General features: G+C 37.1%; 3 protein-coding genes and 1 long non-coding RNA gene across 6 annotated transcripts in view; 3 read left to right on the top strand and 1 right to left on the bottom strand.

Moving 5' to 3' along the window:
* Positions 1 to 26,895: 26,895 nt before the first annotated feature.
* LOC125259413 lies at positions 26,896 to 94,653 on the top strand. Of its 2 annotated transcripts, XR_007182799.1 has the most exons (5): positions 26,896 to 26,972; positions 88,899 to 89,238; positions 89,795 to 89,878; positions 92,035 to 92,176; positions 92,275 to 94,653. It is a non-coding gene; the product is annotated as an uncharacterized LOC125259413 (long non-coding RNA). The 2 variants fall into 2 exon arrangements; XR_007182800.1 differs by having other exon boundaries at positions 89,795 to 89,873; positions 92,035 to 94,653.
* A 17,474-nt stretch (positions 94,654 to 112,127) lies between these two features.
* Positions 112,128 to 116,063, bottom strand: avd (avidin). The gene is made up of 4 exons (XM_048181724.1): positions 115,863 to 116,063; positions 115,527 to 115,737; positions 112,401 to 112,521; positions 112,128 to 112,316 (listed from the first exon to the last, which is right to left on the bottom strand). Exons 1-4 carry the CDS (start codon positions 115,983 to 115,985, stop codon positions 112,286 to 112,288), a joined length of 486 nt encoding a protein of 161 aa, XP_048037681.1. The 5' UTR covers positions 115,986 to 116,063; the 3' UTR covers positions 112,128 to 112,285.
* A 7,934-nt stretch (positions 116,064 to 123,997) lies between these two features.
* trpc7a (transient receptor potential cation channel, subfamily C, member 7a) lies at positions 123,998 to 142,221 on the top strand. Its single transcript, XM_048177055.1, has 12 exons — positions 123,998 to 124,580; positions 128,496 to 129,258; positions 132,100 to 132,282; positions 132,359 to 132,523; positions 132,622 to 132,838; positions 135,078 to 135,311; positions 135,516 to 135,780; positions 137,704 to 137,899; positions 137,991 to 138,212; positions 138,286 to 138,363; positions 138,450 to 138,525; positions 141,019 to 142,221. The coding sequence occupies exons 1-12, from the start codon at positions 124,144 to 124,146 to the stop codon at positions 141,156 to 141,158; spliced, it is 2,976 nt and encodes a 991-aa protein (XP_048033012.1). The 5' UTR covers positions 123,998 to 124,143; the 3' UTR covers positions 141,159 to 142,221.
* Positions 142,222 to 143,035: 814 nt separating this feature from the next.
* Positions 143,036 to 144,179, top strand: part of etf1b (eukaryotic translation termination factor 1b) — a 13,396-nt gene continuing 12,252 nt past the window's right edge. Inside the window, exons 1-2 of one of the 2 annotated variants that reach the window (XM_048177136.1) lie at positions 143,036 to 143,206; positions 143,550 to 143,658. In XM_048177136.1, the coding sequence (XP_048033093.1) occupies positions 143,573 to 143,658 (86 nt within the window). In that variant the 5' untranslated portion in view covers positions 143,036 to 143,206; positions 143,550 to 143,572. The remainder of the gene's footprint in view (positions 143,207 to 143,549; positions 143,659 to 144,179) is intronic. The other variant, XM_048177140.1, reaches the window with a different exon arrangement.

Below are 144,179 nucleotides of genomic sequence, written 5' to 3' on the forward strand. Positions count from 1 at the left end.
TGCAGTGCACATTGCTGAAATACATACCTGTTATATCTACGAATTGCTTGAATGATTGAGGAAAAGGTTTTTCTCCAAACTTTCGGCTGCACATTTAGACCCACATAAGCCATTGTAAGGTCATGATTGAGACCATAGTTCACAGTGGGGCCTCATAGAGTGGGCCTCATTTCACCACAAATGTGCCTACGCCCTTTGCCTTATCTACCTGTTCCTCTACCCCACATCCTTACTCTTCTTCTTCTTCCCAGCTGTTGACCCTGTTCTTCCATTATCAGAAATTGAAACTCTTGTGTTGTACTCTGTCTATATATGCTTTCCAGTTGAAGATTCATGACATGCATCTTTGAGCTGCTTTAGAGAATTGGTTGTGTCATTGGCTGATCTAATGCTTTACATTCCATTGAATATGTATGAATATGTAGAAATGTATAGATAATATACTTGACATTATGATGAACTAGGTCAACCATTTTGCATTTAATGACTTGTGCGATGAACTAATGACTAGATGTTTTGAGGGGTGCGATTATTCAACAGAGAACCATATAATACATTTTGAGCAACATGACATTAGCAATTGATAATGTAGGAAATAGCAGACAACTGTACATAATCAATTGCCTGAATGTACTAAAGCATTTGCAATTTGTTCAAAGGATTGAGAAACTGCTTTTTTGATGTGCACAAGTGACACAATGATGTGAAGATTGAAGTAGTTTTTCAAGAGAATTTCAATTCTGATCCGAGAAATGTACCAAAGCGACTGAGAAAAACTGTAAAAAGAAAGAATTTTTGGTTTTGGTGTCAATGAAGGGGTGCTTAAGCCTTACTGATGGGGCTGTGCTGGTTGAGAAACACTGCCCTATACAACATCTAATCATGCACCTTAAATGCAAAATATATATGTTTATCATTCTGGGTTATTATGGTATGAGCAAAGCTTCACATTAACAAACAGAAAATTTAAACTCTGTGAAAGGCCGGACACTGTTGTGTGATACATTTTGCCCACTCGATAGCAGGAGTGGGAGTCCATCTCCAATGGAAATCAAGAAAGGTAGTGTATTAGACAGCAATTTAATGCCACAGCACGCTTCCCCATAACCACAAACAAGAACATTGTCTACCATCAAGGCCCCAGTGAGCAGGTGTGCTACTTCAGTGGAGCAGGACTTGAGGACTGAAAACTCAAGTGCCCATTCAGATTGGCCCTCCTCTAATTTCTCTCAGGCGCCAAAGAATTTTTATTTTTTGTCTCGAGATCTGGTTTTCAGGTTTTTGCTCTTGTGTGGGCACCGAGACCAACCATTAATCACACACCGCTCGCCTCGCACAGTCCATTGGGAGCGAACGAGTAATGAATACTTTCAGCTCGTCTAAAAATGAATCAGCGTTGTATTAAAGCAGGCTAGCAGCACATCCATTTTTATCTTTTTGAACAATACTCGGTACAAGCGATCTAAAGCGGTGTGAAAATGTGCAGGACTTTTTCAAACGAGCTGATAAATGACACTTAAGCTCCATGTCTATTGGATTAGCATATATTAGCAATGCAGCGCACTTTAGCCACACAGCAACACTCGGCCACTTAGAACATGCACGGACGAACCGAGGCGCGTTGGACCCTCCCAGCACTACATTATCTCACATTAATGAAGAGTACTCATGCACACAGGGCTCACTTGCAGGCTCTCATGCCAGAATAAATCTCCGACAGTGCCCAGAGAGAGAGTTTACAGTACATTAGCACTAGCAATATGGAGACCTTTCTGGATAGTGGTCGTTAGGCTACCTTACACAGGTATCATTATGTTTAATGAAAAAAAAAAAACAATTTGAGGGATTAACCTCGCTGACTGGAATTAATTTTGGCTTTCGTTGGCGATGAATCGCACTGTGTAGCTGTGTAGAAACCGTGTAGCTGTCAGTGACTGTGAACATCACGGTTTCTTGGCAATACATATTATCTCTCTGAGAAAAATGGGGAATTTATTGTCCGTTCAATGGAAAATGCTTTAAGACATAGTGATACTGTACATTCATCTTTGATGACACAATTCACAACATATCAAGTTATCTGCAACATAACTGTCCTCCATATGCACTCGTACAATCTAAAGCAATCTCTCGGTGTCAGCAGCCGCACAGAGTTCAGGAGATATCTTCTCGCAATCGATAACCATCTTCTCGGCACACAAACACACTTCCCACTCTTTTGATATTGCTAATAACTGATAGAAGGAAAGTTAATGAAATTGCCTCTGCCGCAGTTCTGACACTCAAACCAGGGCCTGAGCTGTCAGGGTTTTATCAGTCTAATGTTCAGGCATCATGCCCGATCTAGTCAGAGAAGTAGTGACTCATGGGAAAACGAGCGAATGGCTCCTGACCAGAATCTGCATTTTGTCTCAGCAGAACGCCTTTGATTAGCAGAGACTACACTTAAGAAAGTAAACACAATACATACAAATGATATATAATCACCCGGCCAACGGCAAGGCCAATAATCGATCAAGGCTGTCGACCCGCCTGCTGATTGCCTCAAGCTCTCTCCGGGCTCAGATGTGTTTGGTCAGCAAAAACACAACAGCAGCTGGGAATGGCGATATTAGCTAACTTAGCACAAACCTGCTACGAGGGATTGCAGAAGGACACACCCATCCAAGCAGTTTGTGCTTATAGAGTTGTTTTTCACCAACACCGTTCAACTCAAGAGGTCAGCATATATAGTCAAGTTAGCCCCTTCGGGTCACTGTTGCGCAAGATTCTATTTAGACATACACTCGCAAACTTCCCTAAACACTTCCTCTTGGGAGAATCCCCACAGCCATTTTGAAGTTTGTTCAACTTCGCCAAGAGGGAAGTTTATTCGGACAGACCCGTCTACTCAACATGTACACTTCAGGCAGATCCATAGACCACAATGCACCATGATTGTGACATCACAGCAGATCACACTTAATTTACCCTCTCCCCACACAACTCTAGTGTATGATATTGGCATTATTTTGACATTTAACTACATTTAATACTTGTAGCTACCTTAATCTGACTTTTTTGTTTTTTTTACACAGTTATAGTTTATTGTATTGTTAACATTTTTGTTTGTGTAATATTGTGTAATTGATTTTTAATATTTTATATTTAATATATTCATATTTAATATTTGTTTATATTCAATTTTTTAACAGCCCAATGACATACAGGCCTATAGAATGGTGTGTAAAATAAATTCATGAGGAAAAAAAAAATGTACATAATAAATCAGATCCATAACAGATTCCCAGTGATCAAGGGCTTACGGTGTTCCATTTTATTCAGATTCAAACCTCAGGGAAATCACCCATTTTAGAGAAGAGAGACTGCTGGCAAAAAGCACGTGACAGAGCTCATAATAGCACGAGAATCATTGGCTTGGCTCTTCGGAGATGGTGAATTCTGAGGGATTTGAAATGTTGCAAAAGCTACGCAGAGGTGGCACTTTTATTGCTCAACAGGTGAGTAAGGTATTTTATTGAACAGGTAAATTGCCATAATTAGCTCTCTAACAGAGTTCATTGTGAAGCATTATCTATTTTGTAAGGTAATTTCATTATGGTTGTTGTAGTGCTGTGCTGGAATTCATTTTCAAGTCTATTATGGGTAACTACAGTAACTTCTTCAGCTAGTCAGTTTGAGATTCTTTCCATCTAAACTGGTTATATCTCTTAAGCCTAGTAGTTAATGATTTATGAGCAGCATTATAACCATATTCATCTGCACAGTCACACAGAGGAGCCAAAACACAACCAAAACAATGTTCTTCCGCAAAATACATGCCGTTTTTTTCTGTGTCAAGGTTTCCCAAGCTTGTGTTTAGGAACCCCCGGGGGTTTGTGAGGGAACTGCATACAATTTGTGAGTTGATGCAAAGCTAATAATTAATTAAATCATTAAAATCTTAAATCAAAATAATCAAAATAAATCACTTCAAATAGATGAAATATTTCAATTGTTTACCTGCATGTTATGTTACCATTAACTGATACGAATTGCGAATGAATGTGAATTTGTTATTAAAATACTGAAATAATAATGTACAATTTTAGGATGCACTTTAAGTAAATATTTAAGAAGTTCAGCTGACAAAACTGAAATGAAAAGTTATTTTTCAACATGCAATATACAGACATCTTTCCCCATTGACAGTTATTCAAATGTAGCCGTTTATTGTAACAAAATCAAAATGTCTGTAAGCAACTTTTATATTGTAAATATTTTATTAAAGGATTAGTTCACTTTCAAATAAAATTTTCTTGATAATTTACTCACCCCCATGTCATCCAAGATGTTCATGTCTTTCTTTCTTCAGTCAGTCAGGACATACAGCGTAAGCTTTTTGAAGAATACGGAAGTGTGGTTTTGGCGGAACCACTTGGAAGGCGATCATTTGTTTATATAAAGCATATACATTTACATTTTTTTTTTTTTCGAAAATGACCGATCATTTCACTAGATAAGACCCTTATTCCTCGTCTGGTATCGTTTAAAGCCCTTTGAAGCTGTACTGAAACTATAATTTTGACCTTCAACCATTTGGAGGCCATTGAAGTCCATTATAAGGAGAATAATCCTGGAATGTTTTCATCAAAAACCTTAATTCCTTTTCGACTGAAGAAAGAAAAGAAAGACAAGAACATCTTGGATGACATGGTGGTGAGTAGATTATCCGGAAAATTTTATTTGAAAGTGAACTAATCCTTTAAATAATTTTAAATATTGGACTATAAATGCAATGTATAAAACGTTTAACATAATGTAATTACTATAAATTATGAATTTAATATTTTTTACTATAATTCATTCTAGGATGCTTTCTCCAGGTATTGTTACATTCCTGTCTTGTTTCCTCAGTTTTGAGTTGTAGGACCTTTATTTTGAAGTGCATTTTCTGCTCCCCTAATCTTTGACCATCCTGTGATTTGTTCCTGTTACCTTTGTTTCCATTGCTGCCTTGTTTAATCCCATAGTTACACTGGTTTGTTGCCATAATTACTTTTGTTTGTTTCCATGACTACTAATCGTCTTCATCTGCTCCTTGTTAGCCCCTCATTATCTTGTGTATTTAAACCCCAGTGTTTTCCCATGTTTTTTTGTCAGATCTTGTCCTGCATGGTTATTTTGTTAGTGTCCTTTATTCTTGTTTTCTTTCTACCTAGATGTTCTGCTCCTTGTGTTTTTATTTGTGTGTGTATTAATAAATATCACTGCAATTGGATCCTACTTTCCTGCATTTTTAAAGCTCATCTGCATAACAATTATAGACCTCGCAGGCCCTTTTTGTCCCTCTACTGGTGGCAGCAGACACCTACATTGACCTCTAACTTCGTAAAGTTAAGGGGAGAAAAACTGTTTTTTTTTTTGTTTTTTTTTCTATATGAATTGTCCATTCACAGTGTTGCTAGGGGTCAAGGGAAACAAGTGTAAACCAATGACACCGCAAAATGATGTGACCCAAACGTTGGACAGAAACAAATCAGTTCTCTACAAACCACCTCAGGATACTCCTCAATTTGTAATGTTGCAAGATTTCTGGAACATGAGGAAAAATGAATTTCTGACTCAATCCATCACACTTGGCAGTTTTGTGAGATGGTGGTCCAGGGAGGAAAATGAATTAGATTTGCAATGTGGCCTGACGTGGTGAAATGAGCAGCCGGACCCCAGTCCTGTATCTCCTGTCAATATTCATGATCTCTGCATTGCGAGCTGCTGGCTGGCAAGATGAGAGCTGAGATGATTGTGTGCATGCCAGTTAACAATGCCAGCATGATGCGGTGTGGTACAAACGGGAGGCTTGTTGTTATGGCATGACCATACAAGTTCAAATAAAGGATGGAAGCTGTCCATCGGAATTAATGGCCCTATTTAGAGGGCGAAGTGGCCTTTAAATTGTCATGTTTGATAAAATCATTGTGGCACTCCAGAAAACTGTAAAACGTCATGTCATGTCCCATTATAAATAAAATTGATCTGTTTCAAAATGTGGGGTTCAGTAGAATGTTAGATTTTGGCATATAAACTGCAAAACAGAAATGCTGTGTAATTAGTAAGGATAATGTTCAGTCAGGTGGTCATTATTGGAAAATAAGCTGGAGGAAGTAATTTCTCATTGACTCATTCTGCAGTTTACATCAATACGCCACTAGGAGGCGACTCTTTCATTAATCATTTAAAACGATTCTTTCAAAAACACTGATTCATTTATGTATGAAGCAGGTGACTGTCATTATGAGTGAGTCATTGAATCATTTAATCAACTGATTTGCCTAAAACACTGATTCATTTATGTATGAAGCAGGTGACTGTCATTATGAGTGAGTCATTGAATCATTTAATCAACTGATTTGCCTAAAACACTGATTCATTCAAGTATGAAACAGATGACTCCGCTGTGCAGACTGATTGGTGTATTAGGCTACATTAAAGTACCCTGACCACGATTGGAGAGCAGACAACTCTTTACTGTACTTTGATGTCATAAGGCGATCGGTTTTGCAGCACCGATGCCTCTCGAACAAGCCTAATCAGTCAACCGATTCATAAAAATACTGAACATTGCTTCAAAAGACAATGTAGGGAAATATTACATAATGAATACATTTCCTGATAGGTAAATTTCACATACATAAACAAAAATTTACTTGCTCTAAACCTCTCTATTCAAAGATGATCTGGACAGGTATAGCCTAAACTACCCAAAGCTCTGTTAATCTTAAAGCAATGAAAACCATATCTCTTTATTCATCCTTTGTGTCCTCTTAACCAAACAGATATCGCACCCATGTACTACCATAGCAGGACAAATACTATGGAAGTCAATGGGGGACGAGATGGTTACTGACATTCTTCCAATATCTTCTTTTGTGTTCAGCAGATGAAAGAAATTCATACAGGTTAGGGGTGAGTGAATGATGACAGAATTTTTCATTTTTGGGTGAACTATCCCTTGTATGACATTATAGTTATTTTCTTCCAGTTATTTTAGCTATTCAAGAACAATCTGTTATACTGCTCATAACCTATGCATGTTTATAGTTGTCATTTTATCGTAAAAACACATAGGGTTTTAGCACAAATAGTTTTAGCATTTACTGCATTGTTATTCTTCTACTAAAGTGAAATTTTGCAAGCAATAAAGCTCCACTGTATATTGTCAATAGACCTCAGGTTAGTAAGTTAACATGGATTAAAACGAGGTTGTGAGGGACAGACGTATAGTCTTTACAATGGCAAGCACTGTATAAAGGTCCTATCACATAACTTTCAAAACAGTTTTATGGAGTTTTTCTCTACTGATTTGATTTTTTTCTTTTGTCAGCTGTATGTTGTTAAACAATAGTACAGTCCATTGAATGCACTGTACTTCAGCCTTGTTTTCATTCATGTCAAAGAAAGGTTCATTGTCTATTGTCAATGGTTTAGTGAAGCACAACTCACATGGAAGTCAATTTCAGATTTATGTTGTTCAATGCGGTGAATCCATGTGACCAACTTGAACCTGTTGAGAAATCTGCTTTGGGAAATATTTGGCCCTCACATGAAATTTCCAATTGCATGTATTACTTTTAAAATTACTGGATTTTGCCCTATAAATAAATGTGACAGCACGATAATGAAGCAGAAGTCTTACACATTCACTTAGTATTAAAAAATGCCTGATTGCTGAATGTCACGATTGACCAATCAGAATCAATTCCAGAGCACTGTGTAATAAACAAAATTAAACAATATATTTGTGGTTAACTGGAATGGTAAATGTTGGCATATGCACTTCAGAACTGTGTTGCACACTAATTAATCAGAACTCATGCCTGAATATCTGTTTCTTCCAATTGAAAGTCTGTAGGGGTGAGTAAATATGACAGTGTGGGAAGATTTTTCAATTACAGAGTTGACCAGTCCTAGTTCAAAAAAAAAAAAAATCTGCATTAGCGAGGTGACAAACAGGGTTTTTAAAAGAGTTTCTGAAATGTCAATAAAAGCCAGATTACACTTTTTAAAAAACCTCTGCTTATTAAGAAGTGCTGTTTTCCATGGTGTGAATTTGTTTTAACTGCCGTATCGTTGACCTGCACTTCTGGCATCCAACATCTCTAATGGAGCACTAGCACTCTGAACTTACTGTGGAGTTTTGTGTGTGTGTGCAGGTGTCTGACAGCAAGCCCCGTGTGGGTGGGTGGATCTGTGAGTGCATGCTTGTTAAAAGGTGTTTGTGTCTTAGAACGTAATAGGCTGGTGTATGTGTGTATCCGAGTATGCTGAGTTTGTGTTTGCGAGAGCAATTTTGTCGGGTAGCAGTGTGTGAATTTATAAGACAAGTGTTTGTATGTATGTGTGCTAGTTCAGCTGGAGCAGAACAGGCGCATTGGGGGGGGGGGGGGGGCATTGCTACAAATCTGTCGGTCTAATTAAATAGTCTGAATGCCACATGCAGTGCTATAGCTCTAAACGTGAAAACGCTTTGCCTAGTGCTCTCATAATTATTGAGCCAGTCCTCTCTTGTTCTGAGCTTTAAGGAGCCATTGCCTTCAAAGGACTGAGCTCATTTCCTCTGTGCCGGGCTTGCCTGAGGCTTTGCCTGTGTCGCTTGTACTATGAGTATGAGGAAGTGGGAGTTTGTATTATTTAGTTGAAGAATTGAGAGAGAAGGTGTGGATGGAATTTCGATTAAATCAAAAACTCACACAATAGGGCGTACGGTGCGACTGGGAACAGATGATCATGGAGGGATGATGTCACAAGGTGCGTAGAGGAAAATCACAAAGGTTTGCAATAGTAATGCAAAGATAGTGGGAAAATCTTTGGTTTGAGAGATTGACGGATTGTCATTGACACTCAAATTCACAGGGTCCCTGCACAGTGTTCATTGCTCCCTATGCACTCAGCAGGGAATGTCTGTTGAAGTTTATTTTGAACAACCTGCAATGTCAAACATAGAAACACTTTTGTGCAGATTTAGGTATGAAGCAGACGACTCTCATTATGAGTGAGTCGTTGAATCATTTACTCAACTCATTCACTCAAAACACTGATTCATTCAAGTATGAAACAGATGACTCTTTTATGAGTGAATTAATTCATTCAGTTAACCAACTCAAGTATGATTTCAAGAACACTGTAAAAAATTATTTTCATGATTTATCACAACATTTTTTCTTTTGTCAAATCAACTTCAATAATTAATGTGGTTCAGATAACATAATATTTTGAGTTTCTGTTGATTAAACCAATCGCCTTCATTGTATTAACTCAAATTTTGTAATTTCAATGAACTCAAAATTTTAAGGCAACCAGGTAACTTTTTTAAGTTAAACCAACAATTCTTTTTTTACAGTGTATGATAAAAGAATAAGATCTTCAATAAATTATTTTAATGCATATTAATGTATAAAATACATCCATGTATGTGTATATGTATATGTATGTGTGACACACACACAGTGCATATATTATATATATATTTTTAATGTCATTACTGAACAGTATGCTTATGTGCGCACATCAGTTTAGTAACAACTGCAGAGGTGAATTAAGCTAAATAAAAATACATCACTTCATTTTCCTTGTTTATTTTAACCAAAGTACATTTAGTACTGATGTTATAAGCAATAACACTCGCATACACTCGCAAACCCCTTGCAGAATCTGTAAGATGATTATAATTAAAAAGAGGGATCATATTTTTTTTTAGGTACTAGGCAATTTTGCAGAACAGATATTTACATAAATTCCACAAGACAACTTAATAACTGAATTGACAATAATTATCCTGTTTAAAAGTTTACCCTTGCTTGATGGTGTGCATCTTCTGCACATTTGAGCATTTGTTTCAGTGACTACATGATGCTGAGATCCAGCTTTTCACACTTTGGACAAGTGAATTTCTGAACTTAAGTATGCAAACTTGTGCACTCAACTTTAAATTGATGCACACTGGTTCTCTATGCCATTTATAGTGCGGTTCAGACAGAACACATATGCTCACTACTATTTGGAATCTAACTTAAGATGGCTGAACACTCTTTCTGATTCACTTGGTCCCCTTTTCTGGCATTTAGAATTTACCCATTGACACTCTCTGACATTCATTGACCATTGAGAATTTTAGAGAGACGTGTCTAGTTGTTCTTATGCTTATAGAAATCCAATTTGTTACATTCCTGCTTTATTTCCACTCCCTCCAGATTGATCTTACACATTCTTATCCATCAAACATCAGTGCTTTCTCTGGTGTCTTAATGACAGCAAAAGAATAAAATAAGCTTTAATGAATGCAGGTGTGTGCACTTGTATTTGCATGGAAACGTGTGCATTATGTGAATATGTTGAATGAGGATGAGGAGTGACTGTGTATGTAGAAAAGCATGAAAGATTTACAATTTCCTTACGTGCATATGTATGTGCATCAGTATAATTAAGTGTGTGTGTATGTGTGCATGTGGGTGGAGGTTTTTACTCTGCAGGCACGTGGCTGGTAATTAGTTCCTTCCACTGCTCTTGGCTGGCAGTCCAAACACAAACCCAAACCCCAACATTTATATTATCCAGAGGCTAATTACTGAAATGACACAACATTTATAAGAGAGAAACAGTGTGTATTCGCACAAACTACAAATCAATATATATTTTGTCTTTAATTGTAGCTGTGTGGGATTAACACAGTGTCAAAAAAGGTTTAGAAAAGGCAGAGGGAAAAAAAAATACTAATACATTTTTAAAACTACCATGTTTTAATTAAGCCAACACACTGTAATCCTCCATAAAATTATCTCTCTCTCTTTTCTTTTTTTTTTTTTTTTTTTTTTTGTTCGTATTCAAATAGCTAAACCCTAAGGAACTTAATTTTAGTTTAGACACCAAAAAGCTTTCATACAGTGGGCTGAAAAGTTCAGGACCAGGACAGTGACAGATCTGACTGTACAGAACATTTTATAACATCCTCAGGCCATCATTTTCTCACCTTCATGTCATTAAAAATCCATGCAGTTTTTTTCCTTCAAAAGGAACACAAAAGCAGATGTTAAACAATGTTCAGACTGCTTTTTTATACAAGTAAAGTCAATGGTGGCATGTGATGTCAAGTTCTAAAAATTATAGTTGCTAAGTAGCACCCATTTGTCTCAAATTTTTAATTTTGTTAATATTTGTTTCTGAAGATAGACAAACATAAATAGTGCTGTTGCCATCTTTCTAAAGTCGATTTTAAACTCTTGTGATTTGGCTCCAAATCACAGGTGAAAATGGTCATTTTGACCCCCTTCACAAATTATTGGATTACTCAGTAAATATTCATCCATGATAATTTAAAGGGTTAGTTCACCCAAAAATGAAAATTCTGTAATTAATTAATTACTCACCCTCATGTCGTTCCACATCCGTAAGATCTTCATTCATCTTCGAAACACAAATTAAGATATTTTTCATAAAATCCGATGGTTCAGTGAGGCCTGCATTGCCAGCAAGACAAATAACACTTTCAATGCCCAGAAAGCTACTAAAGACATATTTAAAACAGTTCATGTGACTACACCTTAATATTATGAAGGGACAGGAATACTTTTTGTGCGCCAAAAAACAAATAACAACTTCATTCAACAATATCTAGTGATGGGCGATTTCAAAACACTGCTTCATGAAGCTTCGAAGCTTAACAAATGTTTTGTTTTGAATCAGTAGTTCAGAGTGTGTATCAAACAGTTATCAAATTGCCAATTCATGTGATTTCAGTAAGCAAGGATTCGTAAGTGTTTCGAAAGTTCAATGGTTCACGTGACTTTGGCAGTTTGATACACGCTACAAACCACTGATTCGAAACAAAAGATTCATTAAGCTTCGAAGCTTCATGAAAGAAGTGCTTTGAAATCGCCCATCACTAGATATTGTTGAATAAAGTATGGAATGACCCAACTTACAGTAAGCAGTTTGTTCACCTAATGAGTAACCCGCAGTGTTTAAAAATTGTCAAGGTCACAATTTGTTAAACATTGAGCAAATCAAGGAGCTACAAACCTCATTCTTTTACATTTACATTTTTCAAAGCATGGCATAGGCATTATTTACCACTTAAGCCTAGAGGCAAACATATTATCCTAATAGGTAAATACATTAAATCCAACAATTGCAATGAGATGCACATATAAAGTACCTCAACACAATACGGTGATGATCAGCAAATGTTAATTCAGCAAGAAATATGGACTCTAAACTATATGACAGCAAACTAACAGTGACAACAGCAGGAGAATAAATTAAGCCAGTAAAATGTAAAAGCAATTATATATATATATATATATATATATTATTAGCTACCACATTGTGTTTTCAAGCTGCAATACATGCTGGGAAATTACACAATAAAGTAAAGTAAAATTGTTTATTTAGATGACTTATTCAGTTTGAATAGTTGGGCTGGTTTTGAACAAATACTTCAGTATCTAAGCACGGTAAACAAAATAACTTTTTTTAGAAACATGTTTAGAGTATTCTTGTTCAGTTCACACAAAATAATAAACTTATCTTACTTAAAAAAAACTACATTGTTACATTTGTTAGAAGAACCTTTTGCAAGTTGGATTTTTTACAGTGCACACCTTTAAATCCTTTCAGTCCTGTTGAGCCATCAATCCGATAACTAAGGAATTATTTGGTTGCATGTAAATGTAGATAGTGTAACACAGAGATGTTTCAGCACCATGGACAGAGACGCTCAGCTGCAAGTTCAGATCAGCGCAGGAAACATGACTTATGTGTGCTGGAATGAGAACTGTGAATAACATCAGCAAGCGTACATTTCAGCACAGATGACAAGTCTATGTCGCAGAATGTAAATAAGTAAAATTGCCAAATTTTCTCTACTGTATTCATCTTTTCTATTCCAAAGAGAGAGCTCCGAGAGCCTGTGTGCTCAGCTATCCTGACAATAGCAACTGCTAATGCGCCATTGTGACATGTTTTGGCTTACTATGTGAATAATGAGCTAATTACGTTTCCTCCATTGTGCATTGAGATAATCCTCTGTGAATAGGCGAAAATGATTGTGTTGTCATTTTCAAATTGTAAAGTAATGTTCAGCTAAACCAACTCCAGCAGTCTGAATTCCTCTTTTTGTGCGTCTGCCCTAGAGATCAGCCACTCCGGAGATCAGCAGCTCTGACAGCCAGTAGTGATCTCTGCGCACGCTGTCTCCAATACTACCGGCTGGGGGACAGCATCTCAGTAAATGGAAAATAGTCTAGTGTACAGTGGTGTTCTCAGAGGCATAGTGCGTGTTTAACTGCCAGCGCGGCTGAGACAAGCTCTGCGTAAACCTTCTTTATGACACATCTCCTTGTGATGAGGCATCGCGGCATCAGTGTGGCTTACAACCGTGGCCTGGAACAGCCCTGAGGTTGGCTGTTTGTTTGTCTTATTAGCGCCTGGTGAATTAAATCCATCCTTCAGATCCGGCGTTGTCATCCGGGGGTCCGTGGTTCTCTGTGGAGTCTTTAGATAGATAGACAGACAGATAGATAGATAGATAGATAGATAGATAGATAGATAGATAGATTAAGCAATATTTATTACTACATGTTTTTAATAATGTAACATATCACAGGTATTTAATCAATTAGCTCAAATCATGGGTGAAATATGTATATATATTAAATCATAATGCCTTATGATTAATTATGATATAGATCGGCCCAAGAGGGAATTATGCACATATATTGTGAATTAATTATAACGGATTATAATCAATTACATATATGATTAGTTCTAGCTTAATAGTGGTTCTGCTCCAGGAGGGTGTTCTCCGACAGGTTTTTCAAACAAGGTTTTAACTGAAGAATAAAATAACCGGAAAAGAAAGAAGAGAGAGTCCGTCTCCTAGGTGATGGAGGATGATGAAGGCTTGACAAAAGGAAACTTGTGCCACGAAGAGACGTGCTCTTGATTTGCATAATTTATGAAGTGTCAGATCGGAGTGTGTTTTCTTCGAAATACCATTAAAAATAGAACAATGCATTTTACAGTAATGTGACATAAATTGTTGAATAAGGCATAAAGAGAGCTTTACAAAGAAACCAAACTTGTCAGGTGGCAAAAACATGAAAGGGAAGATACAGTTTATACTCGAATTTTTTCGTTTAGAATGAAACTAACACAACTACAGTCATAGCTAAGCTTATACACTAGGGATACATACATGCAACTTGAAATACAATGACAGGTACACTTTGGCACAGTCATATTTTGAGGGTAGATGTACATACATTCTTCATGCGTGTTTGTGTGTGTGTCTCTGTGTGTGTACGTGTATTGGAGTTTGGCTGGTCTGGAATGCGACTACATGGCTTTCAGTATCCGAATTGGCCATGATTGTTTGAAGTCACAAGGGAGATGTTCAGGAATCTATCAATATAGCCATTAAATGTGTCCAGTGAGCTGTTAATGTCAGCCAGGCCGGAGCAAAAGTGAGATTTACAAACAAAAGTTCAAGGAGTTAAAACTTAAACACAGTTTATAGTTGGCCTGCTAATTTTTGATCCTGTGCAGACCTTACAATATATATATATATATTTTTTTTTTATCTGTGGTCAAAATAATCTTATTATTATATAAGGCATGAGGCATGATCACTCAAGGACATGATAAAGGATGTAAACATACTTAAAGGATTAGTTCTCTTTAAAATGAAAATTACCCCAAGATTTACTCACCCTCAAGCTATCCTAGGTGTATATGACTTTCTTCTTTCTGATGAAGTTATATTAATAAATATCCTGACGTGTCCAAGCTTTATAATGGCAGTGATTGGGGGCAATGAGTTTGATGCTCAAAAAAGTGCATCCATCCATCATAAATATACTCCACATAGCTCTGGGGGATTAATAAACCCTTTCTAAAGTGAAGCGATGCTTTTGTGTAAGAAAAAAATACCATATTTAAGAAGTTATGAAGTAAAATTTAGGAATTTATGCTATGCCTTCCCCATTCAACTTACGGAAAAAGTGTAACTGACCTTTACTCGGAGTCGTGTACGTTTATGATGGATGAATGCACTTTCTTGAGCTTCAAACTCTGTTTGCCTCCATTCACTGCCATTATAAAGCTTGGATGTGTCAGTATATTTATTAATATAACTCTGATTGTGTTCATCAGAAAGAAGAAAGTCATATACACCTAGGATGGCTTGAGGGTAAGTAAATCCTGGGGTCATTTTTCATTTTAAAGAGAACTAATCCTTCAACTGAGAAAGTAGGTTTCACCTTAGAACTAAAAAAATAATACTATTAATAAACATTTTTTGAGTGTTTCAGAGTATTTTTATATCATCAGGTCCCTGGCCTCTAGAGACTCTGGGGTGGGGTTCCCTGGGACTGACAAAGTTGACAGCCTCTGCTTTAGACCAACGGATGGCAGTTCCCTGAGTGCCCCCCCACCCCCACATCCTATTCAAGAGAAGACATCTAAAGGCCTAATTACGGTACTGGCTCAACCTGCAACCGAGCTGACCGTTTTTGGTCTCGCTTTTATTCTGCGCCTCTGACACTGTCGTCCCCAGGGCGCTCTTCCCAGAAAACGCAAAGAGGGAAGCGCTTCTCTGGCTTCCTGGTCTCTGGCCCTGATTTGGAAAGGGGGATGGGTGATGTGAGAAATCGAGTGCCCAGCTTCATATCGCTGACAGCTCATTACCACGGAAACAGCACTGTCCTGACATCAGCACTCCAGCCTCATCTCTGGAAGAAAAATAGAGAGAATGAAAGTGGTAGGGTAGTTTTATTCTCTCCCACACCCTCTCTCTCCAATTAAGATATTAAACCAAAGAGTAAGGGCATCTGAGCTGGATTAGTCTGGCTTTTTTTTTTCTTTTTTTTCACTGGATAATCAAACACTGGGACTCTAATAACAGAGAAAGGGAGAGAGGGAACGAGAGAGATGGGGTAGTGGCTTTGCTGGCATTGCATCATAACTGCATAACAGGTGAATGTTGCCCATAAGTGCCATGCAGCAGAACATCATTAAAACTTGTGTGCATAAATGTAATTGCATCAGGGAAACGTGTCTAAAACAATTCGTCATTTTCACCATGAATATTGTAGTAAGCCAGGCTCACAGTATGTGAAATTAATGCATTAATGTCACATATAAAGTCTCTAATTAATAAATGAATTAATTAAGTGATAGATTAAATAACTTGTGATTTCCTGGCATGCACTTAAGTGCTTAAAGTGAGTGTTTCAGTTCCCACTGTCCCACAGAGTGAATCTGGTAATTAATGGTCTCTCAGCAGGGAGCGCTGAGCATGGCAGATGGCATGGGTTACTCGGAGTGAAAGCAACACTGCTGAGCTCGCATCCGAAACGACAGTGGAGTGATGAGATCTCTCTCTGAACATGAATCAGCGTTTTTGATTAGACCCCCACGATATGAACAACTCTACGACTCGTTTCTTAATCGACGTACCAAATGCTTTTAATTTTTAATTTAACCAGGACATAAGGTTATGCTTTATTTAATAATAAAACATCCTTTTTGAATACAAATGTGAGAATAATTTATATAATATATACCAGCCACTTTATTAGATACACCTGTTCAACTGCTCATTAATGCAAATATCTAATCAGTCAATCACATGGCAGAAACTGAACGCATTTACGCTTGTAGACATGGTCATGATGATCTGCCGAAGTTCAAACTGAGCATCAGAATGGGGAAGAAAGGTGATTTAAGTGATTTTGAATTTGATATGGTTATTGATGCCAGATGGGCTGGTCTGAGTATTTCATAAACTGCTGATCTGGGATTTTCACCTATAACCATCTCTGGTTTACAGAGGAATAATTTCCTACAGTACAGCAGCAGAAGATCACACTGGGTGACACTCCTGTCAGCTAAGAACAGGAAACTGAGGATACAACTCACACAGGCTCACCTAAATTGGACAATGGAAGATTGTCCGGTCTGATGAGTCTCAATTTCTGCTGCGTCATTCAGATGGTAGTATCAGAATTTGGTGTAAACAACATGAAAGCATGGATCCATCCTGCCTTGTAATAACGGTTCAGGCAACTGCTGGTGGTGTAATGGTGTGGGGGATATTTTCTTGGCACACTTTGGACCCTTTAGTACCAATTGAGCATCATTTAAACGTCACAGCCTACCTGAGTATTGTTGCTGACCATGTCCATTCCTTTATGATCACAGTGTACCCATCTTCTGATGGCTACTTCAAGCAGGATGATGCTCAAATCATTCAAAACTAGTTTCTTGAACATGACAATAAGATTACAATCCACTTTTTTCCTACACCTCATGATGCTTTGCGCAAATTAAAGGTGCCCTAGAAAAAAGATTTAATATAAGTCTAAGGTGTCCCCTGAATGTGTCCCCTGTGAAGTTTCAGCTCAAAATACCCTATAGATTTTTTTTAATTCATTTTTTTAACTGCCTATTTTGGAGCATCATTATAAACGAGCCGATTCAGGGTGTGTGGCCCTTTAAATCTTGTGCTCCACGCCCCCGAAGCTCGCGATTGCCTTGAACAACAACAAAAAAAAAGTTCAAACCGCTAATATAACCCTCAAAATGGATCTTTACAAAGTGTGCGTCATGCAGCATGTCTAATCACGTAAGTACAGTGTTTATTTGGAAGTTTACATTGATGCTGAATGAGTTTGAGGCTATATGCTCCGTGGCTAACGGCTAATGCTACTCTGTTGGAGAGATTTATAAAGAATGAAGTTGTTTATGAATTATACAGACTGCAAGTGTTTAAAAATGAAAATAGCGACGGCTCTTGTCTCCGTGAATACAGTAAAAAACTATGGTAACTTTAACCACATTTAACAGTACATTAGCAACATGCTAACAAAACATTTAGAAAGACAATTTACAAATATCATTAAAAATATCATGTTATCATGGATCATGTCAGTTATTATTGCTCCATCTGCCATTTTTCGCTGTTGTTATTGCTTGCTTACCTAGTCTGATGATTCGGCTTTGCAGCTCCAGACGTTAATACTGGCTGCCCTTGTGTAATCCCTTTCATAATGCTGGGAACATGGGCTGGCATATGCAAATATTGGGGGCGTACACCCCGACTGTTACGTAACAGTCGGTGTTATGTTGAGATTCGTCTGTTCTTCGGGGGTCTTTTAAACAAATGAGATTTATATAAGAAGGAGGAAACAATGGTGTTTGAGACTCACTGTATGTCATTTCCATGTACTGAACTCTTGTTATTTAACTATGCCGAGGTAAATTCAATTTTTGAATCTAGGGCACCTTTAAGGCCCTGATATACTCACTGCAAAGTTCTTTTTTGTTCTTTGTTTAGGGGTAAAACGAAGTTCGAAATATGTGCACAGCGATATATTGTTATCAAACATCTGATGCCGCCCACACTTCTGAGTGACATTTAGTTGAATATGTAAATATGTGATGCATACTTTCCTCTCAGTAACAAAATAAACAAAGCAAAAATAAGAAAACAGCAAGCATTTTTTATAGAAAGCATTAGAAAAGCATCTGATCATAACATGTGTATGTAAGCACAAGCTCTGCAAATTACCACTCCAGTAAAGTCACGTCACATTTATTTATATGGCATTTTATTCAATAGATTGCTTAAAAGCATGCAGCGTTACAGTATCAAACATGAAAAACAATGTCAGTGCCTCATTTCATCAGAAGCACAACTTAATTTTCTACTTCAAAGCAGCTATCCATTGTGTTTATGTTCAAAGGACTCAAAGGACTCAACGGATGATATGAGTCAGAGAAGAGTTCTGCGTGAAAGAAGGCGGAGTCTCTGCGCACACCTCCTATAACGTTATCGTCACGGACCAATGTGAAGTTGTTTTGCAGCTGGAGCAAACTTTTCCTGAGAGTTCATTTTGCAAGCCGTTTCGAACTCCCAAAACGAACAGAAAACAAACACTTTGTTTTGGCCTGATTTTGTTTGAAATTACATCACATCAGTTCGTTCTTCAGTTTCGCATGAAGTATATCAGGGCCTGACCAAAACCGTGATTCCTTCTGCAGCAATATTATACGGATGTGTTAAATATGACACTGTAGTAATATTTGTCTATATTATAAAACATAGGTTGCCTTAATTAAAAATGTTCATGCACTTTAACATTGAGTGATACTATTTCAAAGTGCTTTGTCATTTTGACAGATAACAAATATTATATTTACCTGCTTTAGAAATGTTCCATTACATGCTGCTAATAAGGATAAGAAGTGAAAAGGGGCGATAATTACATTTTAAAGCATCTGTGTGAAAACAAACCTGGAAAAAGATGTGAGGATTTGGGGAGAAAACAAGATATTTTTAGTGCAATCCAGCGAATCATTCATGGTATATATCGTAAAGTAAATCAGGAGAGCAGACCACAAATGTGCAGTAAATGTTGTCTTTTTTCACACTGTTACAGTTTAATACAAGGAAAAAAGAAAATAATCAGGAGGAAAAGAATGCAGTGACTGAAAACAGCTCTTGCCACAGATATTCTTGTGATAACATGTCATATTAAAATACCAAGCTCATTCAGTCAAACTGGCTGATAATGATTACTTGTAGTGCAACCATATTATTTGAAATGAATTGTTTCAATCTTTTTGAGTGGAAGTTCCCCAAACCAGAAGTGCCTCCCATAATTCAAAATGCATAGGATCATCAGAAAAAGGTGGATAATCAAATTGCCTTGACAGTCGCCAGATCCCAATCCAATACAGCACCTTTGGGATGTGATGTGATTGGCATCATGAATGTGTGGCTGACAAATCTGCAGCAACTGCGTGATGCTATCATGTCAATATGGACCAAAATCTCTGAGGAATGTTTCCAGCACCTTGTTGAATCTAAACCACAAAGTATTCTGTCTGTTCTGAAGGCAAAAAGGGGTCCAACCTGGTACTAGTAAGGTGTACGTAATAAAGTGGCCAGTGAGTGTGTTTGTATATACTGTATATATATATATATATATATATATATATATATATATATATATATATATAATAAATAAACAGAAATTCAATGTCAGAGAATCAGTCTAATTTAAAAACAGTCTGTGAAATCTCTGGGGTCATATCACAAAAACATCCTGTCAAACATCCTGACAAATTGTATGTTGAACTGACATCGCCATGGTAACTAAACAGATAAGATAGCAGTTAAAGGGATTTGTGAACTTTTTTTTTTTTAGTCCCTACTACAAGGGGGATTTAACATATTATCCTTAAACTACTGATTTAATTACCTTAAAAGTCATAAACAAGTGTTTGGACTCAAAATATGTGTGTTAATTTAAAAATCAACCTTTTGTCATAGAAGTCATACATCAGGAAAACTGCAGTGGATTGTGAGAAACAGGTGTTTTGGAAAGTGCTGTGGTGCTATTATGTATTTTGGGAGAACATAAAAAACCAAAAGTGGCCTTTTATCCTGGGCAGCTTTTAGCCTCGTTGTTCCCCATGTTTGGATTAGCGATTTCACAAATGGTTTTAATTTCAAAAGTTTCCAACAAGTTGACTGTACAAATCACTGTCATCTTGTTCCATTATGTAAATGAGCCGTCAGTTTGCAGCATTATGTGATGATCTTCACGCTGGAAAAACCTTTGCATGGATCACTGTTCAGACATTGACACTGTCACGTTCCGCATGGTGATATTCAAGCATCTTGCCCTGTAGTGCACATCTACAGTTTAAATCCAGTAATATCACTTTAATGAACTTCTAAAACTGCGTCTCATTGGCATGAAAGCCTCAGATGCCGAGAAGACGCGTCTGAGAGGAAAGTGAAGAGGCAAAACATCTGTGCTCCAATTTTTAATTAGACTTGGCTCCTGCTCATCCGTTTCTTGTTGAGCCAGTGCCGGCTTTCCAGCCCCAATGACCAAATGATGGGCTCCTCTCAGACCCAAATGAGAATTTAGATCACCAAAGCAGGCCAATGGATCAAGAAAACCTTTATGAGTGTTTGCATGTGAATAGGCACGATTGCTGCCTTTTGCAAATGTAGTGATTACTGTTTGGACGTAACGTATCCACATTCTTCAGTGTGAAATTAGCTGTTCTCAAAACAGTATAGCGATGTAAAGTGGTAAATGTTTCATTTATCTTTTCATAATGGCCAGTAACATTACATTCTTCTTTTTTTTTTATTTTATTTTTTTACTTTTTTCTAAAATATATTAAATGTGCCGTAGAACATCTTTTTAAAAGATGTAATATAAGTCTAAGGTGTCCCCTGAATGTGTCTGTGAAGTTTCAGCTCAAAATACCCCATAGATTTTTTTTTTAATTAATTTTTTTAACTGTCTATTTTGGGGCATCATTAAATATGAGCTGATTTAGGCTGCGGCCCCTTTAAATGCTCACGCTCCCCGCCCATGGAGCTCGCGCTTGCCTTTAACACCAAAAACAAAGTTCACACAGCTAATATAACCCTCAAAATTGTTCTTTACAAAGGGTTTGTCATGCAACATGTCTAATCACGTAAGTATGGTATTTATTTGGATGTTTACATTTGATTCTGAATGAGTTTGATAGTACATTTCAACTAATGTCAGGGTGATATAAAAGAAAACTATGGAATCACGTTTTCGCCACAGTTGAGTAAAAATCAGATTATATAAGTCGTCATAATGAGAAACTTTCTTATATCTCATTAGCATCTCATCCCATTAGCATTTGTGACCCGATCTGGCGAAATGAGTCGGAAGTCGCAACGTTCTATTTTAAGATATGGGCCAATAATGTGGAAAAACAATGAAAAAATTGATTTTTTTTTTTAAGCTAATTTCAAAGAACAGACTTTCAAAAATAATCTCCCAAAATTTCGTAGTCCAGATATTTGAGTAAAGGTATTTAAATGGCTGTTAAATTTGACATGGTTTTACTAAATTAGCTGGAAATTTACTTCTCAACTCCTCTCGTCACTTATGAGCATTTCCCGGTATCCCCTGAAACGTCATTATCTCTGCTCTACAAATATGGTGTTACACGTTGTATAGAACCAATCAAAAAGCTTAGAAATGTAAACACACTGACCTAAACTCTGATTTTTAACAATGGGAAGCCCGTTTCGACTGACAGGCACGCGATCGGTCCAGCCATCCTCCTGTCAGACTAGCGCACCTTATAAAATAAAACTCCCATTTGCGTGTCTCTCTTTAAAAGCCAATAAAAACTGAATCCATATAGGTAGCACAAAAATTCTTTTTGCATACAAAACCAGAGACTTTAAGCTTTCATATCAAGCCTCCAACATGCTTCTGTTGCGTTGTTTTCACCCTCTAATGAGTCTGAGTAATATGCGTTTACAACAAAAACAGCACAGCAGCTAACTGAATACAAGTATGTATATTTCACGTGCTCATAACTTCATGAAAAATGCACAGATCATAAAAATCGCACATCAATATTTAAAGCAGACTCTCAAGATTAAAATGAATCCAAAATCAATATAATATATTGCGTTGATCACAAGATATTACTCACGGAATGATTTAACATACTTGGCTAAAAACATGTCTCTCATCTCTCCGGGATGCAGTGTGTATCCAATGTTCCCGGACCCATCCATGTTCGTTTTCCAACGTGGAATAACACAAAATAGATATCATTTTAAAGCTTAGAATCTCATCTTTTTAATGCATCTAACCATTTTGAAAAACTCCTAACGAGTGCGGAGAAGCACCTCTAAACCGGAGTTTACCGCCCGTTGGCGCCACCTGGCTGCGGAAAAAATGAACAACACTTTTTCAAACTATTCTTTATAATATCACCACGAAATTTGAACCAGATGCAGCTCACATATAGAAGAGCATCACCAAAAAAGAATTTTTTAGCGATCTTATTGTGTTCCTGAGTTATTCCATGTCAAATAAAAAAAAGAAAATCGTAATATTTATCGTAAAATTATCTCGTAATAATGAGAAACTTTTTCAAAATAATGACTTAACATCTCATAATAATAAGAAAATTGTGGACGGGTGCGTAGCAGTCCAGTGTGTGTGCGGGAGATTGCCGTTAGGCATCCCCTTCAGTGCATATGCTCCCCATTTTTTCCCCCTTGGTTCTGGGTTAAATACATGTTATGCTCTGCCGACAGCATATGCGCCATCCCGCTGCCAACAGAAAATAATTTTGATTCCCACAGTTTGTACAAAAAAGTCTTTGTTTGTTTGTATTACAAACTGTAATTTTAGACATTTTAAGACATTTTAAATTTTTTTCTGCAGTAATCAATTGAATGTCACAGCTATCACAACTTTTAATCTGTTTTTGATTTAACCATAGGCCTATAATCCAAAATTTTCCAGCAGGAAAATAATGATCAAATTGTGTTTTAAACATTCAACCAATTACAGCACATATATCCTATATTTCCTCACTTGGAAGCAAGAGTACAATTTGCTTTAATTAAAGCTAATTTGTTCACTGCATAAGTAAACATATCCATCAACCTTGCACTCTAAGCAATGTCTGTTGAGAGATACGGATTTCAAACCAATACCACTATCCACCACATTCTCACATTTTGCAGATCAGTCTGTGCAGTCCATATAGCTGTCTGTCATGAAATATGAAAGTCTGAGCCGCTAAAAGACTGAACCCGAAATATAACAAATCCTGATGTACCCAAAGACCATGGAGCGGGAAAATCACAAATCCAGAGGTTCTCTGAGACTAGAGGGCTGTCAGAGTGATTACTGCCCGAGGCGGCGCTCATCCCCGCAAAGAACAAAGTCTGAGGCTGACAATAGTTCCATGGTTGTGTGCGATAAAAATAGCCAGATTACAGTTCCTGCTCCCTGTCCGTAAGAGGCAATAACTGTGAGCATTATGGGGGGATATTTTGTTAAGAAAAGACACCACGGCTCAATAATCTTTAGCTTCTCGGTGAATACAAGCATCCGGCTGTCTTGTGACAGGTCTGAGCCCTTGAAAATCTGAATAGGCGAGATGGAAACAATGCAGGATGAACTTCCTCAGCTGTAAGTCACCACAAATTGAGAAGAAAGAGTGACGGAAAGAATGATGATGGTGTGGTATTGGTGAAAGATGGTTAATGAAACAGCCTTCCTGCTGTTCTTCTCACAAGAAGTGTGAACGACACCCCCGTCGCACCACTTACAAACATGCAATCTGCACCCATGTGGCTGATTAGATTTCAAGCCAGAATCGAACCGCTACTGCAGTCGCTATTTGTGTACGCACGTATATGTGTATGTACATATTGTGCATCAACAGTGACAGTTGCAGTTGAAAAATGAGATTGCGTGATTGCTCTCATTTCGATTTGTTCTGCAGCTCTTTCTTTTTCTCAGGCAAGCCCGCGAGTCAGGGCCACAGATGTGGTGAGCGTGTCCACGGTCCCTGTGCTTTCAGTCTGGACCCCGTCAGGAGGCAAAAAAACATGGACTCTTTGTCTGCATTTAATGAGAAACTGCAAGCCCGGAGGGCAGATGTAGAGGAGTCCATCCGAGCAGAACATCCTTTTCTGTCTTTCTCTCAGCTTCGATCTGTGGGAGACCTGAGCCACACATGGAGGAACGTCTGCCGTCTTCTTCTGTTTGATAATGCATCTTCTTAAATATCATCATCAGCGCCAATCACTTGCCGTGAGGCTAAACGAACTATGAACAGCAACATACATGTGTGTGAAATAATAGCTTGTAAATAATCACGATTCTACCGGACTTCTGTGAGGCATTTAGAGACTTCTAAACTAAATCAAATGGTTGAACTTTTGAAATTGAGTTCTAAAAGCTAAGATCTTACATAAAACGCATCTTCAGGTTGTTTTACACAATGTTATTTGATCAAACGGCATAATGCCATTCCTTGTGTCTTTTACCTCACTGAGGCACGGAGCAAATTGCGTTAAGGAGAATTACAATGAAATTAAACCGGATTCTCTTCCTCAGCTAATGCTGCGAGCTTCCCATCACCCATACCTCAATGACAATTTACCTTCCCGGTTGGCTGAATTCTGATGAGTAGACTAAACCTGAACATTTTTAGACATGACTGACTACATCCATTGGCAATAATTGGAGCGATGCTTTACAGTTTGTTTGAGTATTTAATTACGGGGGGATTCAGATCACGCATATCTTAAAAGCAAGTGAACCATGCCAGAATCCCATACACACATCTGCCCTCAAACCACATGCTCTATTAAACCGGTATTGAGTTACTATAATGATCTCATGGGCTTAGGAAGCGAGCTGAGAGAACAATCAACTAATTTGACCTATAGGCAGAGGGTCTTGTTTTGACAGTTCCGTCTGAGCTCAATAGGGGAACGAAATGAAATAACATCAGTCATTCCCAGTGGTGACGCAACCGTACTATATGAGAACCTCACTAAAGTACTTTCTTTGCAGTTAGTTCCAATAAAAAGTGAGCGGGTTTGTTTATGAAAGTTTAATGTTGTGGAGTCTTTGTTTCCAGTCACTCTTAAACAAAAAAAGCATTAAAAATGCATTCATGCAACAGTGATACATTATTTTTACACGAGCATGGTGGGTTTCCTCAATGCAGCCTGAGTTTTTCGATTCTTTTCTTCTCTTATTCCTTTTTATTTGCAGAGACAGAGCTGCAGCAAACAGCTTTCTATCCTCACAACCACCCAGGCAGTTTCTGAAGAGGGCTCGCATTACCTGACAGCCTGTTATGTCAGTGCCAGCCAGCCAATTTCATAAACATATGCACCAATTAAGAAATCCATTAATATCCATCATGTCCTGTCATAAATCATACAGCTCTGCGGCGGGTCTGACTATGTAATTATTGTTGAGCAAAAAGCGGAAGTCCTTGATTAGGTTGACTCATTATTTCTCTCCAAATGATTCAACTCGGCCCTGATATAATGAAAAAGTAAAATGAAGCAACTCCGCTTCAGTGTTTATAATTGCACATTTGGGCTCTTTGAAAACGTCAGCCGGGTGGGATGCCGGTTTCCCTGCGGGCTGATGAATTCAACCGGCACTCTTACCCCCCGAGCGTTCTCTCATCCTCCCGGGCGACCTCGAATCTACAGCCCAGAGGAAAGAATCGGATCATTATTTAAACCAGGGGAGACGTTTGCACCGAAGCATCTGCCAGGAACATAAAAGTAAATGTAAATGTAAAGTCTAAACTGAGGATTAGCGATACGTCCAATTTGTAACTAATTACAGATGGGAAGTCTTAGCTGAGCCACTGGAGGAAAAATCTGAGAGAGATTCAAAGAAAGTGAATTAAAGGAATATTCCCATTTAATACAAGTCAAGTTCAATTGACAGCATTTTTGGTGCAATGTTGCTTACAAAAAAAAAAAAAAAAAATGACTTCACTCTTGTTTTCTTTAAAAAAAAAAAAAAAAAAAAAAAAAGAAGTGAAAATTGAGGTTATGACTAACAATGAAAGTGAATGGGGCAAATCTTTTGGAGAATTTAAAAGCCGAAATGTGAAACGCTTAGAATTTTATAAGAGCACTTAAATTAATTATTCTGTTAAAACTTTATTTTAGGGTTTTAGGCATTGTGGTGTTGTAACGGATGCAAGCTAGTAAGAGCTGTGCAAGTAAACCTCACTTCCCTGGCCTCAAAAGGCACACTCTAAAAACTCCTGGGTTATTTCTTTAACCCATTTTCTGGGTTATTTGTGTTGGGTTAAAATTATGGGTTATTTTTTCAGAGATTAACCATTTTCTGGGACATAGGGCTAATATTTTGACCCAATTCCTGGGTTGTTTAGGTTTCTGGGTTATTTTTCAAAGAGTAACCCATGTTCTAGGTTAACGCCCCTTCCCCCCGCCCCCCGCTGTTGTTCTGGAATTTTCTCACAATAGTCGTTTGAAACACCCATCACTTGAACTTGAACGCACTCGATCCGTTTTGGCCTGGGCTTCTTCGGTGCAACTTTGTCGCGTCAAGGTAAGCAAGTATTTTCAGTGTCAATGTAACGTAAACTTTTCTGTGTCCATGTCCCCGTTGCTAGTTTAGCACGATTTGTTGAAAAAATGACCATGGCTTACCGTGGTAATTCTGTGGTTAGCATGTAGCCGCCTGCGGATATCGCGACAAAATCTAACTAGTTTAAAGTCCGTGTAAAGTCAAAATAAATATGTGTTTTGAGTTTGTCAGACTAAATAAGAAAGTGTTATTAACCACCCAGCCAAATTTGAATGATTAAAAATAACGATAAGTTCATGAAATTAGGTGTCAAAATGGTTGAAATGCTTTTTACACATCGTTGAAAAACGTATGACCTATATAATGTGTTTAGAAGAAAACGACTGAATTCACTTTACACGGTCTTTAAATTCCATTTTTCATAAACTGTGCTGTACTTATCTCATTGTTATAATACTGGTAATAATACGATAAGTACAGTACAGCTGGTGGCGACTTCATGCCGCGTTAAGGGGGTCGAACACCGGACGAGAAGCGCCGCGCCGCGTCTAGGACAACTCGAGGTATCGTGTAACGTTACTTTCTCAGTTTATGGCCAGCAATATTGTTATGTTTAAGGACATTATGAAATTAAGATAATGTCAGTACTATGTTATGATTGTACTGTATAATTAAATACAACCGTTGCTGAGTCTGCAGTCTGAACACTTTACCTCAGAGCGTCCGGTAACTGAATGAATTGAGAATATCACCTGAAAATCCAATAACATCAGCAATTTTTATTCATGCAGCTGATTTCTGTAAATTAATGTAAAACTAACTTTACATTGCAGCACATGGTGAAGTCAGTATATATCAACCCAGATATTAGGGTTGTTCTTTTGACCCAGAAGTTGGGTTATATTAACTACAATTTTGGGTTATTTTAACCCAAAATTTGGGTCAGGTATTTAACCCAGAAGTTGGGTCAATAAGAATAACCCATTTTTCTGGGTTGAAATAACCCAGAAATTAGTTGGTCCCTTTTTAACCCAGGATTTATTAACCCATTATGGGTTATTTTTGACCCAGGAGTTTTTAGTGTGCACATCTGTGTTCTTTAGCATCCTTGTTAGCGCACCTGCCTCCCATGCCAGAGACGCCGGTTCGAATCCCGCTTTGAGCAGGTTGAGTAGGACCGGTTACCAGATGGGAGTGAGTTATGGGTTAAGTGTAAGAGATGTACATGTAAACCTTACTCCCCTGGCCTCATAAGGTGCGCTAGAGACTGCTGTCTTTAGCATCCTTGTTAGCGTGCCCAGCTCCCATGCCAGAGACGCTGATCCAAATCTCTGAGCGTGTATGTATAAATATGTATAAATTATGTTTTATACAGTCATGTTTAGGGTTTATGGCTCATCATTTTTCAAACTAAAATCATGCTGACACTGCTGTTTACGTCCTGTGGCTATACTATTGAAACTGAGCATTTTAATGTTTACGGACTGGCCCCATTAACTTTCATTGTAAGTGCCTCACTGTAACCCAGATGTTTGCTTTTTGTTTTAAAGAGAAGGTGGCACAAGTAGAAACACATATTTGTGGCAGTCAACATTATGTAACAAGTGCAGTCAATTGAGTTTAACTTTATTGAACCAAGAATATCCTGTGTTCAATACAAAAGTTTTTACATCAAATTGTGATTCAGGTGTCTTTCTAATGTAATTCTGCCTAACTGATTTCCAGCGCTCTCGCTAAATGTGGCCTAACTGTGAGTCTGAATTCGGATCGCTTGTTATAGCAGTCAGTTGTATATCTTTAACCCTATTGATCTTTTGGTGCAGCAATTTCTCTTAATTATGAAAATAACCCGATTTACAGTGGCTGCATATACGAGATTAAAAATATCCTTCAACCTGAATGCAACACGCCAGACTCTCAGTTATGTAGACTAGTTGGCGGATGGCCAGAGCTGACTAATGCCTCTATGCTAGAGGGGGTTGGAAGAGAATCGATACCACCCAATAACCAGTTCTTCCTTTAGGACAGCAAAGAATACGTATGGCTCTGAGAGCAAACCCTATTAAAAAACGACACCGTAAGTGCATACATTATTTAAAGATTCCCCTTTCATGAAGCCAAATCTAAACAATTATTAATTATGCATCCATTTCAAGTCAGGTCGTTTTGATTTTTGCCAAAGGGGATATAGGTACATAAACGCCGTAATGGTAATAATACAGAGTTTCTGTATGTTTTGATTGTTAGTTTAAAATGCAGCAATGCACTGGGTCAATGAAGGCACTCTGAATGCAGGGAGGTGATCCACTCCACACCGATCAAAGTTAATGGGGGTTCGCCATCGTGGCCGGGCCACATTAGTGGAGGCTCTCACGGTGTATCGATTAGAGCCCAGGGAAAAAGTTTTGCCATTATGTGAAAGCGGTGACGGGATGAACCAGCTCTCTGGGAGATCAATGATGTGCCCACAGCAGTAATCACCAGGCAGCTGATGATGTTTTCATTGGCCTAGCAAGTACTGGGAGAATGTGTTTGCAGTTTCTGTTGTCTGTATTGTGTCAGCAGACTGAGTGGCTCGTAGTGGACTGGGAACAGAATTAGGGTGCAAAATCAACAATCATTTCGAACATTATACACAAGCAATTGTGCCTCAGAGTGCTAGATTCTTCCTAATGCACTCAGAGAAGGTGCAGTACTAATTTTTTGTCTTCTTTTTTTGAAGACGCTGTCTAAACAACAAATGGGTCGTTTGTTTTCAGTGTGAACAACACACCAGGGGTCTGATGGAGCTTAGCGTTTTACATGCAGCAAAATGAAAACCATTAAAAAGAAAATGCTTTTTTACCTTCAAGACATAGTACTGTAGTTTTAAAAGCTGAGAAGTGTTTTACACATTTGTTTTGACAGCGCTTTGGTATATTCGTATCATTGCTGAACTGATTAAATATTAGATCTTCCGGCATTTCTTTGCAGCTGCACTTCTGTACAGCACATGTTAGCATGTGTCTCAAATCCCAGTGTGCTGCCTAGATGAGAAAAATCTAGATGATTTTTAGGCATTAAATTCAGACTAATTATGCTTCTTTCTAAGGTACTTAATTTTGTTCAATGTTTTACTCACACTCAAATATAATTACTGAGATGTATTGATAGATCTAAATGTGTTATTTTACACAATTTTAGCTTAGCCACATGGTAATGTTAGAATTAAAGAATAAACGTTAAACCAACTGCATGCTCACAGCCAACATTACTTCGATAATATGACATATTTCAGATTGAAACAGGATATTGAACAGGGAAAAAAAAATAGTAATCTTTCCTCAGAGTATTATATGATGTGCTAGCTTAGCCATGCGCTAATGTTAGAAATTAAACACGTATTTCAAAGTGAAATGGGACTCTCAATCCAAATCTTTTTCTGTTACACCATGTGTTAGATTAGCAACATAATTTTAAAATTAAAGAAGCATATCAAGTTTATCCTACAAGCATATCCTGTATTATTTTCTTTTAAGCAAAACCAAAAATTGGATCCCTTTGACTTCAAATGGAGAAAAAAAAAAAAAGAGAGAGAGCAAGATTTTCCAGATATCTTCTTTAGATTGGTTTAGAACCACATGAGGGATGACAGAATTTTCATTTTTGGGTGAACTTTTTCACATTTTGAAACCAATTTCTTGTGTAGACAAATTGAGTAAGTTTACTAGGTTTTCTTCAACATTGTCTCCATATGAAAACTTTTCTAAATCATATGCATATTTCCTGAAATATCCAATATGGCAATATACTTCTCACAATTCTCTCTTAACACGATCAACATTTCTGTTCCATTGAGAACAGAAGTGACCCTTTTTATTTGAAAAGCAATTTGCCATTGTCCGCACCTCAGGGACAAGCGTCTGCGCCTTCACACCGGTCGAGAGCTACGACCTCCGTGATCTTTCTACAGACTGATTTTAACCTTCGCTCCGAAGAAGAAATCTTCACCACGCTCCCGTTTGGCTTCAATCACAAGAAGCCTGATTCAGAGCGCCGGCATAGACGTGCCGAGAGATGTGGGGTGTTTTATACTGCTGAGAATGTAAGAGGATAGTGAGAAAGAGTTCATTTTTCAAAGTGCTGAGAGGCATGTGATGGTCCCTCAGCCATTGTCTTGGTGTCAGGGCAGATGAATGGGACAATATGGGGGAGAATAGCTTGAGACTGAAAAACCGAAGACAACACGGGGAGCAGTGCAGAGAATGAAAGCAACTAGACAACAGCATTAAAAAGCACTACCTCCCTTTTCCTCTCAAGCTCTCCGTGTCATATCATATGCAGTTCATCATTCCGCACGCCCCTCGTGGGAAGATCCATTCCGTTTTAAGGTAGCACTCTGAATCGCTTCTCAGAAAATTGCGATATGCCTTCTCATTACGTGCTTTAAAGTTCCACATTTATTCCTGGAAAAACGCCTGACACCCGTTCGAGATTAGAACATTCGTGATATTTCCGAGGAATAAATGCTTTGACAGCTCTGTCAGGGAAAAGTGAGAAACTAAACACAAATATGTCAACTTATTGAGTGCTCTTTCTGTAAAGGACGGCCCACCGATCTGTCATTGCATTCTTTTAAAGGGATTCAATGATTTTGGGGTCAATAGAACGCTGTTAGCGTCTTGTCTGTCAGAGCTGTCTGGTTGTAAGGGAGTCGAGCGAAAATGTCAACTGATGTATCTTCATATCTCTCTGCCTGCCGTTTCCTGATGGCCGTGTACAGTCGGGCAGGCTGTGTGATGTGCGTTGCATAATTCCCTCAAATAATTCATACGAAGCCTTGCGTTGGAAATGAAATTTGACTACAGTAGAATATCCTCCCATGTATCACCAGGCGTACATTTGAAGAGTGCTTCGTGAAAAAGTCTACGTTCATCCCACATTCAGGAGCAGACAAAACATGGCCATGATGAGAAATGCCACCAAGATGGTGAAATATTTAATGGCATTACCACTGTGAAATGTCACAGGCTGCTGGCTAAAGCTGCGCGTCCTCAGGGGCTGCGCCTTTTCGCATTGAGCTTCGTAACTGATTGAATAAATATTCATTATGAAAATTGGATTTGAAAAAAATGTTTGTATTGTGAAATATTGCCCAGATCTATTCTCCAAGAGCTTCCAAGCCAGAGTATTTATCTAGCCAATTGAAGCAATATTACCATAATTGGTTGGAGACCAAACGACAAGACATTGTGGTGGGAGTCAGCTTCATACTAAATAATTTCAACAATATGAAGTGAATTTCTGTGCAATTTTCCTTGAAATATCAATGGAGAAACATCAAAGTGCATTTCATCAGCGCTAAATGAAGGTACTGTCGTACGATACAACATCCCTTAAGGGTCATTTATGAGCTATTTTGAATTGATAAATGAAAATGAAGGAAATGGTGAAGACGAGTGCCTTAAGATATTAGAAAAATAATACCGACACTTTTAGATCTGTCAAGATACTTCAAACGTGAGGAAAAAGCAGCAAGACTCTTTGAGAGGGATATTCTATAGAGATTTTCATAATACTTACAGCTTGCTATGTGAATGCTAACATAGATTTTTGCAAGCGAATTAGCATGTATGCGGTCCACTGTATGCGTGTTAAGCTTGTTTGTCCATAATCCTTCACACACTCTTTAAGTTTTTTGAGCTGAACATCCTTAATATATTCACTTTTATGCTTTGAAGTGTGAAAACGCCTTGATCATACAGTTATTGTGCAATGTTGCGTATTTAAGCACGGGGATGGCGGTGGAACAAGGCTGTGCTATTTATCTTTTTTCCCCTTTGTGTTTGCGGATAAGCAATTAAAATAAGTGGGTCACCCGTTGTTGAATGAGCACTTGAACCCACAGGCACAGGGGTTTCTTATCTGATTTTATCACTGATGCCTCTGTGTTTTAGCTCCCCGGGTCTTGTTGCTCTGAGAGATGGAGAATGGCAGAGATATTATACTTATGACAGAAGCCAGAAGCCCTTATTTACCTACAGCCTAATCTGCACATATAATGTGATTTTATCATTGGCATGTTCTGCACCAATGATTGAATATGAGGAGCTGCTCACCCCATGCGGGAATGAGCGCAGCAGCAACAGGCTCCAGCCATCGTGATCGACAGGCACCGGGACCTGTAAAATATCCCCAGGCCAGTGCGTCTCACCCCCATCCATCCACAGAACTGTCAGTGATATTGAGAGACTGTCAGACTCCTTCTCAAGTACGTCCAAATCAACAGTAAATATTAGTCCTGTAGGGCCTCTGGGAGCTCAGTTACATCCCCTTTATTAACCTTGCAGCCTGGCTGTTTGATGTTAAATAATTACTCTGGCAGCTCTCGGGGGAAACGCGGCACAAGGCTCTTTCCGTCCCTTAGCCATGTCGCCGCTCAAGGGGCTTCGTTTCACACCGTCTAACACACATCCTGAGCATGAACGTTCATAGGGCAATGAAAATAAGAGTGTCCATGATAAAGGAAGAACGCTTTTTTTTTAAAAACATCAACTTTAAAACATGTCCTAGGTTCTTACAAATGTACTCTTTGTAACAGTCAAACAAAACCTTGAACATTTCATTCATTATTACAGTTTATTCACTATAGTTTAAAAAAAAATTGGTAATAAAAAATGACAAGATCTCAGAGTTAAACTGTATCAGAAAAAAATAATCTTAATTATGTCAGATAACACTTAAGCAAAACATGGTCAGGTCAAAGTGTCTGAATAATTTATGGCTCCAAATTTTTATCAATTTTAGTCCAATGTATGAAGAATTTTTGGTTATAATATGTCACAGTTTACTTTTTTTTTTTACTTTTGCTATCCTCACTTACATAAATGAACTATAGTGTCCTGCACTCACTAGTAAAAACATATCAAAAATATTTGGTTTGACCATATATATATATATATATATATATATATATATATATGTATGTGTGTGTGTGTGTGTGTGTGTGTGTGTGTGTGTGTATATATATATATATATATATATATATATATATATATATATTTTTTTTTTTTTTTCTATTATAATATACTTTAAAATATAATTTATTTTTGTGATGCAAAGCTGAATTTTCAGCATCATTACTCCAGTCTTCAGTGTCACATGATCCTTCAGAAATCATTCTAATATGCTGATTTATAACAAATGTTGTGCTGCTTAATATTTTTTTTTATAACGTGATACCTTTTTTCAGGATTCTTTGATGAATAAAAAGTTAAAAAAGAGCAGCATTTATTTAAATTAAATCTTTTTGTAACAATATACACTACTGTTCAAAAGTTTGGGGTCAGAATTTTTTTCTTCATTTTTTTTTTTTTTTGGAAGAAATTAATACTTTATCACAGTTTCCAAATAATATTAAGCAACACAACTGTTTCCAACTTTGATAATAACTGAGTATCAAATCAGCATATTAGAATGATTTCTGAAGGATTATGTGACACAAAAGACTGGAGTAATGGCTGATGAAAATTCAGCTTTGCATTACAGAAAAAAAAAATATTTTAAAGTATATTAAAATAGAAAACCATTATTTTAAATTGTAATAATATTTCACAATATTACTGTTTTTTTCTGTATTTTTGATCATTTAAATGCAGGCTTGATGAGCATAAGAGACTTATTTCAAAAACATTAAAAATAGTAATGTTTCCAAACTTTTGAATGGTAGTGTATATTCCAAATATCTTTCTTTTTTATCATAATATCATAAATTATAAATTCATAAATCATGAATGATTTGACTTTTGTTTTCTGCATCACCTTTGGCAGACACATTTTCCCCCAAATATTACTAAGCAGTGAATCCATTTTGTTAAAGTAGTTTAAAAATAAATAAATAAAAAATAATAATAAAATATTATGCCAAATAATTTAATTAATATTATTAATACTTTTAATGAGGATTTTTTCTTCATTAGTATCATCCTGACTTTATATCACCCAAAAAATATCAAAATAAATTAATTCAGTAATAAAAAATGGTCATTTTAGAAAAGATTTATTCAAGGTCTTTGTATGTATAAATTGCATTTTTAATGTATTTTTGAATTAATTTGGACATGCAGGCAAAAGAACAAGCGTTATGTCATTGCATCAGAATAATACATTTTGGTTTCACTTGGATTAGTAAGTTCTGGGAGGGGGATGTGTTACAGTATCACAGATCTAATTATAAAGTGAGGGGGTGTAAATAAGGCAGCTGAGACATTCTATTCTCGCAATTATTTGCACTACAGTGGATGAATTATTTATGATACATGTTATTTGTGGCCTTACACAGCTGGGCTGCGGAAACACAGGCCTGTCATGTTGACATCAAAACTCACACTGTTCTCTACTGTGCAGCAAACATGACTCTTGTACACACAACACCCCCCTCGAACCCCCCTCGACAAAGCACAGTCTGGAGTCCGAGCTGCATCCTCACTCTTATTCAAACAAACAGGGGCTTACTCTAATCCTTGCTTCCTGTCTCCCCGGCTTGTTTCCAAGGTAACGTGTCAGAAGAGACAAGAGCGCTGCTGACTGCCTCTACGGGGCCAGTTCCCCTCCTTTGCCCAAGTTCGTCTGACTTTTGGTCACATGACACCCGTTCCCATGACTACCAGGTTGAGGACAGCCCAAGAGCACGCGAGCGAGGGGAGTTCCACACGTTCTGCCGAAAATGAAGACGGGGGATTGAGATCGGCCTCGCTCCCAGAAGTCCCTCAATATTACACGCCGCTTAACTGCGCCGGCAGCCAGTCGGATCTCAGGTGCCTTTGTTAAATGAAGAAAACATATTGTATTTCAGACAATCCAGAAATCACTCAACAGTGTGATAGATCCGAAGCACCTTCAAATGAGTATCCTCTCCAAAACAATAATAGCATGTATTGGAAAGAAACTGTAATAAGGGGCTCATCATCAAATACTTGGGCACACATTTCCTCGCTTTCCTGTTGCAGTTGTGTTGCTATGGGAACATGATTCAAATTGACAGCATTTGAATAAAGGTTTTGATGTTAATTTGGAGGAAAATCACTTGGCTGAACCTGTCCAAGGAGAGATGCGATGCGTTCCACTTCCTCACCTCTTCATTTCTTCACCAGGTTAATCATTTGTGATTGTACGCTCGAGAGCGTAAATGTCTCCGTTACAGTCCTAAAATATGAGCAGCTGCCGACAATTATCATCAGATTTAATTCACATGAATGGAATAAGACTCCCAAGTACCGTGCCAACGACTTTAATGTGTTATCTTGCAGAACAGTGCCCGACTTCTTGGCTACGGTGGGCGTAGAAGAGACCCTAAGGTTAAAGAAGCAGATAAGCACATGACCTTCTTGCAGTCATTGTAAACCTGCACTGTCTCCAAGCCTTTTAGCTTGTGTAAAGATCAGAAAGGTTGGAACGGAGCCATCAGACAGCACGGGGGGACCGATTGAGGAATGAGAGCCAAGGTGGTTTGGCCTCAAACACCTGTCCCTTCTTACTTCCTCTCCTGAGTCCAATGGATCCAGCTGCATTGATTCAGGCTGGGATGTGGAAGGTAGTTTGTTGGCCATCGACTCGGCTCAACACACTGTCCAATCCATCGGAGACCTTCGTGACCTATAAGACTTATAAGGGTTGTGATCTTCTCCTGACAACAGTATTAAGGTCACATCTGGATTTGGAGCAGTAATGGAACAGACGGTGGTGTCAAACACAAATCCAGACGGGCACTATGGATGATGAGAGTGAAGCTCGTTCATCTCCGGCTGGAATCCTCACAATTCTGTCTGAATTTGAACCTGACAGTCCATCAGCGCTGCATATCCCTGCTGTTACTACCCCATGTGTGAGTCAGACTCCCGGAGCTACCGCGTAGCTTTGGCTGACAACCTCATGCATTTCCCGCCACTGTGACTTCGCAGGAACACAAATCACCTTGCGTGGCCATTAAAAACCAGTGAATGGAGCTCCAGACTCCTCTGATTTCCCATCCAACCAATCGTGCTGATTTATTATCCTCCAAACACCCAGAGAGCCAGCAATAGATCAGAAAGATTCACGCCTTCCTTGCCGGAGCAATATGAACTGCTTCCACGTCTCATAGGAAGAAGCAGATGATTAGGGTCACGCTGGCAGAGTCGATGCTGACACGCTCCTCTGAATCAGCGCGGGCGTCCCCAGACCTAGGGAATCCTGGGAAACCCTCGTTGTGATCCATCTGCCGTACTTCTTACTCAGCATCCAGGCCTACTTGGGAGGTTCCCCGGTTTCAACACTTTGGCCTCTCTCTTCTTCCTTCGTCTCCTTCATCACTTCCCTGCATTCTCTGCATTCTGCTAATAAATCACCACAGTGGAGGCCTTGGCTGCTAAGCTCAACCCCGCAGTGCGCTGAAAACCTGATTAGTGGCGTTTACCCAAATGATTTACAGAAAACAATTGCCTCAACTAATTCTAGCCGGCTAATTTCATTTTCTCTCGTATCCTCAATTCATACGCGAGAAAATTATGTACGGCAACTCGAATGACTCAAGGCGATCATTTTGCATAAAACGACGGACCGTAGTCGACAATTTAGCTTCATCAGGCGGCTGTATGCGTGTTCTGGTTTGGCCTGGGCTTTCTTTCGCTGAATGAGAGCAGGTTGGAAAGAAATGCAAATTACAAGGTCACACACACACACACACACCATCTGAATTTCATCCTGATGATTGGCTGTGAAGGTTCTGACCCTGCTAATATCTCTATTTCACCTCTCTCATTTCACGGCTTGCCTTTCAGACCATGGGGAGAAGAGAGGGAAATGATATGGTAATGTATTAACCGGTATAATGTAACATTAAAGCCTAGTCAGAAACTCAATGACCGAAGAGCATATAACAACATAGCCATGCCTCTTTTTTCTTTCTTTTTTTTTTTTGTGGCTGTACAGCAGCCTGTTTTGATTTTCTCAGACTTGCCAAGGCTTTGGTCTTTCTTTTTTTTTTTACTCTCCCTGGATATTGATGTTGTTTAACATGATTTACACAAGTAGTAGTTGTTCCTGGATCGACATCCTTTGTTGTTCCTGGAACAGCATTCGAATCAGCCAATTGCAGCCATTTTTATTTTACAGCTAGGGTCATGGTGATGATTGGTTGATCCAGCAACAGCAAAAGATGTCAATACAGGAACTTAAACTTGTGTAAATCATGTTCTGCTGCCCTAAAAAGACATAATGGGGTAACTACACATTTGTCAAAATGGAGTTAAACCAAGTCTCTTAGGCCAGAAATTTTTGAACTGGGTTTGCAAAAATATATATTTCTGAAAAAAATGTTATATTAATGGTAAATAATGAAAACAATATATCTTGCTTACCTATCAACGTCTGTATGTTAAAGGGACAGTTCACCCAAAAATGAAAATTATCCCGTGATTTACTCACTCTCAAGCCATCCAAGATGTATACGACTATCTTCTTTCAGATGAACACAATCGGAGATATATTTAAAAAATATCCCTCGAAGCTTTATAATGGTTGTGAATGGGGGGCCACATTTTAAAGCAAAAATAAAATGCATCCATCCATAATAACAGTAATACGGCTCCAGTGGGTTAATAAAGGCCTTTTAAAGCAAAGCAATGTGTTTTTGTAAGAAAAATATCCATATTTAAAACTTTATATATTCAAATAACTAGCTTCCAGCGGACAACCATACGCATACTGCACAAGTCGGCTTGCGCCAAATGAGTAACCCCCTGACGCAATGTAGGTGTAGTGTAAGCTTTTTTTTTTTGTTTATTTGCTCACAAGTTGGCATTATTTGTCCTGACAAACAAATTGACTCAACTATGCGCAGATTTTTTAAAAAATAATAATAATAATTCAATCTTAATCTCAGTTTTTTGTTTTAGTTACTGCCTTTTTCCTTTGTAGGGCTACATTTGTATTACAACTGGCATTAGAATAGCATTGAAAGAAAGAAAGATGTACATTTTTTTCATATTCCAATATTATTCCCAAAGAAACAAGCGTGTGTCATTGTATTCATACTTCAAATTTGTCCATTTAACATGTAGAACAGGTCTATATCTGTGTTTAGCACACAGCTTAGCTTTAGGTTGATAGATTATCGGGTGTAGAAAAATTAAGTCTTTTGAAATACCCTTCATGGTTCTCTGGGACCAAATTGGTGATATGGTAATACACCCAAGAGGACTGTACGATAAGGAGGAATGAAGTCATGTAAAACATGGATTGTATGATATGTGGATATGAGAAAGTAGATCACCAACATAATGTGTTATTATGGTAATGAAATGTAATAAATCATTCTCGCGATATCCAAATGATTCCATTTTAACATGTGGATAAATCTGCACGCCCTGAGCTCTTACAGCAAATGTGTGAAATTCAAAGTGAAGTGGAGCTCCGGTCTTTAGCACTAATCAGACGAATGCTATCCATATTGACTCTCAAATAGTCAGAATAATTCAAATCTACATCAGAGGATATTACTTTGCATATTTACACAAGGATTTGCATAAAGAGGGAGTTAAAAAGAGAGAGCAAGTTAGAAAGAGAGAGAGAGAGAGAGAGAGAGAGTTCAGTGGCGTTGCCAATATTGCAGACCAGGCTTTATTGCTGCTCCCAAAGGGACTGCAAAGGAACCATTAAATTAGTATTGGACCGAGCGTTGAACCTTGCTGTCAGCATCAGCAGTATGGCGATTGGCTTTGTTATTGTATTTGACATACTGAGACAGATTATAAAATGAATGTCTACATTGTGCCTCCCAAAAAAGATTACCCAGATTAATTGTGCTTTCCATTCTTTCATGTCTTTTCAGAGAGTCCTTTTATCCACACACCTCCAGTCCAAGAGATATGATAGCAGAGTCCATTAAAAACGTTATTAGCTCTTTCAGGGGCCTATGGATGTTGTATATTTAAAGAGGTATTTCACACAAAAATTAGATTCTGTCATCATTTACTCACCGTCATGTCGTTCCAAGCCTTAGTGTAATTTTGAATAATATGCTGGTCGCTCTTTTCCAAGTCTCAAAAGGGGCGCATAAACACCATAAAAGAATCATAAAAGTGGTCCTAAGCTATATAATAGCTTTGGAGGAACAGACTCAAATTTAAGTTATTGTTCAATAAATTTCATAGCTGCAACTGAATCATTGAGTCACTGAGTTGAATGTGAGATGTATGTCTAATTAATGAATAAATCATTGAGACAGGTTTCGTGAACTGGATTAAAAGAATAAAAAAGTACTCCCCTTAATAAAAAAGTACTATCAGTACTCCCCTTAACACCCCAAAGAGAGATTTATTTATTTATTAAAGTAAATATATATCAATTTCCCTCTGTTTTATAAACAAAACTATTTTGACTTCAGAAGGCTTTAAATATAGTGCACAAGTCATATGGACCACATTTATGATACTTCTTTTGTACCTTTTTGAAAGTCTTCATTCATATATTGAAAAGAGTAGCCTGGAAATTCTTCAAAAGATTGACTTTTGTGTTCCGCTGGAAAAAAGCAAGTCATATGGGTTTAGAACGACATGAAGATGAACTGTTCCTTTAAAACTGGAGTGACTGAGGCGGGGTCATGTTAAACCTCAATGTGTAAGAGAGGCTGGCTATCCTGGGACTAATTAATTACTCTGCGGCAGACTAATAATGCTGCTGCCATTAATTCACACAAGTTCATTAGGAACTGCTTCCTCTCTCATCACAGATCTTTGCTGGAAATATAAGCTCGTCCTGCGCTGAAATCCGGAACGCACTCACTCTTCAACACCGCTCAGCTGTCTTCATTTGTTTTGGCCAAAATCCAAGTCTCATGTCATTCCGACCCACTTACAATCATTATAGCTCAGCAAGTCTCAACTGATGGGTCACGAACTAAAAATGTTTTGCAAGTCTGATAGCAGGACACTAATTGCAAATAATACAATGCAACATAAGAAACTATATTTATGGGACAGTTCACGTTCCATAAATGATTTTGTTTCTGATTTGAAATATGATGTTTTATTAGCAAAGTTCAGGAGGAGCACATACTAGTAACCCAAACAGCATGAGAGGAGTCCTCCTTTTGCTGCCAAAACAGCCCTGACCTGTCGAGGCATGGACTCCACTAGACCCCTGAAGGTGTGCTGTGGTATCTGGCACCAAGATGTTAGCAGCAAATCCTTGAAGTCCTGTAAGTTGCGAGGTGGGGCCTCCATGATCGGACTTTTTGTCCAGCACATCCCACAGATGCTCGATTAGATTGAGATCTGGGGAATTAGGAGGCCAAGTCAACACCTCAAACTTCTTGTTGTGCTCCTCAAACCATTCCTGAACCATTTTTGCTTTGTGGCAGGGCATATTATCCTGCCGTAAGAGGCCACAGCCACCAGGGAATACCATTTCCATGAAAGGTTACATGGTTTCGGCGGTGGACATGGGTCAGCATGGGCACCCTGACTGGTCTGCGGATATGCAGTCCCATACGCAACAAACTGTGATGCTCTGTGTGTCCTGACACCTTTCTATCAGAACCATTATTAACTTCTTAAGCAATTTGAGCTACAGTAGCTCGTCTGTTGGATTGGACCACACGGGCCAGCCTTCGCTCCCTACATGCATCAATGAGCCTTGGCCACCCATGACCTGTGCTGATTCCCCACTGTTCCTTCATTGGACTACTTTTGATAGATACTGACCACTGCAGACCAGGAACACCCCACAAGAGCTGCAGTTTTGGAGATGATCTGACCCAGTCTAGCCATCACAATTTGGCCCTTGTCAAACTTGCTCAAATCCTTACACTTGCCCAATTTTTCCTGCTTCTAACACATCAACTTTGAGGACAAAATGTTCACTTGCTGCCTAATATATCCCACCCACTAACAGGTGCTGTGATGAAGAGATAATCAGTGTTATTCACTTCACCTGTCAGTGTCAGTGGTCACATATATAAACTGAATTCCAAGCTCGGAGTCTTCCCCTCGGACAGCACGGCAAATATGCATACTCTTTTCTCTATCTGAGTATATGTAAGTGTGAACTCCTGAGATGTTATTTAAATGTGACTACTTTTGCAAGTAGTTTTTGTTTGCTTGTTTGTTTGTTTTGTTATTTCACTATTTCACATTCAAGTAGAAAGGACTTGAACTTACATACCTAAAAATATCTTACCAGCAGCTTTGCAAATATGGCCACAGAGTGAACTGACTTTCCTCGAAATGGACTGCATGGGATAGCAAAATAAATATATTCCTATATTACTTATTGACATCTGTATTTTGGTGCAGATTCATCTGCCACTTGGTATAATGGCTAATACTAATAAAATATTAAATCACTGCAATTTTGCTGTTGTTTATACATTTAAAAAAAATTACATTTTTCTTTTTTAGCCTGTTTATCATTTCACATACTTTTGGGCCTGTGCATTTAATTGTAATATTAAGAAATGTATCTGTCTGATACTTTTACAATTTATGTTACAAAAATGTAAACTTGTTTCCACCTCAAGAAGAGAATCAAAAAAGTCTAATTGTGAAAAGAAAAAAAAAAAAAAGAAAAAGCTTTTTTTTTTTTTTACTCTGAGGTGTAAATGGGTCATTACTTGAAATCCAATGTAAAATCTGAGGCTTGAAGCAAAACCATTTAGAAGCACCGCTCTAATCTGTCAACAAGGAGATTTTCTCATAACGTCTGCCGCGACTTAGCCGAGGTTGTGTCGTGCCTCGGTAAATGCCACCGTCTCTTATTTAATTTGAGCGGCGAGCCAGTATGCTATTCTAGAGTTATCAGTGTATTAAGTTGATACAATAACTGTGTTTGTACTTGATTAAGAAGTCTTTGTTCTGCGGTTGTCGCTGGGTAAATTAACTTGACAGAGTCACCTCAGGGGGGTGAGTAGCAGATACAGATACAGTCAAATTACAGTGATGCCTCGGCCGTGTGTGCGGAGGATCTGACCCAGTGGCAGATCGATACGGCTCACCGTCCAGCACACAGCCAGCCATTAATCACGCCATCAAGCCTGTCGAGCCCCATACAAGGCCATCTGCCTCAAAGGACTGTGTACAAACACTGCATGGCTCCTGTGCTGAGGAGACACTCACACAATTCCCACCATCACATCATGCGAAATTCAGCCACTAAGTGAGAGACGGAAATAGAGCGCAATCCCAGAAGCCTTGGGAGGTTCTTATGCCGACAGGATTACTGGCTTTCTCTGTTCTGGCTCACCTGACAAACCCATCTACTCACTCTGTATATGCACACAATAGGAGTTGGAGTGGAAATCGCTGGAGGGAAAGATATCAAGAGCGAGTGAGAGGAAGGTGTGTGGGTGTGAGAGAGGAAACTGAAAACAGTATAATTCCTCATTGTCTTCAGCGAATTGGAAATAGTCTCCAAGATATTTCGGCCTCATCTTCTTTGTGGTTGGTTGGTGACGTTTTGGCGCACAAGCTCCCACAAGCTCCCCGAAGACTGGTGTGGTACGGCAAAGCTCGATCCCTCCCCTCGCGCTCCAGCCTTGCGCTAATTACACCCGGCTCCATGCTGATGAGACGTGCAGCTGTCAGGCCCTCCACGCGTGCTATAAATCACAGTTCCGTGGGCTTTGTTTATCTGATTGGACGGGCTGAGGGGGGAGCCGGCGAAAGCTCTCCTATCTCTTCGCCTCAGATCCAGCCTGCTCTGCTCCTTTCCTCTGTCTGCCAGCAGGTTTAATCTACACGCTCAGACGGAGTCAATTCTCCACCTCACTGTCGCGGGCTCTAGATCCGCTGCATGGTCTCAAATTGAATTGCGGACGCAGGCTGTGGCATCAGGCCATGTTACACCACACACCGTCCTCTGTCATCACACTCCGTGCACAGATAATGCCAGAACAGTGAAGCTCAGAGATTCTGTTATTATGGCTCTGTTAAATTGCTTTCACACGTTTAGGACTCTTGCCAGTCTCATTTTAGACCGGAAGAATAGAGTCTTCTTCTCGCTTGAAAGACGTGCCTGCCTCATATAATGCACAGTATATTAAAATCGCTGACATTGATGATGTTGTACTTTGTGTAAGGGATAGTTCCCTCAAAAAGGAAATTTCTGTCATCACTTACTTATGTTGTTCCAAACCTGTAGGGCTTTCTTTCTTCTGTGGAAAATACAATAGATATTTTGAGAAAGTATCCATACGATTCAATGGTAAGCAAACTGTTTGTATATGACTTTCTTCTATCTGATGAAAACAATCGGAGATTTATTAATAAATATCTTGACACATCCAAGCTTTGCAATGGCAGTGAGCGGGATGAGCAAGTATGAGCTGAAGAAAGTGCTTCCATCCACATCCATCCATCATAAACATGATAATAAAGGCCTTCTGAATTGAAGTGATGTGTTTGTGTAGAAAAAATATATATCTGTACTAACAAGTTATGAAGTAAAATATCTAGCTTCCGCCCGACCGCCTTCCGAATTTTACTTATGGAGAAAGTGTAAAACTCTCGCAGTTTAAAAGGCTTACACTACATCCTACGCCTTCCCTGTTCAACTTTACGGAAAAAAGCTTAACTGACACGACACCGGTTCCATTTTTTCGTAACTTTAATACAGAAGGCGGTCTGGCAGAAGTTAGATATTTTACTTCATAACTTGTTAAATATGGATATATATATTTTTTTTGACACAAACGCATCGCTTTGCTTCAGAAGGCCTTTAGTAACCCCCCAGAGCCATGTGAAGTATTTTTATGATGGATGGATGTGGATGGAAGCACTTTCTTCAACTCAAACTCATCGATCTCGTTCACTGCCATTATAAAGCTCGGATGCGTCAGGATATTTATTAATATATCTACAATTGTGTTCATCAGAAAGAAGAAAGTCATATACACCTAAGATGGCTTGAGGGTGAGTAAAGCTTGGGGTCATGTTCATTTAAAAGTGAACTAATCCTTTAAATGAACACAGAATTTTCATCTGTGAGTGAACCATCCCTTTAAGAGTGTTACTGTTATTAGATATCATCTAAAAACTAACCACAAACATCTTTGACATTCCGTAAAAATAAAGGTCCTTTGAATGATTCTTTGATGCACTTTAGCAGCTTCTTTTTATCAAGAACCATTTTTCATTTTATATAGTGTACATTGGGCTCATTTGAGATTAAAAAGTTATTGACAGTTAACTGTCAGGGAAAAAAAGTGAAAATTGTACCTTTAGGGGTACAACAGCTTGTCATTGAGGTAGGGCCTTCAAGGATACACCTTTATATTTTATCTATCCCTTAAGGTTCTTTAAGGTATGTGTACCCGTTAGGAATAGATATGGTACAAAAGTGTACCTAAAAGGGTACAGCCTCAGTGACAAGATAAAGGACTTTGAAATTCAATCCAGTATGGAAAAAAACACTGATAACTGAAAGTGCTTATTCAAGAAATGCCAGTTTTGCACCATTTATGAAATACCTGTTTATTAAAATGTTTTAAAATGTCATAATACTGCATTATTGAAAATGACTAATCATAGAAAACAATGTATCAAACACCCAAATATTACTTTTATTGTTGCTTAGTTACAAAAATTGATTTCCACTTCACCAGAAGCATGAAATGTAAATTCACCCTATCTATTTTATAAATGCATGAATTGCGAATGATTTATCTATATATATATGTTTCTTTTTACTCTTTCAACTAAAAGCTCGCATTCAGATCTGTTTTCATCCAATCAACACCCAATGGACAGAATGAAGTCAGTGGCCTACGTTTCTTTTTTTTTTTTTTTTTTTTTTTTTTTTCTTTTTTTTTTGATAATCCATTTCACTTGAAAAGATCTGTTGCCAATTTCTTTTTATCCCGACTTTAAATGTAACCTTAAATATAGCCCTATTTCTTTTATTTGTCTGTCTGCAAAAAAATGGAAATGTAATGTATGATTGAAAAATAAATTTACTTGAAAGTGAGTAATGTGTTACCCCAACACTGCTCATCAAGAACCATATTTTGTTTATATATTATTATGTCTCATTAGTACAGTATGTGATGGACTTCTGGGTTCTTTGAAACTTGGTTTTCTAAAGAAGCACAGATGATGCAATTTTAAAAGTCACCATGAAATCAAAATGGACAATTCTTGTTTTTTATGGAATATTGTAGTATTTATTAGATGATTCATCCTTGCACATCATTATTTTTTTAAAACAAATTCATGTACCCTCGTATTCTTTAACTAAAATAACTTCCTCTCCCTCCTGCAGTGACATCTCGGCTGCGTCCGAAAACCTAGGTAGCTGTCTTGCTGCCTCGCTATCTTATAAGAGAATGACTTGTATGGCAGCATTTGTGCATGAAGGTACCTCACAAAATTGATTTCGGACAGACTTCTGAGGCAGCGTAACAGTTTAATGATCTACAGTAATATAGCGCAAGCTTTGGTGAGAACTAAACAAATATTTAATTACTACAGTAGTAATTTCTCGATAGAAATGATATCAAAATTGAAATATGTTGATCAAAATCGTACATTTATACACAAACTGAGCAGCAAACGCAACCTTCGGACGCCATCTTTATTTTTCTAGCTCAACTGTCACAGAATGGAAAGCACAGGATTGTGGGATATCAAAGGCAGCTAAGGATACATCTATGCTTCCTTCAAAAATCGATCTGAGGAAGGTATCTCACGAGAGAGGAAGTGAAGCTAACATTGGATTCGGACGTGCCTTGATGCCTTACTACCTTGAAATGTGTCCTCGGAAGGCAGCATTTTTCAGTTTTCGGACGCAGCCCTCTTCTCTGATGATGAACAACATGTCAATCACATGACATCACAGCAATAGCAAACCTCAACCATCCAATCAATTTCTGATAGACAAAATCAAGTCCCGCCCTAAATTTTTTTTCTTGTTCGAGAAGCTCAAATTCAGATATACATCACAATAGGGAAGACTATCGCAACTTCCATTTCAAGCTGACGATATATAGCACCGTTGCTCTTCGGGCGACTCGAATTCGAGTCCCAGCTCGTGGACCTTTCCCGATCCAGTCCCACTCTCTCTTCCTGTTCACTCTATACAATCCTATCACAATAAAGGCGAAAATAAATCTTTAAAACAAGTGTTTAATTTCTATTTGCCATTCAAATCATTAGCCAACTGTAATGGAATAAGTGGAACGGTGGATTGATGTCCGTTTGGTTAACCTCATGTTCCCTTGGACCTGAAAGAGGAAATGGGCGGGAATCCACATTAAATCTGTTACTGGTGTTTAATTATATTCTCCAGGCCGTGTCGTATTAAAAGCTTTGCTTGCCTGCTGGACCCTTGCTGCCCAGTGGCTCGGCGAGTGCTGTGTAATGTAGATTATTAATTGCTCTGACACTGTCACAAAGCGTTTGTAGAAAACAAACATCCAGACTCGATCTTTATTAGAATCACAGTCCTCTCAAAGCAATATGTTTGTTTTTATTGTTTTGTTTGTAATGATATAAGGCTGTTGCTGTGTTTCACCCAGGGGATGATCTTTGGCTTTGCTGGGGAAAATACTCGGCTATCATAATGTGTCTGTAGACTAACACTGCATTCATTTGAGTTATCTTTGCGCACAGTTCAGCAGCGCACACACTCAACATAAGCACCAACGCACAACTGAAATGTGCTGCTATGTGCCAGCACACACTAATACACACACTTCGGTTATCTTAGCACACAGCTCTCTCTATGGCGGGGAACCTTGTAACTGTTCATGTGTGATTATTACATTGGTTTCCATGGTGACCGAGCAGAATGCGAGTAACAATGCGATTGAATGCCAGCCGAAGACCTTTGAGGAAATGAGCGCAGATCTCTCGTAGCCGTCCAACATACACAGTTTAAGCCACAATCATACATCTATTCTTTAGCCTTTAACAAGAAGAAAAAACTCCTTGAACAAGTGGTAATTGGTTTCGCCTAATCTAGTTTCTTTTGACACGGCCTGCATTTAATTATTGAGTTTGTTCAAGTAAAAGACCTTTTATGTTGCAGAGTTTTAATGGAATTCAATTTAATATGAAAAAGTGGAAGTAGGTACATTCATATTTAGAAATGTCTACTGACAATTTTTGTACAATTTATGAAATAATTGTCCAACTGATCAAAGTTAAATTGGTAACACTTTACAATATGGTTCAAATGAATACATTATGTATCTCGAACTAACAATGAACAATATATTTATGGGATTTATTTATCTAACATTTATAAATTGCATAAATTAACATGAATCAACATTGAACAATAGTATATTTATAAACTGACATTAACCATATAATTAAATGCTGTAAAATGTTATTTTTCATAATTTTTTCATGATAACTAATACATAAGGGATAATGTGCAGTCACCCAGTCTTTATAACAAAATAAACAGGGTTATCAGGAAGCAGACATGGCTAAATAAATACCTGGACATGAAATATTATATTGATTTAAATTTAAGATCATATGATTTTATAAATTTGCCTGTATATTAGATTAAAGCTTCTGCTAAGAAAGAAAAACCAGTGTAGCAACAAGATGGACACTGCAGCTATGTTACAGTAATATTAATACTCCAGTCCACTACAGTAGACATAAGATGCCACCAGTTGTGTTTGTATGAAACAACATGAGACAAAACTCATAGCAATTTGTAACTAATTGGCTGTTTATTCGTATGAGTTTGAACAGTCTGCTTGCGGCCCACTTACCGTTTAAGGGTGAGATTACGGGTGAACCTTCATGCTTACTTTTGTTTTTCTTAAAATTGTAAGTTGACGTACGAATCACATCATATGAATTCATGTGAATTTTACCTTGTAAAATAATTATGATTTTGCATGAGATTGGGATGGACATGAAAGTATCACATGTATCCACCAAAATGACTAAAAATGCTGTATTATTCATGCGAGGCCAGTAGTTGGCAAAGTAACTTTGTAACGTTACACGTGTCTCCACCAGACACAACTGTACCGCAACAGCTAGAAGCTGTCTACACTGAACGCGACAAACTATTGCAAAGCACATGGACTACGTCAGAAAAAGAACGGGGAATCCGTTTACTGTCGGGAATTTGTTGTGTCGCTGATTATTTGCTGTTGTGTCGCTTGTTGTGTATCTGATTATAATGGGTTCTATTATCTTTTGATGCGTCACGGCACTTGCGTCTGGTGTAGACACGGTGTTAGACTGAACACATAATACGCATAATGTCACCGTTTTACAAATTCACATTTTTGTTGTTTACATAGAGACGATTAACGGTATCGTTTTCAAAAACTTGCGTATTCAGACCCCCAAAATGCCATTGTCGTGTAAATGAATGGCCAGAACGCATAAAAAGTTTTTGTTTTTAACAAAAACTGTGTCGTGTAAACAGCCCCTCAGTTTCCCGAATGAACTAACTGATATGACAATGGTGAATATTAGGAAATATGGTAACACTTTTCAATACTGGTGCACTAATATGCATTAATTCATGCTTAAATAATGCACAGATAATCATGTGTTAATGTATGACTCATGAAGAACTAAACCATTAATTAATGATTACTGCATCAGCAACTGTTAAAGAGTCTATATGATTAATAGATTAAGTAATATATGAATTGTTATTAATTAAATGTGTCATAATGTATTAATTCCTTAATGACATTTTATTAACTAATAGTGTAAGTTAATGTGTTAATTACCACAATGGGTTGAAGCCATGTACTTCAACTTCCAGTTGTCTGCTTTAATTAATCATTAACTAATGATTTGGAAATGTATCATTATGTTATGTTATGACTTTACTTATTGAGGCACATGACAATTAACTAATTGTTAAGTAATATGTCATTAATGGGGTTTATTGCACACCAGAATCTGAACTACTGACTGCTGTTTACACTCTGTTTAAACTGGATGCGACCATTATCGAGTCATGTGACAGACCATTGCAAGTCCATTTGTCCTTCATAACAGATGAATGTTTTGTTGTTTTGTTTTGTGTTGTGTTGTGCCACATCCAGTGTAGCATCACTACCACTGATTATAATGGGTTCCATTCTCTTTGTCCGGTCTTGACACAGTGTTACGAAATAAATAGCAGTGCCCGGCCACATGTTCTCAGTGTTCCACCTTTGAATCCTAGACCTCAAGCTTAACCTGACTCATTCCTGTGCCGTGAATAACAAGGTTCTGGATGCAGCAGTTTATCTTTTACAGTGGAATCACGGTTGTAGATGGCTGGAAACTGAAATCCATGGCTTAGTGTAGATGTCAAAACCATAATGACATATTACTTAACAATTAGTTAATAGTCATGTGCCTCAACAAGTAAAGTCATAACATAATGATACATTTGCTAATCATTAGCTAATGATTAATTAATGCAGACAATTTGAAGTTGAAATACATGGTTTCAAACCATTCAAACCATGTAATTAACACATTCATTTACGCTATTAGTTAATAAAATATGTTATTAAGGAATTAATACATTATGACATATATAATTAATAACAATTTATATATTACTTAATCTATTAATCATATAGACTCTTTAATATTTGCTGATGCAGTAATAGCCCACCGACAACTATAGTTGCCGCAGTGTATGGTAGTCATTTTACTTTTGTAAGTTTTTTTCTAGATGTTTTCCATGTTTTATTTCTCAATGACATGCAAGAAAACATCCAAATAAAGGATTTTAAGAACAAAAAAAAGGTATTCACTTCCTTCCTGTGACATGAGGCTGTCAACTTCCTACCCCTACGTTCAGGAAGAATATTGAAGGCAAACCCTCCCAAAGAAAAGTAATTTTCATGTTAATATTAGGATTTTTTTGTTGACGTATATATATCTACGCAATCATGAGGGTCTCTAGAATCATCCAAACAAAACAAATCTTACAAGAGATCTATAGTTTTTTGTATACTTAGTCAAAAGTCCAAGCGGCAACTATAGTTGCCGGTGGGCAAATGACTTGTAAGTACATATGTCATGGGGAAGTGGGGTATACTGTGTTTAATGGGTTAATAAATTAAGGTTATAGGTCTTGTTTAGTGCCTTCTGCTTTCATAATATTTTATATTGTTATATATTATATATTGTTATTTGTTAATTAATATATTTTTTAATTAATTTATTTTTTGTTTGTTTGTTATATGTGACCCTGGACTACAAAACCAGTCATAAAGGTCAATTTTTTTTTAAAATTAAGATTTATACATCATCTGAAAGCTGAATATATATAAGATTTCCATTGATGTATGATTTGTTATGATATGACATTTGGCCGAGATACAACTATTTGAAAATCTGGAATCTGAAGGTGCAAAAAAAAAGCTAAATATTGAGAAAATTGCCTTAAAGTTGACCAAATGAAGTCCTTAACAATGTATATCCATTCACAAAAAGATTTTTTTATATATTTACAGTAGAAAGTTTACAAAATGTCTTAATTGAACATGATCTTTACTTAATATCCTAATGTTTTTTGGCATTAAAGAAAAAAATGCAATAATTTTGACCCATACAATGTATTGTTTGCTATTGCTATAAATATAACCATGCAACTTATGACTGGTTTTGTGGTCCAGGGTCACGTATAGATGTAATTTCTAATGAACAATGTAATTTAACATTTTAATTCACAATTCTCTGTTGGAGCAACTTAATGGCTGCACTTTGTTCTGCACTCTGTTCCACCACTTTAAAACAAACAGATTTGTTGTTTGATGTGTTTTCATATTCAAGAGATCATAAGCTAAATGCAGCTTTTTTGTGTTCACATTGAATGTTCTTCAACTTTGATTGATCTGTTGATTTGTTGAAAGCAGTTATTTTGAGTTAGATGCATAAATGTTATCCTCCTATTCAAATTTTACATTGAGGGGTGCATACAACATATTTGCCCACCGGCAACTATAGTTGCCGCACATTCAAACACGTTTTTGTAAGAAAAAAAACAAAAACCTGGGGAAAATAAATGCAGAACATGTTCATATAGGACACTATTAACAGGACTATATGCATGAAATCATTCAGAAAAATTTGGGCACAAATGGGTTAATTAATGGTTTAGTTCTTCATGAGTCATACATTAACACATGATTATCTGTGCATTAGTTAAGCATGAATTAATGCATATTAGTGCACCAGTATTGTAAAGTGTTACCGGAAATATCTTACTGATGAATGTGCTTGATTGACCAATCAGAATCAGGTATTCCAGAGAGCCGTATAATAATTTTAAGAAATTTAACAAATTAAATTATTTTTAAAATGTTACCATTACGCTTTACATGAAAATGGTACCACACTCTGAATACTGATTAAAAGATTCACAAATCAAGAATAGTGAAACAGACAACCATAATCAACATTTTTTACTGCTGAATAACATGGCCACTGGCTAGATCCGCACCAAACAAGAAATAACCAACTTGGAAATTCATGCTGGTTCTTTTCAGTGGGGTTACATACAATAAAACCCTACAGCCATGGTATCACCCTCTGTCTCAAGACCAACTTCCTGCATATGAAGACATTACATGCTCGAATATGCCACCTGCAGATGTAAGTAGAAACCCCCCTGGCCACCCCCTACCTGCATAGAAGCACACGCACAGAGCAGCGCCCGCTGCGCGCCACAACAACAGGCCCGAGAAAGCTGGGACTACAACAGTATGGCTGTCAATCACACAGTGTGGGCCTGTGTATCGAGAAGGTTTTGCTCAGTCAATCGACTGTGGGCCCCAGTAGACACCAGCACCACTGGAGCATCTAATGTGGATTATTGTGCTTTGTCGGCCAGTGAGGGCTCAAAGCAGGGAGCAGCAAGCAAGAGTTCTCTTGCCTCAGTGTACTTGAACTCTAAAGAGTCTCTTGACCCTGGATGGTGGACAAGACAGTGCTATAAAAAGTCCAGGTCATGGCCGTAACCCCTGTGGTTGTGGAGTGGTCAGGACTGCTGGGCTTTGAGAGACCACTGTATTGAAAATGATTTGTTTGGCTCTTGTGTTTTCTAATCTATGCCAGAAACCAGATCAGTGATTCTCACTTTCACAGCTTAGAAGTAGTATAATACTCTCCAGTCTGCTCATGTGACATGCGGCGGCTTCAGCTTACATTGATTGCTTCTCATTCTGCTTTATTGCTATCAGATTGAAACATTCACATAGGGGTTTTTTTTCTCCAAATCTTCTCTATGATGGTAATATGACTCCTTCGGAATTAGATCTGAGAATGATATAATTGCTAAACATTCACCTGCATTTGTTTTAACAGCCTAAATTGAGCGAGATATTCAATTATCTTAAGAGATCATGCCTCGTGTTAACAAGGCGCATCTGTGTTCTTGAATCCACCACCTCCTGTGTTTGATTGCACAATAAATATCTCTGACTTTGTGAGATCTCAAAACAAAAGCTGTCACAAAGACCAAGGAGCTTCCTGCGAGACGTCAAGGTGAAGATCTTAGTGTTAAAAAATAAAAAAAAGAAAGAAAAAACTGAAGAAGTTTATCAAAAGACTAGCAAAGTTTTTAACCTTCTGAAAAGAAACCTAACACCCCCACAATAATATATAATAACATACACGTACAAACAAAAGTTTGGAATCAGTAAGTAAATTTTTGTTTTTACTTGTATTCAGCAACAACAAATTAAATTGTGAATTAAAGGTGGACTCAGTATTATTTCAAATACACTGTTTGGAAGTTAGTCAGGCAGACACCAACAACAAATGTCTAACCAATCAGCATTAGGGGGCGTATGACGGTCGAGGAGAGAGAACGAGCAAGAGGGAGATTTGAAAATAAGAAAAAAAAAAAAAAACTGCAGAACGAGAGATGGGACACAATACAAAAGAGCTCAAAAGAATATCACTGGAATGAAGGTTTATGACTGGGCAAGCGCTTTAGGACCCTTGTTTATATTAGAAAAACTTTCCAGCGCTGGAGAGAGCTAAGAGGGAAGACCTGAAAACTGCTTTGATTCCTTATCATGTAAGTAACACTGGGTTTTGATTGTCTGGAGCTGCTGTTCTGTTGCCGATTAACAACAAACTCTTGTTTGTATTTACTCTTGTGTACATTCATTTTTTGTGCTTTCTTGTCGCTTCATTTTTCGTGAAGCATTTTGTTGTGTGTCAGCTGTGATAAACAGACATCCACTTGCATTGTGTGTGTAACAGCGGCCAGATAGTGAGAGTTTTGCAGTTAAACTACTGCACACTGATGACTGCTAGAGAATGCAGTGTTTAGCATCATTGGTAGTGCATTCACCTCACATGCCAGCAGCGATCGGGCCGGAGTTTGAGACTGACTCGGAGCAGGATGGTTGGGATTGGAGGGTGAGTTTTGGAGGCGGAGCAATGAAGAGAGGGGTGGGTTTGTTTGGGTTGATGTATCACAAATGTTTCCACAAAAATATTAAGCAGTACCATTGTTTTCAACATTGATAAGAAATGTTTCTTGAGCAGCAAATCAGCATATTAGAATGATTTCTGAAGGATCATGTGACACTGAAGACTAGAGTAATGATGCTGAAAATTCAGCTTTGACATCATATTTCAGGTTACACACACACACACACACACACACACACACACACACACACACACACACACACACATATACACACATATATAAGTTTTATAACCAAAACTTCTTCATACAACTAATTTTATAATTGCAAATGAAATAATTTTATTTTAGACTCAAGCCGAAGAATAATTTGGTTGAGTAGCTTTGCAGCACATCAAAAATAGAAACAGTAGAAGTCCAGGTATGAACTTCAAGAAGAAAAAAAATAAAAAATAAAAAATAAAAAATAGCACAATCTAGACACAGTGCTAGAATCAGGCCATCCTACAGGCCCAAGCAACCAGACAAAAAAGGGCATTTGTCTGAGAGGTGACCGTGAGCCAGCTACAACACTGACAGAGCTGAGGAGATTTTATGCTGAAATGGTAGAACCTGTCTAGGCATCAACAGTTTCTTCACAGATTTGACCTCTTTGATAGAATGGCTAGAAGGAAACCACTTCCGAGGAAGGCCAACATTAAGTCATGCCTGGGGATTGCTAGAAGCCATGTGACAAAACCTGAAACCCTTTGAAAGAAAATGTTGTGCTCTACTGAGTTGTGGCCTCAAAAGAAAGCGCTATGTTTGGCACAAACTAAACACACACCAACACCTTGGAAATAGAAACGCTTGTTGCCAGCTAGGACAGTGTGGATGGAGTCAAATACAGGCAAATCCTTCAGGAGACCCTGTTTTATTCAACACACAGTCTTCATTTAGGGTAAAGATGCATTTTTCACCAGAACAATGACCCATATCAAGCAGCACAAGCTGATGAAATGACTTGAAAAGTAAGGCTGGCACTCACAAACGCCCCAGCCAGAGCCCAGACCTCATTCCAACCAGAAATCTGTGGTATGACCTGAAAATTTCAGTCCGATGGCAAGTTATTTGGCAGAAGAATTTACATAGAAGAATGGGCAAGAAGCCTTTAATTACAAAGAAATTAGCATTCTTGGACACCAAATATGAAATGTGTTGTGAAGAGAGAAAAAATGAGGTGCAACAGGAACAAAAACATGAAAAAAAAAAACAAAGTAAATACTGTCTAAAAGTGGTGTAAATAAATCTGTGACAATGTATGTGTCCGTATGGGGAGGCTGGCACTTAGATTTGATAATTTGGTGTGTCAGGTCGCCTGATAGGACCATTAATTAAGGTGAGTTAGTGTGTTGGTTGGTTGTGTGTATTGTCCATGCGTGCCATCTGTGTGTATGCGAATGTGTGCGTGTGAGCCTGCATCCATCTGTTTAGGAAGCGTGGGAGCTCACAGTAACGAGTTGTGTCTCGGCTCACCTGCCCACGCACAGCTTGGGTCACCGGCACCCAGCAAATGTAAAATCACCGCGATCCAGATCTCCTCTCACTTCCTGCCTCTGCTTGTCTTCGAGCGATCACCACAGACAGTAAATAAGAGCATGTTTTAAAGTGTATTCTGATGAAATGGGCAAGAATTTAATCCTTTAATGCAAAAGTAAACAACTTCTAGAGATTAAACATGTAGATCTGATGGAAAATATTACCGTGCACTATTTTACCTTAGTGTTACCAATTAGTTTATTGTATATTTTTGCTTGTAAAATAATGGGAGACAAGTAGCATTTAAATTGATTCATTATTATTTGAAGAGGAGGAATTTTAGGCATTTAAAAATGCCTAAAAGATAAAGAAAAATGATAAACAAAGACCTAAAGACCTCTTTTTGATCAATAATTCAACAGTTTAATATAGTTTCATATTAAAGACAACAAATCCTGTAATAAATATTACAAGCTGATTTACTTAAAGGGATATTTCACCTAAATATGGAAACTCTGTCATAATTTGCTTGTGATTTCATTATCTTGATTTTATGTTTTTTGCATTTCAATTTAGATTAGAGTCAGATTATTTTGAAATGAATAATAATTTATTCATTTTAATAGCTTTAAGTTATCATGCAGCCCCGTTGAAACCCACTGGCCTAAATCCCTTCCGATATATAAATGACATGGCAAATATTGAGCTCTTCTTGAAGCTTGGGCAGTCATGGAAAAGATTTTTCTCACCTTTTTCCATGTTTTTGTCAAGTTATGGTAATTAGGTAAAGTGCAAAGATTCGGTGATACTAAGAGCACCGAATCATTAAGACGTTTTAAAAATGTCTTAATAAAATCTTAAAGGTCCTAAAATAGGTCCATAAAATGATAATATATCATAATTTCAGTACATACTCTGTCCCTCTGACTAAATTGTGGCAAATCCCAAATAACAGAATAAACATCATTGGTATCACATCAGTAATGTGCTGTTGCAATATGCTGAATATATTGAAATTTGTCATCAAAATGTGTTAAAATATTTATGTGGTGTTTAATAACACTTCACATGCCTGTATATGAAGCAAACAGTTGAATTTTGAAATCTGTGCAAAGCAGTAAGTCACAGAAGAAACTGCCATATACCAAACACACAACATATTCCTCACTACGACTCAAAAGAGATCAACATCCTTTCTCTCAGCTTCTGTGTGTATGAACAACACAATCGGGGGATCGAGATATCCTCATAATCTAGTTCAGTACCTAAAAGGTCCAAAATGTATAATTTTAGTCTTCCATATTAGATAATTGTGAGTGAACTGATCTGAGAAAACATTTGGCTGTGCAGTCTGAATGGCTTTCAAGGTGAACTATCTATTATATCCTGTCTTCACTCTGGCCTACATCACAGTCTTTTGTGTCATGTGCTGATTATGTGTTTTTCTTGCTTTTGATCTCTTTCTCTGTCATCTCAATATATTCATTCTGGTTTAGATCATTGACTCTCAAAAAACCTTACAGGTACTTCTGACTATAATGCAAAGCAATCTGAGTAGGCTCTTTAGCAGTGTCAAGCATGCTAGGCACCAAGACAAGTGTCTGTTTGAACATTTTTGTTCATTTATCTGCCTCTTACATGTACATCGTGTAAATCTCACTTTATTTCCTTCAGCAGTATTTTTCGAAAGTCAGAAGTCAGATTGGAGTGGCCAAAAACCACTGAAGTAATCAGGGTTTCACTGCCTCGCTCCGACACCATGCTGGGCTAACTTCCACAGCACTGATCCAACCAACCAGAAAAAAAAAAAAATAATGTAGCTCACTTTAGACTTAGTACATCATTTTGATTGCAAATTGATTCCTTTTTATTGCTCGGTGATGAAGGAAATTAAGCTAAACTTTTGCAGGTTACCAATGAAAGGATAATATCCTGTGCAGATTAAAATACCCAATCTTTTCAGACAGTTTTCATTTTGCGATTTTATTTCAGCCAATTTGAACCGTGCGCTTCAAACACAGGCTGGTGATCAGCAGCTTTTATCATGAAGACAGCGTCTTGATAGGTGTGAAGAGACTGACAGATAAAACAGATTGAGGAGCAGAAACAAATGTGGAAATGCGCCAGGACGTCAGTCATTTCTGCGAGCAGGTTGGGCTGTCACAGTAGTTAAGCATTCAGGTACGGCTCGGGAGATAACTTGTTATGTTTACCGAGTTCTCAGAACAAGATGTTCACTTAAAACGCAGATTGGAGTGAGTATTGCGAATGTCTGCGGGAGCCATGTTTTCGTTTACACAGCCTCGACGCAGTTGCTTGAAACCATGTCGAATGCTTATCTCGCCTTTTTTTTTCTTTTTTCTCACCACCGAGCTAATTCACCTGGTTGTGAAAGCAAGCTTGGTGTGAAACAGACGCCCAGGTGGAAAAGATGAGAGATGGTTCAGTTAGTTTGTTGAAAAGGTGCAGAAGGCCTTGAATTAAATTACTGAGGGTCTGAATGCTTCTAAACATCAGCATGCAGAGCGCTCTGCTGTAATAGGGCTCGTCGAGGCCGGGTATCAAACAATGTAATAAGCAGTGGGCTTTGTTGCCGTGATGCTGACAGCTCTCTCAATCAGTCTTGGGTTTGAGGGTTGAAACAGATGTTTCTTCTAAAATACCTTGGGAGAAATAAAAGAAGAAAGAAATGAGACAATAGTTGACCTACAGAGAAATAATAATACAGAGCTATAACCGAATGACGTTCTGTTTTCTTCAGTGCAAACTAGGGGTGTAACGATACGCTCAGGTCACGATACGGTATGTATCTCGATACAGAGTTCACGATACGATACGTATCACGATATTTTGAACAAAATGAAACTGAAATTCAAACAAGATTTATTAAAAAAACATGAACAAATTTCAATAATTTTCCTTGTTGTACATACAAGATCACATTTCAATAAAATAAATAAATATAAAAGTTTAATAAAAACCTTCTGTATTCAAATTAACAGTTGAATAGGGCTGTCTGTCACTGAAAAAAAATGTTAAATTTAACATGAACTTAGAATTATGAATAGGGGCCGTTCACATATCGCGTCTAAAAACGTGTGGAAGGCGCGGCCGCACCGCTTCTCCTTCTTTCCAAAGCGCTTGCGCTCCTGTGGCGTCGGTCGTTGCTATGCAACCATGAACTGAGCTCTCCAAGAGGATCAGGATGTTTCTGCAAAGGATAAATGATTTCTAGCCCTTGCATTAGTTTTACAACGAGGTATATTGATGGAGATAAGATATAAAAACCACCATGAACAGCTATGATCAGCTATGATCAGCTGTTCGGCTGAGCTTTTGATGTTTTGTTACGGAAAGGCCATAGCTGATCGGTTGATTCTTGTCACACGACCTGCGGTGCGCTTGCGGCATTCTGAGAAGTTGAGAATTGCCCGGCTACATTTGAAAATAATAACTGACTTGCACGCGGAAAAGACGCAATATGTGAACGGCCCCTAACTTAAAGCAAAGCATCGCAAGCGTCTTTTGCTTTTCTGTGAGCACAGCTGTTGCTGTGCACTGCGGTGAAAGAAAGCCACGACTTTTCTCACGCGACCATGCAAGAGACTGACATGAGAAACGTTTAAACCTGCTTGCAAGATTCAATGTGTGCCCGAAACACTTACTGAACTAGAGAGCTGATTGAGACACGCCATCTACGATAAATCGTTACACCCCTAATACTTATAGTAATTTAAAAATGTGGTAGCATTGGATCTGGACAGGAAGGATAACTCTGGGAGTTGGAAGGGGTGTGTCACGATTCTGCCTTCTCACATTGCGATACAGGTTCGTGGACCTGCGTATCGCGATTTCGGTTTCATATCGCATATCGTTACAGCCCTAGTGCAAACCTGGATACTCATCGGCTTTCGGCGAAACTCGCTGTTCTCATGGTGTGGTCACATTAGCAACATTTTCCAAGTTCATTTTCTATTGTCAACAGTGTATAGCACAGCTCACACACAAGTCACTATCAAACTAAGCAGCATTCTGGTAAATCTTACAAACAATAGACCATTCACGTTATTCGTGCAAACCTGCATAGTTTTTTGTTTGTTTGTTTTTTTGGAGGGTGTTGCAGGGGAGTGTAATTCTGCATTTCCTTACGCGCCACCTACTGTCAGAGAGTGTATTTGCATTTTCATTCAGCTTCTCTGCTGTTTTTGTTCAGACCAATTATATATAAGCCATAGGCCTATTTAGGCTGAAATGTGTACAGGGTATTCGCAGGCCATTAAAAAGCATTAAAAGTCATTAAATGGATTTTGCAAAAATGAAGGCCTTAAATGGCATTAAAAAGCATTAAGTTCTATTCCTACAGGCATTACATTTTTTAGATAGTTTTGAAGAAAAATTATACTACCTGTTTAGATTGAATATAGCCTTCATAATTAATAACTTTGATTTGTTGTTGCAAAATTTGTACATTGGTATGATACACACGTGGAACCAGTTTGGTAATTGCCTCCGGCCGGTGCAAAATTGCCGTAACGCCGTTCTGGACAGCGGTGTGCTGGGACATGGAGATGGAAGGCTGCATCAGTGTTGCCAACTTAGCGACTTTTCAGACCCCTTTTGCGACTTTTTTCTAAGAAAGCGCATTATGATGAATATACTTGTTAACCTGATCTAGCTTCCGAGACCCCCCCGGTACTGCCGCACGAGCGTGAGGTTTTGCTTGCTTTCACCTCTCTGTCTGCGTCTGCTATGGCTGAGAGGAGCAGCGCATTCAGTTGAGGCTGTGCACTCTGTCAGAGAACAAATAAATTAGATACTATTGCTTCTAACCTGAGTGATCATTTTATGTGTACATATAGCCAAAATCACAGCAAATGTCTTTATATTATGTGTATGGTGATTTTGTCAGACAACGATTATAAATCAGGATTTAGCACTGGTTTAACATGTCAGGGCTCGAAAGTAACGCTTTTCAATTAGTCCAGGATAAGTGGATTTTTTGAAGGGGCAAGTGAAAGAGAATTTTACTTGCCCGGCTGGACAAGGACCTGATTAAAACTTCAATTAAAAAAAAAAACGTGAGAATGACTGATTTTATTACATTTAGTTTAAGTGGCGATCGATAGTGGTTAATAAAAGGCTGTATAATGTAGGCTAATGACGATAACAAGGTTGCACTGTTGAGGCTCGCGCACCATCTCGAGGATAAATGGAAAAATGAGTGAGGCACACACAAAAATAAACTCAGTTAAACATACTGCGGTAAAAATTCAAAATGTGGTGTTTTTATAACTTGATGCAATTAAGCAAAATCACATGTCCAAGAATGCTGTTTTCCTAAACAGGCTACCATCATGATTAAAAACGTGACACTGATTTCATACAACTGTTCAGTTAACAAATAGTTATTAAGTCACTTACATTTTAGTGTTTTTGTTCTATTTTAGCAGCAAAAATAGTTTCAAACAAAAATCACAGCAGAACCATAGTGTAGCAACACTCAGCCTGCATCCCAATGTGCATATTATTCACCCTATCCGCCCTAAATAGTATTGAATATTACTAATGTCACATACCATTTAGGATGGATAGAATGTACATTGAGACTCAGGCTCAGCCTTGTTTTCGTTACTGAATGATTCAGCATTTTGAACGAATCGGTTGAGTCAAAGATCCAATGACCTATCTATAAACAACAGCCTCATTCTTGAATGAGCCATTGGAATGAATCGTTTGAATGAATGACTCTCTTATTAAAATGGTTACTTGATGCCACCTACTGGTGGTTTAATTAAATTTTTAAAAGAATAATTTTCCCCCCAACATTTCTTACAATCCCATAACATTATTTAATACAGCTGTATTTTATTTTTTTTTTTATTATTATTATTGTAAATTTTGTAAATGATTTAATTTGATTGGTAACAGCCCTTTTAGTCTCTTATTCCAATTTCCTTTTTTTTTTCGGACAAGCAACTGTTTTACTCGTACAAGTGAATGACAAGGCTTAATGTCGAGCCCTGTATGCAGTCTTAATGGGCAGCATTTCAGTCATCATTTCATTGTTGTCTGACAACAAAAGCAGAAAAATATATAGATGAAACAATTTTATTTGTAATTTGGCTGTATTAAAATATATTATGTGAGCAAAAAGGGTAGCAGCAGAGAAGCAAACAAATCTAAAGGGCTGACACTTGGCAGAATGCGAATGCAACAATGACATGAATATTCTAATTGCCGTGTGACGTCATCTATCAACATTTAGCGACATATATATGGCATTAAAAAATAAGAATAATCAGAATTCCCCAAAACAATTTCAGCTGCTGCTTTCAAGAATTTTTTTTTTAGAAGAATTTGAAGAGTAGGCCTATTAATGAGTATTATTTGTATTATTAGAGTTTATCCTCCCCTCCTTTAAGCACCAATTTAATGTATTCATATAGCTAAAATATACCCAGATGACTTACTACAGGGGTTCCCAAACACATTTCTGGAGCCTCAATGACACTGCATGTTTTCCAAGCCTGCGTCTCAATGTGCATACTTTCCTTCCTAAATAAGTATGTGGCATTAGTAATATTCAATACTTTTTTTAGGGTGAATAGGGTGGATAGTATGCACATTGGGATGCAGGCCATGTCTCCTTAAGCAAACACACCTGATTCAGATCATCAGCTCATTAGTCGTGACTCCAAGACCTGAAATGGGTGTGTCAGACAAAGGAAGTGTTGGGGAGGCTCCAGGAATGTGTTTGGGAACCCGACTTACTACATCCGGCAAGATTCTGAAGTGACACTTTACTGTCCCATGAGGCCACGAGATTGTGAATGGCAGTGACACAACTGACACCGTTAGTCACATGACATTCACACATTCTATAGCATATATAGATTATGCTTTTTAATGGCTGTGAAGTAATTATTCAAAAGAATTACCTGCACAGAAAGTATATATGAATTTAGATGCAGCCACAATGCAAACAGTTTAATCTGATTCCCGGGCAAATGACTCTAATGAGTCAATTCTTTTTAGTGAATCAAACACATACTTACAACTGACTGAGATTAAATCAGTGTACTGACAGGTCGCTTATATCACTATGTGGAGTGAAAGATACACATTGTGTGTTTTGTCAGCAGTATTTTATAAATATTAATGAATGGAATATATTAACACATTTTTTGTTTGTTTATTGTTGTGTAATATATAGTAAGGATCTGAAATCTGAAATCTGTGTAAACACCTTTTGCAAGTGTTTTAAATGTGTTTTATTGAAATGATCTCATCATTTGTAATGGAACAGCATTTCTGTATAAATGTTTATCCCTTAGAAATAATCATTAATGGAATCGTTAAACTCTTTTCTCTTTTCCCATTGTCAGAGTAGCATTCATTTTTCAGTCGTACAGGAAAGCTCTGCATGACAGGACAAACAGAATAACCAAGACAGTTGACATGGAATATAAACATGTTTCTGAGTCACTTTAATGCAGTACCAAAGTCCATAATTTCAGTCATAGACATTGTCAGACCCCATCTTTCATCTCGGCTCCCTTCAAAATCTGCAATTAAGCTGTCAGCCTTTTAAAAAAAATCTTTGATTATCCAATCCCTCAGTTCCACTAGGATATCTGAGGTTATTTCCCTCAGAATCCTCCCCTTACTAGTCGTTCAAAACTTTAAATTTCTTACATTAAGTATAATCCGTCCCTCCAGCAATAGGCAACACAGAGCACCATGAACTGCAGCCTCCGCATACAGTATGTGGCTTCTTCTTCTGTATCTTTCATCCAAACACTCTCCTTTCCAGTAAAAATCACAAAAAGTGCAACCAAATATGCCACAGTTGCTGATATATATGTACATTTATTTGCTTTGTAAAGAAATTAGGGAAGATACATACAGCATATGTATATACAGTATAGGCTATCGGACGCCATACAATATCAGTACAATACTGGTTGAAATTAGATTTTTTTTTTTAAGTATTCAGGAAGGCTAAAATCCTAGAATCGCCCATGATTTCAACCGTGGATGACTTGATCATAGATTGAGATGATCATAGGTTGAATTAAGTGCTACATGGATTGGGGGAATCACAGAGCTGCCCGAGGGGGAACACAGCGACCCCTGCAGCATTCGCTTCCCTCTCGAATCCTGTGAAGATCTGTGCACATCTGAAAGGGGATTATTAGAGGAACCTGAGAACAAGGTCAAAGACTTATGGTGGAACAAGGAGCAAGTTTAAGTTTAACTTCCTCTTCATCCCTGAGCCTCTGAAATACTTGCGAGATAGCTGCGGCTGAAGCTGGTGAAAGCTCCCCCGCCGGCATGCTAGGCTCTACTTTTGATGTTAATTCCTTGAAAGCTGTTTCTTTAGCTAGGGATTAGCGCATGGAGAGCTTGGCTTAGCATGCTTGGGCTAATAAAGATGACACATCTAACACAGGTAGTGCAGCCCGGGAGCTGCTTTCATAAAGTTGCCTTAATTATGATGAACTGCCTGCTCTTTAGTGCATCCTAGAAAAGCCACACTATACTGCTCTGAAAGGACTTGAATCGAGAGCAGATCTGGATTTTAAGTGCATTAGCTCGCCCATTATCACCATGCAGAGCGCTGTAAGGGCCTTAGCTTGTGGCTTTGGTGACATTTCCCCCCACTTTTTTGTGCTTCATAGCCAATGAGGCTCCGTGCCCAGGTTCCAGAGACTGACAGTTATGAAGTGTGTCCATTATAACCCGTAAACGACTATTATGGTTACTGATTAGCTGCTATGGCCGTGTTAGCTCCGGGGAGCACCACGGCTAATGATCGCATGGCAGCATGCATACAAAACTGACATTGCGATTTATCTGCTAAACCAACGTCCCCAAGATTGATTGGTAATTCCCCTAGATGAGTCCACGTGGTGAATGCTAAAAATGATTCCTTTCCCCCAACTCAGATATCTACTCAGTAAAATTTGAAGCAGCAAAACACTTCAAGGTCCAATTTCTCCCTCTGTGATCAATTATCTTTTATTTTCAATGGGTAGTTCTGACAATGGAAGATTTCATGACAAACATCCTAATTATGAATTATCATTATTTTGCATCACTCCACAACTCTTGTAAAATTACCACTGTAATTGGGTTTTAGTTTTTTTTTCTTTTTCTGTTTTTGTTTTTGTTGTTGTTTTGTTTCTTTCTTTTCCTTTCTGTACAGCCGTTTACATAGACTGCTGCACAGTGTTATTTTAGTATTATTGAGATACTTATTTTGTCATTTTTATTAGTTTACTATAGTTATATATATATAGTTTTTAATTTTTATTTCAGTTTTAGGGTGTTTTTAGACATTAAGTTAAACTAAATGAAAATGAGAAATGTTTCTTCGGCAACTAAATGATTTGAAAATGAGCATTTTACCAAAATCAAGCTCAAATGGAGTTACAAGGTTTTTGATCAGTTTTGGAGAATTTCAGACATATGTGTTTGTCTGTCATTAGAACGACTGCATCTGAGGCAGTAAGTGCATCGCATTATGTTTTCATTAACTTACAGGTTATACATTTTACTGTAGCTATGTGGGCGCTCAGTTTTTTTTTTTTTTTCTGTCATTCGGCCAGAAAAATGTGTGTGTGTGCACCCGTTTTTGTGATTTATATGGACACAAATTTGTATAATGACATGAGTATTACACTGGTATTATGACGTAAACAAGAAATATGAGGACATTTCATGAGTCCTCATATTTAAAAATGGCTTTAAAAACATACTAAAAATGACACCTATGCATGTCCTCACTTTGATAACAAAACAAACCTGTGTGTGTGTGTGTGTGTGTGTGTGTGTGTGTGTGTGTGTGTGTTTGTGTTTTTCTTGTACAAACCCGATTCCAAAAAAGTTGGGACACTGTACAAATTGTGAATAAAAACAGAATGCGATGATGTGGAAGTTTCAAATTTCAGTATTTTATTCAGAATACAACATACATGACATATCATATGTTTAAACTGAGAAAATGTATAATTTTAAAGGGCACCTATTATGCAAAATTCACTTTTACATGGTGTTTGACCATAAATGTGTGTTGGCAGTGTGTGAGCAAAACCACCCTAGAATGAGAAAAATCCACCCAGTGGTTTTTTTACAATCTCAATAATTCATAAGCACTGTCTCAGAACGCCCTGTTCTAAGATTGCTCTCACTGTGAAGTAGAATTGCGCTAAGCCCCACCCACGTGGTTTGATTGACAATCTGGTTTTGGCATAGACCCCGCCCTCGGTGATCGGTCAACCATCCTCCATTGTTTCAACGACAGCCGGTAATGTCTCCTAAGAAACATAAGTGTTCTGTTGTGGGATGTAATAATGAACATAGTAGTTTTCACTTACTTCCGACATCAGAGCCACTGAAAACGCAGTGGATGGATTTTATTTACGAAGGAAAGGCACCACTCAAAATTCCAAAATACGTTTATGTTTGCGCGAATCATTTTTTGACTGACTGTTTTGAGAACGAGGGTCAATTCAAAGCAGGTCTTGCTTCAAAGTTAATCCTCAAGTGTGGATCGTTGCCTACTGTTCGCGATCCAACGTCACCTCCAGAAGAAGTAAGTGTATTTAATGTTTTTTGAGCAAATAGTCATTTCAGTCGATGTCAGCCAGTTCAATAACAAATGCGTCTAAAGTTGTTGTTGTCGTAGAATGTCTGTGTATATAATTTAAACCTTGTTTGTATAGTGTGTATCCACACGTATATATATATTTTTTAAAGATATTGTATTAAAAACTGTGTATGTTTTCCGGGATGGTCTACCATACATGATGGAGTGACTTGAAGTTGTTTCATCCGTCTTGTAACCTTTGATACAACAAATAGCGTCAGACAGTTTTATGTCACGTATTATTTTTTGCAACAATTACAAATGTAAATAAATATAATTTCGTTTGTACTTAGCAAACGTTATCACAGTATTTGTGTTTGTAGTTTCAAAAAATTGCGCGAACGTTATCACAGTGTGTGTGTGTGTGTGTGTGTGTGTTGCACATCCATAATTGCAAAGGGGACGCGATTAAAACTCTATAAGTACATAAATGTATCAAATAACCATTCAGAGACGTCCTGCTCCATTCTCAATTGTGTTTCTTCTGCCGGAGTCTCTTCATCATCTGGGTCTGATTCCGGTTCAAACATGTACGGCTGAATGCCATACAAAACAGCGGGTCTCTCACTCTCAGCCATTCTGCTTCTACCGACTGTTTATTGCCATAGGTATGCAAGTTACGCCCTCATCCAAAGGCAGGGCGGGGATATGCAGCTCATTTATATTTAAGGTGGTATACACCAAAACAGCTCTTTTTAAAACAGGCCCCAAAAATGACATTTTCAAATGGTTATAATAAATTAACTGTGGGGTATTTTGTACTGAAACTTCACAAATACATTCTGGGGACACCCAAGACCAATATTACATCTTGTAAAAAGGGGCATAATAGGTGCCCTTTAAGTGAAAAATAAGTTGATTTTAAATTTCATGGCATCAACACATCTCAAAAAAGTTGGGACAAGGCCATGTTTACCACTGTGTGGCATCCCCTCTTCTTTTTATAACAGTCTGCAAATGTCTGGGGACTGAGGAGACAAGTTGCTCAAGTTTAGGAATAGGAATGTTGTCCCATTCTTGTCTAATACAGGCTTCTAGTTGCTCAACTGTCTTAGGTCTTCTTTGTGGCATCTTCCTCTTTATGATGTGTCAAATGTTTTCTATGGGTGAAAGATCTGGACTGCAGGCTGGCCATTTCAGTACCCGGATCCTTCTTCTACGCAGCCATGATGTTGTAATTGATGCAGTATGTGGTCTGGCATTGTCATGTTGGAAAATGCAAGGTCTTCCCTGAAAGAGACGACGCCTGGATGGGAGCATGTGTTGTTTTAGAACTTGGATATACCTTTCAGCATTGATGGTGCCTTTCCAGATGTGTATGCCACACGCACTCATGCAACCCCATACCATCAGAGGTGCAGGCTTCTGAACTGAGCGCTGATAAAAACTTGGGTTGTCCTTGTCCTCTTTAGTCCGGATGACATGACGTCTCAGTTTTCCAAAAAGAACTTCTAATTTGGATTCGTCTGACCACAGAACAGTTTTCCACTTTGCCACAGTCCATTTTAAATGAGCCTTGGCCCAGAGAAAACACCTGCGCTTCTGGATCATATTTAGATATGGCTTCTTTTTTGACCTATAGAGTTTTAGCCGGCAACGGTGAATGGTTTGGACAAATGGACAAATCCACACTGTGGATTGTGTTCACCGACAATGTTTTCTGGAAGTATTCCTGAGCCCATGTTGTGATTTCCATTACAGTAGCATTCCTGTATGTGATGCCGTGCCGTCTAAGGGCCCGAAGCATCCAATATGTTTTCTGGCCTTGACCCTTACGCACAGAGATTGTTCCAGATTCTCTGAATCTTTGGATGATATTATGCACTGTAGATGATGATAACTTCAAACTCTTTTTAGAAGAAGAAACAAACACACTGCCGTCTGAGGTGCCAGTCAGGAGAGATGAATTCAGATGTATATAAAAAGATGTAACCGCACACTCAACTTGCAAATAGTTTATTTACCAACGTTTCAGCAAAAACCCTTTGTCAAGGTATAATTTCACTCCAAGTGGAAAGAGCATAAATAGACAATCAACAGGTGTATACAATTAATCCCAATCAAATATACAATCAATCAATTAACCTATTCTAAAAAACTATCCAATATACATGACAAGAATAAATACACGTCATCAATAGAAAACATCACCAACAATAAAAAGTAGAAGAGACACTTTTATAAAACAGCTTAGATCAAATTCAACATTCAGACCGTAAGGAGTAAGAGTTCTTAATGTATATATCCCGTAGGCTTCACGTTTGAGTAAAATGCGATCAAGATCGCCACCTCTCGTCGGTAGAGACACTCGCTTGATACCTAAATTAGATACCTAAATTAGATACCTAGATTAAATTCAACAAAATGTGCAGCCAATGGATAATTCATGTTGCTACAACGAATTGTGCTACGATGTTCAGCAATGCGCGTTTTCAACTCGCGAGCTGTTTTACCCACATAAGATTTCCCGTATGGGCATGTTATAAGATAAATAACCGATTTAGTTTTACATCTTATTATACCTTTAATAGGGATAGGTTTCCCAGTATGTGGATGTTTAAAAGAGGTACATCGGTAAGTATAACTACATTGGCTACATGTACCACATCGATAGCTACCTTCCGAAATCGGTTTCAATATAGTCTGTGTTGTGACAGGTGAAGGCAGATACGATCTCACCAGATGATCTTTCAAATTACGTCCGCGCCTGAACACCGTGAGAGGAGGATCCTGAAAAGATTTGAGACTTTTGTCAGTTTTCAGAATGTGCCAATGTTTGTTGATTATCTTCTGAATTTGTTCTGAATTTTTTGTATATTTTGTAGTAAAAAAAAAAAGGAAAATCTTTTTTGATTTTTTTCTTTCTTCCTTAACAGACTTAAACATGATTGACTCTCAATTTATTTTCTCTGCTGCTTGAATTTGTTCCGCAGTATAACCTCTACAGTGAAACGAATCTTTTAAAACATTAAAATTTCTATTAAGATCATCTAGTTTACTGCAATTTTTTTTTTTATCTGACACATTTGACTATATGGTAAACTGTTCTTCAAAGGTAAAGAATGATAAGAATCAGCTCTCAAAAAAGTATTACGAGCTGTTGGTTTTCTGAAAAGATCTGTATAGAGGTAGTTACCTTCTTTGATTATCCACAAATCCAGAAAACTAATTCTATTCAAGTCAAAATCCATTGTAAATGTTAAAAAATCTGAGCAAGCATTTAAACATTGAAAGAAGGAATGAAGTTGTATAGCATCACCTTTAAAGAGACAAAAACAATCATCAAGATATCTCTTCCAAATCAATATATTAGTAGAGAAAACATGATTAGAATAGACAAATGTCTCTTCAAAAAGAGCCATATAAAGATTCGCAAAGGAGGGTGCAAATGTGCTACCCATGGCCACACCTCTTTTTTGGATAAAGAAATCATTGAGAAAGTACAATTTCAGATAATGTCTTAATGCATTCATTCGAGGGAATTAAATCATCACGTTCAGATAAAAAATGAATCATAGCCTCAATACCTTCTTTATGTGGAATACATGTATATAGAGATTGAACATCAAAAGAGACCAATAATATATCCTCAGGTCCTCTATACAGATCTTTTCAGAAAACCAACAGCTCGTAATACTTTTTTGAGAGCTGATTCTTATCATTCTTTACCTTTGAAGAACAGTTTACCATATAGTCAAATGTGTCGGATAAAGAGAATTTGCAGTAAACCAGATGATCTTAATAGAAATTTTAATGTTTTAAAAGATTCGTTTCACTGTAGAGGTTATACTGCGGAACAAATTCAAGCAGCAGAGAAAAAAAATTGAGAGTCAATCACGTTTGAGTCTGTTAAGGAAGAAAGAAAAAAATCAAAAAAGATTTTCTGTGATTTTTACTACAAAATATACTAAAAATTCAGAACAAATTAAGAAGATAATCAACAAACATTGGCACATTCTGAAAACTGACAAAAGTGTCAAATCTTTTCAGGATCCTCCTCTCATGGTGTTCAGGCGCGGACGTAATTTGAAAGATTATCTGGAGAGATCGTATCTGCCTTCACCTGTCACAACACAGACTATATTGACACCGATTTCGGAAGGTAGCTATCGATGTGGTACATGTTGCCAATGTAGTTATACTTACCGATGCACCTCTTTTAAACATCCACATACTGGGAAACCTATCCCTATTAAAGGTATAATAAGCTGTAAAACTAAATCGGTTATTTATCTTATAACATGCCCATGCGGGAAATCTTATGTGGGTAAAACAGCTCGTGAGTTGAAAACGCGCATTGCTGAACATCGTAGCACAATTCGTTGTAGCAACATGAATTATCCATTGGCTGCACATTTTGTTGAATTTAATCATCCCGTTTCCTCTTTACGTTATAGGTATCGAGCGAGTGTCTCTACCAACGAGAGGTGGCGATCTTGATCGCATTTTACTCAAACGTGAAGCCTACTGGATATATACATTAAGAACTCTTACTCCTTACGGTCTAAATGTTTAATTTGATCTAAGCTGTTTTATATAAGTGTCTCTTCTACTTTTTATTGTTGGTGATGTTTTCTATTGATGACGTGTATTTATTCTTGTCATGTATATTGGATAGTTTTTTAGAATACTTAATTGATTGATTGTATATTTGATTGGGATTAATTGTATACACCTGTTGATTGCCTATTTATGCTCTTTCCACTTGGAGTGAAATTATACCTTGACAAAGGGTTTTTGCCGAAACGTTGGTAAATAAACTATTTGCAAGTTGAGTGTGCGGTCACATCTTTTTATATACATCCAACTTCAAACTCTTTGCAATTTTTCTCTGAGAAACTCCTTTCTGATATTGCTCCACTATTTTTCGCCGCAGCATTGGGGGAATTGGTGATCCTCTGCCCATCTTGACTTCTGAGAAACACTGCCACTCTGAGAGGCTCTTTTTATACCCAATCATTTTGCCAATTGACCTAATAAGCTGTTCCTTATAAGTACATTTAACTTTTCCGGCCTCTTATTGCTACCTGTCCCAACTTTTTTGAAATGTGTAGCTCTCATGAAATCCAAAATGAGCCAATATTTGGCATGACATTTCAAAATGTCTCACTTTCAACATTTGATATGTTATCTATATTCTATTGTGAATAAAATATAAGTTTATGAGATTTGTAAATTATTCCATTCCTTTTTTATTCACAATTTGTACAGTGTCCCAACTTTTTTGGAATCGGGTTTGTATAAAGAAAACACTGTACTTATTCAGACAAACAGGTCTTTATTTACCCTTGCATTGCAAACAAGCAAACAAGCAAAAACAATCCAAAACGTGTGCTGCACTTCATACACCATATAGGTGGGGTGGGATTTTACTGACAGTTTGAGGATTCAGTGGAGTTATAAGCTTTAGTCACAAGCTCTTTTAAATACTTTTTATCGGTTTAATATTTGCAAAACAGGGACAGATGTAAAGGGTGACCAATAGTAATAAATTAGTGGAAAAAAATAAAAATGACAATATATGGAATGCAAGGTTTCCGCCCAACAGCGACAATATTTTTCTTTCTGCCATTTATTTGGCAACATGAGACTACTTTCAAATATGAGTGCTTAAACAATCATTTTTCCACCACAGCCTATTCAACCATATTTCATGAGGTTATTTAATGTAAATGTAACCTGGAGTTGCATTAGCAGTAGAGCACCATGTCTCTCAGGGTTTCTGCAGTGGGGTATTTAACATGACCCGCAGATGTTTGAGATGCAGACAGTGTGATGATGCGTGAGTGTGAGCGCTGTCTGCTCCAAAAGGGAGGTAAACATAGGGGTCACGCCTCTATCTGCAACATTACCGTACTGACGACACCACCAGCGTTGGATAAGAATTCAGAGCCAAAGAAATGGGTTCGTTCAACCCAGTCTCCTAAAAAACTGTTACTATTTTATGAGGTGGTTATTTCATATGCACTCGATGGGATTCATATGAAAACTTCAATTTTTTTTTTTTTACTTTAGTATAGGGAACACATACAAACTAGTAACTATGAGTTTTTCCCTCAATAAACTCCTAATTTACTGCTTATTAATAGCAGTAAGGTAGTTGTTAAGTTTAGGTATTGGGTAGGATTAAGAATGTAGAATAAGGTCATGAAGAATAAGGTATTAATATGTTCTTAATAAGTACTAATAAATAGCCAATATTCTAGTAATATGCATGCTAATAAGCAACTAGTTAAAAGACTATATAAGCATAAGAAATATAAGCATAAAAGTCCACCCCTAACCTAAGAATCTGTGGGGTGTTAGCAGATCATTCAAAAATTTATGAATGAGAATGTACGAATTAGCCACCCATTAGCGAAAATATAAAATAGTTACAAATTGCCATTAGAGCATGTTGGTCATTTTGATTTATGAGTGGGTATCTGTAAGACTTTTCCAACTTTTTTAAACTCTCAACACTCCAAGTTTGTCTTAACCTTTTTAGTTTAAAATTCCACTAATTGCACAATATCTTTGAATTTTCTGTCATTTTAATTCAACTTCCTCAAATTCAAATTTCAATTCTAAAACCTGTTTTCTACCCAACGCTATCTCTCGACCAATTTGTATGTATTTTACGAGATGGCTAATTCAAATTAATTCGTATGAATTCACTCGTACGAATTCATATGATTTGTCTAAACCCTAGTGATGGGTAGGTTTAGGAGTCGGGTTAGGCGTTTGGCAACTCGTAAAATATGTACGATTTAGCAAAACATACTAATTCGTACAAGTGAGGTAGTACAAATTTGTATGAATTTGCCACCTCGAAAAATACGTACAAATTGCTGTGAGATCGGGTTGTTTCTACCCCTTTTCAAATCCAGGAATTTAAAATACATTATAAATTATTTTTTGAATGATGCACCATCCTGGACATCACAGAGCAAAGAATGAGTAAATATGCTGCAACCGTGAACAATTAGAAAATTCTACCACAGAGGACAGTAAAACAGATCAAACAATCAGTGCAGTTTGAATGATGTCCTGTGAGCATGATGTAAGGTTATGAATGGAACATCACAAAGGCAGAAGAATAATGAGTTCGTCCGAGTTCATTACGAGCCTTTTGAAAGTTCTATGGCTCTTTTCCTGCAAGACATCACAGCGTGGTTGAAATTCACGGTGATGTTGGCGAATCTGAATGAGAGCTACAAAACGGGCTGTTCTTGAAGCACAGAAGAAACTAAATCAACTAAACAGCCCAAGGGCTCAAGTAATTAAATTTTGACTTAAGAGAGAATCATGCGGCGAGGTAAAACTGGCCTAAACTTGACATTCCATTTTAGACATTCCCTATGATTTCTGAGGGAATTATTTTATTTTTTAGAAGCTTAACCCATTGCAGATTGTTGCATCACTAGGGACTAATTTCCAAAAACAAAACAAGAATGGGTGAGGGGTTACCCTCCGATGTCATCAGACGGACGCTGAGCATCCAAGCCCTTGGCAGAGGCGCCCCAAGGCCAGATGTGGCTATCATTACTGAGGCATGTCATCAGAACCAGTCTGCAGTACAGCCCTGCTCCTATAGGGGGCAGCATGATGGACGCTAATCCAAATAAACAACTTCAATGAGACAATGAATGTCAGCTAATGTAAAATAAATAAATCACAATCGGTTAATCAACAAGAACGTATGCATGACTGATGAAAGGTATTGATTTAATATGCATGTGTGTAGCTTGAGGTATCAGACCAGGCTATAATTCAATATTTTTCACAGGCAGGGTTTCTTGATGTGGTTTAATTAGCCAACAAATCAATACCCTCATGTGTCTGAACTCCATATGGAATGTCAGAGGGAGCGCACCGTAATATGTTTGGAGTGTTAGCTCTGTGCCTCCAGCTAAAGAATCATCTGCTTTGCTCCGCACACCTGTTTCTCTCGTCGCCGTAACTGACAAACCCACTGCAGACCTTATGGGACTTCACAAAGAAGTGAGACTTGAGCCTACAATCTCATTTAACTCTAAGTGGTTTGTGTGCAACGGAACTCAGCAGATGCACAGTGCCTGCCCAGCTACGCTAAATGTCATCGGTTACGCTAACAAATGCAAGCATCTCGGGATTTTGTGAAATTGAGTTCGCTCGCTTGACTGTAACAGCAAATGCATTGGTTTTGCAGTGAGCTTTTGTATTGAATATCTATACAAACCTGCTAGCTGCTACGACACCTTGTCACTGACTTCCTGTTGCTTTCGTGGAGAGGTACAGTGTAAGATACAGTATGTTTTTTTAGCAATTATTTGTGGTACTGTCAGCCAGGAAATTTCAGCCATTGAACCTAACAGCCTGATCACTTTCTCCTTTTCTTCCAAAGCAACTCCCTCCATCTTAGCGGCCGGACTGTCAGTCAGTCATGGTTTGATATGTGCATCTGAAGTGGGTTCAGTCGATGTCAGAACTTTCAATTCTATTTTATACGCATCACTAATGATACCCCCCACCACCACCCCCCACTTGAAATTTGCTCTGCCCTTGTATTTTTATGAGAGCAGCACCACAGTGCCCCCTCCTGGTGGCAGACGGGAAGACATCTCATTTCACAACCTTCCCTCTTTCTGAGTCACATTCATCAAAGCCTTGGGTGCAGTTTGATCTCTTTGCACATTCTATTTTAATCATGTAAGCATGTCAGAAACGTCTCCCGATTGCATTTTTTTTACTCTTGTAAATCCAGCAAATTAGTTTCACAGAGAGATTCTTAAGCAAATTAGTTTAGCTCCCATCAGTTTAGGCTGAGTTCTTATGTAGGTGTCCCTCACATAATGAGACCCGGTTTAACAGGAATTTGCATTTAAAAACACACATAATTTGTCATCTTAATTTGCAAAACAAGCCCAAAACACACTTTTGGAAGAGGAGCCTTAGGAGCAGTTGAGCTCAAGTGATCCTATGTGGAATGCAAAAGCACAAGGTGGTGTCTGCCATTGAAATGGAGGGTTTCACCTCAACAGTTTCTGCCAGGCTGTCTCGTCTCGCAGTCAGCTGCCTGGGACCTTCACGGTGTTGTGTTGTGTTGGTCCATAGCAAGAAGGCATTTAAAAGCAAAGAAAAATGAGATGAGTTTAATAGTTTTTAGCTATGTAAGCTGCGACACAGATATGAGATTTAAAGGTAGGGTAGGTAATTTTCGGAGAGGCTAGCAATAACGAGCTCGGCCTGAAAGCTTAAGATCCCGCCCTCTCTTCAGAGTGCTCTTCAAAGCCACACCTCTTCCAAAACACATGAACGAGTACAGAAATGAGCAAACAAAAGTGCCATGAGAGACAGCGTTAAACTACCTCATGTCTCAAAGCACATAACTTTACAATAATAATGAATGTAAACAACTTAAATAGCACTGACCTGTACCCCCTGACTGCTGCAGATTTATTTCGACGTTGATAGTGTTGCCATTGAAACGCATAAATTCGAGTCACAAACCGCTCAGAGTATAACATCACTTCCAAATTTCGGTAGCTGTGGCATAAACGCAGCATAGGCTCGTTGTTTTTGTTTAAGGAGGAACTATAAAAGGTGGAATGAAATGCGCTGATGACGTGTGATGTCTGTGCAAGCAGGATGTGCGGAGGGTATGGAAATACATACGCTGACAGGCAGGTAGGACATTGTATTATTGCATTTCTCCCCTTTTATTTGCATAATTGAATTCCTTTTAATAACCTTTAAGAAAAGAAACACAATCAAATAAGCTATGCATTTTAAATGATATGTGAATATTTTTTAAAAATTGTTTAATGTGAAGTAAGTGCGACTGGATCTCCCATATGAAATATATTTGGAATATAGATACCGTTCAGAAGTTTGGGGTCAGTAGGATCATTTTGATTGTTTTGATTTAACTGTCACTTTTTGGATCAAAATTGACAGTAAAGTAATACAGTAAAGACATTTATAATGTTACAAAAGATACATATTTCAAATACATGCTGTTCTTTTGAACTTTGTTCAACAAAGATTCCTGAAAAACTATATTCATCACAGTTTCAACAAAATTATTAAGCAGCACAACTTTTTTCAACAATAATAATAATAGTAAATATTTCTTGAGCTGCAAACAAGCATATTAGAATGATTTCCGAAGGATCTTGTGACACTGAAAACTGGAGTAATGATGCTGAAAATTCAGCTTTAGCATCACAGGAATAAATTATTTAAAGTGTATTATAATAGAAAACAGTTATTTGAAAGTGTAATATTTAATGTTTTTGATTAAATGAATGCAGCCTTAATGAGCATAAGAGAATTCTAAAAAAGTTTAAAAAAAAAAAAACCTGACCTCCAAATTTTGAACAGTATATATTGAATAATAACGTATTATTATATTTAATATATTAAATATATATATTTAATATATTATCATATATTTATTTTGTATATGTTTGAAGACTGAATAGATAAAAGACTGGCAGTTTTATGATAGGATGAAATATATAGTCTCTTTACTAAATTTACTTGTAGCTGGAAATGTTTTCGGCGGACTTAAAGTCACAAAATCCTCCACTGAACCCCATTAGTCAACTTCTGTTCTAAAAAAGCAACCTGCCAAAGACTTGCCAATGTATTTGATGTGATTTGAGGAGAATGGACCCCTAACATTAGAGAATTCCAGGAGAAATGGTCATAAAGGAAGCATCAGAGGATGCTGTTTTCTTTAGAGTGAACTGAACATTTTCTCGTTTTTGATTTCAGAATCCTTATGATCATTTTAAACGCTGCACAGAGCAAGTACAGAGAGAGACAGAAAGAGAGTACAGACGGAAAAATCTGAATGCACCAGATACAGATCAATAGTTGATTGAGGCAGATGTCATAAGTTTGAATGTATGGAAAATTCAGTAACAAATGGAACTGTTCTCGATAAAAGGGATGACCTTGAACATAGTACCTGCTCGCTGAGCAGCCAGAAAGCAGGATATGTACAGTATGCAGCTGAACAACTGAATACACCCACTATGAGGAGGCAAAGCCATGGCCAACAGACGCCCACTTGAACACCCATGCATTTCTCTATGTGCAATTGCTGACTCTTGCTCTTGATGGGCAGCAGAAATTAGTGCTAATAGCATAGCAATCGGTCAATAAATCTACTGAACATTATGAATGATCAGGCAAACCTTGAATGAATCAATTGGTGAGTAAACTAAGCATTAGAAATTAGCCAAATCTTGAATGAATGAATCAGTGAGTCAATCCCCTGAACATTAGGAATGAATCAATCAGTCAAACCTTGATGAATCATTGAAAAAATAAAGTAATGCATTAGGAATGACTCAGTCAGTCCACCAAATCTTAAATCATTGAAACAATCAGTCAGTCCGTCTACTGAACAGTAGGAATGGATAAGTCAAACCTTGAATGAATCAATTAATCAATTGGTCAATCAATAATCTAAGCATGACTCATTAATCCATTAAATCAATCAATAATCAGTCAGTCAATCTACTGAATATTAGAAATGGATCAATCAATCAAACCTTGGATAAATTAATGAATTAACCAGTCAGTCAATAAACTAATGCATTAGGAATGACTCAATCATTCCACCAAATCTTGAATCAGTGAATCAATCAGTCAATCAATATGTCAGTAAATCTACTGAACAGTAGGAATGAATGAATCAATCAAAACTCAAATTAAACAATCAAGCAGTCAATAAACTAAGCATTACGAACGACTCAATCAGTCAATTAAGCCACCAAATCTTGAATGAATCAATTACTGAATCAGTTGATGAATCAAACAGTCAAACAGTCAGTCAGTCAACCAATATACTGAACAGTAGGAATGAGTGAATCAACCAATAATAAACCAAATTAATAAACCGATTGCTGACTTTTGCTATTGGGCAGCAATTAGTGCTAATAGTGTCGAAATGGTCCTTTTTTTTCTCAAGCAGTTTGTAAAGTCTGTAAACGAGGAACCATCAGCTATTACAGCTGTGGCCATGAGCAAACCACTTAACCCCAGGTTACTTCAGGATGATTGTCCCTGTAATAAGTGTACTGACAGTTGCTTTGGGTAAAATGGTTTTCTAAATGACTGCTTGCTACTTGTAGGACAGATGAATTGATGGGTTGTCACATTGCTGGTGTTGTAGCACTGATGTTTGTGTATTGGGACAGGTATAATGCCAGTAGACATCACAGCTGGAAGGAAGCTCTGTTTTCCTTATTCAGCACCACATAATGACACTGAGAGTTAACACAATGTGGAGCGTGATGTGGAAAGGCAACACAGCATAACGTGGAACTCATAAGTGGAACACAAGACGCAACACCATGACAGGGCATATGGTGTTAGCACACAATGGCGCTAACATGACGAGCGTATGGGAGGAAGGAAGTTGTGAGCACAGAAAAGCACAATGTGTTGTATGTCACAGACTGTCAAGCATCCCATAGAGCAATTTTTTGATGCCACGGACCCCCTAAATATTCTTGCTTTCTATTAAGTTAACACTGTATCTTTTTTTTTTTTTTTTTTTTTCCCCGCCATAGATGTATAAATCTGAAGAGAAACAAAATACAAGAAACTAAAGAGCCATTATTCTCATCATTAAATTCTTTAGAAATCTTTAGAAATTAGAAATTAAACATTTTTTACAACATTGTTTTCTGAACTTTTTATTGGACCCCCCTTGAGGTGCCCCCTGGGTGTCCCTTGAAAACCCCTGCCATAGAGAATGTGGAATAATGTATGGATTGTGGAATGAATGGTAACACTTTAGTATGGGGAACAATTCTCACTTTTAAATAGTTGCTTATTAGCTTGCATATTGGCTGTTTAATATTACTTATAAAGCACATATTAATGCCTTATTCTGCATGACCATATTCTACATCCCTAAATCCTACCCCATACCTAAACTTAAATGCTACAACAACCACCTTACTAATTATTAATAAGCACTAAATGTGGTTAATAGTGAATGTGTTCCCCATACCAAAGTGTTACCGAATGAATCAATGAATTAGCTAATCAGTCATTTAAAATGAATCAGTTAATCAATTTTATGAATTAATGGTTCAACTATAGACAGAACTTGGGCCGCATTTCCCCCCAAAACATGAGTTTTAGTATTATAAAATAAATTATTGATCAATTGATAGACAGAACCTGGGCTATGTTTCTCAAAAAGCATCATAAACCTAAGTACCCCAATGCAAAATCTAAATGGGAAAATCATGGCCCTCACATGAATTTTCAGAATGTGTAGATTCCTATTGAAATGACTGGATTTCGTACATGAAAATTGGCCGAAAAAAGGTAAATGTGACCGCACCTTTGGATGAATCAGTCAACCCACCAAATCTTAAATCAATCAATCAAACAGTCAATAAATTAATAAATTTACTGAACATTAGGAATAAATGAGTAAATCAACCAATCAATCAATCAATCAATCAATTGGCCATCAATAAACTACGCATTAGGAATGACTCAATCAATCCACCAAATCTTGACTCAATTAATTAATTAATTATTGAATTAATCAGTTAATCAATCTACTGAACATTAGGAATTACTCAATCAATACAACCTTGAATGAATCAATGATTCAGTAAATCAATCAATCAATAATGATGCAAATTAAAATATGAATTGAACTCGCCATTTATGAATGTTGAGAGATATTTCAGAAGAGCGAAAGAGCAAAGGACATGTAAGACAGTTTGGGAGGAAAACTTGGTTGTCAGTTTGTTGTCTAAAGTCATTTTCTAACCTTCATATATTTACTGTAACAGTGAAACAAAGATGCATTAATACAGATTGTGGATGTGATTTTATATTCTGATGGAAGTAGATTCACATTCAGGAAGGTCCAACCCCTACCACTGTATTTTCATAGTGTGTAGAAGTTCATCTTTTATCCATCTATCAAAAATACTAATGTCATCTTCCAAAACTTTTTCAATTATCTCAGGGAATGAGGGTTGCAAACAGCCCTGAAGTTTATTCACTCATTCACTCCCTCAATTCTGTCCTTCTCGATGAGGAAAGTGCTTCACACAAACCCTGTGAGCTCCACAGTGCTTTAAATTGCCAGTTTAATATTAAACTATTAATTTGCCATAATAATGTACTCCTCAGAAAAGACAATCTCATCAAGAAATGTGGTGGTTATGATAAATTACTAATGCATTAGTAATATCAGAGCATGAATAATTGATGCACAGCTGACCTGCCATGAAAGAGAGCTGTAGTCGTGGAGACAGCAGTATGATTAGCACAAACCCCTCTGGCTCTGTGGGTTTGGAGAGGAATGTGTGTGTGTGTGTGTGTGTGTGTGTGTGTGTGTGTGTGTGTGTGTGTGTGTGTGTGTGTGTGTGTGTGTGTGTGTGTGTGTGTGTGTGTGTGTGTGTGTGTGTGTGGTGTGGTGGGTGTGTGTGTGTGTGTGTGTGTGTGTGTGTGTGTGTGTGTGTGTGTGTGTGTGTGTGAGGTGTGGAGAGAGTGCGTGTGTTTGCTGCTTCTATGAAGGCCACAGTGCGGCCAAACACATGGATTTCTCAGAACTTGACCGTGTGTGGAGGAAGCAGAGCTGCATTATGGAGAGGCCAAAGGATATTTTTATTGCTCTGAGGTTGCTTTTCAAAGCTCAAGCGTAAATGAGTACACCCCCTTTGAAAAGTAACATTTTAAACAATATCTCAATGAACACAAAATAATTTCCAAAATGTTGACAAGACTAAATTTCATATCTGTTTAAATTATAACATGAAAGTAAAGTTAATAATATAACTAGGGCTGGGCGATATATCGCATGCGATTCTCACGCGCATTTCGCCAGTAAAGCCGGTTCCCTGATTACCGCTAAATCGCCATCACCTGCTTTCAAATGGAGCGCCTTTTAATAGACAAAGCCGTAGTTCACGGACAAGCCACGCAAAATCGCGTTCAGTATCGAAGATGAATCGACTTCGATAATGAACCCGATTTTGCGTGGCTTATCAGTGAACTACGGCTCTGTGGAGACAGGCCAAACATGCATTAAAAATACACTTTAACAAATGTATTGCAAAAGTTTTATTTAAAGTAAAATCAATTAAATGGAATTAACTATCATCTAATAAGATTAAATATAGAGTGTCTGTATAATATGTGTTCTTTTATCAATTTTAAAGGCTTGTTTCTCTGTTCCATGGCTCAAGCTAAACAGGCCAATAAGTTATTAATAACTACCACTATTCATTTTAATTATTCTAATGTATAATTAAAACATCTACAACTGTATAAAACTGATCAGAGATCAGGTAAAACCATAGGGTAAACCCCTAGACACTTGTTCAATAGTTCTCAGTGAATATGATTCATGGGTTCACTTTATCATCGCCCTCTATCGTTGAACCATTGAAATTTCGAACTGTTTCGAAACAGTGATGACGTAATGAAGCCTCGTTTACTAAAATCACGTGACTTTGGTAGTTTGATACATGCTCCGAATCACTGATTCGAAACAAAAAGATTCATGAAGCTTCGGAGCTTCATGAAGCAGTGTTTCGAAATCGGCCATCATTATCTAGTTCCCTTGTATCTTGTTTATTTTTTTTCTCCTCAGCCTGGTTTCCTGGATTTCTTTGTCTCTGGATTCTGTTAATGTTTGGACTGTCCTCTTGTGTTTGACCACAGCTTGCTATATGGATTATGATTTATAAATTACCCTTTGAATAAAGAACACTGCAAGTGGATCCTCAACCTAACATTTCATTTTGTGCTCTATGGACAAAAGAAAGTCATACAGGTTTGGAAAGCCATGGGGGCAGGCACATGCACACATAGACATCAAAGGGGGCCTAAGCAACTGCCCTTTTTCTTCCTTGAGAGAAAATGCCCTTGGGGTGCATTTAAAAAAAAATAATAATAATAGTAAAAAATGAACGTTTTCATTCTATATTAATATCAACATAAACATAACTAGAAAAAATGAATAAACGCACGCGACACGCCATTCATTCCCACATGCACACCCCGCCCCACCTCATATATTTGCTGCTGGCTGAAAACCGGGAAAAGACAACAGCTATCTGGCAATGAGAAGTGAAAAAAATTAAAAAGCCCAAGATGAATCCCATGCATCTCTTACAGGTAGCCTATGTATGTTCACAAACATGTGAAAGTTTTGGCTATTTAAGGGTGAGATTATTTGTTTAACGCCGCATTAATAATTTGTCCACCAGCATCAGCCTGATTTGATACTAATGCATTGCGTTTTGAATCATGCTATAGATATCTGTAGGGCTGTCAATTTCGGACCATCCATGAACCGCATTATTAGACTTTTCTAAGGATTTTCTAAGGATACACAATTTATTAAAACCATTTTAAAAAATCATAGTACAGTAGCATATATCCTTTTAAACCTACGCTTACACAGAAGAATACATCAATAAAAGATTAAATCTTCGCTCTGCATTTGCATGTTTTGATGTCCACATATTCTTGTTCAAGAAATTACAGTAGCTGTAGCATTTCTATCACAAAGAAGTGGCCGATTATTATTATTATATTTTAAATTAATATTATATTTTTAATTAAATGCCGTTTGGCCAAAAACAAGGATTTGATCATGCTGTGTAACAACAACAATCACCAGGCTTGAGTAAAAAGACACGGAAGCAAAAATAGACCAAAATCTCAAAATTGTCCACTACATACTTGAAAATAGTAGTGTAGCAAACATGCACATTGTGGCATAGTTTCTTTTGCTGTTGCCTGCTCTTGTGATAAACCTGGTGAATACTAAAGAAGACCATGGTCTCTGTGAACTGATTATTTTGTAGAAATCTGTTGAGTATAAAACAATTGCATGAGTATGAGGGAATTCAAATAAATTGGTAAGTAAGTCAGAGTTGTGTTAATATATTTAACGTTTTCTTTTTTAAAAAAAAAAAAATAATTATGAGAAGTGCCCTTTTTTCCACTTGAGCCCCTGCCCCCCAAAATGTCTGTGCACGTTCCTGCATGGGGGTGAATAAATGATCACAGAATTTTCTCTTCTGGGTGAATTCATCTTTTTAGCAAACGTCACCATTGCGACCTATGGAAAAACAATTGAGACGTTAAACAGATCTCATTTGTATTTTTTCCAACAAAGAGGAGAGAGAGCGAGAATCGAACAGGCCATGTAACCGGCTTTCACGCTGTCATCTCTATGATTGTGACCAATCATGATAAGTGCCCTGCATTGATTCCGCGTGTTCTCCTTCTCCATCCTACTCGCCCCATCGGGTCAATGGGAGAGGTGAGACTATTATCAGCATGCTCTTCACCTACCTGTAATTTAGAGGCACTCACCTCCTGCTATGCTCCTCTCCGTCGTATAGCACACATTTATGTGTGCGTTTGTCTAAGCATTTGCCAGCCTGTGTACGTACACACGTGTGTGTGCTAGGCTGAAAGTGTGGTAAGTGCTAATTTTATACTTGAGCAGATTTTAGACACTCAGTATTGGCTGAAAGAGATCCTTATTACCTCCAAAAGATTGTAATGGACCAAAACAGCCTGAGCTTGCGTGTGAAAGGAAAGTCTGTAGAATCATTGTCTCATAAGAGTGTATTACACTCTCTCGTACGCTCTCACCTTAAGGACCATGTAATCTAATGCTAAGCGCTAACCGTAACTTGCTTTTCAGCTCAGAGAAAAACAAAGCAGTAACTCTAAAAACCCAGTAGTGTTAAGGCTATTTTTTTATGAATGCACTGCAAAATGGCTATTAGAAAAAAGAAATAAAGTTGCATGTTTTCTGAAGACAAACAATCAGTGGTTCTTTCCTGTAAAAAAGTAGCTAGCTATGTTAGAATGTTGCTAGCATAAAAACATCTATGTTGAAGCAAAATTCTTGAAATGGAATAAGACATTATATTATATTATATTATATTATATTATATTATATTATATTATATTATATTATATTATAAAACGTTTAGTTCTTGATTCTGATTGGTCAATAGCTGTGTTTTATTCACAATAAAACACGGCTATGACCACTTTACCCAACGGTTCGTGTATTACTACACAACACCCTTAGCAACCACTCTTATCAACGTAAACTGTTTGTTCTCAATTAATATTGTTAATTGAAGCTTACTGTAATATGTAGAAGAGTAGTGTGAGAAAGAGATTGAGTGGGCGAGTTTATTACCTGCATTCAGATTTAGCATTTTCCTTCAGGTCACTCCTGTTCATAATAAAAAATATATTTAAATGTCCGATGCATTATCTTGTCCTTTTAACAGTTAAGGGGTTTTCCCGTGACTGACAGCGCTAGTCAAAGCATTTGTCAGTTGCGTCTTGTTCCGTGTTCACAACAATTCAGTCTTTTCAATGTAAAAGTCTTCGCTACTGACTGACACACTCATAAAGACAATCTTTGCCGCCATCTAATGCCGTAATAATTTAATTTCTGTTGCTGTTCACAGTCAGAGACTATTTTTTCTGGCGGAAGGAATGCTTTAGTGAAAGTTTACCTCATGAAAGTTGCATTGATACGTATTTTTGGCTTTAATATTTGTATTGTGTGGTAACCATTTTATAAAAGCAATAAGGTACTCAAGGCTAGTGCTTTATCATGAATAAGTCACAGCTGAAGACACGCCCTTCAGCCGTGACCAATTCACGATACAGCACAGCCTCTCGTACCTTATTGCTTACTTATATTATATTATAGTGTACATGTACAATGTGACCTCAGTGGGTTGGTATGGATGGTTAACTCTGACCAGATCTTCATCCTGTTGAAATGAGGGCATCATAGCACTAGTCACATCCAAACAGACGTGTCTCATGAAACCAATCGCGCTGCAGCAGATGTTTCAGATAGCACCAATCACACGGTGGCAGATGTTTCCCACAGAGCTATTTGGATACAAGCAATTACTTCTCAACATAAGCATCTAATACAGGCCGATGTCTCTTGCCGTGTACGTCGCGATACAGGCCAGATGTTCTGCACGCAGGCATGAAGCAACAGCATCTGAAAAGTTCCAGCCGTGGTCTAAAGGAAGAGAGGAACAGAAAGCAACGCTGTGTACCGAGAGAGATAGAGCTGTCAAAGCATGCAAAATGTCAGGGTGTTGGTCAGGTTATAGTGTTGCTATAGTGAACGCTGCCCTGTGGTTTCACAACACAGAGGACACGCAGTGTCCTCCCACGGATGAAAGATATTGTGGATCTCTATGTCTTCACTGTTGTTTGAAAGCAAACAGCGGAGGTTAAGAGTTTTTTCTTTATGCGGGAAGGATGACCCTGTGAGAACTATTTTAGAAATGCTTTGAATGCCAGTTTTGCACATAATGCTGCATGATCTCCAACTGTACCCTGTCATTTGACTTTAAGTCATATTTCTAAAAAGAAATATGGCATATATATTGGTAAATTACAGCATTATGTGCTGTAAGATCACAGTAGCGCAGACGCTGTGCACAAAAGAAAAAAACATACACGCTGATGTGATGTCTAAAATGTTTCTTCTGTTCACCTTTTACATTCAGTGAAGAGCAAATAAAGACTTCAGATTTTTCTCTAGAGCCTTGTAATCTCATGTCTTCTATAGCGTCTTTTCCTTTCTAAAATATAACAGCAGCTATATATATATATGTGTGTGTGTGTGTGTGTGTGTGTGTGTGTGTATGTGTAATCTATCTAAACAGATTTTATTATGCAGACAACATATTTTTTAACTAGAGAATATTAGATGTATAAATCAAAAGAGAACATTTTTCAAAAACTTTCAGAAATGCTTTGAATGCCAGTTTGCACATATTGCTCCAGCTGTACCCTTTCAACTGAATTTAGGTCATATTTCTAAAAAGAAATATGCCATTTGTATTGCTACATTGCTGCATTATGCTATATATAAGATCACAGTAGCGCAGATGCAGTGCATTGAAAAACATAAAGGTCGTAAAAAGCTCCCATCGGCTCAGCCATTTAGGGGGGAGAAAAAGCAGATTTTTACCCCATCTTCACATCCCCTTTTCCGTCCCTACTTTTTTGAACATGCCATACTCTGACACTTTTCCTCTAATGGAGATTTATGAATTCTCCCAGATGCCTGTAGCGTTTAAAACTTTGGATCTCACAAATGAGATAGTAACTCTTTCTATAATGTATATTGAGGGCTGGAGCCGGTACAGGGAGTTTGAACTTTAATCCTTCTTATGTGTCATCAACGCATACAGACAGACTCCCATCTGTCATTACGAGACACATCAGAGGAAAAGAGAGAGCCAAGAAGAAAGACAGAAAAGTGGATGGGGGGTTGGGAAGATTCTGTGCAGAAATTCTGTCTTGGTTGGGTTTAGAGTACGGTGCCAATTAGTTTTAAACCATCATAATGTGTATATATATATATATATATATATATATATATATATATATATATATATATATATATATATATATATATATATATATATATATGTATACTTTGATTAAGTATTTAAGTTATAGAAAATAGAAATTACTAAAGAAGATCTAATTAATCAAATAAAATTATGTTACCATCCCGTTTGCTTGTTGAATCATGCCAGAAGAAAGGTTTCAAAAATTAAAGCGGTCACGAAGAACCTAGGGCAACAGCTTGGGATCTTTGGGTGTCTTTACTGTGGTTAACGTCAGCGTTCATGAATAAATCATCAGCAATGCACTGAACGTGACTGGTGTTAAATGAGATTATGAAGATGGAAGTACTTCTCTCCAAGCAGAACATTTGAAGTTTGCCAAAACCAGCGACTTTTGCAAGAATGTACTGCGGATACAAAAGTGAAGCACTTTAGTAGAAACCTCAAAAGAATCCCATCTCAACATAAAGCATGCATTTTAAGGCCTCTGGACTCAGTTGGTTTGCAATTATCATGAGAACACAGATTTTGTAGAGTGCCAGAAAATTTTACAGTCTTTTATCACAAAAACCATGAATATTGGACAGATGAATATAGATGAAAGCGTGTTTTATTTTTGTGTTATTTCTTCACTCATACCCTCTTGTCAGGACACGGACGACAATCAACTCTCATTGCGTAATACAGATCATTTTGAAGGGTTCTCAAACTTTCAACGCTTCATATCCTTATTTAATTTTCTATTTTAACAACTGTCACTGGCACTTGCGTTTCATCATGCTGTTAGGAAAAAATAAATGCCCTCAAATTTCTTGAGTCCTGTTTGGTAAATAAATCGAGCCAAATGTTCGTCCCTCACACTGATATCAGTGTTTCTAATTATGTATGTGATTTGTTTGAACAGCCTTGACTAATGCAAATGCAGCATCCATTTACATGCAGCAGCACAGAACTATATTCCACAAAGTCATGCACATAATATTTCTATGATGGCATGTTTTTTTTTTTCATAGGTTTGTTTGCCTAAGTTATTTTGCATGTAAGGCCTGAAATGCTTTGCATGTTCTTGACCATTTTGCTAGCGTCTATAAAAAGCCTATAATCACCTATGCTATTCAGTTTCACAAGCAGCGATCATGTTACTGAATTTGAATGTGGAAACAGTCTAACACAGCGTTTAGGCTCAGATAAATCTCGCTGTTGTACTCACATATTCCTTATTGGGAAGCTTGCAGGTGAGAGATAAGGTACAGTCACACTGCACAGATGGCTGAGAACAAAAACATGTTTGTTTTTTTTCCCACAGAGAGACTGAAACTATTAGGTTGGTTGAACAAAGTGAAATTTGTTAATATAAAATGATCTTATTCTCAAACACACTGTTTAAACGACAACAGGGTACATTTATCTCATACCAGCATGGAAGACATTTTCACATCAAATGTGACGTCTCAAATGTTTCTTCTGTTCACCCTTTATATTCATTGGAGAGCAAATGGAGACTTCAGAGCCTTGTAATCATATAAATGTCTTCTATAGCAGAGGTTTTCCTTTCTATAATGTTAATGCAGCTATATATTTTCATGTACAAAGGCCAATAATACTAGAATAAGTGATTACAGAGATGAAAATAAAAATAAATCATTGGAAAGAACTCAAATATTTCATCATCAATCATCCACATTCATTTATATACCTCTATAGTCTTACTGTATGTCAACAATTGTCACATATTTATTTCCCAATACATTTTTAGAAGAACTGAGATAATTTAAGGGATAGTTCACGCAAAAATGAAAATTAATTTACTCACTCTCATGTGGTTCCAGACCTTTATGACTTTCTTTCTTCTGTGGAACACAAAAAAAAGATATTTAAAAAAAAAAAAATGTTTCAGCAGTTTTGTCTTTATAGTAATAAATGGCGTCTAAAACAACACTGGAACAAATGGTGGCCATTTTCGTTTTAGAATTTTATTGATACTAAGTCTGTTGTATACAGAGCATACATGCAGACATGCAAACAGGAAGTTTGGAGACTAAAGCTGAGGCTCTGAAAAGCCAGCTGGACCAGAGAGATTTTACAATCCCTGGCTAAGGCAGGCTATTGTGCCTCAGCTGGGAACTGTGGTCAAATCTGACCTGGCATCGACCGGAGCCAGTGGAGGCTGAGGAGGCGCCAGGTAGAGGTCCATGATCCGGCAGCCGAAGACCAAGACTGTGGAACAGGTTTTGGAGTCTAATTCAGAAGTGACACCAGCTGGATTCCTGACAGGAAGTCGGTGAGGAAGTGACCCGGGAGCAGCGGGAATGAGCCGGGACCCAGATGGAGCAGCTCATAGGTGTGAATGCAGTGACACGACCTGTTCTTCAGCAGAGTAGCACTTAACAATCTCTTTGTTATGATAGCTACAATATTTATATCACAGAATATGCATTAAAAGGATGAATCAGAATGGGAAATACATGGGGTAAATGTCAACAATGCTTCAACCACCCTGTTGACAGGGTTTGTGCATCATCTCTTGACATATGAAGACAAGATATATTCAGTTTATCTTCCCCTCGAGTTTATTTTCTCACCTTCCTGCCTCTTACTATTAAGAATGTTTTTAATTGAACTACAACACTGTCTCATTTCATTTTGCTCTGTACATATTTTAATTTAATTGATGCCAATGTCACTGCAGTCATAAAGGCCAGACTGAATTCCAGCAAGAGCTGAGTTACTGAATGTAGATGGAGAATGCTGGTAATGAGAGAGCACAGAAATGAGGCTTTGCTTTGATAAGATGTTTACACTCAAATATGTGTGTGTGTGTGTGTGTGTGTGTGTGTGTGTGTGTGTGTGTGTGTGTGTGTGTGTGTGTGTGTGTGTGTGTGTGTGTTTTATTTCAGCACAGTAAACTGAACTCCAAGGACTGGAGGGCAGAATAAAAGCGTGGGAGAGCATCGCAGAGCTGCTGAAACATTATAAGTAAGGTATTCAGTCAAAAAGAATTTATTTCATAATTTCTTGTTTCAAGAACAGGAATTGGACCTTGAGGCCGTCAGTCACAGGTTACAATCTACTGTGGCCCGAATGTAGGAAAAGAGAACATTACTACAGGTCCGGCAGACCAAATCAAATGAGATAAAGATCAAAGTAAAACACTTCATGTGGTTAGAAAGTTTCAATAATACTATCGCACAAACTTTTTACACAAACCCCTAACCCTAGATATTAAAATATTGAACATAGCTCAACCCACACCACTTGTGCTACAGTCAAACCATTTTATATATGACCATATATACACTACCTTTCGAAGGTTTGGGGCCAGTAAGATTTTTTTAAATACTTTTATTCAGCAAGAATGCATTAAATTGATCCAAAGAGACATTTATGTTACAAAAGAATTATATTTCAAATTATTGTTGTTCTTTTGAACTGTTCTGGAGGGGGGGGGGGGGGTATCTCTATTTCCACAGAAATATTAAGCAGCACAACTGTTTTCAACATTGATAAAAATAAGAAATGTTTCTTGAGCAGCAAATCAGCATAGACTGATTTCTGAACATTTCATGTGACACTAAGGACTGGAGAAATGATGCTTGTCCTGATTTTGCCAAGTTCTGGGTCAACATATTACATTCCTGTCTGAAAATTTTATGCTAACCCTACCCCTAAACTTAACCCTACCCATAAGTTATCCCTAAAATCAAGGGGAAATGACAGGTGAATAACACTGATGTAGAAACACCTACCCCTGATTGTAAGCCTTGTCCCTCAAATCCGATTGGAATGTTGTTCCAGGATCAACAAAGATTCACATACATACAAACAGTACTGTGCAAAAGTCTTAGGCATGTTAGTATTTTCACAAACACACACACAAAAAAATGGTTTTAAGCCAGTTATTTATATCTTTTGCTTTGCTTTGTCTGTAGGAAATATCATTTTACATTTCCAAACATTCCTTTTGCCATTAATTGTAAAAAAAAAAAACAGTGAGATTTTGTATGCACAAGGAGTCTGACAACAGCTGGGATGCCTCAAACTGAGGTCTGATCTCACCATCATCAAATCTGTCTGTGATTACATGAACAAACTGAAGAAAAACTGACAGACTAAATCCAGAAGAACTGTGGCAACATCTCCAAGAAAAATTATATATCTTATATGTGTCAAATTATTTATGCAATCTTTATTGTGACTTGGGGAAATGTAATATTAAAAAATAAATAAACAAATTGAGAATGGGCTCTCTTGACATGGCCCAGTAATCAATGCCCTAACAACAGCTGAGCAATGAACTATAAGCCTTTCAGAACACCTTAGCAACTGCATAACAACACCCCTGCAAGCATCCACTACACCTTAGTATTCTGGTAGCATCATTTGCATGGATAAGCAGCACTCCTGTTTTCTTCAGAAAATACAAAAATCTAGTTTTGTCTTTTTCACTTTCCCTTTCTACATTTTAAACATGATTACACAGACTACATTTCAGATTTACAGCACAAATCTATACAGAAAAGCAATGATGTTGCACAAACATGGCACTGAATGTAAAGCAGCTCTCCAGAAGCTGAAGAGAGACAACTGTATGTCTTTCTGTTCTCTGGTGCTTTTCTTGATATCAGACAGATCAATTTCATAAAAGTTAGAACTATTTTTGTTAGAGAGGCACAGTGTATCGGTACCATATCAGAGACTGGTTGATTATTTGTTTATGTCAGTTGATGTTACATATCTAATTGTGTATGCTCATTCTTTCCATTTTTATATTTAGATAACCTACATTATTAACACAGTCAAATGTAATCTTTAGCAAATATTAAGATGAACATTCATTTTTTTATTGGATACATATAATGTTGTGATGCCTAAATTCACTCGTAGCATTTAAAATGATTGGCTTTAAATTCTACACAAAGCATAACATTTTAATGTTAGCTATTTATAAGCGGTTTTAAGTCATAACATAAAATTAATTATAGGCTTATCGTTATCAGACTGGATTTTAATAGCCTATTGCCTTGTGATTACCTGCAGTCTCGTTCCTGTGTCTGAATCCTGAATAATGTGAATCCTGTATAACAGTGTGAAGTTGTTTAATTGTCACAGTTATCTCTTTCCTATCTCACATCACAAGCGTTTTAGTGTCTACAGCCCAGACTCCAGGTCTAGATGCTTTGCAAGTCAACAACAGCCCTACTCATAAATTCAGACAGAAAAACAGACGTCCGCACCACGAGAGCTCAAAGCAGAGGTAAAGAAACCGAGAGCGAGCACAGGTAAAACATACTCTGTTATTCAGTTCTGTTTACTGCATCACACACAAACAGCTCATGACAGGACAGAAAGAGATAAAAGAGTCTTTTTGTGCTCACAGACTGCGTACTCGCCAAACAACAAAAGCTGCTGTTTTTCTACAACCATCCGTTGGTGTGACAGCACAGACATGTCCATTGAATTCAGTCCAAATAAAAGACAAGATATGACGGTGAAAGTGTGCATTTGGCTTGCTTTACCAGTTTTGATAAAACATCTTGACATTGCTTTATTGTCTGTTTCATGAGGATTTACAAATGGGGTTGTGCTGATAGAACAGAAAACATCACCATAGAAAAATACAGGTTCATGCATGCAGTCATATGTTTAAATATATATATGATCATCAAACTGAAATTCTCTCTCAGCTCTCCAGTGTCCTCTAGTGGCCAATGGATTTGCATTTTCAGTAAATTGTGTCTGGCAGAGAAATAAAATATTGAAAAATTGATCAAAGTTCATAAAACTTGGACAAATAATGAAAAATAGTAATACAAGCAGTATCCTAATCTCTCAAAAAGGTCTGTAAGTTCAGCAAGTCATGCTAATAAGCTCGACTAATGAGCAATTGTTTTGCTGAATTCGAGTGCTGCTCATTTGTTCTCAAATCTTGAAGCTGTAATAAGCCTTAAATCTTGATGGCAGCCCAGGCCTTGGACACAGAGACTCTACAAACTGTAATTCCACTGAGAGTCTGTCTGAAAAACAACATAACAAGCTGCAGAATCTAGACTGAGCTGGTTGAGTCGAGTACAGAGTTAGCAGGTTAACATTAACTTAGCTGATAAGTGGTGGTGGAACACTGTATCTTTTACTTTCATTACAAAAAGGTACTGTGGCAGCACCTTGGTACACTATCATGACAACCATATTCATGTACAATAGAATTTACATCAAAAATGCACCTCGGTACATGATGGCTTTTTGGTCATCTAATATGATATTTTTACTATGGTACCCTGGAGTAAATGCCATGGTACAGAGATTTTTCTACAATCCCTTAATAAAAGGTGGCAGTACAATGGTACAGTAATAGTAATACCATAATGGTAATGGTACTGAACCATGGTAGTAGCATGTTATTTTTTGTAAGAGATGGTATATTTCAAAGTATCATATTATTATCTTCTGTTACTATCACTAAATCATGGTACTGCCACAGTAATTTTCTGTAAAGTATGGTCTTTAGTACTACGCATTGCATTTTATTTTACAGTGTGTGCACTTACAGTGTACTTACTCAAGAAAATATTGTGTAATATAAGGAAGCGTGGACTTAAGTTTAAGTTAAGGTTCTGGCTTAGTACTTAGTTTTTACTCATATATTGTAATTACATAGTAATTAGAGAGTTACTAATGGTGTTCTATAAGGTAAAGAATACCTTGGTAAAGAGACACCCTCTCCTTAGTGAGACTTTTTTTTTTTCTGTGGAGGTAAAGAAACTACATTGAGTGAGAGAATTATACACTTAATAAAGGTTTTTTATTGGCATATTGTTCCATGAGGAACGTTTAGCATCCACTGAACCCTTTTATTGCATGAAAGGTTCTTAATAGTGGGAAAAGATTGACTAAGAAAAACATGGTTCATTTTAAAACTGTTCACTAAAAGCTTCTTTGGAGAACCCAAATTGGTTCTACTTTGGCATCCCTACGAAAACCCCTTTTTGGAATCTTTAAATAAATAATGATGTGTAAAACTTACAACAACAACAACAAAAAAAAAAAAAAGCCATTCAAAAGCACTTTTTAAAATAAACAACCAAAACCAAAGTCTAGATAAATGCATGTTAGACATTGTATACAGTATCAGCGGTAGCCTGATTCTACTCATTCGTGTTTAATGAGGATGGAGTTTTCCCCCAAGCTCTGTAATTACCTGAGTCATTTGCCTAAAATATAGAGGGACTGCATAATTCCCAGGAGAGCTGCTTTTGTCTCCCTTTGCCTCATTAGGGTGAGTACACAGATCTCCAGCGGTGGAGCTCATTGTAAGAGCTTAAGAAAGCCAAGGCAGGTAATTGGGAGGTCAGCTCAGGCTCGGAATTCCTGCGTTTGTGCTCTTCACTTCGGTTTCCAAACGACACAAGTGCTGGGAGTCTTTAGTTCACCCGCACTGGTATTGAAATCTCTTGAAGTGAGGTCAAACTCAATGGAGAGGAAGGCAGCAAGATGAAATTGAGATGACAGCTAGAGTGCAGGAACTAAAGAGACAGGCCTCAGGTGTTTATCACCATCACTCAATGTCTGCATGCTCACATATTCATTGTTTATCCTGATGCAGGGTTTTTCCTCAAATAACGTAAGAAGGAATGGAAGCCTTTTCAGCCCAGCAATTAGATAAATGCTTTCAAAAGCTTGGGGTGAAATTTAAAAGATTTAATAAAGATAATAAAGAAATACATTTATTTAGCAAGGATGCATTAAATTGATCAAATGAGACAATAAATACATTTACAATGTTACAAAAGATTTTTATTTTTTTTAAATGCTCTTCTTTTGAAAAAAAAAAATGAAGCAGCACAACTTCTTTCAGCATTGATAATAAGAAATGTTTCTTGAGTAGAAAATCAGCACATTAGAATGATTTCTAGAACAATGCTGAAAATTTCAATGCTGTTTTTTACTGTATTTTTAATCAAATAAATGTAGTCGATTTTTTTACGATTCCTGTTTCATGTTTCCCTGTTTTGTGTCGTAGGACTATGATATGCAGTTCCTGTTCTCATGGTTCCTGTGTTTTACTTCCTGTGTTTGCCTTGTTTCCTTAGTCCCTGGTTTGTTTCCATAGTTACCCTTATTAATCTCCATAGCTACTAATTACTTTCACCTGTTTCTTGTTCCAGCCCTTGTTGTATTGATGCTGTCTTCAAGTGTTATCGGAAATTTCCTATTTTCCACTTCTGAAGTTGTGATTACGAACTTGTCTCATTCAGGTGCTTTGTTGTTGGAAAGAACAGGAATCATGGAGGACACAAGGTTTACTCTTGCCTATTTATTTGGAAAATGTTATTAAAGCCAAAATTTTATTTAGCGTCCCATTCATTGACAACGATATAAACATTCACCGTGCTATCTAGATTGTCCGCTTGCAGACAATTCTGGAATATCGGTCAAATACGAGTATTTTGCTGTGTATAAAACACAATAAGCTTTAAGTGATTATTCATATATGTAAATATGCATTCATTTAAAGACAAGGCGATTTCTGTTGTGGAAAAAAACGAATAAAGAAAACCAGTCACAGCAGCAATCGTTATCCCTTCCGCAATGTTTAATGTTTATGGCACGCCCAACTTGGGAACTTGGGTATCAAAATTAGTCCAGAAATTCCCAGTGGTAAATATGACTTGAGAGGACGTCCATGTCCAGTTTTTAATTTGGAAACTCATATTTACAATGACTCTGAGAGCACATGAAGGCAGCATTAAACCCCAGTGTTTCCCATGTTCTTTGTCTGGTTTTGTCCTTGGTAGATGTTACGTGTGTGTGTGTTTCAGTTCTGATTTTGTCAGTTTCTGAAATATTCCATTTCAACTCTTCTTGTGTTTGTTTAAATAAAAGTGTCTGCTGCACCTGGATCCAACTCTCCTTCATTTCTGAAACACCCATGTTACATGAGCAAAAAAACTTATTAAAATATTAAAAAAGAAACCTTTCCCAACACAAACTTTTGAACGGTAGTGTATTTATTATTTTATTAATTAAATGACACATTATTTACATAATTGAATTATTTAATAATTAACTTTTTTTAATGTATTTATTTTAAAGGTGCCCTAAAAATAAAAATTGAATTTACCTTGGCATAGTTGAATAACAAGAGTTCAGTACATGGAAATGACATACAGTAAGTCTCAAACACCATTGTTTCCTCCTTCTTATATAAATCTCATTTGTTTAAATGACCTCCGAAGAACAGGCGAATCTCAACATAACACCGACTGTTACGTAACAGTCGGGCTCATTAATATGTACACCCCCAATATTTGCATATGCCAGCTCATGTTCAAGGCATTACACAAGGGCAGCCAGTATTAATATCTGGATCTGTGCACAGCTGAATCATCAGACTAGGTAAGCAAGCAAGGACAATAGCAAAAAATGGCAGATGGAGCAATAATAACTGACATGATCCATGATGACATGATATTTTTAGTGATATTTGTAAATTGTCTTTCTAAATGTTTCATTAGCATGTTGCTAATGTACTGTTAAATGTGGTTAAAGTTACCATCGTTTCTTACTGTATTCACGGAGACAAGACTGTCGTTATTTTCATTTTTTAAAAACTTGCAGTCTGTATAATTCATAAACACATCTTCATTCTTTATAAATCTCTCCAACAGTTTGTAATGTTAGCTTTAGCCATGGAGCACAATCAAACTCATTCAGAATCAAATGTAAACATCCAAATAAATACTATACTTACACGATTAGACATGCTGCATGACGAACACTTTGTATAGATCCATTTTGAGGGTTATATTAGCTGTGTGAACTTTGTTTATGCTGTTTAAGGCAAGCGCGAGCTCCGGGGGCGGGGGAGCACGCGAATTTAAAGGGGCCGCAGCCTGAATCGGCGCATATTTAATGATGCCCCAAAATAGGCAGTTAAAAAAAATTAATTAAAAAAAATCTATGGGGTATTTTGAGCTGAAACTTCACAGACACATTCAGGGGACACCTTAGACTTATATTACATCTTTTAAAAAGATGTTCTACGGCACCTTTAAATGACGACAATCAAGCAAAAATTTTCACACACACACACACATAAAAAAGAAGAAGTTTATGTTTAAGTTTTCATTATGCAAGTATATATACACCAGCAGCTCAATACTTTTGTTCTTCCATCTAATTTACCTGGTACAATATTTCAGCGTTAAGCTCAGGCAGTTGGTCTGAAACCCCTGGAGAACCAATCAAAGTTGGAGTCACCTAGATGAGCAAGAAACTTTGCTCATAGGCTTAATGACTGAAAAAAAGAACATCTTACTGTAATAACCTGGATCAGAGATGCTCTAATTAATGTTCTGACATAAAAAAAATTTATATATATAATAATAATTTGAGGTAACTTGCTGAGAATCATTCACAAACATTTGATATCTATTTAGCACTGATTATTTTACTTAACATTGTATTTGACACTGTCATGCTAGATTATTAGAGTCTCAGATCTGGATGACTGTCAGACTCTTATGTCGCTCTTGTGTGATTAGGCACTTGATGAGACATGCAGCTCTACAGGACGTCTACCGGAGAGACAGCAGACTGAGATTGTCAGTGACAGTGCACTCTTCTGTTATTCACACAAAAGCATCAATAAAATGACATCTCACTAAACCACAGATGTGTCACAGGTACTGTTTTTCAAATTAAGACAGGACTTAAACATTTTTAACATCTCAAAACACACATATATTCATATAATCACAGATCTTAGTGCTGTGTGTCCAGTGTTCTTAGATATGATGCCATGTTAGTGTGCAATACAAAAGTTTGATACTTAAAATTAATAATCTTTTATCTTTAAATGTTTCTCCTGAATATCTGTAATGCGTATATGCTCTGTTTTGGTTTAATCCTAGTTCCTGTTTCCTTTGTTCTCATTTTTCATTTTAGTTTGTTTCTACGGTTGTTAATTAGTTCACCACACCTGTTCTGCTTCTACATTGATTATCCTGTTGGTATATGAGCTCTGATTTTGGCTTGTGATATCCGAACCAGAACCAGTAATCGCTTTTTTTCCATGCTTCTGATTGGGCAACATGGCTTTACGGTTAGGGTTATATCATAGGGTAGGCATGCTCTTGACAGTGCTTCATGGCATGTTTTTGGACGTGATTTTTTTTTTAGTTTGGACTAGGCCTAATACTTTTTCGTTTGAAAAAGCATCTTTTTCTCTCTGTTTTGTCCTTCCATTCACATTGAGACAGCATTTTTGTCAAGGAAAACTCTCAAAAATAGATAAATTTGAAAAAGCCGCTTTCGTGTTGTAGTGTGGATGGCGAAAATCCACCCACTGATACCCATAGATATATATAGTTATACCGGCATTGTCTATTTACATAAACATACAAACATACCTTTGTCGAATCTTCGTATTATATTCCTGCATTGAATTTACTCACATTTGCTGTCCTGCGTGGCAAAATATGATGACAATTGTATTTTTAACACATGATTTTGAGCTTGACCTGAACGCAACAGTGAGTAATGCGATATTGTACTAATAAAATGATCGTTCCAGAAGAATAGCGTGAGAACTTTATTATATCTGCTCTCTCTGCATCATCTTGTGGGCTTTCAGTAGGCCTATGTTTTATGAATGTGGAGTAAGGTGATTTAAGCATTTTCAGATATTTCAATGTGGATGAGCTACTTTTGGAAAACGCTATTGTGGAAACGCTATTGTGAATATTTCTAATATTAAATAAGAAATATTAATTTTATTTAAAATATTTAGTATTTAGAATTGTTGTCTAAAATACTTTATGCGTGCTCAGTTCAACCCTGTTGTGCTGTGACATTTTTACCTTTAAAAATGTTGACATCGTATGGGGTGACACTAGTACAATAAAATTATAAAAATTAACCACATGGTTCTTTATCAATACTGTACAAAGACAAAAAGCAGTAACTTCATTTTTGGTCAAAAATGAGTTTTTGGGATATTCAAGGCCTCTTTTATCATGTGGATAAGTACCTTGTGTCAATTCCCTCAGTTCCATTTTTTTTTTTTTTTTTTTTTTTTTTTATGAAAATAATGGGTTGTCTTAACAGTAACTTCCAAAAGCCCAAGAGAATCCAAGTTACACAAGTTACAGCTCTTTGCCTTTGTTTTGGAATGCTCAAATTGAGTTAAGGTGCTCTGCTATTGCTTAGCCGTTGTTTTTTGTGCCAGCCTGGAGTTACGGTATTCTGCCTTTGTTTTACTGTCCATTAAAGTTTACTGCGTTTAAATTATGGTGTAGCCTGTGCCATACAAGTGTATTAAAATGTAGGTAGTAGGTAAAACAAATAGTTGAGTAGTTGTTTTTACTAATAGCATTTAACGATGGCTCATTGCTCTCAAAGGAAAATGATGGATGAGATTGCTTTGAAACGCAGAAATTAAGGTCATCGAGGTAAGAAATAAGATGCATTAGACAAACAAATTAGATAGATCGCAATCTACTTCATTTAGCTAGCTAGCAGCCTATAGCATAAATAGGCTAGTCAGCTATCCAATGAATAGGCTACCAAACTGCTCCATATAAAAAAGCAATTGTATATAATTAATGCCAAAATAAATGCCATTATTAGATTTTTACAGGTGTTAATGATTTTGTAAATGGTGGACCAAATATTAATAATGTAGAATTGCCATTTTCCTTGGTGTAACTTTTCACTTCTTGAAGACAATACAAATGCAGAGTAGAGTAACTTCAAAATAGTGGTCAAATATCAAGCTTGAGCTCAAGATTTTTTATTGTCATTACTAAAACACCTAATTGCCAGATTTCCATTACCTATAATTAATTTGGCTGGACAACTAAAAATCTTTAAAGTCATTTTTCTCAGTTCCACACTCTAGCGAGTTAAGGTGTTTTACCTTTGTAGGCCAGAATATTTCATTATTCATATACATTGATATTGGCCTTGTCAAGCTCAAGAGTTCAACTCTGTTATGGAAAGAAATGTGATGACAGTTTTTTTTTTTTTTTTTTTCTTCCAGACTAAAGCACAATAAAATATGAATCTGGTGTAGCACAATAATATTTGCCAGATAAGGCCGTTACTTACCATTTTACTCTATTCTTTAAAGTCACCATGAAATCAATTTTTTTATTTTTTTTATTCGAGAAGCTCTTTCACTTGGATATACATCACAAAACGATAACTACAATGATAACGATAAAGATTTAATAATGGCTGTAATTAGCACAGCAAACCTATAATGATAACGACACAGAAGAACAGTATCATTGGAATCACTTTCAATACGACTTTTCAAGCTGATGAAGGATATAAACAGTAATAGCCAATCAGAATCCCCAACTTGAGCATTTAAAGCAGATGACATAACTGCAGCACATGCTTACACAGTAAAATCCCCAGAGTTAAATCAACTCTGCTCAGAGTACATAATGGTCCCTCTCTAAATAGTGTTAAAGTAATACTGAACCAAAGTTAAAGTTAATGAGATAATTAAGCAATTAATATGGCTGTGACCAAAGTCAATTGTAGTTCTTGTGTTTCTCTTTTCTTCATTGATTCTGCTTGTTAACAGCAGGTGTTCATCACTAATGCTCACTCATCACTTAATTGCTTAATGATCTCATTAACTTTCCCTCTGCTTCAGTGTTATTTTAACACTATATAGAGAGGGACCATATGTACTCTGAGCAGAGTTGATTTAACTATTTTGTTTAATTTTGCTGTGTACAATAAAACAAACATTGTCATCTGTTGGTGTGGACGCTAATATAGTTATAATTCTTGTTGTGAACAAGCCTTAATCCTATTATTTTTAACCCCAAAACATGTTGTATACACACTAACTGCACTTCAGGTTATTTTGTAAAACTGTCCATTTAAAGTACATTCAAACTAAACAGTTAGCACATTAAATAAAAAGCTTTCACTCAACAGTGTTATGGCAAATTACTTTCTTGAGGTGTAAACTCCAAAATTAATCACTAGATGAATTGGTTTTAGGCTACTTCCAGTTTTGTTTAAACAAACCTTTTTCATTTTACATGAGAAAATATGGTTTACTTAGTTTCTACCTTTATACCCATAGACCGCAATTATTAATGATATTTACCCTTATCCCTCCAACTCACCCTTTGCTTTCCTGCCAAAATCTCTCTATAATCCCTCGAGATCCAAAATGCTGCTCCTCAGGAATTTTTCACACAATTTGTCTTTTTTCTCCCTCTCTCATCTCTAGTTTCCCATAGCTGGCACTGACACAATCAGGCTCATGTTAGCAACCAACAGACTTTGCCCCCTGCTGCTTGCAGCTATTATCAAACCATATTTCCAAACTTTTGGAGTGAGGGACTATTTGAACAGTTCTGTCCAAAAAAAACACATAAATAAAACACCATGGGCTTCAATGTTTGAGTAGCACAGACCTATGACCCTGAGTTATGTGGCCACTATCTGATATACACTCAGACATTTTCCTAGGAGAGGTTTCTGAGAGCAGTTTAGTTCTATGTTTTATGATGTTTTATGATATTTTAGCTTACAGTTTGGCCCTGAATACTGCTGGAAGGAGCAACTGAGCAGTAGGCAGCAGGTGAATGAGGCACCAATCCCTCTCTGTTGTCTTTTGAGCTCAAATAAACAAAATATTTACATACTTATTTACCCAGGGTAGATATGGCTTAGATTACCAGTCATTCAGCCCAAAAGAAGGAAAACAGGCTTTTATTGGGACATTATTTGTATTATGCAAACAATCAGAGCATCAGACTGCAGTATGAGTCATCTAATCACAGGTGTGACAGAAGCATCAGTGGGACTGTCACAATACAGATAGAAAGAGGTCACAATGCCCTCAGCATCCCAACAACATTCAGCCAGGAATGATTCAGTCAAAGAAAATTCTGTCTCCAAACATTTATAGTGGAATCCAGATGAGCTTAGTTTAATATCAAAAATGGTGATGTTAATAGTTAATTAAATGTATTTTGTGTCAAAATAAATCATTAATGGGTTAGTTCACCCCCAAAATTTAAAATCTGTCATTAACTACTCACCCTCATGTCGTTCCACACCCATAAGACTTTTGTTCTTCTTTGGAAGACAAATTAAGATATTTTTGATGACAGAATGCTGTCAGATTGCTGCCGGAAGCTCAAACATGCTGTGAAACCAACATTCTCGTGGGTTATGCAGCACGTTTGTGCTTCCAAAAGAGATTTGTTCTCGTGCGTATAGCAAGTTTTGTTGAGCTTCTGCTTATATTCACTGATCAATGTTTACATGCGAGTAAAAGCCTAAATTAAATCTGTTCATCATAACAAGCGATCGATTCTCTTCAGAAAATTTGGACTAAACCTCTCGATTCATATGGATTAGTTTTACGATCTCTTTATGAAGTTTTTGAAGCGTCAAAGTGGAAGTTGCAAAGGCAGTCAATGGAAGGAAATCTGACAGAATTCCGTCATCAAAAATATCTTAATTTGTCTTCCCAAGAAGGACAAGAGTTTTATGGGTGTGAAACGACATAAGGGTGAGTAATTAATGACAAAGTTTTTATTTTGGGGTGAACTAACCTTTAAAAATTATCAATCTGTATTTGATGCAAGTAGTTTTAATGTTTCACTCCATGGTTCCAGGTCATACAAGGAGAGTCACATCACCAAGAAGTCACCACGACGTCACCACGTCGCCAAAAACAGTGTAGGGGCACAACTGACTAACTAACTGAAAATGAAATAAAAATAAAATAAAATATGAAACAAAATAAAACAAACAAATTTTATTTATCTGGAAAGAGGACACCTGGGGCCCGTTTCAGAAAGGAGGTTAAGTGAAAACTCTGAGTATGTTAACCCTGAAATGAGGGTTTTCCGTTTCAGAATGAGAGGTATGTCAAACCCGAGAAAGCAGGTTAAGTCAAGCCTGTTTCTGAAAGAGAGGTAACTTATACTCAGAGTCAGTTACCATGGTAACTTACTCTGTGAACCTAACCTGGTCGGGAGCAGGTTTTCTTCGGTAAACCCAGAGTTTCCTTCGGTCTCCTCCCCCTTTTTAAAGTGATGTTTAAATAGTTCACTCATTCATTCATGCTGCCAAAATGCTTTTCTTACTGAGTATTTTTTGCCATATTTCAAGTACAAATATCTAAAAATTCTTCAATCAAGATGGATTTTCTATATAAGAAACCGATATAAGATATTTAGTCTTTTTTTCTGGGGGATCTAAATTAAGTGCATTTTTAAGTAAAATTATCAATATCTGCCAGTGTGCTAAAAAAAAAAAAAAACACCTTAATGCAAACGGAAAACAAGATTATTCGGAGTGTCTATTTCTAAGTGCAAATTTACAGTAGCTCCGCCCACCAATGTCAGACCAGGTTAAAATGAATGTACGCTCTTGTTGCTGCAGTGATGTGGGCGATAGTGTGTCGGGTTCGGAGAATTAACGTGTGATGCGATTGACTGGGTTCAAATCCGCCTTCTGCCGAGCTCGTTATTCTCCTTTTTCCCATCCCATATCACATCAGAAGGGCATTTATTTTTAATAAAAATGAAGAAAATGTTCTAAAAGTGGAAGTAAATTGCCTAACAAGTGTTTAATAATGATAAAATCACTTACACTGTTATTATTGCATCCTGTTAAATTATTATTATTTTCTCCTTTTTTTGTGGGATATCATGAAAATGAATATTAGTTCAATAACTTGCCATTCTACTAGTTTTCACCTTTGATATTATAACAGTGATGAGAATTAAACTTGCATTGACTCAGAAGTATGCAGACATCATTTTGTCACGTGCTGTTGCCATGGTGAATCGTAATATCGGAGCTCCATTGATGATGGCTTTTCATAGTTGTGGTGCACACGCTTAACTCAGAGTCAACCTACTCAGAGTCGATTGAACTAACTAAATTCAGCTGTTCTGAAACTGAAAACTCAGAGTTTCCCATCTCAGAGTAAGTCAACTCAGAGTTCAAGTTTTAACTCAGAGTTGGTTGAACCTCTGAGTTAGGGCCCCAGAAGTAGTGTAGGGGCACAAACAAACAAACAGAAAGAGGAGGCCAGAAACATTAGGGTACAAATATGCGGAAAGCAGCATCTCAGTGTCTCAGTTTCTTTCGAGTCTTCTTGCGCTTGAAAGGACAAATTCACACAAAAATAATTTCAACAGTCAACATGCCCGGTGACTATCCCAGCAAACATAGTGAGTTATGTCTTAAGTGAATGTAAAGAGTAGAGAAAGACAACATGTGTATATTTGATCCACATAGCCTAATAAACTACTGTTAGACTTGCATGAGAAACCTGAAGAGCACTGTTTGTTTCATTTGTACCTTTGCTCTTGTCAGGGTTGTTTAAGTCTGTTTAGGTCTGTTTTTTTGTTGTTGTTGTTGTGTTTGTTTTTTTTTTTTAAATTATTGTGTTTTGTTTTTGTTTTCCCTGTTCCCATTTTGCCTGTGCTCCTGGTCATTATTAATTTCCTCTGTTCAGTTCATTTGGTTTATGTGGTTGTGTACTATATTACTCTGTGTGATCTCCTGCGTGTTCCTTTTTTGGATTTATTAAAGACTGTTTTTGTTACATTCTCATGTATTGTGCACTTTCCACAGCCACAATACAACTGAATCTTCTTTATTTTTATTTGATAGTAGTCCTTTTTTCCCCTAAAAATAGAAGATCTTGACCAAAAAATGATGCACCTCTCGATGGAAATAGATGTTGTGATGTTATTTCCATCGAGAGGTGAATCATTTTTTGGTAAAGATTTTGTATTGACAAAGCAAGAGGTGAGCTCTCTGTAAAGTCTACTCCAGCACATCCCAAAGACTTTCAATGAAATTAAGGTCTGGACTCAGAGGTGCCAATTCATGTGTGAAAATGATTCTTCGTGCTCTCTGAACCATTCTTTCACAATTTAAAAAATTGTAAAAAAAAATGTGTGTGTAAAAAAATGTATTTTCATCTAAAACCACAACATAAAAGCCTCTTGCACAAGACCCTGACAGTGAAGACGAAAGAGTCGCATTTAAAACTGTCAAAGAGAGTGCAGCCATGAGAGGAACGTGGCACAATGTGGCATCAAAATTTGTCTGAACATTTAAGCCACACTTACAACGTTTTCATTGCACTGGACAAAAAATATCAAATTGAGCATTCATTTTAAAAGGAAAAAAAAAAGCCCTTCGAGCAAAATATTTCATGCATGATATTAAAGGGAACTGACCTGCATCCTGAAAAACAACAACTTGACACCACCTGTATAAAAAAAGAAAAAATAATTTCATGTTTAAAATGTAGCTGTCCACTGTATGCAATGACAGTTTGAATACTTATGAAGGGTGTATTGGGAAAATGAGTGGTGACCCTTGTCACTCTTCATGGCTGATCATCCATCTGGTCTTAAAATGAGGTGTTGTTGTGCGCTGTGGGATCTGGGCTGTACCTTTAACGGCTAGAGTTGTTAACGCCAACTCGTCTGGTACCGTTTCAAATGGCAGGCGAAACCCAAAACAAAGCCATTAAACAAGATCTCAAGTTGAACTTCTGAAGCATCAAGCAGCAAAACCAACACCTGGGCTGAAGATGAGGGTCAGGAGGCTAATAATGACTCTGGGGAAGTTTCTGGAAAGCCAAGTAAGATAGATGTGTCATTGGAAGCTGGAGAGGTGGAGGTGGCATGGCAGCAGGCCATGATAGTAGGGCGGGTGGTGCAGCAAGGGGCTGGCCAGGTCAGAGGACAAAGGTGTGAGGTCTGGACCCAAGCTGGTGGGTCAGAGAGAGCCAGCTGGCTGACCACACCGCACAGCTGAATGACTCAAAGGTTAAAAATCAAACTGTGGAAAATGGAAAAGCTGAAGAAATGCAGATAAATATTCATTTTGTTCCCAAAGCAGCATCTGCACGATTTCTATATTTTTTTTTTACACAAACATATGCAAATTTGTTTGAGCTATGGACATAAATGATGCTTAAATCATGCAGCTTATAAAAAAGTGTGTTACTACTTTATGCTATCGACTGCTATTAATGTACTTTTATGGTATTTATTAATATTTTAAAAATGAAATATTAATATTAAGCTCTTATTTTTAGATTTTCATTTCAGTCTAATCTGAGTAAAATTGTTATTAGTTTCAATATTTTAATGTGCTTTTGTCATTTTTATTAGTTTTTGCATTTATTTGATCAGCAATACAGTTAAAACAGTAGTATTGTGAAATACTGTATTAATATTTAAAATAAAATTCTATTTTACTATATTTATTAAAATGTAATTTATTTCTGTCATGGTAAAACTGAATTTTCAGCATCATTACTCCAGTCTTCAGTGTCACATGATCCTTCAGAATCATTCTACTGATTTGCTGCTCAAGAAACTCTTCTTCTTCATAATAATAATAATAATAATAATAATGTTGAAAACATTTGTGCTGCTTAATATTTTGTTCATCACTGTTTATTAATTTTTCTTGAAACCATGGTACATTTTTTTTTGTCAGGATTCTTTAACAGATTAATAATGATTATAACTTTTATGTTTTGTTTGTTTGTTTATTTGTTTGTTTGTTTTTATCAATGTAATGTGTCCTTGCTGAAAAAAGTATTGGAATTTTTTTATATATATAAAAAAATCTTACTGACCCCCAACTTTTAGTTTAACAGTAGAAAATGCTAATAAAGTTGGCAAAAAGTTGAGCACAGGCAAGCAGTACTTCTCTTGAGAAAATGCAAAAATCTAATTTTTTTTCTCCTCCTGGTTCAGCCTTGAACTATTGAAATTAGTCGATTTGTTTATTTTACATTCGAGGAAAAAAAGATTGACCATCTATGAGAAAAGCATTGGGCAAGTGCAAGTGAAGAATGTTGAATATGCTTGAGGGGGAGTAGTTAAAAAAAAAAAAAGTTTTAAGAGCTTAAAATTTCAGCTTGGAATGTGTGATGCCCTGAGGATCAGGTCCTACACTATCAATATAAGTTCAAGCAGTAATGATGGATCTTACCATAAACGTAAAAAGCCTTGAGCAACCAAAATGTATGAAAACTCTTTAACCAGATACCAGTGTAGATTCAACAAATATTAAGGTAGAATAAATGTACCAGTATGTGCAACAGAACACAATACTCCAGCAAAGCCCTGCAGCACTAAAAGACAACTCGGTAGCTCTGTGAAGTATAACACAACCGTGCTATCATACTTGTACACTAATAGACTGTGACGTACTGTTCCATTAGATTACTCTCACTCAAGCTGTTCTTTCTAATCTGCTTCAAATCTAAAGTCAGACAGTGAACATGGTGGCTGTGTGGCCCATCCATGTGAGGTCTCTAGTGACGGCAAACTGTGAACCTGCCGCCTGAGGTGAATTAGCCTGAAGCAAAGTTCTTGTGTGATATTATTCATTCCAGTGGTGGGCAAAGACAAGCACTGACACAGTAGCTTTATAAATGAGAACAGTCATTTTTTATTGTAGTCAAACTCGCCTATAAACATTTACAGATTGGTTAAAGAGGCCATTTCATGCCCTTTTACAAAGTCTTGATATTGTTTTTTGGAGTCTACAAGAACAGGTGTTAAGAATGAATGTTAAGAAAAGATTATTTTTCACATATTTTACATAGTTGCAGCACCTCTCTTCCCAGTTTGTCTCTAATGCGGGTTGCGTTTCCCAAAAGCATCATTAGCCAACTATGGTTGTAAGTTCCATTGTTGCCAACATAGTTCAGTGATTTGGCTTTTCCCAAAAACATAGTTCCAATGAACATTCGCAAACAGCATCACAAACTTAAGTTAGACAGCGTACAGTTGGAACAGAGTGACAGTTGAAACACATTAAATAACTTGTGTGTGCATCACTTCTTACTCGTGATGTTTTGCTCCACACATGCATAGTAGCATCCTCTTTGATCGTGGAAAACTACCATGCATGTTTGGAGCAAAAATCATGGATAAGGAGTGATGCGCATGCAAGTTATTTAAGGTGTTTCAACGGTCCCTCTGTTCCAACTATATGCGACCTATACTACATCTCTCGAGCAGCGGTTAGAAGCATAGTTTCTTGTTAAAATGACGTGGACTTGCATAGATCATGCTCTTGGGCATAATAAGCAAGCTAACATTTTGTACATTCTATATCTTTCATTCTATTTATATATACATTTACATTTTAATATTTTAGCATATCAACAATCAGCGCTGCTTTTGAAGAGTGCGCATGTGCCTAAAATGCGCAAGGAAACTCCAGAGTATGATGTATGACGAAACCCGCGATGAATCAGACATCAAATAAAGCACAATTACATGGAACAAAGACAGTGATGTAGTCATTATGGTGTCCATGTCCATTACAGCAACATCTCGGAGAACTCAAATAGATTAAGAAGCAGAAGTTATTACTCCTCCACCTGCATGTGACATCCTTAACGACATTCCTATATTGATGAAACAATGTGGTTCAAATGACAGAGGTGCGATCATGTTACTACGGTTTCGGGAAATAGTCGTGTTAGTTTCTCCAATGATGCATCATACTATGGTAGTTAATCAGCGAGTTACAGGAAATGCACCCCTGTTTAGTTCCTGTCTCTATGAAGCCCCTCTTTCTGAAAAAAAAAAACAAAACACAATGTGCTCTGATTGGTCAGCTGGAAAAGTGTGTTGTGATTGGTCAACAGCGTGTTTTGGAAATGTCACGCCATCATAACCGCGAGTTTTAACACACTACTAAAATATCTCAAGCAGGCCTCGCCCCCTTTTTTTTGCATTTTCTTTGGGCAGAAATGATTTAACTGAAGAATATTGTGACGTCTACATTCCTGGAAGAAAACTCTAAGGTTGCGTTTACACTTGGCATTAACAGACGATCACTGTGATCCGGTGAAACAGATCGGATCGTTAGCCAGTCAGGGCATTCACATTAAAGGTGCTAAAGAGGATCTTTTCGTCGACTGAGAAACCAAAGACTGTTACTGAGTTTTTGAAATGAGCGCATGCGTAAGAACAACCCCCCTCCTTCGAAGGAACGCCTCCCAAAACTCGTAAACACTCGTATTGGAACACGAGTGTTTACCACCGGCATTCGCTGTGTTGTGTTAGTGGATTCATTATGTCGGACTCACCGCAGGTAACTCATAATCTGCAGTTGTTACTCCTGTCTCCTGACAAAAACATTGCATGCGGCGCCTGTGGAGTGTGGAAAGTTACTGGAGCGCGCAGCCGCGCTCGTCTCTCACAAGGAACGTCACGGCAGTGATTGACAAGCCAGAGGGCCAATCGTTTACGCGATGATCGCGTAAACGATTGGCTGATGTTTTTAAGGCCCTACCTCGTGCACAGATGATGTATATTAATATTATTACTTTCAGAGCACCTAATAAATAGTCTTTTATCAGTTAGTAAAGACAGTTTCAAGTAATATTGCAAAAATGTATAAAACAAAACATCCTCTTTAGCACCTTTAAGTGGCCTCTGTGTCTGGATAACCGATCAGATTTCTGTTTCTCACACAATATTTAAATTAGATCTGTGGCTAATGGCTTCGTACAGCGTAGAACAACTTTCACTTTAGCCTCTATCAATTGCAGGGCACACAGCACGGAATTTTTGTAATTTCTTCAACAAAAGTCCAATCAATCACAAAGAGAGTACTTAATCTACCAATTTAAATTTGCCACCATTAATCTTGTATGATGAAAATATCACCCACTTGTGATCCGATCGACCAAAACACATCTTAATACCAGGTGAAAACAGGGCCTGAAATTCAATCACAATGTGTCCTAGACTACCTCTGAACCAGGAAACACTGATTGGACAACATTCCAATCAGAAGCGCATTTACACTTGTCTTTTCAATGTGTATGTGGACAACATACAGATACAGGTCGCATGTTAATGCTAAGTGTAAACGCAGCCTAATTGAGGCATTTCAGGAGTTTAGAAACAGTGCTTACTGATACAAAGGTCATGTTTCCACCTGGTAATAAGATGCGTTTTGGTAGATCGGATCACAAGTGGACTTATAACTCACAAATATAGTATAGAAGTCAATGGCTACCATCAACTGTTTGGTAACCAACTTTCTTTAAAATATCTTTGTTTGTGTTCAACAGAAGAAAGAAACTCATACAGGTTTAAAACATGAGGGTGAGTAAATGATGACAAAAATACATTTTTTGTTGTATGAATGTCTGAACATACAATAAAGAGCAAAGCAAAAACCAACACTTGAATGTGGGTATGTTTAAAAAAAAAAAAAAAAAGCAACATTGTAAACCAAAAGCTGAGAAAAACTGTGTTTTTGTCTGGATCGGGTTCAGAACGATGATCAAAACATAGATGGAGTAGATAAAGTCCATCAACACCCCAAAACCTTGCACAGTTCTCTTTGTGGTTTCGACTTTACATTCGGAAACGTTAGGCAGTTATGATTTACATGCAGTTTAATGTTTAATGACTGCGTTAGCTTGAGCATAAGAGATGCCTCGATCACTCGTTTCTGCTTCTTCGCATGCATTTTGATCCAGAGTTTCTGTACTCATTCAAAACATACGTAATAGCACCCCCTGCCTTATAACAGTGAAAACATGCTGGAAAATGTGGAGTGGGGCCCCCCTTGGTTGAAACATTACAGCAATAACAGAAAACACAAAGAACTTTCTTAATTTGAACTTGTGTTTGTACATAACATAGATTTATTATAGATGCACTGACCCAGTGTTTCATTTTAGCGCAGATGCACAACAAGATTTGTGACTTAGCTTGTGTAATCATTTAAAGAAAACATTTTAAGAACCATTCTTGCCCTACACCAAAGACTCATTTGCACTGTTACTATCACAAACAGTTTATTTAGCATACCTTACTGATACTCATAATAAGATTCTTCTGAAATTTAATGTGCGTGCCTTAATATCTGGCATATCTCATCTATAACCAGCCACCAAAGAACCAGTGTACTTAATATGCTCATGAAGTCTCCTGCCTCAAGAATACAATGATTAATTGGCTACATTAGGGCCCTTTTTGGGATTTATTCAACTAAGTGCCTTTTACATTCCAACTGCAGTTTAAAATCTGCCTATTTTTTGAGAATATATAGCAATAGTTTCAGCTCAGATCCACCAGAGCGTATCACCTGAAGCACACTGTTCTCAATGGGAGTGTGCCGATAGCTGTATTAAGTTGTGCGCTATCTTGACTAATAGGCTGCAGAACCGTTCATGTGAAAGAGACAGAACCAAAAGTGAATAGAAATGAGTTCATTAGGCCATTAAAGTTATTCAATCCTCATTAACACATAGTCCAAACATGCTTAAGGCGATAAAATTGTGAATATCAAGCTGAGGGAATCATAAAGGCAAGACTTTCAAACCGTATGCTGCTGTATATACTTGGTTTTAAAAGACTGAAAATTTTTTATTTGTATAGCGCATACACTTACCCAGTGACTCTTCTACACTGTTACTATCATGTTAGGCAATGAATACAGTAATTATTACAATTTGAAGATCATATTTTACAGTTTTGTATGTCGATTCAAAGTTGCCATCATCTAAAGTCTTCACATTAATGTCATTTCGATTAAATGGATTATGTAACCTTCTCAAGTCCTGAAGCTGATGAAATGCCCAGCTCAGGTTAGATCAGTTAGGAGAAGGTGGCCTGTAGAGAGAGGTTGAAAAAACTGAACAGTTGTGCAGGTCATTGTATATTCTCCAACTGTGTAAACTGGATGATTTTTTTAGTCTAGTTTTCCCATCTCCAAGCAGCATTTGTAACTGCAATGACAAGATCATGCATAATTTAAACTGCATTAGACTACCTGCAGACAAGTTGGAGGTTTGGGTGGCCGAAGGGAGCCGGTGGAGTGCTTGGGAAACCAATTTTTCAATTCTGTTTGATGCTGTATTTTTCAATTCCATTTCTGAACCACTAGAATCACCAAACTCACTCCACTGATCGAGTCAACATTGCTATGTGGACCTGGTTGGGAAGCTCAAACACAGCACCAGTTTACCCTTTAAGGAAAAGAACCTACGATATGAATGGTTTACTTCTAACATGTTAAACTAAAATTAAATTAGTTTAACATTAAAATGACTTTCCCAACACTTAGTATAGAATTAGTATTAAAAGATCAAACAAGTAATGTCAGCCTGAAAGTGAAGAAATATCAGCTGTGTAAAGACTGTCACAAACCATTTAGTGGTTTCTTTTTTGTTCTGTCTTTTATTAAGCTTCAGGGTTTTATACAAGGCTTTTAAATGTCTCGGTAGGTTTAAATACTACAAGCTCAAGCTCCTTGAAAAAGCAACACCTTTAAAGAATTTAAATGACATTGAATCTATTACAGACTTAATTTGAAATTCAAGTCTTGAAAAAAAGATCTTCTCCCAACCTAGAACACAAAAAGAGGGAGACATGGAATCGTAGACATTCAATAGGCACTTCAAACAAATCCTCACGTTTCCGCACAGCTTACCTGGTACTTCCCCAGTCACCAGCCAAGTTGTCGGCTACACTGCGCAACATCCAGAATGTTTTCAGCACTTGTGCACCGTCATGTAAAATAAAGCACTGACCGACCCAAGCAGAACATGAACCTGCAAAACATTTTGTCACATCATTATAGCATTGTGTTCCTAACAAAAGTGAACAAAATTATACAGAGGTCCCTAGCACACACACACAAACACAAAAACACCCACTATAACCATAGTTTGACAAGTTACCATAGTTACCAGCAGGAAGTGAGGAACTGACTGAGTCGCCTTCTTAAGCCCTGCTGATAAATGCAGTAGCTGCATTATGCTGTCAAAAAACCAATGATGTCCATTCAGAAGTAACCATGGATCTTAAAATTAAAAAGCAAGGTTTGGCAAATAGTGCAGTTACCATGCTAAGTCATTCTAAATGGTATTGTCTGTGTCATTCTGTGGTGGTGTTTCCTGTCTGATTTTTTTTTTTTTTTTTTCCTTCAAAAATGAAACTCATGTATGCATTAAAACTACTGTGCTCTATTAATTTATCTTGAGTAACAAAATCACCATTAATTAACCATTGGCTGGCATGTTTTCATATCAGTGATGTTGCAACTAATTAAAAGGTAATGGGAAGCAGTAGCACCACTGACAAATTCTGATCAAAGATAATTTAGGATGGGTGAAGGCAAAGGCTAACTCTGTTCCCAATTATTTTTCAATATTAAGTTTTTATATTAATAGATTTTTTATTTGATTTTAACAACTGACAATTCTTAAAGGGATTGTTCACACAAAATGGTAAAAAAAAAAAAAGTACCCCATGATTTACCCTCAAGCCATCCTAGGTGTATATGACTTTCTTCTTTCAAATACAATCAGAGTTATATTAAATAATGCCATGGCTCTTCCAAGCTTTAAAATGGCAGTGAATAGAGGATGAGATTTTGAAACCCAAAAAAGTGCAACCATCCATCATAAAAAATATCCTCACAGCTCCAGGGGGTTAATAAAGGCAAAACAATGCATTTGTGTAAGAAAAATATCCATATTTAAAACTTAAAATAACTTAAATAAATGAAAATAACTTAAAATAAATGAAAATAAAATAACTGACTTCCAGCAGACAGCCATATGCATGACTTGTGCCAAAAGAGTAACGCCTGATGCGATGTAGGAGTAGCATAAGCTTTGACGCCATTCAAACAAATATTGTTGCGCAGCAAACTCAAGCTCGTATTCTCTTATATCGAAATCCTCTGACATTTCTCTCTAAAAAAATTCTCATTTTAGACTTCTAATTCATGACCTGTGTTTTGTTTTGCTCTCTCCTCTGCACTTCCACATTCATCAATACGTTATGTGTCGGGTCAGAGCTCACTCTTTCACCATAAATCAATGCATACGGCCGCCTGCCGGAAGGTAGTCTTTTTATTTTTTAAAATTTAAAATATATTTTTCTTACACAAAGGCATCACTTCGCTTCCAAAAAAAAAAAAAAAAAAAAAAAAAAAGCCTTTATTAACCCACTGGAGCCGTGTGGAAACCTTTTATGATGGATGGCTGCATTTTTTTTCGGGCTTCAAAATTTCATCCTTCATTTACTGCCATTATAAAGCTTGGAAGAGCCATGACATTATTTAAAATAACCTTGATTGTATTTGTCTGAAAGAAGAAAGTCATATACACCTAGGATGGCTTGAGAGTGAGTAAATTATGGGGTAATTTTCATTTTTGGGTGAACTATCCCTTTAACCGAGAAGAAAAAAAAAAAAAAAAAAAAAAAAAAGTCCATACAACCACATTACAGTGTGCAAATATGCAAATATTTCTGTTCCCTTTTAGAATAACAGTTTTTGTCCCCATTTCACAGACAGGGCTTAGACTAAGCCAGGATTAGGCCTTAGTTCAATTAGGACATTTAATTAGCTTTTATAAACGTACCCTAGAAAAATAAAAACTTTACTGGTGTGCATCTGGAGACAAAACAATGACACTGACATATTTTAAAGGTCCCGTTCTTCGTGATCCCATGTTTCAAACTTTAGTTAGTGTAGTGTGTAATGTTGTTGTTAGAGTATAAATAAAATCTGTAAAATTTTAAAGCTCAAAGTTCAATGCCAAGCGAGATATTTTATTTAACAGAAGTCGCCTACATCGAACGGCCAGTTTGGACTACATCCCTCTACTTCCTTCTTTAATGACGTCACTAAAACAGTTTTTTGACTAACCTCCGCCCACAGGAATACACAAGAGTTGCGTTTGTAGAGTGTGTTTGTCGCCATGTCGTCGAAACGCTGTTATTTTCATCCCGCAGTCCAATCACCGGGTCTGATTCCGGCTCAAATTGATAGGGTAAAATTAAAGACATGTTTACAATAACACTGAGCGCTGCATCTCCACGTTATGGTAAGAGGCATTTCCGGGCAAGGTTCGCTAAACTGCTGTCGAATCACAACACAGGAACCGCTGGCACAATCAGAACTCGTTACGTATTTCTGAAGGAGGGACTTCATAGAACAAGGAAGTCATCAGCCCGTTTTTATGACAGTGGAAACAGCGGTATACAGATAAGTAAATTATGTGAAAAATACTGTTTTTTTACACGTGAAACATGAACACATGTTATATTGCACACTATAAACACAATCAAAGCTTCAAAAAACCACGAAAAACGGGACCTTTAAGATATGTCAGTGCAAGTTGCTTTCAGTTAAAACAGCTCAGACATGCATTTTAGTCTGGGACTAGCTCAAGCCTTGTCTGTGAAACCGGGGGATAAAGCCTGAGACATATACCCCCGGTTTCACAGACAAGGCTTAGGCTAGTCCTAGACTAAAATGCATGTTTGAGCCGTTTTAACTGAAAGCAACTTGCACTGACATATCTTAAAATATGTCAGTGCCATTGTTTTGACTCAAGATGCACACACCAGTAATTTTTTTTTCTAGTGTATGTTTATAAAAGTTACTTAAATATCCTAATTGAAATAAGGCCTAATCCTTGCTTAGGCTAAGCCCTGTCTGTGAAACCGGGCCATTGAGCATTAAAAAAATAACATTGACCAGTCACCCCTAACCAAGTAAATATTGTTGAGGAAATGTGTGGTTACTTTAAGGGCATTCTACCTTTCTCCCACAGCACGGAGAATGAAACGGTAGGTTGAATCCCATCACCAACTATCCCGAGGACTCGTGCTGTGCGGTATTCACCAGCGGCGCCGCGCGTGCTCTCCACTGCGGTCTGATAAACACCTCTGACCTCTGACCCTTCTGCCTTCACATGGAGCGTGGAGCCCAGCTCATTCCGCCAAACGCCGGTAATATTACAAGCATCGACCTTAGGTAATCAACGATCGCTTTCGTTACATGCATGAAAAAGTTAATTTTTCAAAACATTAATTAATGCTCTGAATTAGTTTTTTTTTTTTTTTTTTTACAACTCCACACTTAAAAGTCAAATACCTTCATATCCAGCGTTGAGGACTCATTTGCAAGCACTGTTCGAGAGGTTATCAAAGTCACAAAAAGCAAATACCACATTAATGAGCTCATCTTGTTCAAAAACTGTGGGACATAGTGGGTCATATTTCACTCTTCACCATGCCTACGGTAATCTGGAGTTAATTAATTTGCATATGCAGGTAATCCTGTCATTGGTCGCATTTAAATTAGGGTAGGCTATTTCTTTTTCCCTAGTTGGAAACTACTAATTAGAACTACCAGAGGGAGGCAGTGTTGTCTCAGAAGATAAATATTTAAAAAGACTATTTATAATGATTTGCTATTTACTGACGATCAAAGAGTTGCACAATATAGCGAAGATCGGGGCTAGTTGTCACACTTTTTACTCAGATGAAAAGCCGATCTCAGGTACATTTAGGCTATTTTTTTGAAAGTCAATTTCTGTAAGGTCACAAAAATCTATTGGAAAATCTTTTAAACATTTCCATCTATATTTCCAAATAGTCCAATGAACATTAAGATTTCTCTTTCATTCTCTCTCATTCATTCTCAGTCTCATTGACAGTGAAGACATTTATAATGGTACAAAAGATTTATATTTCAAATAAATTATATTTTTAAATGAATGCTGTTTTTTGAGTATAATTGGTTTCCAGAAAAACATTAAGCAGCACAATTGTATTTAACATTGATAACAATAAGAAATGTTTCTCGAAAACTTAAATCAGTATATTAGAATGATTTCTGAAGGATCATGAGACACTGAAGACTGGAGTAATGAAGCTGAAAATTCAGCTTTAACATCACAGGAATAAATTACATTTTTAAATATAGTGAAATAGAAATCACTTATTTTAAATTGTAATAATATTTCACAATATTACTGTTTTCCACTGCATTTTTAATCAAATAAATAACCCCAAACTTTTGAAACTTTTGTGTGTAGACCAATAGTGGGGCAAGTCGTCATGTTGGAACCTACCATTAAACATCTTATTTTAGTTTTTTCAGCTGATTTTAAATGGTAAACGTTATGAACAAACAAAATAATTCATTAAACAGAATTGTAAAAGAATGGCAGGTGACATACAATACAAATGAATGCTCCCAAACTGTAGTAATTATCATCCAATGCCATTGACCTTTTCAATTCCCAGTACATCTGGTATTTTATGTGAGTCTGCCTCAGCTGATTTTAAAGTATATGCTTCCGCTGTATGAGAAAATCTTCCTCTTATGACTCAGCAAGCAAACATTGTGCGAAATGACAGGTTACTCCGGGCTGCTGCGTGGCCCTGTGTGCCATTAATGGTTTTTCACTCAACAGCTGCAGAGAGGAAGCAACACTTATGTGGCATTTCAGAGAGCATTATGTTATGTACTCATTATATTCGTTCAGAGTCACTAAAGCTTTTTCTTTCACTTTGTATTTTCTCCTCATTTCATTTTACAGCTACATTCTTCTGTGAGTTTGAATCAGCCAGAGTTTGTATAGATGAAACCACCACACATGTGAGAGACAGCAGTGGTCATCTGCCCTGTTTTCTTTCTTTTTTAACATGCAATATGGCTGCACAAAAATAGCTGCGCTCCCCTAATATACATATGTACAAGTTTTTTTGGGAGGCTAGAATGCAGAAGATTGATGTGTAAATATTAATAGAAGTTGCAGCTTGTGCCTAGTGTGGCCTGATTTTTTTTCTTTCTTTCTTTCTTTTTTTTTTTTTTTCTGTCCCTCTCCTTTTGGAACAGGTGTTTGTATCTCTGTACCTTTGCTTTCTCTCTTTCTTCTCTGAAAGGATTATTGTGTCACTTGGGCAATGGTTGCATCAGTAATCCTTGTCCCATTGGACATCATTGCTAGTTTAACAACAAACCTCAAAATACACAGTAAAAAATCCATCTATCTTTTCTCCACCTCTTATACTCAGTAGGGATGCATGGCACCAAAATAAATCAGAATAATAATAGGAAGAAGCAGAAGTAGAAATAAAATTATTTTATAGTTGAGTATATGTCTAAAACAAGTGAAAATGTTTGCTAATATTCAGGATGCTGAAAACAAATTTGAATATTTTTACAGTCTAAAAGCTTTATAGGTCAGATGAAAATATTAAAGGAATTTTAATGGAAAATCAAAAGTTGATTTTGAAATGACTAATATTATACACCGATCAGGCATGTATTCATCATGTATTCCCGGTCTGCAGTGGTCAGTATCTATCAAAAGTGGTCCAAGGAAGGAACAGTGGTGAACCGGTGACAGGGTCATGGGTGGCCAAGGCTCATTGATGCACATGGAGAGCGAAGGCTGGCCCGTGTGGTCCAATCCAACAGACGAGCTACTGTAGCTCAAATTGCTCAAGATGTTAATGCTGGTTCTGATAGAAAGCTGTCAGAATACACAGTGCATCACAGTTTGTTGTGTATGGGGCTGCATAGCTGGAGACCTGTCAGGGTGCCCATGCTGACCCCTGTCCACTGCCGAAAGGGCCAACAGTGGGCACGTGAGCATCATAACTGGACCACGAACCAATGGAAGAAGGTGGCCTGGTCTGATGAATCACATTTTCTTTTACATCATATGGATGGCCAGGTGCGTGTGCGTCGCTTACCTGGGGAGCACATGGCACCAGGATGCACTATGGGAAGAAGGCAAGCCGGCAGAGGCAATGTGATGCTTTTGGCAATGTTCTGCTGGGAATCCTTGGGTCCTGCCATCCACGTAGCTGTTACTTTGACATGTACCACCTACCTAAGTGTTGTTGCAGACCATGTACATCCTTTCATGTAAATGGTATTCCCTGGTGGCAGTGGCCTCTTTCAGCAGGATAATGCGCCCTGCCATAAAGTAAAATGGTTCAGGAATGGTTTGAGGAGCACAACAATTTGAGTTTGAGGAGTTGACTTGGCCTCCAAATTCCCCAGATTGAGCATCTGTGGCATGTGCTGAACAAACAAGTCCGAACCATGGAGGCCCCACCTCGCAACTTACAGGACTTAAAGGATCTGCTGCTAACATCTTGGTGCCAGATACCACAGCACACCTTCAGGGGTCTAGTGGAGTCCATGCCTCGACGGGTCAGGGCTGTTTTGGAAGCAAAAGGGGGACCAATATGAAGGAGGTCATATTGTCGTAGAGACTTGAAACTTTGAGGGATGGTAGAACCCACCCCATCTACAACATCACAGAGGATTGCCCTGATCAGCCTGATGGTGGCGCTACAATGATCAAAAGTACGTAATGGTTCATAACTCCTAAACTGTTCATCGTAGGCTTCGTAAGTGTTATATCATTGTAATACATGGCTCAAGATGAACAAAACGCACGGATTCGGGTATTTTGGATTTTTCAAAAAACTTTTGCAAACAAGTCCTAGGTTTTTCACCCAATCGGAACCAAACCAGTGCAGAAAGATTCTCTGGAGTCTGATTGTCAATAATTATCAAAAAAGTGTAAATTTCCATTCATGTCCGTGAAGGGACACCAAAATGTTTGAAGTGGGCATGACCACTTTTACTAACACGGCTATCACTCTTGAACGGAATGAGATGATTTCACCAAACTTGGTACACCAATGTACATGCTCAGTCTGTGGCTGTGTAAAAAAGGACATGGCAACTGGCCACTTGGTGGTGCTATAAAATGAAAAAACAAACAAACATGAAAATGGCTATAGCTACGCAACAGTCTGACTGACTTGAAAACTGGTATGCAGTGTCTTTGTTCAAGGTGCTGTGATTGTCTATGAGAACATTTACATATCTCAAAAAATCTATTGGCAAGTCAGATAAGGTTAATAGAGGCTGATTGAAACCAAACCAGCTGTGCCTGTTTGACTCATGGCCCTAGAGGGCTGTGAGAATTTCGAAAGAAATCGGCCACTCGGGGGCACCTTTCTGTTTTTCGTGTGCCTAAAGGATTGTATATCATGCGATTTTTCGCACATACCCCTGATGTTCATACTATATGGTAGAACTCTTCATACTAAGCAACTGGGCCTAGTACCACTGCTGTCAATCAAATCGTTCATTAAATAATGGAGATTATTTCAAAAACCTACTAGTTTTTGGCTCAACCTTGAAAACTGTGAAAAAGCTTTAAAACATTTCCTTAGTAAATTGCCTGTTTTGGCAGCAAATCTTTTCCATTTGATCTAGGTCTGTCTGTCTGTCTGTCTATCTATCTATCATGGACGTTTCCTCAGAGGAGGCAAGGGAGGCAGTGCCTCCTCAAAAAAATAGGATGAGAAAATAATCCATATTACATATAAAACAACACAAATATTACAAATTATGACATTAAAAAGAGCACAAGTCACTCGTATTTCTAAAGGAACACTGTCCAACAGCGACACCCGCAGGTAAAGTTTCAGCAGGGGACATGCCTCCCTTTGCTCTCATAGGAAACCATAGAAAATCATCAGACCCCTGGCGTGTGGTGGGTTTTATGGGGGGTAATTGAGAATGAATGGGGGAAAGTCACGTGAGAGGAGGCAATGTCTCCATCGCGCTATGATTGGATCTAATTGGTTATGATTGGATATGATTGGTTTGTGCGATAAATCCCACCTCTTGACGTGATCGTTCCGTGCGTCAGTTTGACTGAACAAATGATGGCGTTAATGGGAAGACTAATTGAAAAGTAAGTAAACGGATCACCCAGTTAAATATCACCGCTTTATGTCACGTCACTTGAAATGGACTGAAAGCATGCTGACTGCGGGGTTTTTAGTGCAATCAGCTTGGTGAAATCAAAAATACATCTTCGTGTCTGTGACAGATGGTGTTTACGGAGCACGACTGATGATCCAAAATAGCCTAAGTTGACTATTAAAAAGAAAAACATCAATACACAAATAAAATATATAGTTTAAATTATTATTGCCTTTTAGTTTTTATTTTGGAATGAATGTAGAAATGCTTAAAACATTAACTTGATGAGATTGACTTGGTTTTGATAAATAGAACATTACACTGTTAATGTAAAATTACAAAATAGAATTGTCTTTGGTTTCTTTTTTTCTTTTTTTGATGTAATGTAAGTTAATGTTCATTTAACAAGGAAGATGTGTCAACGTTAAGAGTAATGCATGAATTTACATTGATTTATAAATAAATAAAAAATGTGCCTCCTCATTTCAGAACACCACTGCACGCCACTGCTATCTATCTATCTATCTATCTATCTATCTATCTATCTATCTATCTATCTATCTATCTATCTATCTATCTATGTTTAAAAAACATGTTCAAAAAATGGCATGATAATGAAAGAAACTAGGTGACAGCAGTTATTTGTCAGAAAAATAAAATTACAAATCGTACACATAACATAGAAATTGAAAATATGATTTTACAGGTTAATAGGAAAAACTGCAAAGTAGAATTTTCTTGATTTTCACAGAGGGGAAAGGTAGGAAACAAGCCCAAAATAGTCAAATGTAACATTTCAATGCTTTTAAAAAATTAAGGAGACACAGTAAAAAGTTTAAAGGGTTAGTTCACCCAAAAATGGTGAACTTTTTTTTGGACATTTTCTACCATACCATGGCTGAAGCAGCAGCGCGTGACACTGTTCTCATGGTAACCAGAACAACATTGTGAACAGAATACTACAAAACTGAAGTGAAAATACCAAATTATAATTAAATAGGATAAAATATCTTCTCCTCCCTGCAAACGATAGCATGAAGAATGTGAATATTTAACCAAGTCAAAAAGGTAAGCAGGTAACGTATCCATATTCATTTGCGTATCAGCAGACGCAAAACACTATAAAAGGCGACAACTTTTAAAGTTAAAAAACGAAATAAGTTGATGAATGATGGATACGTTACCTGCTTACCTTTTTGACTTGGTTAAATATTCACATTCTTCATGCTATCGTTTGCAGGGAGGAGAATATATTTTATCCTATTTAATTATAATTTGGTATTTTCACAGTTTTGTAGTATTCTGTTCACAATGTTGTTCTGGTTACCATGAGAACAGTGTCACGCGCTGCTGCTTCATCCATGGTATGGTAGAAAATGTCCAAATAAAAAAAATGTGTTCAACAAGCTGACAGAAGTCGATCCATTTATTTGTTGGAAGCGTGTAAATGTAACTAGTTTTAATGTTGTTTTTGTAAATATTCACTTTCCCCTTTCCCATATGACCACGGAGGAGAATCGGAGGGTCACGTTCAGGACACAGACATGCTGTATTTTTGTATTTATTTCAACAAATGACAACCAAAATCAAACACATAGAAGCTCGTGAACAGTTCTGAAGTGGCTGTGTGCAAGTTATACTCATTCACAAGCCGAGTGATCATATTCTAAAACATAATGTTAATTATTACAGAAACCAAATACAAAACTCAGCAAAGTAGGCCTATGTGATTATTTTGAGTGAAAGGCAGTGGATTTATTTAGTGACATTATTACATTTGCTAGTCGTCTTCCCTCACCTTCTCAACCAAGGCGAAAATTGTATTACCGTCCATTTTTTTCCCACGAACGATATCGTGAGTTCCTATTACAATTCTCGATTCAGCATAAATGACCTACAATGGCGACATTTTTCAAGACAGGAAATCAAAATACTGCTCTAACTTCACTAGTAGAAAGGCAGCGCGATATAAACAAACACAGACTAGAACTGAACATGGCGTGACGGCAGCTTCACATCCTCTTAGGCTACCTCCTCGATGGCAGGAAAGTCTTTTAATTCAGCGGAAAAGTCGCTCCTCTTCATAACATAAGGATCGCGTCCAACATATGTTGTGATTTTCTGTTACCTTTCTAAACCAGCAAAGAAAGGACTTTTCTCCATCTCTTCCATTCTAATTTTCACTGCTTGCCCTCCACCGGAATTTCGCGCATCACCAGAACTACGTGATTGCAAACAACCTATTAATTACATCATTTTTATTTTTGGGTGAACTAACCCTTTAGGGCTATTATAATATATATGATATGGCTGTTAAAAAAACTACAATGGAAGACAGAGAAAGTTCCCCAGTTGAACTTTTGTTCCCCAGTTGTAAATCCAGTTGTGTGTGGGAGAAGCTGACAGCATTAAATCTATCAGTGACAAGATTACAGCCGTGATGGTTATTATAAAACACTCTCTCTGTCTTTCTCTCCTGCTGTTTGTAATTCATTCAACTAAAACAGTGGGAAAATCCTGATTTGTCTCTTCTAAATGTCCCCTCATAACCTTTGTTCGTCTCATCTCACCTATCCCAACATCTGCTGAATGAGATTCAACATCTCTCCGATTGACATCTCTATTTCCCAAATTGCAGAAGAATCTCCTGATTGTACGAGCAGCACTGTGAGTAAAGATTTTGACAGACTTATTACAGAATATCGATCAGGCCTGGTCTCTGAGATTATTTGCGGTGATTTGACGGAATGTTAGCTATGTAGTATTTGGAATCTTTATGACATTGTTACAAAGAAATATTTGATTTCACTTTTTTTGCTTTTGAGATATCTGATCAGTTGGCTTCATCTCTGTCCCTTTGAAGTGTAAACTCTGACAGAACACAATTAAGTTTGTGAGTCATATGAGATGAGACCTCAGAGAAAGATCTCCCTGCATGAAGCCTTTGATGAGCATCAAAGCACCTCAACAGGTGATCTGCTGTAGTCCATCTCACAGCTGCTCTGCATTTAGCATGGAGGGGTTTCGAATCTGAAATTGTGTATTTGTGAGTTGAATTAAATAAGAAAAATGTAGGAGAGACCGGAGCTAGTTGTCACGTAATATGTCAAAGCTCTCAAAGTTCCAATTACAAAAAATGCTTGTTCTCTCTAATGTTAGTTTCAAACACATACAGTAATTATTTTTTCACAATAAAATTTTACTGGGATAATTTTAACTATATATTGCAAGTAGAATTAAAAATAAAATATTTTCAAAAGGTAATTTTTTTTTTAACAATTTGGTGTATATATATATATATATATATATATATATATATATATATATATATATATATATATATATATATATATATATATATAAATTCTTTGTAATTCAAGTAAATTTATCTTGTGTTAAGAATGTTAGATTTAATAATTTAATAAATGTATTGAAACATACGTTTTACTTTGTGAACTGTTCATAGAAGTGGTGGGAGGTGTTAACCTGAAGGATGGGGGAGGGGGAACCAGAAGAAAATGTGCGTAGACTATATTAGAAAAAGGTGAGGACATACTGTCACACTTGTTGCAGAACAAGCCATGGGCCGGATCTCCCACTGATCTGCAGTTTCTTTGCTTTTAAAATGTTGAGTGAGAGAGACGAACACGATATGCATGCCAAGGAGCAGTTCATCATGTCTCATGCCGCGCTCTGCACCATACCGCTCGCGCTTACAGCGGGAGATGCTGCTGTCGCCTCAGCGGAGACCGAGCGCACGAGACGCACACCTGCGCGAGGTGTATCCGACACTCACGGAGAAGAGTTTACCTACAGCGATAGAGACACCTGCTGTCGCCCTCATGGACCTATGTTAAACAGGTGCATGACTCTTCCTGGTACTCTGATTGACAGTCGAGGAGAAAACGAATCCACCAAGACAGAGTTAACAGATCTTCATGAAGTTGAGGGATCCAAACACGAGTTTGGCCATCACGCGCACAGGTTATTCGACAGCGACGATGACCTGGACTATCATGCGCACCATCACTGGCATCCTCATGATAGCAACTCGCACTATTCGTAAGTATAAAACGTCACGTGATCAGTTGTCATCATGTGGAATATTGAAAATTTGGATTGGAGATGAGTAGGCTATGTTTAAATGATTGTCTGATCTCGAGTTTGGATTCATTTGGCATGTGCTTCGAGTAATAGGCCTATTGCAGTTAATTTATTATTTTCTTGTTTAAAGGCCTCTTTTTCTGTGTTTTATCGCAGCATAAAAACTCTAAATGAAGCTATGAATGAGTTTATGTTCGTTATTAATACTTATTTGTTTGACCTTTTTTGACCTTTTTTTAAACGTCATTATAATATGTCAAAATAGGCCTGTAGAATTGTAGATTCAGTTTTGTTTTTGACAAACAAAACAAAAAAAAAATCAAGTTATTTACTGTAACAAGTAATAAAAAACTTAATATTAAACAGAATAACAAAAATGTCACTGCAAGTGGCCTTAAGTGCATTTAAAGGGATACTCCAACTAAAAAATGCAAATTCTCTTATCACCCTCCTCCGTCCCAGCTGTGTATGACTTTCTTTCTTCAGATGAACACAAACATAGATTTTTAGAAAAATAATCCATCTCTTTGAGTCCATGTAATGTAAATGTATGGAACACCCGAAGTTGATGCTTCAAAAACCATGCAAAACAAACACAGCGAATATCCATACAACCCCAGTTAATGAATCAGTGTCTTCTGAAGCAAAATCATAGGTGTGTGTAAAAATGTTAATATTTAAATAATAATGAAAAAATAACTAAAAAACATCGCTTTCAGCTTATTGTAATGTGTGCATTCATAAGTTCACGCTTGGTGTAAATTTTCATTTTTGGGTGGAGTTTCCCTTTAATTCTCAACTCTTCAACATGATATTCTGATTTATCATTACCTTCCATCTTCACAGCAAACCTTTAACAACTATTGTTTATGTAGTTCTAGATATATATGTTATAGTGAGTAACGAGAGTAAACAGGGCAAATTCAGAGTTTTGAAGAAAAATCTTTTCCAGATTTTGCTCCTGAGGAAGAGATATCTTGTATGCATCTAGAGTTACAGAAGAGATATCAACAATGTCACAAGCTGTGCAGATTTGCCAAGACGGTCAGACATTAAAATATAAACCCAAATATATTTGAATGTACACTACCATTCAAAAGTTTGGAGTCAGATTTTGTCAGGGGGGTCAGAAAGCTCTTGGATTTCATCAAAAATATCTTAATTTTTGTTCCGAAGATGAAAAAAAAAAAGGTCTTACGGGTTTAGAACGACATGAGGATGAGTAATTAATGAGAGCATTAAAATTTTTGTATGAAATAACCCTTTAATTTTATATTTTCTTTATGTCAACAGTTGTCTCACTTGTTTCTATTTTTAGGAATTCATCTGAGACAAAGCTGATTCTTAAATGAAATTGAGTTGTGAAAGAGCAGTGAAATCTCCTTGGCCTTCTCATGAATGAACATTGCAGTTATTAGATTGGCACAGTTCACAACAGACCATATTGAAACGTAAATTATTTAGCCTGTTTATTTCAGTCTTGTTTAATTTCAGGGCTATTGACAGATACATTTGCAGGCTTACAATTCTTCGTCCCCTGTGCACTCCAAAAACTGATCAGTAAAGATTTAGAGATGGAACAAAATGCCATTTTGCACACTACAGAATCGTAATGTTTGATTTATCATGTTGCAAAGCAAGGACTGAATTTTATTCTAAGTGACACCCACAACTGTGATCTGTTACACAGTACAATTTGCACTGAAGCTCTTGCAAAATGCATTAAAATCAAATTTCACCCTTTGCTGTCTACCTGGCTTGTGTTTGAATATAATCTGCTTGCGATTTTTGTTCAGAGTCTTTGAAGCCTTTTTAAGTTCAAGGAAAATTGACACTACAAAGCAGTTCCAGTTAATTCAATAAAGTAAATGAATGAAGTCCTGAGGTGAAGAGCACAGTATAATAGGATGTTAAGAACATCTGTTCTTAGAAGGTGGTTCCTGTAATGAGATGAAGCTTTGGTAAAGGATGCATGTAATTAGAAGTCCATCTGCATTGATCTCATTGACCACCACTGTAATTGATGGCCCTGTACTGTACTGTAAAGCCATGCAGTGTGTGGGTGACCCAAAGAGATCTATAATAACTGGAGAAAGCTATCAAACGAGATTCAAATAAACAAACTGTTTAATTACAATAATGCTCAGAACACACAGGAGATCGCAGGGGTGACCAAAGAAGCAAAACAACTGTATGAATATAAATGACAGCACAATGAACAGAAGAAAAAAAAACTGAGGGTTTAAATAGTTAAATAATTAACAGAACAAGAAACAGGTGTGTAATTCAATCAGAAACAATGGAGACAAAGTAGTAACAAGAACTCAATGAAACACAATGAAAACTAAATAATCCTGACATTTTTGGAATTAATGATAAAATGATTTTATTGACATTTTTGAAGAATGTGTTTTAAACATTTTTTTTTTAAAGTTTCCATTTTCTTTATCATGAACATGGCAAGGATGTATTACATTGATAAATAAAAGACAGTAAAGACATTTGTTACAAAAGATTTCAAACAAATGCTGTTCTTCTGAACTTTCCATTCATGTATTTATCTTGGAAAAAAAAAGAATCACTATCTCTACAAAAACATTAAGCAGCACAATTAATAATGTAATAATAAGAAATGTTTCTTGAGCATTAAATCAGAACATTGGAATGATTTCTGAAGGATCATGTGACACTAAAGACTGGAGTAATGATGCTGAAAATTCAGCTTTGCCATCACAGGAACAAAAATATATAATTCAATTTCACAATATTATTATTTTTACTGTATTTTGATCAAATAAATGCAGTCTTGGTGAGCATAAGAGACTTTCAAAAGAATTAAAAATGTGGTTACACTTTATTTTGGTGGTCCACTTTACTATAAGTAACTTTGCAACTACCAGTATTAGGTGACTGTAGTAGACTGTTAGGTTAAGATTAGGTGTTACGGTTTAGGATAGTAGAATAAGTTGACATGTAGTTGCAAAGTTATAGTCAGAAGAATATCTGCTGAGAGACTATCAATATAAAGTGTTAGCAGATATTAAGCAGACAGTCTACTAATTTTCTAATTAGATTTAGTTGACATGTAGTTGCAAAGTTACTTATATAGTTCTGGCATGAAACTCTAGATGGCGCAGACTGATAGGTCTCTGATTGGTTGTTGTTGCATCAGTGGCCAATGAGCTGTGGCTCAACATTCAAACAAATACTGGTAGTGTTTGCTGTTAACAGTCTGCAGTGTGTTTTCAGAAACCCTCCACCTTCCCCAGCTCCACCTGTATAGATCTGCTATGTTGGTTAACCTGTTAGCATTCCACTGTACCGCTCGCGGTACACATACTTTTCAAAAGAGACCAAAACCATGCATATAATTCAAGAACAGCATGCAATTTACTTTGGGTATGCCTGTTTTAGGCAAATTTTACAGGAATGCTAAGGATTTAATTCATGTATGTTTCATGTGCAGCAGCAGCATGTCTTACATGCTCACAGCAATGTCTGTGAATGTATTAGCAGTAGAAAATCTCGATATTTGCTCTGCAGTAGCAGAAGCGTAGCAGATCTATTCCACCAAGAGCAAATACATTACCATTGCCATATCCATTACCATGCAATCTCTATTACCAATCTCCAGAGAGTTGTCATGACAGATTTATAGTTAGTAGAATGTCTAAAGTGGACCACTGAAATAACGTGTTATCAAATATTCTAGTACTTTTAAATGGTATTGTGTATTTTTTGCTTTAAAAATCAATTCTGTCAGAATACATGGCTAATTTTAAATGGCCAAAACCAATGCAGATGTTCTTGTAGATGAATTAGTGTCATGGACCAATTTTTTTCCAATTCAACCTCATTTTCTGGGTTCTGCAGGTTTGAGGCTATGCAGCGCAGACACACCACCCTGAGAGAGAAATGTCGCAGGCAGGCTGTCCGTGGCCCCGCGTACATGTTCAGCGAGAGAGGCACCAGTCTGACCGAAGAGGAGGAGCGTTTCCTTGATGCCGCAGAGTACGGAAACATCCCCGTGGTCCGTAAGATGCTTGAGGAGTCCAAGACTCTGAATGTAAACTGTGTGGACTACATGGGCCAGAATGCATTGCAGCTTGCTGTAGGAAACGAGCATCTGGAGGTCACAGAACTGTTGCTGAAGAAAGAGGGGCTGGCAAGAGTGGGCGATGCCTTGCTGTTAGCCATTAGCAAGGGCTACGTGCGGATAGTGGAGGCCATCCTGGCCCATCCGGCATTCGAAGGCGGTCTCCGTCTGACTCTGAGTCCTCTGGAGCAAGAGCTACGAGATGACGACTTCTACGCATACGATGAGGACGGGACTCGCTTCTCCCAAGACATCACACCTATGATCCTGGCGGCCCACTGCAAAGAGTACGAGATTGTACACATCTTGTTACTCAAGGGGGCTCGCATTGAAAAACCCCACGACTATTTCTGCAAGTGCGGCGAGTGTGCGGAAAAACAGAAGCAGGATTCTTTCAGCCATTCACGATTAAGGATGAACGCTTATAAAGGCCTCGCCAGCGCTGCTTATCTGTCACTGTCTAGTGAAGACCCTGTGCTCACAGCCCTGGAGCTCAGCAATGAGCTGGCACAACTCGCCAACATTGAGACTGAGTTTAAGGTGAGCAGGCACACATACACCATATCCAGGGGTCACTCAAATTCATGGGCCCAGGACAGAATTTTTAGATGTGAATGTGTAGGCAACATTAGGGGTTTGTGATGAAAATGCAGTATCTGAATATTTTCATATACAGACCCATTTGTACTGTTTGAGAAAAAATTAAAGGAATAGTTCACCCAGAAATCATCATTTACTCCACCTCATGTAATTCCAAACCTGTATGAGTTTCATTCTTCTGTGGAACATAAAAGAATATTTTTTTGTTTGTTTGTTTTTTCAAAATATCTTCTTTTGTGTTCCTCAGAAGAAAGAAAGTCATACAGGTTTGGAACAACATGAGGTGTATGGAAGACCATCTTCCTCACATATTAAAAAAAGTCATAATTATGAGATAAAAAGTCATAATTTTTACATAAATCAATTATGATATAATTATAATAATGTATTATAACAAAATATCATATATTTATCACATAATTTCAACTTTTTGTCATAATTTCAATGTTTTATGTTATATTCATGTCTTTTTATGTCATGATTATGACATTTTATCTTATAATGTTGACTTTTCTGTCATAATTATGACTTTTTATTTCCAAATTCAACTTTTTTGTCTTCTTTTATTTTATTTATTTATTTATTTGTTTATTTATTTTTTATTTCGAAGCTTTCACTATCCTGAAGCCATAACTAACTCAATTTTTACCTGGACCGTCTTTATAGTAATGTCAGATGTATAAAAGAATTTTGTTTATTTATTAAAAACTAGGGTTATTAATAGAATAAAATAATGATATATCTTGTGATCTCTAACTAGGATGAATATAAAAATATACATATATAAAATTTAGGGCTGTCAAACGATTAATCGCGATTAATCGCATACAAAATAAAAGTTTGAGTTTGCCTAATATATGTGGGTGTACTGTGTGTAATTATTATGTATATATAAATACACACAAATTAATGTATATATTTAAGAGAAATATGTTATTTATGTACAAAATATTTTTATGTATATATAATATAAATTCTATAAAAATATAAATAAATACATATAGTTGTAAATATTTCTCAAATATATACATGAATGTGTTTGTATTTATATATACATAATAATTACACACAGTACACCCACATATATTAGGCAAACTCAGACTTTTATTTTGTATGCGATTAATCGCGATTAATCGTTTGACAGCCTTAATAAAATTTGTTAAATGTTTTAAAAATTGTGAAATTATTAAAAATTATTTTAAAAATCTCCTAAAATGAAAATAGGGTAGCTGTATATTTTCACATATAGAGAGACCCATTTATACTGTATGAGAAAAATATTAAGCAAGATATTAATTCTAAAACTGATTGATTGATTGATTGATTGATTGATTGATTGATTGATTGATTGCTTGATTGATTGATCGATCCCTCTCATCACAGGACATGGGACAACATTCCCAGTTATCCCCCTCATGATGAGGGTACAATGAGCTAAATCATTGCTATGAATCATTATGAACTTTGTGGATAATATGAACTCCTTTAAGGCACTCATGATTATTTCAAACCACATTTTAAACAGCTTCTCAGTTAATCAAGAAAGTGTCCAATCGTGAAGAGTGTGCTCATGGCTCTGTAATGAGCTGCGTCTCTCTGAGAGAAACGTCTATACTCATTCCAGCTCTTAGACCAGCAGAATATTCCACACGAAAACCAATTTCCCACCCTTGAGATTATCCTCATTATAAATTAGAGGCTTTTCGATGACAGTTTCTGGTTCAGTAAAATCTCAGTACACAACATTTTTCCAAAAGAAAACGTCCCTCCAGAGAGCTTCATGCGCTTCGGCGATGTGTGTTGTTTTATATTTAAATATGTACGGGAGAAGTTCTTCACTGATAGTCACTCTGGGGAAATATCTAATCAGGAGTTCTCAAATCCAGACAGTTTTCCTCTTATTGTGGTTAGCGAGCTATTAATTGAAACTGCTCCATCGAGAGCTTCCAGTAATCACCCCGTTATTATTCTCTCATCACCGTTTTTCTCTACAGATGATCACTTTCGACAGTCGTAATGGCGTGTCAGTGATTCCGCTTTTGTAATTCCACATAAAATGTTTGTTCTCGTAAAACAATGCGATGCTATAATTAGGAGGATGGGCTTCTCTTGGGTGCCCTCCTGTAACGATCACCGTCTGTTCCTGTCACTCCCCGGACTACATCTCCCATCATCCTCTCTGCCACTCACCTGCACACACTTCACACTAATCACTTATCACCACACCCAGCTGCAGCTCATTATCAGGACTATATAAGACTCTCACACACACCACCCATTGGCGAAGTCTTGTTTCCTCAGTGTACAATTCCAAGCGTTATTTCCCTGTTTACCTGTTTGTTACTGTTCCTGCCTGATTCCTGTTTTATGACCCATTGCTGCCTGCCTCGATCCTTGCCTGTACCCTGACTACGACTCTGCCTGTTCCTTATTGCTCCTGTTTGTTCCTGTTTGACCCTGCCTGTACGACCACGCTCACTGTAAATAAAAGCTTGCATATGGATCCCTGCCTGAGTCTCCATTCGTTACACCTCCATTAGGTACATTTCTGTTTGAGAAGATCCGACGCAAACATCAATCAGACTTCCATTTAGAGGTGCGACATGGGACTTTCACGAGTGTTCAGGTGTTGCTCACATCCATGTCTTTCATAGCAGAGTGTTCACTGTTTGCTAGATGCCATTTGCATCCCAGTTGAAGTGAATTATTTTTTTGTGATTTTAGTATTAGTGATTAATAGCCCGCCTGAAGTCATAATACTGTGGCTCGGTTTTGTTTTAGAATGACTACAGGAAACTCTCCATGCAGTGTAAGGACTTTGTGGTTGGCGTTCTGGATCTCTGCAGAAACACGGAGGAAGTGGAGGCCATTCTGAATGGAGATGTAGACCAGAGCCCTCCGAGCGAACACCATCGGCCCTGCCTTAGCCGGGTTAAACTGGCCATTAAGTACGAAGTCAAAAAGGTACTGGGAAAAATGATTTATAGGTTAAAGTGGAATGGTTGCCCAAGTGATTGCTAATTCAATGATATTCCTACAGTTTGTGGCTCATCCTAACTGCCAGCAGCAGTTACTGACGCTGTGGTACGAGAATTTATCAGGCCTTAGGCAAACGTCAATTGGTGTGAAATGTTGGACAGTGCTGGGAGTGATGGTGGGCTTGCCATTTCTTGCCATTGCATATTGGATTATGCCCTGCAGCAAGGTACATCATCATCCCGCAGAATCAGTTCATCTAATAACATTGGGAAGGCTTCCCTTTTTTTCAGTTGTTACATATTCTACATTTGATCTTTTCTCCAGGTGGGCCAGGTTCTCCGCAGCCCCTTTATGAAATTTGTAGCTCACGCAGTCTCATTCACCCTCTTTCTCGGTCTTCTTGTTCTCAATGCCTCTGACCGCTTCGCAGGAGTCAAAAACCTTCCTAACGAAACCATCACTGATCATCCGCGGCAAATCTTTCGCATCAAAACCACTCAGTTCTCTTGGACAGAGATGTTGATAATGAAGTGGGTACTGGGTGAGTATCAGTCAAGCATGAGCTGCAGATCGTTGCTAGATCATAGATAATCATGGGTCTAAAAGAGTGTGAATAAAAGCAGTGATGTCTGGCTCTCATTGAAGTATATGCGCGAGACATCACTGCCGCTGTCAGAGCGCGATCAGACCTCACTAAGCGAATGCTGAACGCGGTTGGACATAGTGGTGTATTAGAGTTAAAAAATGATATAAATACTGTTCGGTTTATCGCACAAACCTATCGTTTCGTGTCTTAGGACATCAATGTGTCGTCACGATCCGCAGGGTTTAATTTGGATTTGTCTATGCAAGTTTTATTTACTCTTATAGTAGAAGTTCCCATCCACTAGCATTATTTGACTGACAGACGGCAACAGTTGGAGTTAAAAATCATCATTTGTGTTCTACTGAAGAAACAAAGTCACCTACATCTTGGATGCGCTGGGGGTAAGCAGATAAACATCAAATTTTCATTTTTGGGTGAACTATCCCTTTAAAAACAGTAATATTGTGAAATATTATTACAATTTAAAATAAGTTTTTTTTTTCTATTTTAATATATTTTAAAATGTCATTTATTCCTTTGATGCAAAGCTGAATTTTCAGCATCATTAAAGGGTTAGTTCATCCAAAAATGAAAATGAACCCATGATTTACTCACCCTCAAGTTGTCCGTATATGACTATCTTCTTTCAGACAAACACAATCCGAGATATATTTAAAAATATCCTGGCTCTACCAAGCTTTATAATGGTGGTACCCCCACAACCCCTGAAGAGATGTATGACACAGGATGTAGGAGTATCGTAAGCTTGGACGTCTCTCACGATTTAAACAAATAGGGCTGTGCCACAAACTCAAACTCCTCTTCTCTTATATAGAAATTCTCTGACATTTCTCTTTGAAATGTTTCATTTTAGACTTCTAATTTGTGACCGTTGTTTTGTTTTGCTCTCTCCTCTGCCTCTTCTGCATTCGTTATTGCGTCATGTGTGAGAGGTTACTCTTCCGCTGCAAATCGATGCATACGGCTGGAAGCTAGTTATTCTAGTTAGTAAAGTTTTAAATATGGATATATTTCTTATAAAAACCCATTGCTTCGCTTTAGAAAGCCTTTATTAACCCCCTGGAGCTGTATGGATTATATTTATGATGTATATATTTATTTTTTTTTGGCCTTCAAAACAGGCCTCCCGTTCACTCCCATTATAAAGCCTGGAAGGGCCAGAATGTTTTTAAATATATCTCTGATTGTAATCATCTGAAAAAAGATTTAATTTTCATTTTTAGGTGAACTATCCCTCTAAGGCCCGTTCACACTATTATGACAGTAACAATAAATATATAGTTCTAAAAACTGTTCTAAATATAAAAGAATAGCAGAGTCCACACCACAGCTATAACGATAAACAGTATCGTTGGAATCACTTTCAGAAAATTTTTTTTCCTGCTGATGTATGATAACACATTGACAGCCAATCAGAGTTCATCCTGCTTTAAAGAGCTTGTGCATTTAAAGTGGCAGACAACATAACTGCAACAGGCGCTTAAAATAAACAGAAGGATATCTTGCATTAGTGTGGACGCTAATATATTTATCATTATAGTTATCGTTCTTGGTGTGAATGAGCCTTTACTCCAGTCTTCAGTGTCACATGATCCTTAAAAAAACATTTTAAATATGCTGAATTTCTGCTCAAGAAACATTTCTTATTATTATCAATGTTGAAAACAGTTGTGCTGCTTAATATTTTTGTGGAAACAGTGATACATTTTTTTTTAGAATGCCTTGGTGAATTTTTAAATAGAAATCTTTTGTAATATTATGTCTTTATCTCTTTTGATCAGTTTAATGCGTCCTTCATGAATAAAAGTATTCATTTCTTTTTAAAAAATCTTACTGACCACAAACTTCTGAATGATAGTATATTTAAACATTTAAAACATTTTCTATGAATATCACAAATTATTAATTCTGATTTTTTTAAATAATTGAATAGATCTGGACAAAAATAGCTTGATGTCTTTGACCCAGTTGTCTGACATTATTTTGAATATATGTATTAGTTACGTGTTTGTATATATATATATATATATATATATATATATTTTTTTCTTTTTTCTTAAAAAGTGATATTTACAGTTTTTGCTAAGGTTCTCCTTACCACAAGTTTATGTCAGACCACCTCCAAAATGAAACCTGTTGGGCCTAATGTCTTTTCTTTGATTCCCCTGAACAGGAATGATTTGGACGGAGTGTAAGGAGGTTTGGGCTGATGGGCCGCGTGAATACATTATGCATTTGTGGAATGTGTTAGACTTTGGCATGCTGTCGGTCTTCGTGGCGTCATTCACTGCGCGGCTTATGGCTTTCCTGCGAGCCTCCCATGCACAGCTGTATGTGGATTTGCATGTGACCAATGCAGACTTGATCAACGCCTCATTACCAGCAGACGTGGCCTACTTCACTTATGGTATGTCACAAAAATAATGTATATTCATTCAATACATAAAAATCTAAAGAACTGTAACATATACCAGTATAAAATTCCAGAAGTCCTGTTTCTGTTCTCAATGAAATGCTAATAAAAGTTGCACAGACTTTCTTGCAGCTGTCTGAAATGAAACAAAATGCTGCCATCAAGTGGTGACACCAAAAATTGCTTCCTCTCTCTCAGCCAGGAACAGGTGGCTTCCCTCAGATCCTCAGCTCATCTCTGAGGGGTTATACTCCATCGCTGTGGTACTCAGTTTCTCTCGTATCGCCTACGTTCTGCCAGCCAACGAGAGTTTCGGACCCTTACAAATATCCCTTGGGCGCACTGTTAAGGATATTTTTAAATTCATGGTCATATTTATCATGGTCTTCCTTGCCTTCATGATCGGCATGTTTAATTTGTATTCCTACTACTTAGGAGCAAAATACAACCCTGCTTTTACCACGTAAGTCCACAAAAGGATAATAAAAATTATAACGAAAATTATTACATTTTAGATTAACTTATTAAAGGGATAGTTAACCAAAAATTTCTCCCGTGGAACACACAAGGAGATATTTTGCAGAATGTTCAGGCTGCTCTTTTGTGATCAGTGTCTGTCAAGCTAATAAATAAATTAATTAAACTATTCATAAAAGTATTTTAAAATTAGTCTATATGACTTATGCACTATGTTCCAATTCTTCTGAAGACATACACAACAGTTTAAAATTTTGAGGTCTGTATATATATATATATATATATATATATATATATATATATATTTTTTTTTTTTTTTTTTTTTTTTAATTAATACTTTTATATTTAGCAAGGGTGCAAAAATAACAAAAAGTAAACACATTTATAATGTTAAAAAAGTCCTATTTTAAATATTTTTAAATATATCTCTGATTGTATTCGTCTGAAAAAAGATTTAATTTTCATTTTTAGGTGAACTATCCCTCTAAGGCCCGTTCGCACCAATTATGACAGTAACAATAAATATATAGTTCTAAAAACTGTTCTAAATATAAAAGAATAGCAGAGTCCACACCACAGCTATAACGATAAACAATATTGTTGAAATCACTTTCAGAACAATTTTCTTTTTCCAGCTGATGTATGATAAAACATTGACAGCCAATCAGAGTTCATCCTGCTTTAAAGAGCTTGTGCATTTAAAGTGGCAGACAACATAACTGCAGCGGGCGCTTAGAATAAACAGAACGATATCTTATATATTATCTTATATATATCTTATATTATTATATATCTTATATATTATCTTATATATTAGTGTGGACGCTAATACAGTTATCATTATAGTTATCGTTCTTGGTGTGAATGAGCCTTTACTCCAGTCTTCAGTGTCACATGATCCTTAAAAAAAAAAACATTTTAAATACATTTTAAACATTTTAAATGAATGTTCAGGCTGCTCTTTTGTGATCATTGGCTGTCAAGCTAATAAATAAATTAATTAAACTATTCATAAAAGCACTTTAAAATTAGTCTATATGACTTATGCACTTGTTCCAAGTCTTCTGAAGACATACACAACAGTTTAAAATTTTGAGGTCTGTAAGATATATGATATATATATATATATATATATATATATATATATATTTTTTTTTTTTTTTTTATTAATACTTTTATATTTAGCAAGGGTGCAAAAATAACAAAAAGTAAACACATTTATAATGTTAAAAAAGTCCTATTTTAAATAAACCGTGTTCTTTTGAAATTTCTATTTATCAAAGAATCCTAAAACAAAAAGCAACACAGTTTCCATAAATATATTAAGCAGCACAACTGTTTTCAACGTTGATAATATGAAATGTTTATTGAGCAGCAAATCAGCATACTAGAATGATTTCTGAAGGATCATGTGACACTGAAGACTGGAGTGATGATTATGAGAATTCAGCTTTAACATCACAGGAATAAATGAAAATATATTAAACAGATAATAGAAAAAATAAATATATTAAAATAGAAAACTGAAAACTGTCATCTTAAATTGTAATAATATTTAACAATATTACTGTTTTACTGTATTTTCAATCAAATAAATACTTATTTCAAAAGCAGTAAAAAAAAAAAAAAAATCTTACAGACTCCAAACTTTTGGAATGGTTATTGTATAATAGCTTGTGTAAAAAAAAATAAAAAAAAAATAAGCTGAAAATCTTTCCCTCAACTCTCAAATTAATACAATTTTGGTGTTTGAAAAGAGCAGCTCAGACAATATCTCAAAAATACTGCTTTTTGTGTTCATCTAATGAAAGGTAGTCATACAGGTTTTGCATGTTAGTAAATTATGATGCAATTTAAGAAGTATTTGTGAATGTTTCCTTGTCATTTTGCATGCATGTTTCTTTTGCAGGGTAGAAGAAAGCTTTAAAACGCTGTTCTGGTCCATCTTTGGTTTATCTGAGGTGATCTCTGTGGTCTTGAAGTACGATCATAAGTTCATTGAGAACATTGGTTACGTGCTTTATGGGGTCTATAATGTCACAATGGTGGTGGTCCTGCTTAATATGCTCATAGCCATGATTAACCACTCATACCAGGAAATTGAGGTGAGACAAATGTATTTTGAAAACAAATAATAATACTTCAAATGATAATTTGTCATAATAGATATGGTTATTTTTGTGTGCGTGAGAACAGGAGGATTCTGATGTAGAATGGAAGTTTGCTCGTGCAAAGCTGTGGCTCTCCTATTTTGATGAAGGCAGCACTCTTCCACCCCCGTTTAATCTAATGCCCAGCCCCAAATCCTTCTATTACATGGCTCAGCGCACCAAAGCATGCCTAGTGAGTTTATGCAAGGCCAGGGTCCGTAGCAACAGCAGCCAGCAGGACGTGGGAATGGCCAATTCACGGTCTAAGGTCAGAGATCAGCAAGAGTTTTCAAATTGTTCAAATCAAGAAATGGCCATTCTTAATTTTTATATCTTTACAGCTTCATCGGTTTCGATCTTACCAAGCACAAGAGGGATTCACAGTTAGAAATCCCATCAAACACCCCACACGATATCAAGTACTAATAGATTTTTTTTTTTTATCCTAAAATGTTCCTGTACATGAATTGCCAGGCAAAACCTTATTCTAAACCTTCTCTCATAGAAACTCATGAAGCGTCTCATCAAGCGGTATGTCCTGAAAGCCCAAATTGACAGTGAAAGTGATGAGATCAATGAAGGTAAAATTTACCTGTTTTATTCTCTCAACAAATTTCTTCATCCGTTAGTGTCTCTTGCGTGATTTACATTTGCCCTAATAGATATTTCGGTAACTGATGTTTTACATGCCAGATCACATACATCTCAAGTGATAAACCCCTAAAGTATTAAAGTACATTTTGTTTTGGATGCCTCCTTACAATAGGTTTTCATGCATCCAAGGTCAAAAAACACTTTTATTTTCTCATAATATATCACCTTTTTTTCTCAGTGTCTGAAACTGTTTGTTCACCTAAAAATGAAGGGATAGTTCACCTAAAAATGAAAATTTGGTCATCATTAAACCTGTATGAGTTTTTTTTTCTTCTGTTGAACACAAAAGAAGATATTTAAAGATGCCCTAGAACCAGTTTTTACAAGATGTAATATAAGTCTAAGGTGTCCCCTGAATGTGTCTCTGAAGTTTCAGCTCAAAATACCCCACAGATTTTTTTTAATTCATTTTTTTGACTGCCTATTTTGAGGCATCATTAACTATGCACCGATTCAGGCTGCGGCCCCTTTAAATCACGTGCTCCCTGCCCCCCGAGCTCTCGACTATAAAACAGTGCATTTACAAAGTTCACACAGCTAATATAACCCTCAAATGGATCTTTACAAGATGTTCGTCATGCATACTGCATGCATGTGTCGGATCATGTGAGTATGGTATTTAATTGGATGTTTATTGAATGAGTTTGATGTTGCTCCGTGGCTAAAGCTAACATTACACACTGTTGGAGAGATTTATAAAGAATGAAGTTGTGTTTATGAATTATACAGACTGCAAGTGTTTAAAAATGAAAATAGCGACGGCTCTCTTGTCTCCGTGAATACAGTAAGAAACGATGGTAACTTTAACCACATTTAACAGTACATTAGCAACATGCTAACGAAACATTTCTAAAGACAATTAACAAATATCACTAAAAATATCATGTTATCATGGATCATGTCAGTTATTATCGCTCCATCTGCCATTTTTCGCTATTGTTCTTGCTTGCTTACCTAGTCTGATGATTCAGCTGTGCACAGATCCAGACGTTAATACTGCCGGCCCTTGTGTAATGCCATGAACATGGGCTGGCATATGCAAATATTGGGGGCGTACATATTAATGATCCCGACTGTTACGTAACAGTCGGTGTTATGTTGAGATTTGCCTGTTCTTTGGAGGTCTTTTAAACAAATGAGATTTACATAAGAAGGAGGAAACAATGGTGTTTGAGACTCTCTTTATGTCTTTTCCATGTACTGAACTCTTGTTATTCAACTATGCCAAGGTAAATTCAATTTTTGATTCTAGGGCACCTTTAAAGAATTTTGGTAATTAAACAGTTGATGGTAGCCATTGACTTAAATAGTAGGAAAAAAATACAATTGAAATCAATACCTGCTATCAACTGTTTAGTTACCAACATTCTTTAAAATATCTTCTTATAGAAAGATGAAACTCATACAGGTTTGGAACAACATGAGGGTGAGTAAATGATGACAGAATTTGTATTTTGGGTGAACTATCCCAGTCTCTCAACCCCGCCTTTCTGAGAGCCGACTCTGCTCTGATTGGTCAGATGGCCCAGTCTGTTGTGATTGGTCGACCATTTACAGTTTGTGTCAGAAACAAATCCCCATCCTTTGGAAGCGCATGCAAAGTGATTACTTTCTCAGGGCAGCGTCTTCTCAAACATGTTGACAACATGAACCAAACTCCTCTAGGCCTCAGCTACAACAGTGTTTGAGGGCAGGTCGACATTGTATGTGGGCAGCCAATGAAGACCATAGGCTGGCATTATGCAGATCTGTTACAAACCTATGTAGGTTCATGGTAGAAGTAAGACTTACTGACGACACATTTCAGGCAGTTCAGAAGCACTTCTTTCTTTTGGGAGACAGTAATTTATCATGCCATTATCATACCATTTATCGAGCACTTTGAACATTGAAACTTTGCAGAAACCTTTACATTTACAAACAGCTGTATAACACTTCATAAATGGTACACTCTAAAAAATGTTGGGTTGAAAATGGACATACCCAGCAGTTGGGTTAAAAGTTTGCCCAACGTGCTGGGCAGTTTTATTTAACCCAACTATTGTTTAAAAATGATATATGGCTGGCTTAAAATGAACCCAAAATAGGTTGGAAATTAAAAAGCAGACACATAATTACTAGAGGCAACAATAATAATCAAAACAACATGTGTTGGCTTGATTTTAAGCAAGCAATACAGCAGTCTTTAAACAGTGGTTGAGTTAAATAAAACTACCCAGGCGGTTGGGCAAACATTTAACCCAACTGATGGGTTTGTCCATTTTCAACCCAACTTGGGTTGTTTTTAAACCAGTGTTTTTTTAGAGTGTAATATCCAAAAAAGCATAATAGTGGAACTTTAAAAACATAACTGTGATATAGAAGCCAGATTTTTCTTGAAACTGGTCAAACCCTTGTTTTCACATTCCTGTTCTCCACAGGTGAGTTGAAGGAAATTAAGCAGGACATTTCCAGCCTCCGCTATGAGCTCCTGGAGGAAAAGTCACAGGCCACTGAAGAACTTGCTGAACTGATCCAGGAGCTTGGAGACAAACTCAGCAAAGGAACCAAGAGACCATGAAAAATGAACTCTTGTGAATGTAGCTGAAAGTGTCATAGGCCGAAACTCCAGCTCATTAAATACAGATTTGCTAAAATATTTAGTTTAGATACAAACTTTAAAGTCTCTTTATACTCTCAAGACTTTAGTTTGTGAAGTAGGTATGATTTGTGGTTGCCATTTGGGTGTAGGATGCAATTTAATAAAGTAATTCTAGTAACTCGGGAGAGATGCAATGCTATATGATAATACCAATAAATTCAGATGAATTTATGACCACAATACCTACTGTTAACACAAAATCAGTACAGCTAAATGTGTTGAACATTATGACATTAGTCCTGGTCCTGGAGTATCCCAGTGCTGCACATTATGGTCTTGGAGGCTTGACTTACGAGCTTATGATATAAATAAAAAGGTGTGTAATAATAACAAAGACATGTGCATGGGGAACTCCAGGACCTGGACAGAGACGCAGTAGCATTTTTGTTTATTTAAATAATATATGTATGATGAATACTGAATTGCAATGTACAAAATTAAAACCATGTACAAGGGTAAATCTCACAAAACCTGTCAAAAACATGTCCAAGTCATATTTCACCCTAAACTCATGAGAAAGAAATACATCATTATATTTTTGAATGAAGAAAAATTTTAAAGGACCGTTAAAGTTGGCATGAAACTGTTTTGATAGTCTTTTCTTCCTTATTGTTACGTATATCTGAGTGAAACATGAAAGGAAAAACGGGAAAATAGGGTGGGACTTGAGTTTGTCTATGGGGAATTGAGTGGAAGGTTATGGTTTGCTCATCCCCGGCGCCATGAGGGGGCAAAAGGGGGAACATACCCTAGCTCATCACCAAATCCCCCCAGCCCAGAACACAATGGCCCCCTCAAGAATTATTGTCGTATGTCCTGGATTTGCTATTGATGTGATGTGAGTGACAGGTTGTCCTGACCTTGTACCAGTAAACACGACAACAGAGAAGAGAAGAGATGTCACTGCAAGAAGGAGGAGAAGTTATTTTGATTACAGATTATGAAGGCACATGAATATTAACAATAATATTATTAATAATAATAAATAATGATGTGCATGGATAAATAATTTATAAAAGTACTGTAATCTTCCATAAGAATTTTCAATTTTGATTTCATGATGAGGTTTTAAAAAATCTAATTTCTCAGGAAAATAATGTCACAATGCAAAATTATCTTAATGGTAGGCTTGGTTTTTATGTAAGATGAAAACAACAGGGCTATGTGTGGTAGTACTGAACATTATTATAATGTATTTTCAATATAAAAATAAAATTATGTTGAAAGTTACTGGTTGTACTTAATTTTTTTATACAATAATTAATGAAAATCTATTTGTAAAATAATGTAACATTTTCTCAGGTTGTTATTTAAATAAAGAAACAGGTTTTGCTGATTTTAAACAAGTTAAAAAATAACAATGTGCTTCCCACAAAGACTGCATCCAAGAGCCTGAGTCACATTTCAGTTACTTAAAAAGAAATTGGCAGCTATAATTTGTTCATAAAGAAAATTAAGCCCATTGTTATTATTATATACGATTGTATTATTGTTGTTTTTGTGTCATTATGGTCATGACAAGCAATGCGATATGAAAATAATGCGAAACAATAATGCAAAAATAACACCTGGGCTGCGTTTCTCAAAAGCAGCGCATTGGTGCCAAATTCTGCCAATGGTTCTACGATCTCAGCTCTGGATGTTTTCGTACGAAACCACGAAAAACACCTCGTTATGTTCTGAATCTGATGAGACCCACAGTCATTGTTTCACCCTTTTTTGTTTGACAGGGAAATCCTCCAATCACGCATCTCCAACTACACCCCCATGCGTGGCGTTTTCAGGAAGTGATACTAAATGGAATTTCTGCCTTTCCCCACGTGAGCCTCCATCGAAGCACCACGCGCAGCAAGACCAAACCGGCTGCTAACGATAAGTATATCACGTCACTGGGAAACAGCGGCGAGCGAGCTCTGGACCACAAAATAACTGCCGTACGGACGCGGCGGAGCGGATCATTCTAGTCTGTGAGTAACGTTACGCTGCAATAATGCCTGTTAGTAAAAACGCTGCGAGTAATTTAATCACGTGTTGAAGATAAAATAATTTTGAAAGGATGGTTTTGCACGAGCGGCGCGTGGCAGCAGGGATGTTCTCGGGCGCGAGAGGCCCGCGCGCAGGGCTGCGTTAGCCAGTTAGCGCATCAAACTTTGGTCGCTCTTTTCTCTTCCACCCACAATAAGCCTTCTTTTAATCAAGTAACAATTCTGTCTGATCTATGCAGATATCACTGTGAATGATCCGCCTTTAAAATCTCTGATAATTCAAGCACTTCGCGCTAGCAAGCTAAAGTTGGATTCTCTTTTTCAGCAGGTCCAGACAGCGCGAGGAAGATGGCGGACGACCCCAGCGCAGCGGACAGGAACGTGGAAATTTGGAAGATTAAGAAGTTGATCAAAAGCCTTGAGGCGGCTAGAGGGTGAGGCTCGCTTTGTCAGTTCCTCTATATTTGTACACAGGTGTTGAATGACAAACAACAACACCTCTGATGTGCGATTTGATTCGTTCTTTGGGGGGGGACCACATGCTAACCAGCTTGCTAACAGCTGTTGTAGAGAGCAGCATGGTGGACAGAGAACGACACCGCGCATTGTACAGCTCTTTATTTCCAAAATATTGCGAGTTGTATGATAAAGAGCGGGAAATGTTATCTGTGGTGTCGTTTGAAATGTCAAGCACCTTCGGGACGACGCCTTTAAGCAGGCTGGTGGAGGTGACGTGTGCTTTATAGGAGAAACTGCTAAATAGCCTTGATTTTTGGGGGTTTTTGTGATATAATAATAATAATAATAATTATTATTATTTTTTATTATTATTATTTAAATGTTGGATTGTATCATCCCGGTGTGATATGTTGTTGTAGTTGTCTTAGTGTATTAATTCAACCAGTCGCCATGAGGACTGGAATGTTAAAAACATAGTTCAAACCAAAAATTAAAT

The sequence above is a fragment of the Megalobrama amblycephala genome, linkage group LG2 (assembly GCF_018812025.1).
Source record: "Megalobrama amblycephala isolate DHTTF-2021 linkage group LG2, ASM1881202v1, whole genome shotgun sequence".
Classification (NCBI taxonomy): Eukaryota; Metazoa; Chordata; class Actinopteri; order Cypriniformes; family Xenocyprididae; genus Megalobrama; species Megalobrama amblycephala.

Bases quoted from the DNA above. Each gene is read 5' to 3' on its own strand.
- trpc7a (XM_048177055.1), top strand. From the start codon at position 124,144: ATGTTGAGTGAGAGAGACGAACACGATATGCATGCCAAGGAGCAGTTC. The intron at 132,524-132,621 runs GTACATCATCAT...TCTTTTCTCCAG, and splicing joins GGATTATGCCCTGCAGCAAG to GTGGGCCAGGTTCTCCGCAG. The intron at 135,781-137,703 runs GTAAGTCCACAA...TTTCTTTTGCAG, and splicing joins TACAACCCTGCTTTTACCAC to GGTAGAAGAAAGCTTTAAAA.
- avd (XM_048181724.1), bottom strand. From the start codon at position 115,985: ATGACCCACTATGTCCCACAGTTTTTGAACAAGATGAGCTCATTAATG. The intron at 112,522-115,526 runs GTAGAATGCCCT...AATGTTTTGCAG, and splicing joins CTCCGTGCTGTGGGAGAAAG to GTTCATGTTCTGCTTGGGTC. The intron at 112,317-112,400 runs GTAAGCTGTGCG...TTTGTGTTCTAG, and splicing joins GGTGACTGGGGAAGTACCAG to GTTGGGAGAAGATCTTTTTT.